The 120522-nt window shown below is 40.2% G+C and overlaps 1 protein-coding gene across 1 annotated transcript; it reads right to left on the reverse strand.

Annotated features, from left to right (window-relative positions):
• Positions 1 to 43678: 43678 nt before the first annotated feature.
• Abca9 (ATP binding cassette subfamily A member 9) lies at positions 43679 to 113815 on the reverse strand. The gene is made up of 39 exons (XM_057775063.1): positions 113618 to 113815; positions 111594 to 111703; positions 108623 to 108830; positions 106757 to 106921; positions 105446 to 105549; positions 104705 to 104931; positions 101240 to 101381; positions 100457 to 100642; positions 98075 to 98222; positions 95530 to 95698; positions 94141 to 94199; positions 93808 to 93918; positions 92523 to 92698; positions 92088 to 92207; positions 91741 to 91879; positions 91165 to 91255; positions 89104 to 89243; positions 84353 to 84472; positions 83456 to 83654; positions 81312 to 81478; positions 80488 to 80621; positions 78105 to 78242; positions 72757 to 72864; positions 70023 to 70196; positions 67187 to 67300; positions 64427 to 64546; positions 62885 to 62953; positions 61730 to 61821; positions 59878 to 59998; positions 58585 to 58702; positions 57673 to 57764; positions 53901 to 54061; positions 53056 to 53131; positions 51631 to 51725; positions 50382 to 50501; positions 50047 to 50187; positions 49096 to 49175; positions 45427 to 45482; positions 43679 to 44926 (listed from the first exon to the last, which is right to left on the reverse strand). The coding sequence occupies exons 1-39, from the start codon at positions 113652 to 113654 to the stop codon at positions 44828 to 44830; spliced, it is 4926 nt and encodes a 1641-aa protein (XP_057631046.1). The 5' UTR covers positions 113655 to 113815; the 3' UTR covers positions 43679 to 44827.
• Positions 113816 to 120522: the final 6707 nt, after the last annotated feature.

Genomic DNA, 120522 nt, shown 5'->3' on the forward strand with positions numbered 1-120522 from the left:
AAACAGAGCTAGGTGGAGAAAACTAAACTGAATGCTGGGAGAAAGAAGGAAAAGTTAGGGAGAAGCGATGTAGCCCTGCCAGGGACAGACATGCCAAAACTTTACTGGTAGGTCATGGCCTCATGGTGATGCACAGATTAATGGAGATGGATTAAATTAATATGTAAGAGTTAGCAAATAAGAAGCTAGAGCTAATGGGCCAAGCAGTGGTTTAATTAATACAGTTTTTGTGTGGTTATTTTGTGACTCCAAGAAACCGGGATGAACAAGCAGCCTCCTTATAACAAATTGGAGTGCCAACATGGTGGATTAAAGCTTAGAAATTTAGACACAAAAAAACAGAGTTAAGCATGGTTTAATGCCACGGCTCCTTTAAGAGAGGTTTTCCTGATTCAATCATAGCAGAAAAAAAAAGCCACAGTTTTGAAACTGCAACTTTCTGGGCCATGCTGTCAGTATGAACTCTGGTTCTTTTAGAAGGACAAGCATTTAAATGGGGTTTGTAAGCAGTGGTGTTACAAACTGCTTAATGGCTCAACATAGACCTGCTGCATACTTGGAACTGGGGTGGTGTGTGCAGCTCAGAGGCAATGAACAGACTTCCCCTCCATGTTGGAATAGGTGAACCAAGCAAGGAGTACCATATATTCCGTAATAATGCTGCAGCTTAAGTTTTTAAGAAGAGCTTAGAATTTTAAGAAGCTGTCCTGGTCAGTAAAGAATTACAGGTATGCAATAAAGACAAATCAGATGGAAAGGACTTCTAAATGGGTCACAGTGTTGGGTAAATGTACATAGGCTTGGGATAAAAAGAAAAAGAATATAGACAGTTATAAAAAGAAGTATACTAGTTTAAAAAATTAAAGCAAAGTCTTTAAAGATACAGAGTAAAGACAATCATAGATTAAAGGAGTAAAGATAATAAAGTCGATATTAAAAAGTAATAGAGTAAAAAAAAACAAACCATGTGAAGATGAAATATGTGCAGAGAACCTGGATTATGTATATTATTGTATTTCCTTTGAATTTTTTTAACTGTTAAAGAGCTACATAATGAGAGATATTTTATTGTATGGACTGCTAAGTTAAACCAACACAAAAATATCTTGACTTAAGTATTTGAGTCTAAGGATATGTTACTTTGGAAAAGAGGTTCTTCTTTTGTTTCCACAGAGGATGAGAACCTGTGGATTGCATCTAGACTAATACAGTTTGATGGACCAAGAGCCCCTGAAACAACCCCCCAAATTACTTTGTTTAGTAAACCGCAGGAAGCAATTTGGAGAGAACTACACCCATATTATAACTATTGTTTATATATGTTTGTTTACATTTAAGGGGGATGTGCTAAAGAGATTTGCATTGGTATGAATCTTGGTTTATTGATACAAATTAAAGGTCAATTTTGTCATACTGTGTGTGTGTGTGTGTGTGTGTGTATATATATATATATATTTCTGCTCTTGATTAAGGTATTGTGATTGTGCAGCTCATTTAAAAATGAAATGTATAATTAATAGATATAGGTTAATGGATAATCATCTATAATAGTCAATATTGTAGTCATGTTAGTTAGATTTTCTAGATGTACAGAGATGTATTTCAGATGGATAGGCATTCTTCAAACCTTTCAAAGACCTTCAGAATATGGGATTTATAAGAGCTTAAGACTTTTTATGACATAAGACACATCTGCTCCTGGCAGCACCAATTACTTCAAGAAGATAATGGACATCAGACATCAAAGAGGCTCCTTATTGTGTTTGTTTAGGCAAGAAACTGCTCTTGACTGGACTGCTTGATAGTATGCCATATGAGCTGGACATGCAGGACCCACAGACAAGTGATTACTGAACTTGCCTAAAGGTGAGATGATCCTTTGGGGTTCCTGCTTCATAAAAGAGTCTACAGACATTCTGCAGGACACAGAAGACAAACTGACAAACTACCAATATAGACAGAACTGTCTTTAAAATTTCCTGCTTCATGGAAAAGTCTGCTGGATACTATGGACCTATAGGCTGAAGATGGATGCCCCAGTGGTACAGAAGAACTTTCGGTGACTGTCCAGGCAGTGAGGTGTCTCTGTCAATTCTAGAATTTTGAAAGTTGCTTACAATGACCTTATTGTTTACTTAGGTAATATTCTATCCTTCTGGGGTCTTTGATGGAGTTCATAGAATAGTTTGAAGAATTCATAGTTATAGTTTTCCTTAATTATTATAAAAGATAAAGTAGATATAAATATTGTAACTATAATTATTGCTTGATACCTGTTTTGTTATATGTAATTTTACTATGTTAAAGTTAAATCCTTCCTTTTTATTTAATCAGAAAAGGGGAGGAGTCACAGCAAGCTAGAAGAATCCAAGGAGAATTCTTCCCTAGGGCCCTGGGGGAAACATGACTCTACTGTCTTCACTTTGGACACTCAAACTCACAAACTGTGAGTGAAGGCCTTTGTGAGCTACTCAGTTTGAAGAACTTTGTTCTAGTCACTCCAGGAAATGAAGCAGTAGATTGGGTGGGTCCCTTCTGCAAGGAAGAGCGTAACCCCTGAAATACGGGGCAGTTGTCACCTTCTTATTTCTGTATACAGTTTACCTTTTTGAGTTGAAAGCCACACTTTTTGATGAAGATTGGGGAAAGGGGAACACACATGCACACACACACACACACACACACACATGCAACAGTCACAGCTAATACATGGTTGATGGCTTCTAGTGGATCAGGCTACATACTAACCTGATGTGGGAAATGAACAAGCAGCCTCCAACTACACTAACTATTTCAATTGCTAACTTGTTATCTATCTATCTATCTGTCTGTCTATCTATCTATCTCTATCTATCTATCTATCTATCTATCTATCTATCTATCTATCTATCTATCTATCTATGGAAGAAAAAAAACCCTCCATTGATTATCTGGAGAGGCTGATTGGGGCTTGGATTCAGACTTATCAGTTTTCCTACAGAGCCCCAGCGAATGTTATCCTGGCACTGGTATTTGTGCAGAGAACACAAAGAGGCTCTAGACATGAAGTTCGGTGTGTAATATCCACTTGGCCAGAGGCAGTTATCTGGACCACTTCACAAAGTAGTTGGAGGACTATGGATCGGTGGGTGTTTCCAACCACTTAATGTTAATCACGGAAAAGGAAGTGTAGTGTCAGGGTGTAAGCTTGGTTAAAACAAGAGACAAGCTAGAGAAATCAGACAAAATCGGTGGTCCATAGATTAAAGTTGCATAATACTGTAGAGAAGAGGTGGCTAATGCTTAAATGCTAGCATAGCTAGAGGAAATGCAAACACAACAACTAGGCATTCTTTGGGAAACAGAGAATGTGTTTCTTAATGACTTTAAAATTCTTAAAATTTATTTATTTATTGTGTGACTGTGTATGTGTGTGTGCACGTGGGCACACGTGTGTGTGTGTGTGTGTGTGTGTGTGTGTTTATAGGTACTGGTCGGAGGATAACTTGCTGGAGTCATTTCTTTTCTTCTACCACAAAGTATCTAGCAGATGGAATTCAGGTCATCAGGCCTGGTGGCAAGAGTGTTTAGCCACTGAGCCATTTTCCTGGCCCAATTTTCTATTTTAAAAATTAGATAATTTCTAGAAAGAATGACCTCAGTCCTCTTCACGAACAGCATTATAGATATTGACGTTCTGGTCACCCTTGACATGGAACCTAAGTGTTCCCTGCAGAAATATTTATTTCTCTAAGGCAATATCTGAGTCACTGTTTTGGTTATGCCATCACTCACAGCCAGAATAGCTTAAACCTCACCATGTGATTCAGCAAAAAGGGCTACATCCTTGTTGGTGAAAAGAACAAATAATTTAAATCTGAGATCTGTTGCCAACACCACATCGGCATGAGATAGAAGCCCTGTGTGACTTATCAAAGAAATCATTGGGGCCCTGGAGGCTTATGCAGCTATTCTGGCTGACTGCAGAGGTTCCACTGTAGAGTGTCAAGGAGATGCCACTGCTGTGAAGACGACCATGGCACACCAGTCAGACTGGCATACTGCCACAGAGTTGGCCAATACTTTTCCCAACTCTTCTATGGATAAAAGATATCATTAATATAAAGGAATTGCAGCAGCTAGTGAGCCTCTTTGGATCCTGGAGACAGAGTGCACCCCATCTTGGCATCCTTCTGGCCCCATCAGTCAAAGTGTCACGGAAAGTGCCAGCAGTCCCTCAAACTTGGCCCCCAGGACTGTCTCAACCCTTGAGAGGCTGTGAGTCCAATGGAGCTGCAGTGTTTCCTGTCCCTCACCCATGCTAATAAGAGTCTATGGCAGTCAAAAGTTGACTTCTTAGGTTCTGTCATGCAAGCTGTGGCAGCTCTGCTGCCCAAGATACAAACCCCTTGACTGGCAGCTTCTCACCTGCTATGGGGTTCTGTAGAAATAGGCCATTCCACACTCACAACCACTCTGCGTGACTTTAAAGCCACAGGAGTGCTTTCTTTTTCAATTCTCACCAACCCAACTGATAAAATCAAGCCATTCTAGCAGGACTCTATCATCAGTTAAAAATACAATCAAAGCACATTCAAGACCCAGTTAGATCTGAACGAAAGATTAGTTGACTCCATAAGCAGGTGCTCACCATACTGGTGAGAACAGAGCATTTTACAGGAAACATACCAACCCCTTCACTTGCTTTTTTGGGGCAATAGTTTCAAGGGCTAAAACTGAAGGCATGGCCTTGTTGCTGTGACCAACTGCACTGTGAATGGCTGCTTCTTAATTAAGACTGGAGTAGAATGAGCCCAAACCAAATTTATCCAATCTGAAAGTTTGTGTGCTTGTGCCACTATCCTTGATATCCCTTGTTACATCTTTAGAGATTCCTAAGATGTGACAAACGTGACAATCTTTGAATAAGAGACTGGTACTTATTGCATGGAGCAGATAAATCTTTATCACTCATGTTGGTGCTTCTGATGGCTAATCTTGGTTGACACAGTTGGGAAGAGGAAACCTTAATAGAGAAATTGCCTACTTCAGATTAGCCTGTGAGCTTGCCTTTGGAGGCATTTTAAAAATTACTGGTTAATGTGAGAGGTCCCAGACCACTATGGGAGGTGCCATTCCCTAGGCTGGTGGGACTGGGGTATAGAAGAACAGTAACTGGATATGAGCAAGCAAACAGCGTTCTCTCTTGGTCTCTGCTTCAAGTTCCTGCCTGGGTATCCCTTCATGAGATACTGTAAGATGAAATGGACCGTTTCCTCTATGAGCTGCTTTGGATGATAGGGTTTATTACAGTAACAGAAAACTAGTAAATTAGAACAGATAATTGTAAAAAGGGGTTTAACAGTGAGATCAGGAACAGAGTTCTTCAACTCACAAAACACACATCATCAAAGCCATGATAGAAGTTCACTTGAAATACAAGAATGGACCAGATCAAGGAAATGATCCTTGAAGATGCTTCTAGAGTCTTGTGATTTCTTCAAGCCAGCCCAAGCAACACCATGCATAAAAACTCAGTACATCTGACAAGTCTACCAGCTTGATTTGGCTTTGGCAGACGTATCACACTGTGCCTTAAGCAGCCATACTACCATCCATCCACCCACCCTGGCATGAGAGTGCCAGTGTTGCCATACTCATCTAGAGCAATGGTTCTCAACCTTCCTAATGCTGCATCCCTCTAATACAGTTCCTCACATGAGCTGACCTCCCCCATATTATTTTTGTTGCTGTCATCACTGTAATTTTTTCTCTGAATTATAATGTAAATATTTTTGGAGATAAAGGTTTGCCAATAGGTTCGTGACCCATGGGTTGAGAACCGCTGATCTAGAGGAAAATCTCTGTATTTGAGTAGGTTGTTTGACTCATTTTCTGGCTAGGCTTTATTTGCAGCACTGGGGCCTCTGGTTATTTTCCTTAGGAGGAAAGCTGGGTAGACAGCGCGTGTTCCTGGTGAACGGTGACATTGTCTCCCTTTACGCAGCTGCAATAAAATGCCCGACTGAAGCACTTAAGGGAGAGGGGTCTATTTTTGTTCTCAGTTCCAGAAGGGAAGCATCATGATGGGGAATGTCTAGCCCACAGGACTATGAGGCTAGCCTGGCAGTCAGCAAGTGGAGTGATTGCATTTCATCTGGATGGGGTGGTGGGGGTGGGGTGGGGTCTCAGACATGTGACCTCTGGGGGACAGCTCACATTCAAATCACAAAAGTGGACAGTGGACAAGAGTCATAACTCACCCTCCCCTTTTTTTTTGTCAGCTTTGGTCATTCTCTGCCTTTGAAATGTTAGGATTAGGACTATCTGGCGCAGAGATATTTTGTCATGTTAGAGTTGGAGATAGCTCGTTAAGGGTGCACATTGTACACTGTCCTTAGAGGAAGAAGGTGGGACTTTAACGTTTACTATGACAAAACGTTTAGTGACTGCTCTGAATAAGCTTCAGAGTGAATATAGGCCTGCTATTGCTTGGTGTGCAAAAATCTGGAAATCATGTAGCTCGTGGGCTTCTGGTTCCTTTGGCAGTGAAGGGTGCTTGGGAACAGCAACCTGTCCCTGTTGTAGAGACTGTGCTTGTCAGACATGATGTTGACACTTGACACCTTCCAATCTACAGACATCACACTTTCTCCAGTCTCCGCTGGGACACATATGCAGCTGCCAAAGAAGCTCAGGAGGGACACTTGATGCCGCTCAGTCATCTAGAAGTGGAAAGCAGCTCTCTCACTACTAGTGTGCAGACACTGAACACAAAACTGCTAGATCTTTTACAGAATTGCAAGGTCTGGGCTTTTTTTTTTTCAGATTGGACCCCAAAGAGCATAATTTGCTTGGAAAAGTAAAGAAAAATTAGAGCTAAGTTCTTTAGGTCAATTAAAAAGTATAAAGCAGCGTTGGGCAAAGAGCAACCTTTGTCAGCCTTTGGATGATATCCTGATGGTGAGCTCAAGCTTTGAAGGATTTTGCTGTTGTTAAATTGTTTGGGGTTTTGAAAAATTGGCAAAGGAACCCTGTGTCCTGAGAGAGCTGGAAACATTTTTCAAGGTTCCAACTAGATTACAAACAAAGGCCTTTTGTTGATCTAAGTAACAGGATGGGGGAGTTGCTTTTTTTTTTAAAAAAATTCTTCATTCTTTCTTTCTTAGGTAAGACTGGCTACTGACTAATGAGGCAGGAAGAAAAATAAGACTCTAAGCCATGACTGCTTGAAGTGGTGTTTTATTTAGTTGCCATCAATTGACTCTCTAAGGCTTGGCATAAAGTGTGGTCATTTTTCTCTATCATGAGCCAAGAGTGTTCAGTATAACACTCTTGATAATCCCATTCTGTTTAGAAATTGTGGCTCATGGGAATAGCCTTTGCTGTGGAGCATATGCTATTCATGTTCTTCATGCATGTCTCAGAAGTATGATAGGTCCAATCACAGAAATAAATCTTAATAGTTACTTAGCTGATGATATAGAAAACTGGGAAATACTTGCTGTTTTGTCATATCCCGCAATTAAAGGTATTCTTGGTTGATTTGAAATTGTTTCTCGTGCAGGCAGGAGACCATCAGTTTGGAAGTTCTCACCTCACCAACTATTGGAAGACTGAATATGCTGTCCCAGGATTCTGTGAATCCAGCACACAAGCTTGAAGAGTTCTGCTCTCCTCAGCTGTCAGAATTCCTGTGAACTCTACTTAGAATGTGCTCTGTGTATGGAGGAGGGTCTTAACTGCACATCATGCCTGCCCCAGACTCATTGCTATGTCTTCTCCTCTTTGTCTCTTCCTCTCTTCACCATTTCTCAATCATTTACCAACTTTATTCTCGTAACCCTGCTCCTTCTTATGATGAATTTATAAAATATTTCGACTCTCCACTAAGAAGTGGGTTCTGTTCATTGGATGCGTGTCCGTGGGAGCAGAAGATGAGGAAGATGTAGATAGCAATGGGCCAGTGTATGAAGATGTCTCACCCAAAGCACCAGAAGGAGAAATGATGAGAGAAAGATAAAGAGATGGACAAAAGAAGCTGGCAGGAGACAGAGCGACAGGCTGCACAAATTCTTTTTTTTTTTTTTAATTTTTAAGACAGGGTCTTACTATGTTGGCTTGGCTGTCCTGTAACTCACTATGTATACCAGACTGAACTCAGAGAGATTTGCCTACCTCTGCCTCCTGAGTGCTGGGATTAAAGGTGTGTACCACCACATACAGCAGACTCCATCACTTCTTATGGCTCCCAGTGATGAGATTTATTCTCAACTCTCATTTGGAAGTAAATAATTTTGTTATTAAGTTTCTACATGTACTCATAGGCACACAGGTGGATAGCATTAACAACTTTCAAAAATCCCCTATTGAGGTCACATAATCTCAAGAAGCAAAGAATCACTGAATGGTCTCTCTCAAAAGTGGAGTTCGAACAATAAAACATGTATATATGTGAACACATGTTCATGTGGGTACAAAGACATGTGGAAAAGAGAACAAGGAAGGATAAACATTAGGGGATGAAGGCAACGAACATGAGTTATGGAAGATGATATTAAGCTAGGTGCTTTTCTAATTCCAACTCTGCCATGAACTTTCCAGTTTTGGTAGTGGGTAAGTGCATAAAAACCCTGTCTCATAAAACCAAAACCAAAACCCAAACAAAACAGAAAACATATTTGTTGCTAAAAATGTCAAATCCAAATCCAATGTGAAGTTATACAAATTCCATCCTGAATGGCTACTCCAGTTGTACATAAGTTCATTGAGATGTCTTTGGGTCATTGGGCCTTGTGTGGTAGCCCACAAGCGACTCAGTTTCCATCTGGAGTCCATTATGGCTCAACAGTCATTTAAGTTCAAGCTTGCCTGCTCTGCTAGCTCCAGTATCCTTGAGGGCTGTGAGAAAGTTCTGATTAAGCCATGGGAAAGAGTCTTTTGCCCATGAGAAAAGAAAAGAATTCTATCTAGTAGAAAGAATACTGCTGATGCCAAACCTTAGGAACATCGAGGTAGAAACTAAAACTGCTTGTGGGAAGCAAGTGCTTGATAGACAGGAAATTGCTTACTCAAGGACAGGAATGATCTTGTGTTAGATACTGACTGGCCGTCTGTGTTTTGTTCTGCTTTTTTTTCTTTTTCTTTTTGTATATAAGGATCTGAAATAAACTCAGGGCAGTGCAGAGCAAGCTGGCAGTCCCCCAGACCTATCCTGTGTTTTCCATCTCAACTTCTTTCAATCTGTCATTTCTTTAATCTTCACACCTTTACCCAGATACACCCAGCTGATTCTGTTGGAGCAGGCTCCTACAGTCCGGTTAGTTTCAGAGTGCTGATGTTTCATTGGTTTCAATGTAAACAAATAGCCTTTAAAACATGTCTAAGTTCATGGATTCCTAAATTCTTCCTTTGTATCTTTGACTTCTCTATCATAAGAAAACTGCCCCAACCCATGACATGTGACAGCCGAGATCAAATGTTGTGGATAGATTCCCTCATGCAATGGCTTTGTGTAGTTACCAAAATGCTTTATCTTAACCCAATATTGTTCCATTATTTCCTCTGTTGGCATTTTTAACTACAGTTGGAGAGAATATAGACAGTAAATCTCAAACAAATAGCAGTGAAACTGGTAGGTATGTGAGGTAATGACTATATTCATAAGTTTGAGCCGGTCATTCCACAAAAGTATGTATTCCAAAATAACGTGTTCCATTTTTACTTTGTTAACTTGGTATATGCATGTGTATAGTCCCACACATGCCAAGGCATGCATGCATGTGTGTGTGTGTGTGTGTGTGTGTGTGTGTGTGTGAGAGAGAGAGAGAGAGAGAGAGAGAGAGAGAGAGAGAGAGAGAGAGAAGGAGAGGGGATAACTCTAATTGTTAGTTCTCTCTTCTCTCCTTCTACTGTGTGGTTCCTGGGAACCAAACTCAGACTTGGTGGCAATCCTCTTCACTCTAAACCTCCTTATAGTCCAATATCTACAATCCTTATAGTCCAATATCTACAATCCTTATAGTCCAATATCTACAATACTTATTTCTCAATTTAAGATAATCTGAACAATTAGGAAGAAAAAAAACCCCACATGGTATCATCTTTTCTAACTGATCTTAAATAGTGTCCTGAATCTGATATTTAGCATATTTTATAATGAAATGGTTGTTTCCTCCAAGCACATCACAATTGCAGTGTTTACTACGGTTACTGAGACATGATAACAACAAAACGATGTCATTCCACAGAGAAAACAATGAACATCTTTGTTTTTTGCTAGGAAAGAACCCATGCTTTACAAATTGAAACATCTGTGCCACCTCTGGGAATCCCAGGGAACTGAGGAGTTGTAAACTGAACCATAGACAAGTGTGGCTGTTGCTGAGCTCATGAGGCATGGGGTGAACGTCAATGAGATGTTACCTTCAGCCGGGCGGTGGTGGCGCACGCCTTTAATCCCAGCACTTGGGAGGCAGAGGTAGGCGGATCTCTGTGAGTTCGAGACCAGCCTGGTCTACAAGAGCTAGTTCCAGGACAGGCTCCAAAACCACAGAGAAACCCTGTCTCGAAAAACCAAAAAAAAAAAAAAAAAAAAAAAAAAAGACTAAGATGTATATTTAGTTGTATTTAGTTCTTCTAACCTTCATAATGGTGTGGGAGGTCCTTCCGTCTGTGTGTTGCTTTTCTTGGTTAATGAATAAAGAAACTGCCTTGGCCTGTTGATAGGGCAGAACTTAGGCAGGTGGGGAAGATGGAACTGAATGCTGTTAGGGAGAAGGCAGAGTCAGAGAGAAGCCATGGAGCAGCCAGAGTCAGACACACCTAATCTTTGCTGGCAGGCCACTACCACACGGCAACATATAGATGAATAGAAATGGGTTAAATTAATATAAGAGTTAGCCAATATGAAATTAGAGCTAATGGGCCAAGCAGTGTTTTAATTAATATAGTTTCTGTGTGGTTATTTTGGTTCTGGGCAACCGGGATGAACAAATGTCTGCTCCTACAAATTGTGACTATGTGGACAACTATATCCATGTAAAACCTGAGAGGGCTTGAAAAGGAATTTTAGACCAAAAAAAAAAAAATACAGAGTTTAACACAGCTTCTTGCTCTTTGCTGGTGGCATGCAACAGCTCCTTTAAGAGAGGTTTTGCTGACTCAGCAGCAGCAGCAGAAAGAAAGCCATATCGTTTGAAATGCAGGCTTTCTGGGATGTACTGCCAGTGCAACCTCTGATTCTTTTGGGAGACCAAGTATTTGGATGGGACTTATACTTATGAGAAGCATGCTATGGCTTGCTTAATGGCAATGTGGACCAGCTGGGTGGCTGGAAGTGGGGCTGTGCATGTGGTTCTCAGAAGCAGCTAGCAGCTCCACCATATTAGAATGGGCATGACAAGCAGGCAGTGCCTTTTGTAGCCTAGTAATGTCACCACTAAGATTCTTAAGTGCTTAGCATTTTAAGAAGCACTTCTAGTCAGAAAATAATTACAGATATGCAATAAAGACAAATCCTGATGAGTCAGTGTTAGATAAATGTATGTAGGCTTGGAAGAGAGAAGAAAAAGAGTATAGAGAGTCATAAAATATAGTTAATGCTTTTAAGAAAAGGGTAAAGTCTTTAAAGAGACAGAGTACAGATAGTCATAGATTAAAAGGAGTAAAAAAAATAAGCTACATAAAAATGGAAAATTCACAGAGAGTCTGGATCATGTATATTATTGTGTTATCTCTGAATTTTTTGACTGTGAATGAGCTAAGTACAGAGAGACATTTCATTGTATGGACTGCTAAGTTAAACCAACATAAAGATATCTTGATTCCAAAATTTGAGCTTAAGGATATGCTGCTTTGGAAAAGAAGTTCTTTTGTTTCCACAGAAGATGAGAACCTGTGGATTGCTTCCAGACAAATATGGCTTGATGGACCAAGACCTCCTGAAAGGTTGCCTTGAATACCCCTCAAAAAATTACTTCACCCAATATATAGCAGGAAGACGTTTGGACAGAACTGTGCCCATATTCCCAAATATTGTTTATAAATGTTTCTTTACATTTAAAGGGGGATATAATATAGATAAGAATAATTTGCATTGGTATGAATCTTGGTTTATTGATACAAATTTAAAGTCAATTTTGCTTTATGTATATGTATTTCTGATTTTGATTAAGGTATTGTTTGTGTAGCTCATTTAAAATGTAATGTATAATTAAGAAATAAAGGTTAATAGCTATTCATCTATAATAGTCAAGCTTGTAGTCATGTTAGATTTTCTAGGTTTACAGAGATGTATTTTAGATAGGTAGGTATTCTTCAAAAACTTTCAGAGACCTTCAGAATATGGCATTTAAAATGTTTAAGAACTTAAGACTTTTCATGACATGAGACACATTTGCTCCTAGCAGCACCAAGCTACCCCAAGAGGAAGATGGGCATCAAAGAGGCTCTTTATGGAGTTTGTTAGATGAACTGGACATGCAGGATCCACAGAGAAACGACTGCTGAGCTTGTCTAAAGGTGAGATGATCCTTTGGGGTTCCTGTTTCATGAAAGAGTCTGCAAGACATTCTGCAGGGTACCGAAGAAAGTGACTGGAAAACTGCAAATATAGGCAGATCTGTCTTTGAAATTTCCTGCTTCATGGAAAAGTCTGTTGGATACTATGGGCCTGTAGGCTGAAGATGGATGCCCCAATGGTACGAAAGAACTTTGGGTGGCTGTCCGGGCAGTAAAACGTCTCTGTCAATTCTAGAGTTTTGAAAGTTGCTTACAATGCACTTACGTCTTGTTTACTTAGGTGATATTATATTCTTCTGGAGTCTTTGATGGAGTTGAAAAATTTATAGTTATAGTTTTCCTTAGTTATGATAAAAGTTAAAGTAGATATAAATATTGCAACTGTAATTCCCGCTAGAATTTTACTATGTTAAAGTCTTCCTTTTTGTTTAAACAAAAAAGGGAAATGGTGTAGGAGGTCCTTCTGTCTGTGTTTTGCTTTTCTTGGTTAATGAATAAAGAAACTGCCTTGGCCTTTTGATAGGGCAGAACTTAGGTAAGTGGGAAAGATGGAACTGAATGCTGGGAGGAAGAAGACAGAGTCAGAGAGATGCCATGGAGCTACCAGAGTCAGACATGCCTAATCTTTGCCAGTAAGCCACCGCCACGTGGCAATATACACATTAATAGAAATGGGTTAAATTAATATAAGAGTTAGTCATAAGAAGCTAGAGCTAATGGACTAAGCAGTGTTTTAATTAATATAATTTTTGTGTGGTTATTTTGGTTCTGAGTGGCCGGAACGAACAAGTGGCTTACTCCTCCAACATCATATTACTTTGGTTACTCTCTCAGCTCCTAAACAGAGGCTCTGATACCTCCTTTTAAAGTCTTTGCTGTTTTGAGGTTTCAATGAGCTAGAGCCTAGGAACTGTGTCAGCAACTTATTCCAGTGTATTTAATCTATCTTATTTTCTTTATAATCCCTCGAAATTTGAAATGAAGGAAAAAATATTTTCAGGTTAAGGATTAAACTTGAATATTTTATGAAATGATTTGGTCCTTCACAAAGTTAGGTCCCATGAAATCTTGTTGTGACGAACTCTTCAGACCATATCATATCATATATCATATCATACCATATCATACCATATTATGTCACATCATGGTGGGAAAAGGAGGCAGCATGTAGCTGTCATGGCTGAGCATACATGTATGTTATAGGTATTATATATATATATATATGTTTATATATATTAACATTTTAAAATTCTGGCAAGTACATATAAAATTTATCATTTTAAAAAATTTCTAAAAGCAGTTTAGTGGCTTTGGTTACTCACATTTTGGGGCAACTGTCACCACCATCCATCTCTTGGAGCACAGAATATCTTTAGGAGCATCGGACAGGTTACTGCTGGGTACATTGTTTGACATGGACAAAACAGATGACTTTCCTAGCAGAACTGAAATGCTTCACTGTTAGGCAGACTCCAAGGGTGTGGGGCAGATTCCAAACACTGAAATGTACACAACAGGCTTTCAGTGCTTACTGTTCAGGCATGTTTACAACAGTGTTTGTCGAGCTTAGTAACTTAATAGAGCTCTGATAACAAGTGATGAACTTAGCTAGGGTTAAAACCCAGATTAACCCAACATCAAAGTGAGCCTTTTCTATTTCTCCTTCTGCCTCAGAACTCATCAGACAGACTGGGATAGAAACCTACTCTCTTCGATTTCTTCACAATTCAACCAAGAAGGAAACTATAGATATTGAGTGCAAATCATTAACAAGATCAGAAGGGCATACAGTTAGAGATTCCATTAACTACTACTAGAAAGTACTTCACTGAAGGGAGGGTACTTTATGTGTTTTGGTTTGAGTTTTGCATTTTTGTGGCCCATTGACTTTACTTTTTTTTTTTTTTATACTTTTTTTTTGTTTGTTTGTTTGGTTTTTTCGAGACAGGGTTTCTCTATAGCTTTGGAGCCTGTCCTGGAACTCCCTTTATAGACCAGGCTGGCCTCAAACTCACAGAGATCCGCCTGCCTCTGCCTCCCCAGTGCTGGATTAAAGGCGTGCGCCACCAACGCCCGGCTTGTGACCCATTGACTTTAATCACTGTTCTTTACCTAAGCATGGACAGGGAGTTATTTACTGTAGCAAGGTCAAGTTACCAGTGGCTATGCCCACTGGGAATAAAAATAACCCCCCTCCTCTCCACCAGAAGCTATTACCTACAGTCTAGTCCCATGAGTGCCTCTTTAATCCATGATGGACTGTTACTTGCCCCATTTGTCAGCTCTTGCCTGGAGCACATTTTAACTTCATTTTCTTATTTTTTTAGTCTATAGAACGTGACAAACAACACCACCCCTTTGTCTGTGCCATTTCTCTCTGCACTGTGATCCACATACTCTGACTGCAAAATAAAATATTTTTGCTGGTCCCGTTTCTTTTCTATCTTTTTGAGACAAGATCTCACTACTCATTGTGCCTGGCCTTGAACTTGATCCATAGCCCTCCCTGGCTTCTAACTTCTGTTTTTTTCCTGTCTCAGACTCCCATTTGCTGGAATTACAGGCAGGGCGCCACTGTGCCATACAAAGCAAAACATTCTTAATGTTAGTTTTAAAGGAAGATAGCATGATCTATTGCTCAGCCGACCTCTTTAGTGAGAATGGTGTCAACTTGATCTTGGTAATTTCCACCTCGCCAAATTGGCTGGGGATGTGAGTTATTATTTATGTGCGGCACTCAAGAAGAAAAATATTACTGGGGGAGCTTGGTTTTCTCTGATGTTAATTTGAAAATTTTTAACAGCTTCAGGGAATCAACAACTTAATAAGAAACAGCGCTGATATCTAATCTATTGAGAGTGACCGCAACTGTAAGTTCCCACATTAATAAAGAGATGAAGAAAATATTAACTCAAGCAACATGATTCAAGGCAAACACCAGCCTCCTCCTCTCTTTCAAGTTGGTCCAGAAAATCAGGGCTCAGTCCCAAGATGATAGTTGCTTACTATTGTCATTTAGGAGTCAGGGGCTAAGTAGCTCATGACTTTCTTGCGGGAAAGAGATAATATTTAACCATAATTGACTTCTGAGTTCAACAAGAAAGTCATAAAATTACTATTGTTTCACATTTCTCTTCCTTTATGAATTACAATCCATGTCTCACGTGTAGCTGGGTTACGAGTTGAAGGAGCAATAGGTGTCTTCTATGAACAAAGTACAAGGGAGTATTAGCCTGGAGATCCAAGAGAGAGAGAGAGAGAATAAACTAAGAAGAAACTTGATCAGATTAGAATCCATCATTTCACCACAATCTAAGTAACCACACATTGTTGGAGCTAGTAGGTAATTTTGCAAACCCAGAGAGAAAAACCAATGGCAGTACACTACTTTACCTGAGCCTAAAATCATGTCTTGATACTTTTATCCTGAGCTATTTCTCCTCAAAAAATTTGGAAAGTTTTTAATAGAATTTTTAAAATTTAGATCAAGAACTATGATATCACATTTAATGATACATATATGTATCTCTGTGAATGTTTGCTTTTGTTCAGGAGTAGGTGTACACATAGTTATGTTCTTGTGTTTAGTTCTTTGGCACACCATCTCCTTATTTATTTATTTATTTATTTATTTATTTATTTATTTATTTATCTTTAAGACAATTCTCTTCATTATCCTATAACTCACCTATTTGCCTAGGCTGACTGGTCTCCGAGTCCTAAAGATTGACTCCACTTCCTTGTTGCTGGGGTTATGAACACATACCATCACGTCCAATTTTCTTACATGGGTTTTGGGGCTCAAAACTCAGGTCCTCTTGCTTGTGTGTTAGCCAAGCTATTTATCCACCCATTTAATAACATATATTAAAGTCCACACTTTCCTCTGATATCATGGCCAGCTAGGAGATAAAGATAATAGCAGCCATTGTGGAGAAAATTCTCCCGAAGTGCTTTTAACTCCCTTTTCTTTGATTCTCTAATACACTACTCACATTCAGGAACTTATAATTGGAATCACCCAATTTATTTCTCTCTCTTCTGTTCAGTTGTGTTTCTTCAAAATAGAAAATACATCCATCTTTGTGTGCTTAGAATATGCCATATAGTAACAATGCAATAAAGCTTTAGTTAGTGAATGAAATATGTGGTCTAGTCAATGGAGAGGTGTAAACAGTGACATACACATATACTATTCTAAAATGAAATAGTCAAAGTTTTGTGGAATAATAATCTCATTGAAAAATTATTTCATGTATTATAGTTAACTTTTAAAATACTGCTACAGTTTTAAAATTAGTTACAATTGAAAGCTGGGGAATTTGGCTTATGGGTAAAACACCTGCATGCCATATGCAAGTACTTGATGCACACACACACACACACACACACACACACACACACACATCCATCCCCACACACAGAATCACCCCCCACACAGAGGCATAACCGACATTTGCATATGGGGCAATAACCAAGATTGCTTTGTACAATATAGCTCTCCTCTCTTGGATCTGCTAAGACCCTCCTAAAACCTGCAGCATTGCCTGGGATCTCAGCCCCCCCCCCCCGCAGTGCACACCAAAGATGCCAAATGATTGTTACCCTGCTGCCGTTCTGTGCCTGCTTTTTATGCAGGTACCGCAATGAACTCACTCACCATATGGTGAGTTAACAATTTGTGCATGTTTTTGAATAACCACAATTATCTGGGATAATTATTATAAAATTAAATGAACATTTTAAATAGCTGAGCACCAATTTCTTCAAAGAAGCTCTTTTCTGGTTTGCATTTATTTATTTGGTTTAAATGCTTCTTAACTTTGGACTCACTAATAATGGTCAGATGAAGCTCCAGGAGGCAAAATTTGGGCATTTATGTAATTAATTTTTAAAAAATAAAGAAACCAAAGCCCTCCCAGCAGATGTGAGAAAACCTGACGTGTGCCTTTGCTGACTGGTAGAATGAGAATTTTGGAATTGTGTGCGAAATTGCTGTCATAAGAATATTCCAACAGGAAGAAAATAATCATTTTTGTTTTATTTTCCAGTTATTCAAGAACTGCTAGAAAGGTTCAGACGCTCAGCAACGGCTTGGCAGTTTGTCAGTTGCTTTTCCATTGTGTGGATCCCTGAGTTGAGAGACTTTGTGCTCTGAAATGTTAGTCTCCTTTCTCGTGTAAGGTTACTGAGCTCCTCCTCCTTTACCTAAATCAGCCAGAAAAACCAAAACAAAACCAAACAACAAATTCAAGGAGAAACCTGCAAGGACATTTCCTACATAAATCCAGACTCTACCTGTGCATTTTGCCACAACCCCTGGAGTTCCTTCTTAAGATTATGTTAATCATTTAAAACTATTTAAAATGTCTGCCTTACTCTAATTGCCCAGGCAGCGTGTGACAAGTGGAATATACGTAGTCTTGATTGAGTATGATGCTCTAAGTTAATCTCATTTTGGGCATTATTCGGCCCATATAGTAGTTCTTTGTTGATAATTCTGTGTTGTGGGAGCTCCGTCCACTCTGTCAGCCAATAGCCGCTGAGATACCAGCCCACTGGGGCGTGGTCTCTCTCCCTTTAAAGAGCGTAAGCAGAGGGAAGTGGCTATTGGCTGAAGGAGCGGAAGGAGTTCCTGCAACAATTCTGCTGTCAGCTAATTAATTAGTTCATTTTCTTTGGAGGAGAATGGTATTGGAGTAAAAGAGTAAAATTCTTCATAAAATATGAAGTTCTTTAAATTTTATTTTTATTATATACATACACAAAAATGCATCTGTGCACACACAAACATGTATGCCCTATCCCCCCGACACACCCACACCCACATACATTCAATAAAAGGGCAGGGAACGTGACTTAGTCAGTAAAATGCATGAGAATTTGTGTTCAGATTCATAGCAGCCATATGAAAGAAGCTGGGGTGAATGGCGAGCACCTGTATTCTAGTGTGTGCTAGCGGTGCTGGGTGGAGGCAAGGGAAGGACTGAGGCTTCCCGGCCAGTTGGTTTAGCCCAATAGGTGAGCTTCAAGTTCAGTGACAGACCTCAAGAAAAACAAAGTGGGGACCAACTGAGGACAATAATCATGCTGGCCTTTGGCCTTCACTTGTAAGCTCTCACACTTGCGGATTCAGCTGTACATACAAACATGTATACCCACTGAATTGGTTTTATTTATTTTCCCTTTTCTTTTCTCTCTCTATATTTATATTTTACATAAATAAGAATATATTATACATACACTCATATGTACACATATATACATATTTACTTGTGTAATTTAAGATGCTACTTTCACAAATTAAGTATCAAGCATCCCTGGTCTTCTCCTTTTTGAGTCATAATTGAGATTACTTGGGAAGAAAGACATGTTAAGATGGACTTCCGCCATGTGAAGCCCTTGACTTCTCATCTTTACATACCTCTCTTTAACCTACCTTTCCAAAAGTTCTCACCTAAAATAATTCAGAATTTTCCATACAAGTCAAGATACAGTGAGCCATCTGCAACTTCTGACCGCTACATATCTGAAGGCAACTTGTTTCTTCAAACTCTGTTTTTCTCTTACTCTGGAGCCTTAAATAGACAGCTTCACGCTCCCACCTCCTTAGCATAACCATCACTAGTAAAATAAGCTCACAGGCTTCAGCTCTGAACACGAGATTAAAAATTGTCTTTTTTTGGGTCACAGGCTCTCTGTCTGGGCTCCCCAGGATTCTACTGGACTTGACAGCACTGTGGAAGACCGAGTTCCCTTGAGAAAAAAAAAATGTGTTTAAAGAATAAAGAAGAGAGAGGTGCTGAGAAAAAGCAAGAGTTGCCTGTCCCATACATCACACTGGGGGAAAATGCTTTACCACTTCAAAGGGGGGAAAGTAGGAACTGTTTAAATATTTATAATCCAAAGACCAAGATGGGGCCACTGTTGTACTGGTTTAGAGTCTGCCTTGCATCATGGCTTCCTCATAACAAGCTTCATTGGGGAGATCTTTGGATGCAAGATTGCACGATTCTTATTTTCCTTCTCTTTATTCTCTGAAGATTCTACATAAAGACTTTACTGAGTAATTAGGGTAACAGTGAAAACACTGTGTGGCTTTATTATTCTCCTGCTCAATTAAAATCTTGAGTATACTTGGGAGAGCTTCTCCAGGGCCTTCCAGGACAGGGGCCTGAAAACTGTTCATCCCAGGCCAAAGTTCCTACAATAAGCAAAAGGAGAAATTGTTGTTTGTTTTAATTACCTTTTCTACGATGGTTTATGTAAGAGCCCAGAATTTATCAAAACTCTTAGTTCTTTAGACCTGGGGGTTTCCCCTCCTGATTTGTAACAACCACAAGATAAAGTGTGTGTGGTTTCTCATGGCCTCAACTCCAAAGTCCCAAACAAGGGTGCTATGAATATTTTATCTCATTTGTCTCTAATATTGGTCCTGCTTGTGACACTTCAGGTTTCTCTCTGGACTTCAAAAGTATCATTTGGCAAATTAACCAAGTTGCAAAGTATTTTTTTATTGGAGAAAATATTTGATGTTTGGAAAAAATCCATTTGGATATGACCAGTTTAGATTTGAGGAAAAAGGCGAGAGAAGCCCCCAGAGTGTGGCTCGAAGGGAATCTGGGTACCAACAGAAGTGTTGTTGATTCTGGAGACTGCCATCTTGAGGGAAGCCACCAAGAATGAAAAGAAGGTGGGCCACCAGCCAGGCCAATGTACAGGAAAAAGTTTGAAGTGCTGGTGTGCTTCAAAAGTAACCAGCAAATTGATCAAAACCATTACAAGTGGATATGACCAGCTCATTTCCAATCGGTCAGCTCATGAATGTGGGCTATCCTGGGGAAACACAGGGATTATTAAATTAGTAGAGTCTCTGAATAAAGAGACTCTACCAATCTAGTGGCTTTGTTTTGGTCTAGAATGTTTTATTCAGGTATGTCAAAAAAATCTTGCACAAATCTTATTTCAAATATTTAAGACATATAATAATTGATGAGTATCAAAATATGTGATGCGCTGGGCGGTGGTGGCGCTCGCCTTTAATCCCAGCACTCGGGAGGCGGATCTCTGTGAGTTCGAGGCCAGCCTGGTCTACAAGAGCTAGTTCCAGGACAGGAACCAAAAGCTACGGAGAAACCCTGTCTCGAAAATCCAAAAAAAAAAAAAAAAGAAGAAGAAGAAGATATGCGATGCATAACGATCTCTAATAAACCCCTAGATCTTGAATTTCTGGTAAACAACTTGTAATGCTTTCAGCTGCTCTGAGCACGAGACCCTCAGAAGTTCCTGATGGCAGGAGAGTGGTTTCTGGTGGGTTTGGCTGGGGCGTGGCTATCCCTATATAAGCTGCCTCTGAACACAATAAAGGGAGCATTCTTGTTTCAAGTTTGACCTGTGTCTCTGTCTGTGTGTCTTTGTGTGTTTAAATCTCCAGGCCCTTGCCCGAGGCTCACAAATGGTCCTGTAGTGCAGGAGCCGCAATACAGGAGTAGTATCATACTGTCACGTGGTAGGGACGCTGCACCGTGTGCTGTCCTCAAGGGGTGAAACGAAAAACACTGTAATAAACCTGATGTGCTCTTTGTTATTGAGAGATCATCTCTTCTGACAAACCCTTCCAGAGCTACTCCTACCCAGATGTTCTCTCCTGAGAAGTTGTCTTTTAAGGGACTGTCTCTCTTTCACTATAAGTCATCTTTCTCATTCTCTGAAGTTTTCTGTGCTCCAAACAAGGGCCTTTCCCCCACCCCGAACTATCATGCAGGCCTTCTTTTCTTGTTTGTTAGTTTTAAATTTTATTTAATTTAAATAATGTTTTCTAATTTATTTTACATACCAACCATTTCCCATGTCCCCTCCCTCCTTTCCTCCGTCCCTTTCCCATCTACCCTGTTCCCCATCCACTCCTCTCCATTTCTGTTCAGAAAGGGACAGGCCTCCCAGGGACTTGCGCAAAGCATGGTGTGTATCAACTTGAGGCAGGACCAAGCTCCTCCCCTTATGTTGAGGCGGGGCCAAAAGTAAGCTTTCTTAAATTGAAGACAATCTTTGAGTACTGCCGTTGAGCAGTGCATACATTTGAAGGCTTGTAGAAGGCAGAGTAGCTTGCCCACTACAGAAACCAAATGTTCCTTCTTGCACTCCCCTGAGAACTCAGACCTGATGTGGCTGCATAAGCCTTTGGACCTAGAGACGGCCATCGAAGACAAATGGAAAGAAGAGACAAATTGATTCAGCAGGGTTGACCAACCATACTGAGAATTCGGTGGCTGTGACTGGTGCTGTTGTCATCCACGATTGTGTCGCAGTGGTCGTGACACTGTGACCCTCAGATTGTCTATGAGGGCAGCCTTAATCTACCGCTATCTCTCTTCCCGTTTCCAAGACTGATTCTTTAGCTTTTGTAGAATTTCTATGAACTCCCCTTTATATATAGGTGTTCTATGAACACCTCTCTATATAGATGTGACTTCTGTTATTTCCATAATTATGTTTAAAGTGTCAATAGAGCAGTCCTAGGAGGCATTGTTTTGGGAGTGGAGACACCTTGAAATGCTGGTAGCACAAATGTATGTATGTGAAAATTCATGCGTCATTATATGGAGGTACTGGTTCACCTCATCAAAAAGCTGGAAGAGAGAAAAGATATCAACTCTAACTGGGTAAATCAGTTTGATCCATGTCCCTTTTCTAGGAATAGCACTGTTTTAATTAAAAGCCAGTCAGGGAGGCAGAGGGGCCATAGGCACCCGCTGATCCTTGCTGTGTCTGTCTCCCATGAGGAACCATTTAGTTTAAGCACTTCTGTGCCTTTCTCTTTAATGTGGGTACATTTTCACTCTGCATACGGCTACAGTTTGCTCCCCGTGGAATGAGAACCTTGTCTTGCCTTGTTCCATGTCTGCACGGGGCATATGCGTTGTGGTGCCTGGCCATCACTACCCTGCCTTTAAGCTCCCGATGCTAATGCAACCTGGTTTATGTGTTTCTTTCTCTTGTCCCCAAGTGCCCCTGAACCATATGGAAACCATGGCTGAGTTACAGTGGCTTTCTGGGTAGGTAGAACAGGCATAAAGGTTGAGATTGTCTCCTTACAAGTTTCCCCAGCGTTTTTTCACTTTGAAGAGAGATTATATTCCAGACACTTCAGGCATGCAAGGCCTTCTCCAACTGCTGCCTGGCCCATGTAGAAGCTGAGGAAGGGTTCAGCTCTCAGGTCCCTCAACTTCCGTATTTTCCAGCTGCGGTGGATGCAGCCCATGGATCCACAAGTTTGTGGACTGGGCTTTGAGCTCTGTTTGCTCTAAGACTGTAGTATTTGACAGGAACAATGCCAGGGAGGACGTGTTTATTTTGACGCATGGGTTTGGAGCAGAGTTCAGGCCATCGTGGTGGGGAAGGCAGGATGGCAGAGAAAGGCTCTGCCAGACTCTACTCACACATGTGGACAGAAAACAGTCTAGGACCACGGAGAACCTTTAATGGCTCACCCTTGGTAACGTGCTTCCGCTGGTAGACCACACTTCTTAAACGTGCCACACAGACTTCAAAATAGCTATGTAAACTATTTTGGGGACCAAGAGCTCAAAATATCAGCCCTGGGAGGCCATTTAAGAGTCAAACATAATCACAGTTTTGCGTGGAAAAGATTATGGTTTCTCTGTCTTTCTATGACCTCTCAATGTCTAGACTCTCTCTGTTAGATTTCCACCTCCTTTCCTCACTGGCCTGCTGAGTCCTCTACCTCCAGTGGCCGAACTGTGGGGCTTTGCTGCCAGCTCCAAACTGAGTGTTAAGGCTCTTTCCTAGGTAAGGCTCTCAGAAGGCTCTGTTTTTAGCAGAAGCCTTCTTCATGATTGACCTGGGAAACAGGACAAAAGGATTTAAGGGTCTCATGGGCAAGCATGCCTATTCTTTTTTCTAACCGAAAAATTAAGCTTGTCTTGATACAGTGCCAGCGTTATAGAGTTATTTCCTTACCCATCTACAAAGAGTGTTCTTCATTTCCTTTCTGGGTTGCGGGATCTTCCTTCCAGATGCAGTCTTCTGTCCCAGGGGTCTTCAGCAGCTGCAGCGCCTTCAAGTGCTCATTGATTGCGAAATGTGCTGGACAGATGAGCTTAATTCCTTAGAGATACCGCGTTCCACTTCTGATGCTGAGAAACTGTAGCATTCTCTTTCCAAACCATTTGTGGAAATGGAATAATAACTTACCATGTGACTAATTTTTTATTCATCATTTCTTTCCTCTCATTATGTGTTTCCCACATATAATTGCTTTGTTTTTTTCTGTTCTTTGACCCCTATCCAAATGTAGTCATGTTTTTAATATTTGGTATAAGCCAGCTTAGCTCCTTTATTGCCATACAAGAAGCCATAAATGAAAAAAATGAGAATGTTAGGGGGTTGGGAATATGGTTTAATGAGTATAAAACCTGCCTTGTGAACACAAGGATTTGGGTTTAGATTCCCAGTACCCATTTAAAAAGTCTGGTGTGGTTGTGTGCCTCTATAACCCCCAGTGCTGGGGAGCAGAGCTCATTGGCTGCCAGCCCCGGCTGAATCAATGAACTCTAGGATAAATGACAGAAGACATCTCAAAAATTAAGCCAAGAATGGTCAAGGAAGAGCTCTGGACCTCAACCTCGGCTATCAACATGCATTCAGTAATGCACATATCTACATGAAGATATATCTACTTCACAGACATGGACACATACACAAAACAAACACACAGGCACACACACTAGGATGTTATGTTGTAATTCTGTTTTTTTTTTTCTTAAAAATACTCACATGTTTTACGTAAGAGAGAGGTCTTTATATGGGGCAACACACAGCTACTAAATAATTCCCATGCTTTCTGCACTTGTCCTTGGCAACATTTCAAGAGAAACAGCTGAGAAAAAGCAACAACACAAAACAAAAAACAAACTTTTGACTGCAATTTCTCAGTCTTTTTAAAGCCTAGTTCCCTTTAAATGATAAAAGTACTCTTGTCCCGCTATTGATATTATGGAAAGCATGTAATAAAACTTTCACAAATTCAAGGCAATTTGGTCTATCAGTTTAAGAGCTTGGGGCCTGTGGTGGTTTCAACGACACTGGCCTGTATAGGCTCATATGTTCCAATGTTGGTTCCTACTTGGTGGAACTGTTCGGGAAGGATCAAGAAGTATGACCTTACTGGAGGAGGTATCCACTGGGGGTGGGGTTTGGGGTTTCAAAAGACTCATGTCATTCCAAGTGTGTTCTCTGCTTCCTTTTTGAGGGTTCAAATTTGAGTTCTCAGCTCCTGCTCCAGTGTCATGCCTGCCATGCCTTCTGCCATGCTCCCTGCCTGATGATGATGGACATCTAACCCTATGGAACCATAACCCAGACAAAGCCTTCCTTCTGTTGCCTTGTCATGGTGTCTATCACAGCAACAGAAAATGGTTAAGACAGAGCCCCAGCGGAGGGGGATGATAGCGCTCCAACACCCATTGAGATATTTTAGTATATTAACGTAATTTGTTGCCCTCAGATAAAGTTGGTAACAGAACTTAAATACCATTTGTTTGGTTGGAGCCTCCAGCTCACCCCTGCATGATCTGGAAAGTCCCGTTCCTGTCTTTCTTTCTTTCTTTCTTTCTTTCTTTCTTTCTTTCTTTCTTTCTTTCTTTCTTTCTTTCTTTCCAAACCCCACTCACTCAGAGTCTGACGAAAAGCCCAGTTCTGCATTCTTGATGGCTATTACATCCTCTCCTGAACTTGCCAACCATCCAAGTCCCTGCTTACTCAGCTTTTGACCATACTTGGGCACCAACCCAGTTTGTGATGAACATATCATCACCCCTCACCTACAACCTATAAAATCTCCCTGCTTTAGTTTGGGTGTGCAGCTCCTTTAACTTCAATCTCTGAAACCTGAGAACCAGTCAGGGGGAGCTGCTTTGCTTAATACACCTGTTATTATATTGCTTCAGTTTGGCTTGATCTGGCTTACTGCATTAGTGGAGAGACTTATTTTTGGGACGCAGAAAGCCTATTACCATTAAGATTCCAGATTCTACGTGGATGTATTATTAAGGCCGAGAGTGCATATCTCTGCCTTCTCAAGAGACTTATTAAATGATTATTAGTTATATAGTTTGACAATTAGTTCATCCAAAATTAAGGGAACAGTATAAGATGAAGCCTTCGCCTGTTTCTTGTCCTGAAGCTTCTGGAGTACACATCTGAGTTGTCGTGATGTCACAGTTAGGGCCAGCTATCAGCTTGACACAGACCTTGAGACACCGAGAAGAGGGGAAATTCAATTTAAAAAATTTCTTGCTAGGATTGGCCTTTAGCAAAGTCTGTGAGGCATTTTTTAAATTTTTAGGTAATGAAGGAGGGCCCAGACCATTGTGGGCAATACCATTCCTAGGCAGATGGGCCAGGGTTATGTAAGAAGGGGTGGGACGCAAGCCAGACAACAGCATTTCTCCATGGCCTCTGCTTTGGTTCCAGCCTCCAAGTTCCTGCACTGAGTTCTGGTATTGACCTCAGCTGATGACAGACTATAACCTGTAAGATGAAATAAACTCCCTTTGTCCCCAAATTTATTTTTGTCAGCGTTTTCTCACACCAACAGAAAACAAACCAGGACAGAAATTGGTCCTGGCGAATAGGGTCTTACTATGATAGAACTTGTGTTATTTGGGGGAGGATTATGGAGCATTGGGATGGAAAAGCCACTGGGTACTCAGAGCTCACTGGGCTATTGTGTGGAAAGTTGGATGATAAGGATGATGAGAGAAATGAGAATTATAAGACCTGGCTTGTGAAGTTTCAGGGGTAAGTTTGAGCATCCCTCCCTAAAAGACTCTATCAAGGCTGTTTGTATGACATACTTGAAATAACAGTCTTCAGAAGTGAAGCCTGCACAGATTGCTGAGATAAAGGATGCTGGCTAGAGAGGATTGAAAATTCAGCTGATCAGTAAGAGACGAGCATTATTGAGATGCAATCTTCTGAGAAGTATTTATTTCCTCAGGGTCAACACACAGAAATTGTGGTGCAGAGGGAGCTAAGGCTGTACCTTAAGCTGGCACCTGAACTTTGCAGTGCTGAATCGCCTCCTACGTGGTACCTGCTTTAAAGGCATGAAAGGGTCATGGAGAGCAGCTGAGCTCTGGCACTGAGTGGCAAGTTAGAAGAGCGGCAACTAATAAAGGTTCTGTCTCAGTTGCAACCAAGACCCTAGAATTGAGGGGTCATGGGGAGAAGCTGATGTTTGGCATCCTCAAAGGCCAAGATAAGCCTCTGTTGGAAGCTCAGCCTCGGTTGCAGAGGAGAACATAGGATATTGGAGATGCCAGGGTCATGGGATGACCACCAAGGATGGAAGCAGGTGTGGAATGGAACTGGCCTGAGTCTTACAGACAAGCTGTGTGTCTTGTAGATGGCAGAGCCAGAGAATTGGGACTTTCCAAGCCCGTTAGAGACCAGAAGACCATGAATAAGTCATCATTATTATTAGTTTTGAATGCTAGGCCTAGTGTAGGCTCCTTTTTGGTTAGTTATTTTAAGTTAAATTGACCAGTTTCTCTTTATCAACCTTTTACTTGGGGCTTATTACCTTTCTTACTTCTGTATGTCTTACGTTCACTGTTTTTCTATATCTGGTTGGCTGGCATCTGCTTGGCTTCTTGCCCTGGTTGTGTCCCTTATTCTCTCTTCCTTCTTTTCTAGTCTTCTTCTTCCCTTTATTGAGCCTAGATGTTGCCTCCTGTTTATTTTCTCTGTCCACAAGACTTGGTTATCCTTTCTCTGCCCAGCTACTGGCTGTTCAGCTCTTTATTAGACCAATCAGGTACTTTAGGCAGGTAAGGTAAAACAGCTTTTCATAATTAAATACAACATAACCAAAGTTATACACCTTTACACAGTTAAAGCAATATTCTGCAGTATATACAAATATAACTCATCTTTGTTTAGTTAAAATAATATTCCGCAATGAGGAGTAGTCCTTCCTTATGAAAGAGAATCCTGGCTATCCAATGCCAAACGGTTAGACCTTAAAACATAACATACAAACCACATACAGAACGAGCAGGTTGTATTTACGTATTTAGGAATACATATATACATGCAAAACAACAATTAATAAAAAAAAAGAGGCCATGAATTTGAAAGAGAGTAAGGAGGAGTATATTAGAGGGTGTGGAGAGAGGAATAGGAAGGAGGAAATCATGTAATTTTGATCTCAAAACTAAGAGAAGTAAACAAAAAGCGAAAAATGAAACAAAAATTGCAATTAAAAAAGATTATTGGACTTGTAAAGCTATTCTACATTCTATACTGTGATATTAACATACATGAGATCTTGGGGACAAATATGAAAGGAAGGTTATAGTTTAAAAGCTTTGTTGGGTGAGAAAGTTGACAAGAGGTGAAATGTCAAAGTTAGCTTCAGATGTCAACCTGACAAGCCCAGAGTCACACAGGAAGAGTGAATCTCAACTAGGAGTTGGTCAGATCATATTGGCCTGTATCTATGTCTATGAGGTGTTTTCTCAATTGTTAGTTAATTTAGGAGTGTCCCAGCCCACTCCGGGTGGTGCCAGGCTTAGACACAAAGGCCTGGACTGTGGAGGAAAGCAAGCTGAGCAAGACATGAGTAGCCAACCAATAAGCATCATTCTTTTGTGGTCTTTGCTGCAGTTCCTGCCTCCAGGTTCCTGTCTTGGTACCCCTCTATTAAAGTCTGTAAGCTGTAAGATGAAATAAGCCCTTCGTTCCTCAACTGGGCTTGGTCAGTGTTCTACAGCAACAGAAAATCAAAGTATGGCACAAGGTTTCCATCAGCACCGTCTTTCACATATTGGCCAGTAGAAGTAGCTTATATGGGATTTTGGGTAGAGAAGCATCAATGCTGTCTGAGTTTTAAATTTAATTTAGGTATTTGTGCTAGTTGTGTGCATTTGTGCTAATTGCATCCCCTTCACTAGTCTCAGAGGTTCTGGTACCTTACTGAGTTCCCTTGCTTCCTTTGATTTCACTGTCTCAATCTTTCACCTTCTAGAGTTCCTTCAGGTTTATTATAATTCCAAATGGTGGCCGATTCACCTCTTCCATGCATTCTAGCCCCCAGAAGTCATTGCTCTCCTCCTAGACCTTGTCTTTCTCTTTTAATTTCTTTTCCAACACTCTGCCTTGCTGAGTTTTCTTAAAAGATCTGGAGTTCAGGCTCTTGGTCTTTCTGAACCACAGAACACACTCCTTTCTAAATTTCTGTGTTTGAGATAGCAGACACACAGCAGATTATTTCAGAAATCTATGTCTACTCATGTAACAATCTCTCTGTAATCGTTGCTGCTATAAAACCCTCAACAGAGAAAGCAAAGGAAGTGGCTATTCCTAAAGGAACACACAGAGTTTATATCAAGTTTATATCAATGACAGACTGGACGTCATTGTCCAGATGGCTGCAGCCAAATGCTCAACACCTGTGACCTGTATTTTAAAAACAAACAAACAAACCTAAAGCACAATTAATAAAATCTCAGTTACTGATGTTGGGGTTCAACTTGAAAGTGAAAAAGGCAAAGCAGCCAGCCCCTGGCTCTTACCTCTACCTCTGTCCAAAATGGTAATTGTGTCTCCAGGATTCTCAGAATGAGACTGTGTCTGAAAGCTGTCCCCTCCCATTATATAATCCCCACTAGGGCTGGGATTAAAGGCATGCACTGCCTGGTTTTTATATCAACTACTGTGGCTACTGGGATTAAAGGTGTGTGTTACCACTGCCTGGTCTGTAAGGCTGACCAGGGTGGCTGTTTTACTCTCTGATCTTCAGGCAAGCTTTAGTTATTAAAGTACAAATGAAATGCCACTATGAAAGACCTTCAATAACATCTGATATTGGATGGCCAAAAACTGTGGTTATGGCCACTATGCAAAGAAGGGTAGGCCAGGTGGTGATGTGGCACACCTTTAATCCTAGCAATTGGGAGGCAGAGGTAGGTGGATCTTTGTGAGTTCAAGGCCAGCCTGGTCTACAGAGCAAGTTTCAGGACAGGATCCAAAAGCTATGGAGAAACCCTGTCTCGAAAAATCAAAAAAAAAAAAAAAAAAAAAAAAAAAAAAAAAAAAAAACGAAAACAAAGAAAGACCAACAGAAAACCCCAAGCAAAACAAACTAAACAAAACCATAAAATAAAACAAAAACAAAGAAGAGTCAGATGGCCTTTGGTTCAGGATGATACTGGTCTGAAAATGAGTGACTCTGGGAATTTTTCTGGTTTCTCCTTCCTTATTCTCTCTTTGCAGGCTCCCTGCACCGTTTGAACTATCACCTTGTAGGTTACTGCTCTTAGCCTTCTCAAAATCACAACACAATTAAACTCCTCCCTCGATTTGATCTGTCTTCCTAGTTTTTGATGTTGACACTATTTTCCATTTGAGGTTGACTTGGCCAGTTTTCTTTGTGCCCCGGAAACCCACAGACTGTAACTAGAAGGCCAGTGAGTCGTCACCACTGCAGAAATGTTTGCAGATTCTTGGTCAAGCAGGTCACTTTTAGCCATGTGCCCTATTGTGAAGCAAGAACGATTTGACTTTGACAACCTTTCAATTGCTTTCCAGTAATTCTGTGCTGCTTCCACCCACAGATGCCCAATGTTTTCTTTTTTTTTTTTTTTTTTTTTTTTGGTTTTTTGAGACAGGGTTTCTCTAAAGACAGGGTTTCTCTGTAGCTTTTGGAGCCTGTCCGGGAACTAGCTCTTGTAGACCAGGCTGGCCTCGAACTCACAGAGATCCGCCTGCCTCTGCCTTCTGAGTGCTGGGATTAAAGGTGTGTGCCACCACCATCCAGCTTCTCTTTAAATTTTTTTTTTAAAAAGACTTCTTTTAATTTTCTTTACGCATGTGCATATGAATCTGTGCATATGAAGGGCAGAAGAGAAAGTCTGATCCCCTGGAACTGGAATTAGAGGCAGTCATGAGCCACCCAAAGTGGGTGCTGGGAACTGAACTGGGGTCCTCTGGGAAAGCAAATGAACTGTCTCTGCAGCCCCATCTTAAAGTTTTGTACTGAACACTTCTGTTGATAGCAAACAACTTGACATGGGATTATATGTTACTTTGTTACCTTTTTGCTTCCCACCACATTTGTATACTTACACATCTAATTGATTTTTAACACAGTTTGGAGTGCCTGGAGTTTCTATACCTCCTGTCTTCCAAATCAAGTAATTAGCAGGGGCTTGAGGCAGCCAGAGATGATAAGAAGTACATGAGACAGTAGGACACCAGAAGGGCTCTTAAATGGCCCATGATTTTGATTAAGTTACTGATCTTTGAATATTGATTTGCTTGAACAGGGAGGGAGTCGAGTCTAGTATCTGGGTTTCTACTATAGCAACGCAGTTCATTAAAGCTTGGTGGGACTGTAGACTCTATTCCTAAACATATACTTAGAAAGGTACCAACCTGCCCTGCATTCCTAGGCATTCTAAATTTCCACCCCTTCTAGGTAATGTAAAAGACAAGTTGGGTATGCAAACTTAGTCACAGGAAAATAAAAACAAGAGATGTCTTCTTCATTAATTGGCAGAATTTATGGTGATAAACATGTTGGGAACAGAGGGATTTGTTTAAATTATTATACTTAGCAGATGATATCCCAAATATGAGTCTGAATGTCAGTATATCTAAACTCTCACCAGCCCCTGTTAGCAATGATGCTTGCTTATTTTAGAAAATAGTTCTAAATGATTCTTATGATCAGATATGTTGGGATGGTGTCTTAGTTAGGATTTCTATTGCTGTGAAGGGACACCATGATCATGGCAACTCTAAAGGAAAACACTTGGGTTGGGTTACATTTTCAGAGGTTTAGTTCACTATCCTCATGGCTGGGAGTATGGTGGCATGCAGGCAGACATGGTGCTGGCTGTATCTTGATCAGAAGGCAACAGGAAGTGAACTGTATCACTGGGCAGTATCTTGAGCACAGTAAACCTCAAAACTCACCCCCACAGTGACACACTTTCTCCAACAAGGCTGTATTCTACTCCACATTCTGATAGTGCCACTCCCTATGGGTTTGGGGACCAATTACATTCAAACTACCGCAAAACGAATAGGGATGGGGATGGAAAGAACATATAAATAAAACTATTTAAGAGGCTGTAGTAGGTTTGCTCCTTTATCCCGTCAACCAGTTTAAATGTTCTGTCTAGCTTAGGCAAAAGAGGCTTTTTTTTTAAGGTTAGGAAGGAAGGAAGGAAGGAAGGAAGGAAGGAAGGAAGGAAGGACTAATTGCAATGACTCTAAATTTACTAATTGAATCAAGGAAAGTCAAAATTTTACATTGCTAAGTTTCCTTTTATGTGAAGCTGTTTTCCAGTTACAGGCTATATTCCCTAGTGATATTATATACTTTTCTGATTCTATACAAAAGACTTACTGAATAGTTGTGTGTTTCTAGCTTGCAGTTAGCATTGCATATTACATGTATTGATTATTGCTGAATTTTCCAGAAATTCTATTGATACTATGCCGGTACTTGCCAGCACGGTTAAAATGGTACCTGAGCAGGGAGTGAAGATTAAGAAAAGATGGGCAGAAGATAGATTCGGGAGGACTGTCAGTGAGTACTGCAGCCCCACGTATGCTTCTCAGCATGCTTATCAACAGTTTTCAGGCATAGGAAGTAATACAGAAGCTGTCCTCAGGACGGTGCTGACACTCCACAGCATAGGCAGACGCTGTCTTAAGAAGACCACATCTCTGTTTTGTCCTCTATTCTCAGCCTACTTTTTATATTCTTACCAATTTTTCCTCAGTTTCATGTCCTGTCAACAGGAATAAATGTCTTCTTATATCTTTAATGGTTTCTCTTAATTTTCTCAAGGAACTCTATTTTATTTCATGGAACTTTAATGCCTTTTATTATGCTTTAATTTTACAAATACTGTCCACATATTTGAGCTCTCTGATGAATTCTAACTAATCGGGTTATTATACAGAATCATGACTCAACATGTAATCTGAAGTAAGCATAAATAGATGTATGTCTACCAGTCGCAGTTTATAAGTTCCCCCAGTGAATAGCGATTTCTGTGCAAAGGTTTGTGCATAGGAATTCCACCTGCAGTGCGTTTGGACTGACAGCATCTGGATTGGGAACCTTTGATACTTTGCCTGTGTGCGAGCCCTGTGTGTGAGCCAGTACACTGGAAAGTATCCCCTGCGATTTGCCTTGAATTAGTTGAAGAGAGCAGCATTATGCTCCTGTAGAGACTACATTAGCAGAACAGAATAGGCTTTCCTACCCATAGCAGAAACAGCAAATCATAGCTTTACACAGTTTAACACTGAGCAAAGACCATGTATATGAGAGTGTGGGCTGTTTTCTCCCACTCATTCTTTCTCTCTTTCTGGTGTGTGTGTGTGTGTGTTGTGTAAATATCAATGGGTAATTGGCAAGGGAATTTGCACATGTATTTCATTAAAGAGTATTGTTGGGTTTTTCTGTCCTGCCTGGTTCCCACAGTCATTAAGTCCCAAAGAAATCACACAGAGGTCTACATTAGTTATAAACTGATTGGCCTATTAGCTCAGGCTTCTTATTAACTCCTATAACTTATATTAACCCATTATTCTTGTCTATGTTAGCCACATGACTCAGTACCTTTTTCAGTGAAGCAGTCACATCCTGCTTCTTCTGTGGCAGGGTCACAACTGCACACTAGGAATTTCTCCTTCCCAGAATTCTCCTGTTCCCATTGACCCGCCTCTACTTCCTGTCTGGTTGTCTCACCTATACTTCCTGCCTAACTACTGGCCAATCAGTGTTTATTTAAAATGTAATTGACAGAATATAGAACATTGTCCCACACCAAAACGGGAGTGTAAAATGTCTTGCAGAAGATGCTTTAGTGCATAACAGCATCATCTTCTGCAAATCCAGCAATCAATACTATGCAAATATGGTCTGCTGACCTCTTCCCAGAACTGTGGGATGTAAATGCTCTTAACAGGCTTATCTAGTGGGAGGAAATAGGATACCTAAGATGAATCATGAGAGGGAAGAGTCCTTAGAATCTGGTGCTCATCAGTTTTCTCGGATACATGCCAGGGAGATATGATTGGGTCAGGCTTTTTGACCCAGTCAGTAACTTCATTGTAAATACTGTAAATTTGGTTCTAAGTCCTGCCTTCTGAAGCAAGTGCTAGGTATGGACACCACATGGTGATCCATAGTAACAAGGAATGGGTGGGTCCTCACCAGAAGACCTAGCTGTGTTCATAGACTGAGAGCTCACACAGAGCTGTATTTCCTAGAGTCAAAGCTCAGGATAAGTCCATGGATCAGGCTAATGGGAGACACAACGGCCAAAGCAGGCTTGGGGGTATTGCGAGAGGAGGAACCTGCATGGGGATGTTTAATGAGGCTCAGAGGCAAATCTGACAGATGGAGGAAAGAAATGAGACAATCTGTGGAAAGAAAGGACGGACAGGACACCAAAAGTGAACCTGATTTGAATGCCTAGTGAGGAGGAGTTAAGGAGTAACAGGAGCCTTAAAGTTCCAGCCTTTGAGACTTCCTTTCATGGTTCAATTAAAGATGCCAAGATAAGCTAAAAAGGGGCTAAAAATCTGAGGGTAAAGAAGTCTACACACAACAGGTTCCGTCTGTCCATGTTTCTCTATTCTTTTCTCTTTCAATCCTTATTCTTCCTCTTTTCCCCTCTTGTTCCTTGTTCTACTCACTACCAATGTTCCCAGTCATGTGACTCATGAAGGTGTTGGGAGGTGGTTTATTATCAAGCAACATAGACCTAGAGGTAAGAAATGATGTAATCTTCTAACAGTGGTGATAATCCAACAGATAGGATAGTGTACTTATTAGCCTTGCAGTACACAATATGGAGGGGTATTTTTCAACCTTCTTGATGCTGTGACCCTTTAATCACAGTTCTTCATGTTGAGGTGACCCCAATGATAAAATTATTTTTATTGCTACTTCATAACTGTATTTTTGCTACTGCTATAAATCATAATACAAATATTTTTGGAGATAGGAGTTTGCCAAAGGGGTCAGGACCCACAAATTAAAAATCTCTGATCTAGACAAATACCTCTAGACACTTTCCAAGAAAATTTGAGGACACTGTAGAAACACAAGATGATTGAGCAAGCTGAACTACTGAACAAGGCTCAACAGAGTCAGGACACCGACTTTCACGGCTGAAGATGAAGAGTAAAGAGAATAGTACAGACCTGCCTTGAGTGACGTGTATATTTTCACCTCATTCTTTTCCTAGCTTACCTCTGCTCCCCCAGCCAAAGAGTACCTTCTGATTTTTAATGGAGAAATAGAACTCTCATAGAAAGAATTGGCATCCAGATTCGAAATGAGGATCTGTAACTGCTTGAAAAAATAGAGACTCTAGAAAAAAATCTACATAAAAATGGTTATTCGCTTGACCACAGTGGTTATGAGTTGCTATAAACTGGTCTATCAGGTGGATGCTAATCAGTAGCTCAGACAACTAACAAAGTTGATTACAGTTACCATGATGGAGTGGGTTCCGCTAATTGACGATCAATTATTATACTGTATTTACAACTTTTCCTTTCATATCTTCAGATAAGTTTCTTATAAAGTAATTGTACTGGCTGGTATTGTGTCAACTTGACACAAGTTAGAGTCATCAGAGAGGAAGCTGCTTCAGTTGAGGAACTAACTCCGTGAGATCCAGTTGTAAGGCCTTTTCTCAATTAGTGATCAATGGGGGAAGAGTCCAGCCCATTGTGGGTAGTGGCATCCCTGGGCTGGTGGTCCTGGGTTCTATAAGAAAAGAGGTTGAGCAATCCAGGAGGAAAAGGCAATAAGCAGCACCCCTCCATGGCCTCCAGGTTCCTGCCCTGTTTGAGTTCCTTTCCTGGATTCCTTCAGTGATGAACAGCAATGTGGAGGTAAAGATGAATAAACCCTTTTCCTCCTTTTCTTTCTGGTCACTGTGTTTCGCCAAAGCAATAGAAACCCTAACTAAGACAGTAACCAAATGACTGCTTGATCTCTGTAGTCAACATTAATCCTATATACTATGGTCATATCACAACTCAGGCTTCCTACCCTCCAGCAAGAGCTGCTGTTTAGACAGTGCTGAAGCAAGAAACCTTTTTAATACACACTGAATGTTGATGATTATTGCTTTTGGTGATGTCACCCTGGAGAGTCCTTGGATCAGTTCAGGGAACAGCCTCACCTAATCAGATGGCCTCTCTCCAATTTTAATAATTTTTGCAACAGCTGAAGTAAATTTTATTCACCTACCTCATTTTTTTTTTGATTCTTTGTTTTCCTCTGTATAGATGATTTACAGAGGATTGAGCAACTTGGCTTTGCATCTCATTCTTTTGCAAATGTCCAACAGACCCATGAACTTTAAATAGAAGCTGACTGGTATCCGAGACTTTGGATAGGACATAGCAGATTGACTTAGATCATTGATTTGTGTGTGTGTGTGTGTGTGTGTGTGTGTGTAGGTCAGAGGTCAATCTTGTATGTTGTTCACTTCTTGAGACAGGATCTCTCACTAGCCTGGAATTTCCCGAGTAGGCTAAATTGGATGATAAGTCCCAGAGATCTGCCTGCGTCTCTTTCCTACACTAAGACTATAAGCATGCATTAGCATACTTTGCTTTTACACATAGGTTCTGGGCATCAGAGTTAATGTTCACAAGCCTGCATGTCAAGCACTATACTAACTGAGCTACCTCCCAGTTGTAGATTACTGTTTCTGTAGCAGTTATATAAAAACCAGACCAATCTTTTCAGAAATGATAGCAAACAGATAACAGAATAAGCTCTACAGCATATACAAAGAATTTAGTCAGTGTAGGCCTCTCACTAAGCCACAGTAAATCTAAACTGAAGACAAAGTAGAATACATTTTGGAAAAAACAAACACAGCTGAGAGAATTTGGCACACAGGGAATACTGACAATATTACTTTAGCCCTAGACTACCACAAAATATAAATATGGAAATAAAAACAATGCAGCTAAAATCCCATGGTATACATGAAATGAAATATGCAATTAAAAAGAAGGTAAGAACAGAGAAACAAGGAAGAGTAAGAATATGGGAAGTGAAAAACATGCACGGTAGGTCTCTTCAACCACTTCAATGATTATGCTAGCTATAAGTAATTCAAGTTCTCTAATCACAAGGTTGATTCATAGAATTAATTTTAGGAAGGAACGATATAAATAGTTGCTTTCAACGGCAACAGAAAGGATAAATAAAATGAAAAAAACCACCCTATTTTAAATGTAAAAATTCAGAGATGAGAGCTAAAACACTAGAGAAAGATTCTGAGTAGTCTTTAAGGGAATCTCAAGCTTTTCTCTAAAACTTGACAAGGCAGGTATCTGTTACTTTCACTGCTCTTGGCGCTATCTTTCACATTCCCATAATAACCCATAAAAATCAATAGATTTTCTAGCTCAAGGTTCTAAACTCCACAGTTCTCCCCAATACAACATGATTTCTTCTGTCACTATCATAGCCCAGGACCTGGTATGAATTTCTACCACTGTGGTAAACACCATGACCACAAGCAACATGGGTAGGAAAGGGTTTATTTCATCTTGTAACTCTTAGGTCAGACTCTATCACTGAGGGGAAGTCAGAGCAGGAACCTGAAGCCATGGAGGAATGCTGCTGGCTAGCTTGCTCCTCATGTCTTGCTCAACTCATTTTCTTATACTACCCAAGACTACCTTCCCAGGCATGACACTCTTCCCTGGTAGATGGGTTCTCCTATCTTAATCACTAATCAAGAAAATGTCATAGAGTTGGTGTTGACTTTCTGATGACCTATGCAGATTGTTCCTGTGGGACCTGGGGTCTGAGGACCTGAAAGAATGGAGCAGAGTATAGTCTAATGCTGAAACTTTACCAGTAAGCCACTGCCATGTGGTGATACACAGATTGATAGAGATGGGTTAAATTAATATGTAAGAGTTAGCCAATAAGAAGCTAGAGGTAACAGGCCAAACGGTGATTTAATTAATATAGTTTCTGTGTGGTTATTTTGGGAGTCTGGGCAACTGGGAACAAACAAGCAGCCTTCCTACTACAGAGAAAAGATATTAGAAAGCCTGTGGACTGATAAATGGAGGAGGGAATGTAGAACTAGTAAAAAATAAATAAAAATATTTTAGGTCAGACTGTCCAGTATTCCCAAGTTCCTGGTAACCTAAACATTCTTAAAGAGATGGGGCAGCTTAAACCCACTAAAGAAGCTGACACAGCCCCTGTAGCCAGAGGAACTGAGTCTAACTCCCAAGCTCAGAGTTTCATTGTGAATTAGTCATGCAGTAGAAATAATCTCATTAAGACATCTTCTTGCTTGCATTTCCTTCCTTCTCTGATTGCTAGATGCTTGCTAGCCCATGTGCAAATAAAAATGAAGACTTTGCTTCAGCATGAGTGAATGTCACTGACTGACTCTCTGAACCAGTCAACAAAACCTTGTTTACTACAAACTCTTGCAAACAGCAAAGGACGGGACATTGAAATGCCATTGCAATGAAGTGACGCATGACTCAATAGGATTCAGTACCTCATACCCAACCAAAAAAGGTGTGCAGGAAAAGTATCTTACATCTTAAAAAGCTGTAAGTTTGAGAATGATAAGCTGAAATACGCGAGCATTTCTCTAAATGTCATTCTAAACAAGTCTCAGGATTAGAGAAAGTGTACTGGAAATGCCTGCCAAGTATTGTGCAATTAAACCACATGCGTGATTGCTGCACCCCAACAGCAGATCCGTGTTCAGATTCATACCATAAATGCTTCCAGAAGACCTTCTTACATCCCTCACGATCACTAACACATCCCTGGTACATTCAGACATTTTTACTTAAAATGACAAAATACGACAATGTCTTTAAAACTAACCATTCCTTTTCCTGGAGACCATGTAAAAATAAACCCCAAAACACTAAAGTCACTGTTCTCAAAGATATCTTCTCCCTACAAATTGGTCATTGAGTACATGAAATCTCATACAAACAAAACAGAAGCAAAAATGAACTTACTTTTGGAATGTCTGAAGTGTCCTAGAGACTTGGTGTATCCCTGTGTTTCCCTGCTTCAAGAAAATGGTTTCTATTTCTTTCAGGTCTCAATCATGTCTGTTTTGTATTCAGTCTATTTGCCTGTTTTGGGGGTTCCCAGTCAGTGTGACTGCTTCCGGAAGAAGATTGTAGTTGTAGTTTCCTTGACCTGCTAAGCAGTGAATTCACATGACCGCCCTTGGACAAGTGCCTTTTTCATTGACTTCCAGCTAGTTCCCACAGCAGAGAATTGTTAGCCCCATCTATCTGACTAGTTATAATATCATAAAAATATGTGTTGCAGAGGGAATACAAATTTGTAACTTGTCTACACCCCTCAAAAAAAGAAATTGGCAGAAACACATAAAATAATGTGTTTCAAAAGGTAAAATGCAAAGATCTCAGAGTTCTGAGCTTACTTTCCAATGTTGAGTCAGATAATCTAATCAGGTTTTGTACAACATAGAAATCATATCTTGTTTTTTTTTCTTTCTATATCACATCATCCATCCTAACTATTTCATCAGTTCATGGTCTTAGCAGCATCAATCAATGGGCTCAACCTCTAAAATGTGCTCATAATGAGGCTTGGGAAATATGGCTCAGAACAACATTGAGCTATACACAGGAGATTAAAAATATGAATTAAGGCAACCATAAAAGGGCCTTTTCTCTTGGTGAAACAAGCCTTACTTTAATACAGAGTTATGAGTAAGAAGGGAAGCATAAGCCACTACTGAACTAATATGTAGAAAGTTCTATTTTACTTACATAGCTAGAAATAATGAATATATTTCCACAATATTTCCAAATACAAGCATACAAAATTACTTGTAACTGCAGATATTCTTTAAGATTACACAACGACTCCTGTTAGACTTTAACTTATAAAACAAGTAAATACAGTTGATTCTCTGAAGTCTTTACCTATTCAGAATTCCGAGATCATTTTGTATTGCTGACTGAAATACACTCACAAGTTATGGGCGGTGGGGGGTTGTTGTTCAGTAAGAATTCATGTCTACATTTTTGTTCTGACCATAAGCTTCTCTGCCAAGACACTCAAAGAAACAGCCTTTTCTTTTGTAATTGCTGCTGTCATCCCTGAGAAGAGACTTCACTTCCAGCAGTCTGCTACATTTGCTTCTTCAAAGGTTTTACTGAGCTAACCCTGCTTTGTTGAGTTTTTTGTTTGTTTTTTTGCCCCTCACAGAAACGATTTACGTTATTGTGCAGCACACCACTGGGAGGTCTGCTGTCTTGTAAACATGAAAAAAAGCCATGAACACTAAACAAACTGTTATTGTGACATCTGCTCTACAATATTTCATACTAATCCATTTTCATACTAATTCTCTAATTTGTTCTAAAACCATTTTGATATTGATGTCATTGTTTTCATAGATTGACCAAGTGTTCTGAGAGCAAAAACCCGAAACTCCTATATAAGAAAATCTACTGGGCTTTTCGTTTTGTTTTTTATTTTGTGTATGGGTGTTTGTTTTTCAGTGTTGTTTTCTTTTGTTGTTTTTTGTTTTGTTTTATATGAAGATGGTAAGATTGTCAAACTGTTGACTTGACAGAGAACTGGCTTAGCTCAAAGGTTTTTAACTGTTTGTCAGTTCCCTCAGTGAGAAACACATATTTCAGGTTTTTAACACAGCCTTTCCTTGGCCTGAATTACTATCATGGTCAATGCAATCCTAAGTAATTGTTATTATTAAAATTTCAATTATTTCGATATCACAGAGTATTTTGTAGATGTTTGGTTTTCTTTATTGTTCCTCTCAACTACTCCGTTGTAGGATATCTACATTCCTTGTCTCAATACTCCGTAGTTTTCAAAGACAAAGAACATCATTCCCCTATTCTGAATGTCTGCAGCTTCCTCTTTCCACTGGTCAGAAAGAGCTCTGGAGTCAGGTGATTAGATCATCTGTCCCCACAGAGATGACATCAACATCAAGGGTGCCATGCAATGAACAGACACAATGGAATAATCACATACTGGCCTTAGTCTCTAGAGATTAGAAAGAGAAATCTTTTGTGGGCTGTTTTAATATTTACTTACTTAAGCTATTGAATTTTTAATTCTATATTTCAATGGTTTCATATATTTATATAATGAATGTAAGTGATTGACAACCCTTATTTCCCTGTCATCTCTGTACCCACCCTCTCTCACTGAAAGCCTTCTTTCCGAAAACTGGGCCTCCTGCTTCCATATCTTTGTTTTATGTTTGATCAGTGAGTTTAACTAATGATTTTTGCCCAAGTGTAGTAAAGAATTATTTTTTGAAGCAAGCATGACTTCTCAGAAGCTATATCACTGAGAAAAATGGTGTCTTCTCCCGCAACAACCATTAACTGCTTAGGAAGTTGTGGGCCTTTCTGGAAACCTGCATTCTACAGTGCCAAATGCAAAAAGCAATGTATTGCAATATTCTTAGGAGTGTTTTCTAAAACAATCAATTTGTTCACAGAAACGACCATAGAGTATTGGATTCTTGGTTGGTGATGTTGCCGTTACTGTTCTATGCCTTTGAAATGAACATAGCTCTGAAATTCTGTGTGGCTCAAGTCTGTCATCTTGTTTTCTTTCATAGAACTATTGGCTGCAAGTCTTCTTGAGACATTCTCACTGTTCTACCTTCTTTCTTATCCTGGAGAAGGCACTGTTGGGATGCTAACATGATACATGCCTTTCTTGGGTGGCTCCCATGATATAGGCCACAAACATTCTCATCAGTGTGTTTCCCTACAAGGATGTTTGTAGTGCACACGAAGAGAGTCTTGAAGGCCTGGGAAAAGGTGAGCAGTGCAAAGTGAGGATAATGACACTGCTTGGGTTATTGGTTTGCGGCAAGAAGCACTTATTCTAATAACCCTGGCAGGTAAAGTGCTTACACTTGGGCACGTGCCTAAAGGACCAGAAGTCGCTTCATGGAAATATTTGCATATCTAGATTTACTCATGCGCAGTTCCCAGTAACTAAGAAACAGAAGTCACCTGGTGCTCTGACAACGGATGAATGGATAAGGAAAATGTGGAACATACAAGTGGTGGAATTTTATTCAGTCGTAAAGAGAAATAAAAGCATGACATTTGCAGGAAAAAAGGATGGAACTGGTATTATATTATTTGAAGTATCCCAGACTAGGACAAAAGCCCCTTATTTATGCTTATAAGTAGATCCTAGATTCAGACTTGTGCGTGTGTGTACACATAGAGCATAGATTATTAAATTAAAAGGAAGATCATGAGAAAGGAAAAGAGGGTCTTAGAATTCTAGTTGCGTTTGTTTTATAACAACAAACACCATAAATAAAGTTACCTGGGGAGGGAAGATTTTATTTTAGCTTGATGTGGGAGTGATTTCTTTCTAATCTGTTGCTTTCATTGGTTAATTAATAAAGAAACTGTCTAGGCCCATTTGATAGGCCAACTCTTAGGTGGGTGGAGTAAACAGAACAGAATGCTGGGAGAAAGAAGCTGAGTCAGGCAGTCGCCATGATTCTCCCACTCCAGACAGACGCAGGTTAAGATCTTTCCTGGTAAGCCAGCTCGTGGTGCTACACAGAATATTAGAAATGGGTTAGATCAATATGTAAGAGCTAGCCAATAAGAGGCTGGAGCTAATGGGCCAAGCAGTGTTTAAAAGAAACAGTTTCCGTGTAATTATTTCGGGGCATAAGCTAGCCATGCGGGCGGCCGGGTGCTGGGGACATAGCCCGCTGCTCCCATTTACAACATTAGCTTACAGGCTACAATCCTTCTTCAAGACAAGGCGGGAACTCAAGGCAGGAACCTAGAGTCAGGAACTGAAGTAGAGATCATAGAGGAACGTTGCTAACTGGCTTGCTCTGGTTTGCTCAGCTACCTTCCCTACACATCCCAGATCCATTTGCCTAAAGATGGTACCATTAAGAGTGGGCTATCAGTTGACAATCAAGAAAATGTCACAGCTAGAGAGATATCTCAGTCCTAAGAGATATGGCTGCTCTGACAGATGACTTGGGTTCAATTCCCAGCACATGGAAGCTCTAGTACATCTGTATCTAATTCAGATGTAATAGAGCTTTGGTGATCTGATGTCCTCCTCTGGTCTCCATTGGCACTGAATACTTGGGATGCATAGACAGACATGCAATTGAAAAACACGTAAAATTAAAATAAAATGTAAAGAAAATGCCTCACAGACATGCCAACAATTCCTCATCTGAGGCTCCCTTATTCCAAGAAATTTTAATCTGTGTCAAGCTAAGAGAGACTAGCTAGCAAGCACAATTTAGAAGGGGGGCATAAAGGGAGGCTTAGGAATGGAGGCTGTGTAAAAACAGAAGAGGACTAGTGGGTTAGGAAGATGACCATCAGGAATAGTGCAGGGGTAAGGGAGGGGAGCTATAGAGAGTAGTGCAGGAGTGAGGGAGGGGAGCAATGGAGAGTAGTGCAGGAGTAAGGGAGGGGAGCTACAGAGAGTAGTGCAGGGGTGAGGGAGGGGAGCAATGGAGAGTAGTGCAGGGGTGAGGGAGGGGAGCTACAGAGAGTAGTGCAGGGGTAAGGGAGGGGAGCAATGGAGAGTAGTGCAGGGTAAGGAAGGGGAGCTATAGAGAGTAGTGCAGGAGTAAGGGAGGGGAGCTACAGAGAGTAGTGCAGGGGTGAGGGAGGGGAGCAATGGAGAGTAGTGCAGGGGTGAGGGAGGGGAGCAATGGAGAGTAGTGCAGGGGTGAGGGAGGGGAGCAATGGAGAGTAGTGCAGGAGTAAGGGAGGGGAGCTACAGAGAGTAGTGCAGGGGTGAGGGAGGGGAGCAATGGAGAGTAGTGCAGGGGTGAGGGAAGGGGCTATAGAGAGTAGTGCAGGGGTAAAGGAAGGGGCTATAGAGAGTAGTGTAGCGGTAAGGGAGGGGAGCTATAGAGAGTAGTGCAGGGGTAGGGGAGGGGAGCTATACAGAGTAGTGCAGGGGTAAGGGAAGGGAGCTACAGAGAGTAGTGCAGGGGTAAGGGAAGGGTGCAATAAAGAAGGATCAACGAAAACAAAATGCATATGAAAACACCACAATAAAGCCCATTATATTTTTATTTCATTTTTGTATGCTCTGAGTGTAGGTATGCAGACACATGCATGACGCCACATGTGTGTGGCAGTCAGAAAACAACTTGAGGGATGGCTCTTCTACAATCCCCAGGATTAAACTCTGTTCACCAGGCTTGAAAGCTCATCAGCCTTCACTGCTGAGCTGTTTTTCTGGCCCCTAGTAAAGTGCTTTTAAGGTACTGACTTGTATCAATTAATTTGTTGTTTCCAAGGCCAGGTAAATTAGTAGGACCAGCATTAATGTCTCTTTTTAAGAATTAAAGACTTGGAGCCTTTGTTCAAGATTTAGGGCACAACTTCTCATGAAATGAGGGCAGTTCATGTTCACATGCACAACACACAACCCTAAAATCAAGGTCGACTTTTTTCTCATGACTGCCTGTAAATGTTTGGATAACTGGTAAAAATAAAAGTAGTAAAAACCTCAAAGAGTTTATGGCAGTTGTACTGAGGATACAGTAGATAGAACTTAGTATACACAGACTTGATAATTAAAGACTTGCAAAGCTAGTCCTTTTGCCAAAAAATATACATTTGCATCATTTAAAAAAGTCTAAATTTTAGAAATAGTTCAGATGTGATGTAAATATGCACTCAGTCATTTAATGATTGCAAGTATTTACTCCCACAAGTTTAAAGCTGTTTTTGTAGTCACAATAGACAAAACCCTTCTCTGTAACCCAAAGTCTACAAAGTGTCAATGTGGGTCACGAAAAACAAATACCATGTTGTTGGGAAGTTGACGATCTTCTCCCTAAAATCAATGTTGTTTAAACTATACCTTACCTAATCAATAAGGAAAGAAAACAGTCAATGTTTTGAAATTCGGGGGTGGAGGGGAGAAGGTCAATCAGTCTCTGCAGTTGACTTAGAAACTACTATTATAAATGCATTTAAAAACTCCATACTGTGTGAACCATGACTTGATTGAGGGGGCCCTGGCTGTGTGTTCTAACTTGTTCTTACTTTGGTCACCATTGTCAGAAATATTACTCAGAGAAATTCTGACACGAGTTTCAAAAATACTTAACACTACATCTGAGATGAGTAAGATGCATCGATGCTATTGAATGCTGCCTTTAAAAAGGACGTGAGCTTGAAGACAAACAGAACATTTTAAACTTTAAGGCTCTTCCTGTGGGAGGAGCTTCCACTTCACCGAGGAATCTAGTTCCTCATCCAAGTCATCCAGCTCCTGCTCCTTGGAGAGCTCCAGGAAGACCTGGAAAAGAGAATGAATGAAGAAAGAAATGAGAGGCGTACCATCCTACCTTCTACCCTTGCAAATGATGCGAAGATTTGTGTGTTCTTCCTAAGATTTGCATGTTCTGATTTTTTTACTTGTATGTGATGTGTATGCATTCATGCCCACATGGATGTTGGGATGTGTGTGTGCAGGGATCTCTGACTGCCTGGAGGAGATGTCACATGTCTTCTTCAGTTGCTCTCCACACTTTATTAAAGAGGCACGGACTTTCAATTGAAACCCAGAGCTCTCCAATCTGCTAGTCCTTCCAGCCAGCTTGCCCTAATTAAGGATTCTACCTTCGCCTCCCTGGTGTTAGGATTACGGGAGTCAGCTGTGCTCACGTGGCTTTTGTGTGGATTCTAGGTATTCAAAGTATGGTCCTCACACTAATTCAGAAAGTGCTTTATCCAATGATCCATTTCCTCAGCTATTAACATTTTCAGGATGATATACAAGCACTGAAAATTACCCACCTGCTCCAGAGTGGACTGTGAGAGACTGTATTCTTCCAAGTCAAAGTTCTCCTTCACTATGTAAGGATGAATGCCCATTAGAAGCTCATTTATTTTTCTCAAGGAATTTCACCAATTCATGTACAGAAAGAACAAACAAATAATGAAAATATAAGATAATAACTATTTTGAGTTAACTACTGGAAATTAAAGACATCATTTAGTCACATAAAAAGATAGAAATACCGTCCTGTTTCCTTAGAGTTTTGGCAAAGGCAGTAGAAGATGAAAAAGAAGAATAAGAAATCCTAGAACACCAATCTGAAATAAAGTTAAAACATGATTCTCTTTCTGCTGGAAAATTCCCATGTGCCTCTTATATCTGTCCTTCTTCCTGCCCCAGAGGCTAGTGGTAAGTGGCATGTCCCAACGGGGTTTCAACAGGAGGGAAAAAAGAAAGAGGGGCCGTGGCATTTCCTCTTTCACTCCCTCCCTGGCACTGGGTCTCAAGGTGATAAATTCTCCACCACTCTGCCCCAGGCTGCGTCTTTCTGTCTCTTTAGATCTAATGACAATGATAACCATTGTGCTTATTTATACTCTCTAGATGATGTACTGTGTTCCTAATCAGAAGTGATAACTACAGTGCCCATGGCCAGCCATTCTTGTTGCTGTGTTACTTCTCTTTTCTCTTTCCACTCTACCACAGGCAGCCTCCTAATATCAGCTTATAAGACAAGAAGAGAACAGAAGAAGAGAGATTAAATAAAACCATGCACCCGAGGCAAGTGTGGCCTGAGAGAGATAAGATCCTAGAGTTGTGCTAGGATTTTCATTATCCACATTTGTTCTGTTGGTATGAAAAAATAAATCTATATGGATGACCATGGAGCATGCATTGTTCGTGAAAAGTTCTGAGTCTAGTTCCTTCAATAAATGTATTGAAACTGAGAACATAATGGTGTCTAATGACACTTGAGGAAATGTTAATTACATGCCTACATTTGACACTTTGTATTATCTTCCCAGAATAAGATAGCAAATTGGCATTAAAGATTGTTTTACAATATCCCCAAATGTGAATCTCAATGCTAGCAAATTAAATAAAAAGAAAGGAATACAAATTAGAAAAGGAATTGATGAAAGCATAAATATCAGAAGGCATTGAGAAAAAAGCTTCACAGTATTTCAGGGAGCCAGCCTTCCTGGAACATCAATTCTGTTGGTACTTTTCTATTTCAAAATACATCCTGTTTATAAGCTCTCCATGGAATCCTTCTTATCTTCATGATGCAAACCTAGCAACCAGGCCAAAATGAGCTATACTGGAAAATAGACCATAGCATAAGAGTGTACAGTAAGCTGAGAAAAGAACTATTTATCAAGAAGACACGAGCTGGAAAGTGTGATTCCTCAACAGAAGGCAGTTGGCAAGATTGATTGCACAACACAAGAAGAGGAATAAACCAGTGTGAATCTGGAATGTCCTTCACAAGCTATCCAAATAGTCCACAGTTTGTGAAACTAACTTGAAAGCTGTGTAGCCTTTAAGAGATAAGACCTGACTAGTGTACGTCACTACGGATGAGCCTTGGAAGACTGATTGCACATTCTCTTTGCTCTGGCCTGTTTACTCTGCTTCCGGTCTGTCACAATGATGCGAGGAGCCCCAGTAACGTGCTCCCAATGGACAGAGATGTCCCATCATGCTTTTCTTGCTATTATGAACTGAAATTGTCTGAAATCATGTGCCAAATTAAGCTTTTCTACCATAAGTTGTTTCTGGTAGATATTTGGTCACAACAACATTGAGGTGATACAGAAATTGGTGCCAGAAGTGGGGTCATTTCTGTGACTAAACATGACCATTTGGTTCTCAGACCTTTGGAACTAGCTTATGGGGGGAATGTGGAAAGGGCTGGGAAAGGGGCTAGAAGAACCCTAAATTTCTATAAGCAGAGCTTCTGGTGGAAGACCCAGATGCCAGTAGAAACGCAGCTGGTAAACATTGTACTCATAAGGTCTCAGATGCAAACAAGTCCTCCACTGGGAGTTAGCCTTGAAGTCATTTGTATGACTTCTGGGAAAGATGTCTGCTCCACTTTGTGTCCTGAGAATGTGAGCAAGGCTACATTCACTCAATAGTTGGGTGGAGAAAATGTTGAGACAAAACAGCATTCAGAACACAGTGTAACTATTGTTTGTTACTTTTAGCCAATTTTACAATGAGAGAGAGAGAGAGGGAGAAGTGGAATAAACATTTTGAAAAAGTGTGTATTGTGGGTGCCTTTAAAGTTACTGTAGACAAAGTAGATGCACAAGAGTGGTTACAGCTGTTAAAGTCATTAGTGCAATTAAAAAAATAATGGAAAAATAGAAACATTTTCTTGAGGGCCAGACTTTTCCCATAAAAGACCACAATGTCTTGAAATGCAAGCTCAGTTGAAAAGTAAGTGACTGAGCAGGGAGAGTAAGCGCTCTGCTGGTGAAGGACCAGGGTAGAACTTCCTGGTTTCAGCTATCCAGGTGTTCAAAGACTGCTGCAGCCTTGGTGAAAGAGCATCTGGGTATTTATCAAGCTGACAGCAGAACTTGAAATAATGCACATGGTGCGATTTTTGCACGCATTCATAATGCAATAGTTATGGGGTAACTGGATCTTGCACCAAGGTTCCCAAGAAAAGCTTGGGAGACCAGGCACTGTGTAGTGGAGTCAGATTCCTGGGCAAGCCATTATGAAGCTTTAAAGTGTAAAGTCGAGGTTGCAGTAAAGACCTTGAATGTTGGAGATGTCAGAGATGAAGGATGTCTACTAAGGAAATGTTCAGGTATTGAGTAGAACAGGCCCCAAAAGGAGGTCGTATGTGCTAAAAGTGGCAGGCACATAGGAGGGGGATACAAAATTCTGTAGGTGGTCGTCTCTTGGCAAACATGTATTAGATTCTGACATGGAGCTACAAGCGTTAATGTAACTTACCCTGTATGTTTTGGGCTTGCTTTTATGTAATCTATGCTTGCTATCCTTTGGTTACTCCTTTAAATAGGAATATTTTCTGTGAGCCATTATTTGATGGATGGATGTAGTGTTCTTTTTTATTATTTTACCATGGATCACATATTGGAGTTTGTCTTGAGTCTGATAAAAGACTTTTGAATAGTATAGGGACTTTTAAGAATTATGCAGACTTTTGATGTTAGATTGGATGCATTTTGCATTATGAGATGGACATGCTAAATTATTTCTCATTGAGAATCACTGGATTAAATAGATGTCCTACAATTTATTAATCATATATCATGAACATTCTATAATTTTTAAAGCTTTTTTTTTGTTATGTGGGATGTCCTTCTGTATATGGGTTGCTTTTACTGGTTGATGGGAGAGCTGTTTTGGCCAGTGGCTTAGCAGAGTAAAGCCAGGCAGGAAATCCAAATAGAGATATAAAGAGAAAGTAGGTGGAGTCAAAGAGACACACTGGAATCTTACCGGTAGACCACTTATGTGGTGATACACAGATTAATAGAAATGGGTAAATTTAAGATGTGAGAGTTGGTTAGTAAGAAGCCTGAGCTAACAGGTCAAACAGTGCCGTAATTAATACAGTTTCTGTATGATTATTTGGTTCCGGCCTGCCGAAACGAACAAACAGTTTCCATTTACGAGTGTTCATGGTTTAAACATTCACTTACATCTCTCCAATTTGAAGAAAGCCTGTGATAAAGGCCGTACATCCTCAACAGGCAACTTATAGACCATCAGAGAGGAGTATCTGTGGAGAGAAGGAGGATGAACACTGGGATTCACGGTTGGACTCTCTGATGCGTGTATGTCTGAATACGATAAACAATCCTGTCAACTATTTGTGTAAATGAATGTCTTTTTCTTTTTGATTTTTCAAGACACAGTTTTCCTTTGTAGCCCTGATTGTCCTGGAACTCACTTTGTACACCAGGCTGGCTTCAAACTCACAGAGAACCGCCTGCCTCTGCCTCCCAAGTGTTGGGATTAAAGGCGTGTGCCACCACTGCCCAGCATAAATCTATTTTATGACTTGGAGATGACTGCAGTTCCAGAGCTCTTTGTTCAGCAAGACGTCAGTCTGCGAGGAAGAAAAGACTGGGACACAAGAGAAGAAATCAGCAGCAAGACGCCTTAAGAAGGGAGGAAAGAGAATTGTTCTCCCATTTTAGGAAGAAAAGAGTTTCTAATCAGAAACTGCTAGTTATTTGGTTTCACCTCATCTACTTGTGCCTCAAGAACCACCACTAATACAAATGCTGAGAAACGCCATTCATGGATCCTGATGGATGTTTACCACCACCACTGAGCTCTCTCAGTGCACTTCCTTTAATATGGTGGTTTGACCCTCTGCCAAAGGCAGCTGAGATAAGATACAGTAGTACGTAGCTTATTCCAAAGTCCTGCAAATGCTAATTCCCTCACAAGAGCCAGCCTCCAATGAGCAATTTATTGTCTTGGTTATTTCCTGTGCAGCCCTGGGAACAGAGGGTTTCTCTTGGTAACGAAGGTACTCACACTTACTGAAGTTAAAAACAGTGAGAAGATAGACTTTCACCTCTCATCTTTCTATAAAGCAAATACCACCCAAAACAAAGATTAAAATAACGCAGGTGTATTACCTTTCCTGCCGAGCAGCCTGGGGGAAAAGCGTCATGATCTCCGTGTTGAGGGACTCCACTTGTGTGAGGGTCTTCACCTTCATCTCCAGCAGGTAGTCTTTGCCAAATTTGCTTTTCAGATGTTGGATAGAACCAATACATCTGGAGATAGATAGGAGGAGGCTAAAGTATAGCAAGGCAAGAGAACTATCTCTGGCCATCGCAATTCACTATCTGGGTGTCTGGGGCAGGGCCAGGCAGAGATCGGCACAGATTCTCCAGCTTGCCATAGTGGGCAGTGTTCTTTGATCACAGAAGGCAATCTGGAGCCAAAGGCAGGCCTGACCGATACTCACCTCAGCCTCCCAGACACCATGATGGCCACACGGTCACACACAGCCTCCGCCTCTGCCATGTAATGGGTGGTCAGGAGGGCGCCCCTCTCTGTGTTGGTAAAGGTGGTCCGGATCGCCTGCCTAGAGTCAGGTCAGGGGAAGCAGCTGATATAAAGAGAATTCTCAAGGTATCGTGGAACTTTTTAAAGATGTTTCTATTAGCACACATGCGAAACAAGAAGGGCATCCATTGGGAGCTCACCAAGGCCAGCTGGACTGGGACTGAATAAGCATGGGATAAAACTGGACTCTCTGAATATGGTGGACAATGAGGGCTGATGAGAAGCCAAGGACAATGGCACTAGGTTTCTATCCTACTGCATGAACTGGCTTTGTGGGAGCCTAGCCTGTTTGGATGCTCACCTTCCTGGACCTGGATGGAGGGGGGAGGACCTTGGACTTCCCACAGGGCAGGGAATCTGGACTGCTCTTCAGAGCAGAGGGAGGGGGAATGGAGTGGGGGGAGGGGGAGAGGAGTCGGGAGAGGGGGAGAGGAGTGGGGAGAGGGGGAGAGGAGTGGGGGAAGGGAAGAGGAGTGTGGAGAGGGGGAGGGAAATGGGAGGCAGGGAGGAGGCGGAAATCTTTTCAACAAAAAAATAAATAAAATAAAAAAAAGAAGTGAATCCAAGAGGAACCAAAACCAAGATATTTTTGTAGGACAGACAGACAAATAACCTCACTTTTGGCTGGGGTTATATAATTTAGAAACGGTTTGGGGCTGAAAATGGAGGTTGATACTGCTGAACAGCAGGAGAATTAATGAGAGAAGGCAGAGGAGGAAGTGAGGACATCCTAGACTACGTGATGATCATGATGTATTCTACAAGGACACAACACGACCGATTTTAGCAATTTCACAAAGTAATAAACATACTGAGGACTCGGGGTTTTTATTTTCATCTCCATGACCATGTCATGCTGCTATTACAGAGAATTTGAACTTTAATACTCAATTGAGTGGACTGTGTCCTATGCATACTGAGATCTAAGAGAAAGAAAAATATTCTTACAGTGTGTGTTAGATGGAGGGACTAAGTCTCTTGCTTTTGTATTACAAGCGTTAGCCAGAATATGAAACCGTGTACCTTTTCTATTAATGTTGCTTTTCCTGCTAAAGGATGAATATCTTTATGCTTTTAAGTAAATTGTGCTGAAAATCAGTTTTGGAAAGCTACATAAATCCTCATAAGTGTTGCTCCTGGGATCTTACCACATCTGCTGCTGCCCCTCCGGGTCCATCCCAGTCGATGGCTCATCCAGAAGCACCACAGATGGGTTCCCCAGGATGCTCAGCACGAAACAGAGCTGAAACAAGAGGGACAGCACTGAGAGCCTTTATCATTTATTACAGGAGATAGCAACTGATACTCAAGGTGTCAACCCCCCGGAAAATAATTTCTGGTGGAGAAAAACTCATTTTGCAAAGTCTACGAGATGTACAGATTCCAGAATATCCTGTTGCTTCTGCCTTAGCTGCATTGTCTGTTTAATATTAATATTGCTAGCCTATACAGAGTCTTGATGAATAAAATAAATACAAAGAGATGCTGCCCAAGTCAGGTGTTACAAGTTTCCATTCAGAGCTGTCTTCGAGCACAGCTTGAGAAAACAGCTGTAGGGGTTGGAGAGATGGCGCAGGGGTTAAGAGCATTAGCTACTCTTTCAGAGGACCTGAGTTCAGTTCCCAGCACCCACATGGCAGTTCACAACTGTCTATAACTCCTATTCCAGGGACCCTGACACCCTCACACAGACATACATGCAGACAAAAACACCAACATACATAAAATATAAATAAAAGAAAAGAAAACAGCTGCAATTTCCCCAGCTGCCAAGATAGCCCTATACCATCAACCGATACAAAATTTCAAAATAGCCTCAGATCAGATCAGGGCTCCGGCTAATGGAGTTTAAGGTAAACTATTTGCAGAAAAATACAAGCTTATTTACAAGGATATGTAGCCAGCTGTGTGATTTGTTGAGCCAAGGTAAACAGTGCAAAGTAACCTAACCGTGGCCCAGGGACCATAATTAACTCTTCGCAGGGATTCCTATCCTCAGTGTTATGGTCTTTGTTCAGACACCACGGGAGAAGTTTCCCTGACTGGCCAGGGCTAGCTACAAAACAGAAACTAACTTCATGGCCCCAAGAAAGAGTTGCAAGTCTCTTTCTTTTATAGTCAAGGGTTACATGCAGGACAGAAAAATCTATCTTAAGTTTTAAAATGCTTTTAATGACAATGTGCCTCAAAGAGTTCTGAGTGGGTTCCTCTGCGGTGCCTTCACCCCTTCCCCCTGCAACTCCCGCTGCTACACTTTCTCTGAGGACACATTTGTAAACAGTAAAAGTCTGGCCTTTATGACCACTAACCGCAAAATGTCGCAAACTAGCAGAAACTGGCAGAATCCATCATGAGAAAATAAGGAGTGTTGCCATCAACAAAAAGTGTACACTTGACCCCTTCTTCACTCTGAAACCCCTCAGATTAAAAAAAAAAATCCTAAATTCGCGACTGTGTGGAGTTTTCCTTTGAGCCCTGCCTGCAGCTCAGAAGCTGGCTCTTTGGGGCTGCAGTAGGACAGCCTGTCTGTCATCAGCCTGCAGAGTGGGATACTGAGCCCTCCCTGTACCTACCTTTCTCTTCACTCCCTCTGATAGGGTCTTTACTGGAGCCTTCAACTGGTCCTGCAGTTTGAGGGCATTCACCAGTCTAAGAAAACAAGGAGTCACTCTTCATTAGGCGTGAGCAGAAAGAAACGTAGCACACAAACATAAACAATACTACAGTAGTAAAAAATTTAAAAGTCACTGGAGTGGTCATAACTTTGGTACCCCTCGGGTTACTACTACTGCTTAGCTATAGTTTGCTCACCAAGGGTTTGTGCACTTATTTTTAGTGGGTAATGTTAGGAAACAGTGTGAACCCTTAAAAGCTATAGAGAAGAGGGAAAGCCTAGAACAACAGGGCTCTGGTTTCAGGACTATAGAGTCTTTATCTCTCTCTGGTTTCCTGTCTAACTGCACCCTCTCCCATTCATAAATAATCCTGTACTGATCTCATTGCCATATGGCCCTCACCAGAGTCTAGATTGAAGGCTGACATCTCAAAATTTCACCTCCAAAACTGAGTTAAATGGATAAATCTCTTTTCTTCAAATGTAGCCAGACCCATGGGTTTCATTACAATAACGTGGAGCTGGTTAATACTGATATATTATAGCCCATTTTGCTCAACATATTCTTATCTCCAGTATCCTTTTCCATATGAAAAAAAATCAGTAAAATTTTCTCTCTAGGCTTAAAGTAAGAGAAAATAACAACAGTGAACTGGGTTCCCAGTTCACACCCCAGTTGGGGATGACTAAGTCTCCCACAAACACGTGGTCACTAGCTAGAAGCCCCCTCTTTAATTTAGTGTGAACACCATTAATAAGATGCCACCCTCCTGAGTAGGGAGTGAGTATGGCTTCTCCACGTACTGTGTAATAGCGACTGAGGCATCCTTTTTCTTCAGCCCTTTCACGGCGGCGTACACCTCCAGATGCTCCTTCACTGTCAGGACGGGCCACAGCACGTTTTCCTGAGGACAGTACCCCAAGAAGCCAAGGGTGGTACCTTCACTGCACCCTTTCAAAAATACCTACACAGAAGAAAACCTTTATCAGGTTCTATTAAACTGTGTGTGTGTGCGTGTGCGTGCGTGTGTGTGCGCGCACACACGCATAAAAGTGATACTAAATGATGTTTTCCTCATGCATCTGGCTACTAAGAGCTTAACAGTAAAAAATACAACTTCTTGAACAAGACCATGTTATGACAACACCAACTGACATTACAAGCCAGACAGGAGAAATTCCTCATGGTCCTAAACTCCAGATGATGATCTCAAGCTTGTCAATGGTTGCTGAGAAATTCCTCATGGTCCTAAACTCCAGATGATGATCTCAAGCTTGTCAATGGTTGCTGAGACAGGAAGAATCAGTTTCCTCCAGGGATGAGCACCTGCATACTTTGTCTAAACCTAAGTGGTCAGGTCTGGACACATGTTCATTTGAGCAATGCTATTCTATATACACATATACCTATATATTTCCATATATACATCTATCCATCTATCTATCTATTTACATATATATGTGTACATACATGTAGCAAAGATAATTAAAGAAGAGACCATGAGTTTGAGAGGTAGGGCTGGAACATGGGAGAAGTTGGAGAGGTGGAGGTAGGGATAGGAATGATGTACACACAGAGCTCGTGTGAAGTTCACGCAAAAATCATTGAATGTTTAGAGTTTGATGTGGGATTCCCCTCTGCATGCTGTGAATACCATTGGTTAATAAAGAAACTGTCTTGAGCTCCTGATAGGGCAGAACTTAGCTTGGTGGGGAAAACTAAACTGAATGCTGGGAGCAAGGTGGCAGAGTCAGGAAGAGGCCATTGAGCCGCTGGAGACAGACATGCTGAAACTTTGTTGGTAGGCGACGACCTCGTGGTGATGCACAGATTAATGGAGATGGGTTGAATTAAGATGTAAGAGTTAGCAAATAAGAAGCTAGAGCTAACAGGCCAAGCAGTGACTTAATTAATACAGTTTCTGTGTGATTATTTTGGAGCTGAGCAGTCAGGAACAAACAAATGGCCTCCTCCAACAAAAGCTGAGTAATCATTTAGTTCTGGGGAAGTGATGAATCTCTCAATAATTTAAAGGCAAATATTCCACACTATTATATCTTAGTATCATAGTTTAGACTTTATAACTAAATCCACCACCATAGTTCAAGTTAAGATTGTTTATTTGGTGACTTATTACTTGGGTCCTTTCACTGATCCAAGTGTTCACAACAATGGATACGTGGTAAGTGTTCTGTTCCCCAGTAGGGCAGAGGTTTTCAGTGAAGACCCTTCCTCTTCTCAGGGTACATATCACACTATCTAGAGACACAGAGGGTTACTGGTCATAACTGTGTTCATTTCTGTACTGAAAAGGGTATTACTGGCATCTACTGGGTAAAAACCATAGTTGCTTATAAATACTCTATACACAACATTTATTCCATCCACTATGCCATTAGTTCTAAAGTCGAGCAACCCTGAAGCAACTAATAGAGAAAAAAATCCCTTAGCAATGTATCTACTACTTAAGAACCAAAACAATGGTGATATTTATTATTCTGATGAGACCAGCACTGTGCTGTGCATGATAGCTAGTGTGTACTCAGTGACCCTATGTATTGGAACCTAAGCATTTAATAGATCTTAAGTTACGTTATCCTCAAAAGTTCCTAGAGTTAGCTGTATCCCTATTAGATATGCGAACCCAGTGCATCCCAGTGTTAAGAAGCTTACACAAGGGTCACAGAAGGTAAACTTGGGGAGTGAAAGTAGGATCAGCTTTTAGAACCTAAGGCCTTGACCTTGACTCTCTGTTACTATCTCTCTCTGGTACAAAAGAGGAAAAAAAAACACAAGTTAACTTGGCTTTGAAGACCTTTAATTCTAGAGAGAAACCAGAAAATAAATAAGTTGAAACATAAGTGGAGTGATGATGGCCTCCACTTAATGCTTTCGTGACAATACATGCATCTAATATACAAATTCATAAAGTGAATAATTTAGGCACTCAAATGCTCTTTGAGCAAGTGAGACTTAGAACCATAGGAAGGGGATAGCCAAGCTTCTGGAGATTGCTCTATCCACTGGAAACTCAAACCTGCATACCCTACAGTGAGAAGAGCCAGGGCCAATCCAAGAGGCAGAGAGAGAGAAAGGCAGTTGGCATAGCCCACACTGTGTTAAGCCATCTGCAGCCATGATAGAAATTAGACCACTATGGTAAGAGTTTGTATTGGCACAGCCCACAATGTGCTAAGCCGTCTGTAGCCATGGTAGAGTATGGACCACTACAGTAAGAGTTTGTAATCAGGAGAGTGGCATGCTTTTGTTTGCATTTTTAAAGGACTGCTCCAGTACCAGCATCAGGCAAGAAAGCAAAAGGCCAATTCATGAAGTAGCTTTAGCAGTCAGTACTATGTACAACAATCCTTCATTAACCTTCCCTCTGCTCTTAACCTCAGATCACATGGCAACAGCATGTTCCTTTGAAGTCGTGACTCTGGTTTCTGTCCATCATTTATCTCATTTGGCCTAGAAAAGTGCCATTTATATACAATATAGGATTTTATCCGAGAGTGTGGATGATTGGGTTGCTTGTCTCTAAAGGCTGTCATCTTAGGAAGCGAGGTTTCCGGCACAGCTCCAGGGTGGCATTTTGAGAACATCAGTACGACTCCAGTAGCGTCTGACACACCCAGCATTTCTGCCACTGGAGACATCATCCACCTTCTGGCAGATTTATCTCAGTTATGACCAGAAAGTGTTGCTGACTGTCTTCTTTGCTCAGACACCCATGGCCTCTGGCTACACACGTGGCAAGTAGCCTTTAATTACAGCAAGGAAGCAGAGAATAGTTATTAAATATGGGGCTTCTTGATTGTAACCACATTACCAAGGCTTGTTTGGCTTTTTAACAGAGGTCTTTAGTATGATGCTGGGTGAAAAAACTCAGTTTACCAAGTTCTTGGGATAAATAAGAAAGCAATGGTGTCTTCATGAAAGTACTCATGATTGTGTGCATGTATGTTTATAATGTGTATAAAGTATTTTCATTGGTATTCTCTACTCTAGGGCACTGTACTGATAAGATTAGCCCTTCTTAAAAATTACTTTTTGCATCAAGTAGAAAGAATTTAATCAATCATCTTCAATGCATATCACTGTAATTGACTGAGGACAAACTATGTATTTTTAGGTTGCCATGAATAATAACTGCAAAATGCTTGTTCTAGTTATCATTATGTGATGGAGGAGTTAATTTCATTGGTTAAATAAAGAAACTGCCTAGGCCCATTTGATAGGCCAACCCTTATGTGGGTGGAGTAAACAGAACAGAATACTGGGAGAAAGAAGCCGAGTCAGTGAGTCGCCATGATTCTCTCACTCCAGACAGACGCAGGTTAAGATCTTTCCTGGTAAGCCAGCTCGTGGTGCTACACAGAATATTAGAAATGGGTTAGATCAATATGTAAGAGCTAGCAATACGAGGCTGGAACTAATGGGCCAGGCAGTGTTCAAAAGAATACAGTTTCCGTGTAATTATTTCGGGTAAAGCTAGCCGGGTGGCGGTGGGAAGCAGCTCCGCCGCTCCCATCTTCAACGATTATGGAACATATTTCTTTGTGTATTACTGACCTGACCTGCAGTTGGTTTTGTGTCTCCAGTTATCATACTAATCGTTGTACTTTTACCAGCTCCATTGTGTCCTAAGAGCCCTAGAACTTCACCTGAAAGAAAGGGGAATACTCAAGAACAGGCAAATAATTTCACAAAATAAAACTAAATACAATTTGTGAACTCTTTCTGTAGAGAGGTACTACACTCTTTCTCCCCCCCCCCCCACGATGTCATTACTAGTTTCATCTTACAGGGGAGATAGCTGAGTCTTAAAGAATGCAGATAACTTGCTTAAGATAGGTTACTAGGAGACCAAGCTGGAAATTCAAAGAGCACTGGTTGCAGCTATGTCCACAGCAAACACTATTTTCTTTCTCCTATGCAGTTACGACGGCCTTGGAACTCATGTATACTTGAGTGGCCTTGAACTTGTTACAATATTCTTGCTTTAGACTCCCAAGTTCTGGCATTAAAAGCATGAACTGTTATGCCTAGTTATCATAAACTATTTGTTAAGAATGAAATATGCACTACTGTGACTCAGTCAGTCCTATCTATTATGAAAGATTTCAATTTATCCCTATGCCAGGACTTAGAACGTATCTCATTGGTAGAATATTTGTCTAGCATTCATGAGGCCCTGGCTTTATCCTCAGTACTTAAAAAAAACATTTGAGATACTTAATAATTAAATTAAATCTATACTATCTCTTTGACCTCTTGCAGTGGGTTTTAAAGAGAAAGACTGCAACGCTCTCTTCTTTTGCAAAGGAAACCCAATATTATTAAACAGCTACAATAACTCCTGGTGAGCCAGCTGCCTTTCAGTGTTCACCAACAGAGGATTCCAGTCTCACACTCGTTGCCCCTTACAAAATCCCAGGCTTCAGTGCCCACAGCAGCTCTAGGGACAGAACTGTGGTTCCCAACCTTTTTTAACACAGAAGGAGACATTCCTTGTGGCAATCTTTTTCTTTGTTTTGGAGAAGCATTTTTTCTTTTTGCCTGCATACTCCTTCCGTAGACAGCTAGCAGTGATGACTGGCTTCTGTAAAGAGAGGTGAACATTAGTGTAGCAGTCTTTCTCATTTGCCATCAAGAGACTTCTTTACACCTCTTCACCAGGACTTTCCTTGCATAGAATCCTGATAGAAGCTGTTGTTTTCAAGTGAACTCTGCCAAGTTCCTCTGGGCATTTGATTTGCAGTGCTGTGTGTGATTTGTGTGTGGTATTCTACAGAGAATTGGAATGAGGCCCCTCACATAACCAGTGATTTAACACACACATACACACAGAGAGAGAAACAGGCACACACACATAAATACACACAAACACACAGACACAGGAACAGGAAGAGGCACTCACACAGACATAAAAACACACACAGAGACAGGCACATAATACATAAGTAAAGAGAGAGAGAGAGAGAGAGAGAGAGAGAGAGAGAGAGAGAAACAGGCACACACACATAAATACACACAAACAGACACAGGCACAGAAACAGGCATACACACAGACATAAAACACACACATAAAGAGGCACATACATACACAAACATGTACACACAGAGAGAAACAGGCACACAGACACACAGAGAAACAGGCACGCACACACACATAAATACACATAAGCACACACAGACACAGATGCAGGCACAGGGGAACTCTCTTCTGAACTGTTTGCAACTAGCTTAACTTAGCTCATAAAACTCATAAAAGTTGGGGCTGGAGAGACGCTCAACGGTTAAAAGCACTTGCTGTACTTGTAGAGGACTTGAGTTTGGTTTCTGGTACCCATACAAGGCGGCTCAGAACTGCCTGTAACTCCAGTTCTAGGGGAATCTGATGCCCTGATTTGGCTACTAGAATTTGTGGACATCTATGTAAAAGGATGTTCATGCATATACTCAGGCAATACATGTACATATAAAATACAAACAGTTCTTTCAAAGAAAGTCATTAAGATCTTCAATTTTCTAATGTTTGACTGTATGTATCACACTGTGACTCTGAAAAATAAATTAATAAATTGGTGTGTGTGTGTGTGTTCTCTGCTTTCATGGATCATGGGCACTACGTAACTTCTGACATCACCTAATGAACTGTAAGAGTGGAAGAGCCCTCCTCCTTCACCAGACTTTTAAGAGAATTAAGATTGGAATGTTTCTCGCCAAGCTGGCAGAATTGTTTGCGGAAGAAAAGAAGGTTTCTATGAGCACCACCTCGTTCATCTGTAGCGCAGCCACAGCATCTGCTGTTCTCGTTCTTTCCATCTGAACATCTTCATCCTCTTCTCCGGGCTCTTCTGGGTTTGGGAAAGCATGACAGCTTCTTGGGGAAATTCTAAAACCCAAACATCAGGTTAAACTTATCAGTTGTTGAAATCAATGGACTAGACTCCAGTTTTCTACTCGAATGTGTACCTTTCAAATACCTTCATTCTGTCTACCAAGGAGTCAAACGATTCTGCTCCTATCCATTCTTGCTAGTTACATAAATATAGTTCTCATAATCATTGATGACTTTTTTTCCCCTTCAACTTGCAAAGCAGCACACTCCCACAGTCAGGAATGTGAAGGCATCTTTCCTTGAGGAAAGAAATCTCTAGAATGAAGTTGGGGTATATTTTATGACTTTCAAGTTTAATAACAATGAAGGACCAGAGAGCCCTTGAAATTAGGAACATATCCTAGTCAGTCCAGGATGTCTCATCAGCATCCCAATGTCCATTCAGATACCTGGTGTGCTGTCCCTTAAGAATGTGTCAGTCAGACCTTCCTGCTGCTGTCAAACAAGACCTTCAATCAATTATAACAGAGTTGGCTGATTTTTCTCTCCCTCAGTCACCTTAATTTCTATGCTTGGTTGGTTTCCCTAAAACATGTTGTCATCTGGCCACTCTTTTCTAAAATTTTTAATCAAATGTGGATTTGAGTTTGATTTTTATTGTATAGGATAAGCTAGGTGTGTGGTGGTGGTTTGAATGAGAATGTTCTTTATATGCCTAGATACTTGAATGCTTAGTCCTCAGATAGTGAAACTGTTTTGGAAGGACTAGGGGACGTGGTCTTGCTGGAGTAGGTGTGTCACTAGGGTAGGCTTTGAGGTCTCAAAAACCCAAACCAGGTGCAGTCTCCCTCTCTATGTCTCTGCCTGCTGCCTGTGCATCAGGATATAAATGTCTCAATTAGTGCCCCAGCGCCACGCCCAGATGCTTCCCACCATGTTAATCATGTACTAACCCTCTAAAACTGTATGTGAGCCTCCAAGCAGACGCTTTCTCTTCTAAGAGTTGCCTAAGTTATGGAGTCTCTTCAAAGAAACAGAATAGTAACTAAGTGTGCAAAATGCACTCACATTATCAGTTGCTCATTCAGCAGTTTTCAATACTTTCCCCATACTTCCCTATTTCAGTGTCTTCCAATATCCAGCTTCACTTTTATTTCCTGCTATCCTCCAACACAAGCCTTTAAATGTGCCCCAATTCTCTCCTTAAGTCTGTGGGGGCAAAGGGCCTGCATCCTGCCTCTTAACCATTGTCTTATTGCTCAGTGTATTTCCTTCTTGGACGTCAACATGTATCCAATTGCTTATTTGTATTTGTCCATTCTTTTAAAGATACCACCTCTTGTATATGACTTCAGTGTACCAGCGAAATTTCTATTTCTTCTCATATGTCAGAGTCTTGTGTATGCTAATGTCAGGTTTCCCGCTAGACTGTAAGATCACAAATTATAATACTTTTGTCTATAACTCAGGTCCTTAAGAAAACAATCATGGGTTGTGCCCCCCTCCTTGATTTTTTTTATTTATTTATTATGTATACAATATTCTGTCTGTGTGTATGTCTGCAGGCCGGAAGAGGGCACCAGACCCCATTACAGATGGCTGTGAGCCACCATGTGGTTGCTGGGAATTGAACTCAGGACCTTTGGAAGAGCAGTCAGTGCTCTTAACCTCTGAGCCAACTCTCTAGCCCCTTCCCCTCCTTGATTTTTAGACATGTTAAAATGTCTAAATGTCTAAAGAATGAAGATTAAATGAAACATAAAATTCTATTTGAATGCTTTCAACCTGAACACAGGGTCCATTCTCAGCGATTTCTTCCTGGAGTACCTTTCCAGACAGCGCAGAACAAAAAAGAAAAGGAGAAAATGGAAGTAAGGCTAGGGACAGAGAAAGAGAGACAAAATTAGCTTCATCATAATAAAAATAATTGCTTTCATATTGGAGTTGATTCAATGAGACTGATCATCTATAAAATGGCGTCTGGTAACATTCTCACAAACCTGAATACAATCTATTTGATATTGTCGGAAGCTGCCAAAGTTAGCGCTTCTGTTACTCAAAGAAGGAATAACACGAACATAATAATAGCAGGCCAGGGAGAAAGTGCAGTTGATAAAGATGCTTGTCGCCAAGCCTGATGACCAAAGTTCAGTACCCAGGACCCACATGGTGGAAGGGGAAAATGACTCCCACAAGGTATTCTCTGACTTCCACATGCATGCCATAGCATGCACCCTCCCCCAAGTAAATAGATAAATAAATAAATATAAAATGCCAAAATAGTAGTAATGAGTTAATACAAGTCCTGCTAATGCTGTTTAGAGTTGTCATCAAATGATCACTGTCATGTTAGTGTGTATGTGTGTGTGTGTGTGTTACTTCTTATGCCCCAATTTTCCATATAATTTTTAATTTGTTCAAACTCAAAGAAACATTAAAAATGTACAAATGTCCTGTTGCTGTCCTGTGTTGTGGAGGTCCTGAAGGTTTGGTCTGTAAGTCAAGCTCCTGCATGTGCTTCAGCAGGTTGCAAATGGGGTGGATGTTGGGACATGCCAAGTCATAATCTGGTTCTAGGCCTGGGCAGCTGCTGAGTCCTAGTGAGGACCCAGCATCAACAGAGTCATAGAAACCAGAGGGCTCCAACCAGACCAATGACTCTTTGCAATGAATACTCGCAAGTAAAGATACATGGATAAAGGGGTTTGCTACGTGACTCAATGTGTCACAGTGAAACTTCCATGATGAGATTTCTAATCTCCCCTTTTTTCTCACTTAAATTTTGTTTTATATTGGGGGAGGCAGGTGCAAAGGGACTGGGAAATGGATGAGATCAAGATGCACACCGTAAAAGACAGAGGATAAATAAAGAGAAAGTAATAAAAAATGTACAAATGTGTCTCCTAGTGCAAAGCCATTACAAAGGAAATGCCGTCTTACTATGAACAATGCCAGAAACACGACTTGAGATTCTGAGGCTCCTAAGTAATCCATAGAGTCATAAGAAATCTGCAAAATGAGAAGACATGTTGACATGAATGTTCCCGTTCATAATTCATCCTTTCTGCAATGAACCCATGTAACCTGGGTACTGGGTGGAGTCTGTTTCTGACCATGGTCGTTTGTCCTTGTTCCTCAGTGTTTCCATATACTTGAGCTTGTCCCCAGGTCAGGAGGCAGGGTATTGTTCTGGGCAACACTGGGTGAGAGCAGGATTGTGGGCGGTGCAGGCAGGGCCCTGAAGACACTGGCAAGTCTTTCTGAAGCTAACCCTCTCTGTGAGCTTTATTTGTAAGATCACAAACAGAATATCACAAACTCATGTATTTTCTTCTGGTATCAAAATGCTAATCCTGCCTCAAACATGTCACACACAGGTAATGATTGTCGGCAGCAACCTCTCCACTTGTACGTGCATGCTGATGGTTTTCACCCGGCTTTTCAGAGTTTACTCCCTGGATAATGTTCCTCTCCCTTACTATGAGAAATTTCCAATTTCACATCAGCGCAGTATGAGACTTCTTAGGAAAAATGAATTAAAAACATTGACCATCTTCCTGATTCACCTGTTCATCACCTCTGCTATCTTGACAGAAAATGCACAGGCATACTTGCTGATAGATGCTACCAGCGCTTGCTCGCCTAACAGTCTCTACCAGGCTCATTTAGTAAAGCTGATGCTTCCATCAAAATGGACACTGCTGATGTCACCAGTGACCTTCACGTCCTTAGACGGAATGGTCTTTTCCAAGTTGTCATTCTTCTGGACTGTTCAGTAACAATTGGTGGCTTAATCGGTCTTTCCATATAGAAACATTCCTATTTCACTCCTGGAAACTGACACTTAGCTACTGAGGCAGAGAGTGGGCGCGGGGATGTGACTTTCTCTAGTCAGCCATTTCTCTGGCTCCTGTTCACACTGATTTACTCACTCTTCCTCTCTCCAAACCTCTAAAGTTTGGAGTTCAAGGTCAAGTCTTGGCTCTCTTTTTAGTTGAACTTCTATCTGCTCTGTAAGCTATCTTACTCAGTAAGATATCTGCTCTGTAAGCTATCTGCTCTGTAAGCTATATTACTCAGTTATACTGTTGTTACCAACACCCATAAACTGATAAATCTCATGTATCTCAGACTCCAGATCAACATATGCAACCTGGCTGTTGTGTGTTCCTTTTCACGCAATACATCCTACTATGAACGGAAGAGGGGCTTTCCTTTTGACTCATAGTAGGCTCCCAGGAATGAAGACTGTGAAATGCTACTAGTCTGGAGTTGCCTTTGGGCTTCATGAACCAGGGCAGGAATTTCTACTAACAGAGAGCATGGCTGTGCCCTTTGCACGTTCTACAGAAATCATTTCCTGAGAATCATGGCTTCAAACATTGCACGCTAGGAACTGACTTGCCCTGTGTTTCTCATCTTCAAGGCTTCCTTTGCTGGATTTACACCTGATGATGGTAGAAGAAGAAGAAAATGACTTACCTCAGAAAAAATGAATAGAGAGCCAACCAGTGTGAAGGGTGGGATTAAAAGGGTACCGAATAGGAGCCCTAGAAACCCATACACATTTATCTCATTAGCAACTAAGGAGAAGCTGGTGACCTGAAATGAAAGCACAGTACGGAGTCACTAAAGTGATATGAGCTACAGCTTATTTTCAAAGAGAGCAGGAATTCATCTCATCAGTGTTCCTATTATAGATTTCTACCTCATGCAACAGAGCATTGTCATCATACTTTTCCCTTTATGTCACAAGCTAAGTCATACTTTTATTGGAAGACATTTGTTGTTAGGAGCTGCTTGTTGGTTCCTGGCTGCTCAGCCCCAAAATAATCACACAGAAACTATATTATTTAAACCACTGCTTGGCCCATTAGCTCTAGCTTCTTATTGGCTAACTTTTACATCTTAATTTAACCCATCTCAATTAATCTGTGCATTACCACAAGTTCATGACCTACCAGCAGAGTTTTAGCACATCTGTTTCCAGTGGTGGCTCCATGGCTTCTCTCTGACTCTGCCTCCTTTCTCCCAGCATTCAGTTTAGTTTTCCCTGCCTACCTAAGTTCTGCCCCATCAATAGGCCGAGGCAGTTTCTTTATTCACCAATGGTATTCACAGCATACAGAGGGAAATCCCACATCAGGCATTGCTTTTCAAACAGTGTTTATAAATCCAGATTTTGATGATGGCATTCTTTGGTCATTCACTTCTATGCACTTTTTTTTTAACTTCAACATAAATCTTAGATATCTTTCTAAGTCTAAGGATGCTGGCTATTAATTTTTATAGCTGGGTATTTCCTTGATTGAATATGTAAGAGTTTATAACTTTGTCTTCAAAATTTTGTTATTGGATTTTTTTTGTCATATTAATTGTGGTATACCTTAATATTTTTCATATTGATGCTTTCAGTGTTGGAGATTAAAATCTTTTTATTAAGTTTCCCATTCCTATTATTATTTTATGTGTACAGGATTTTATTTTTGCCTACATGTACATCTGCATGCCATGTGACTGCCTAGTACTTGGGGAGGTCAAAAGAGGATGTTGGATTCCCTGGGATTTAAGTTATAGACAGCTGTGAGCCACCATGTAAGTCCTCTAGAAGAGAGGGAAGCACTTTTAACCATTCAGCCATCTGTTCACCTCCCCAAAATTAAAATCTTCTTGGGCAATTAAAAAATCAACAGTTGTCAAAAATATTTTCAAAAAATTCGTGACATTCTGTTTCTCTAAAAGCCATGACTGGAGTGTGCATGATGTTATGCCTCAATCATTCAAGGTGTTCTAGTCAACTATTGCAGCTATCACTGTCCAACTGCCAACACCAAATGAGTAATTGATAGTCTTAACATTTAATATGGGATTTGCCATTGGCTTCTCACATCTGTGCTCTTGAATTTATGTTTGTTTTTTTATTGGGCACGTTTCAGAAACCATGTGATGTTTCCTCAACATATGTGATTTCCACATTTATTTTGATAGTTGCTAATACTCTATCAACATTGCATTCTAGAATCAGTCATTGTTGGTTATTATTCTTTTTAAAATATTTAGATATTTTTACTCTTTGAAAGTTACCATACATTTATACACTATATGTACTGATCATATGCACCCAACACTACCTCTTCTTCCTTCTAGTACCATACTCAATATCCTCTTATTGTTTGTTATTATTATTCTTTTAAGTTTCTTCTAAGCCAGACAAGCTTAGCTTAATTACTCCCAGAACTCAGGATGCAGAGGCAGTCAGATCTCTGTGAGTCCAAGGCCAGCCTGGTCTACAAGAGCTAATTCCAGGACAAGAACCAAAAGCTATGGAGAAACCCTGTCTCGAAAATCAAAAAAAAAAAAAAAAAAAAAAAAAGAGAAAGAAAGAAAGAAAGAAAAGAAATCAATCCCTTTAGTTTATGTTGTGGTATACCTTAATATTTTTCATATTGATGCTTTCAGTGTTGGAGATTAAAATCTTTTTATTAAGTTTCCCATTGTAAATTAAAACAACTAATTTACAAAATATACCAAAGGTAAGTATATAAAAATTCCTAAGAATTCTACTGCTAGGTTTGTATCCCCGAATACATATATGCACATATACAAATGTGTTAAAGTATACACAATACTGACTTCCTGTCAGTATTATTAATAATAACCCCAAACAGGAATCCATTTGATAAACATCAGCAATGGAAAACTCAATAGATGGATATATCTATCAATGGTATAGTATAGCAATGGAAAGAAATGAATGGCTGTGAGGTAGAAATCGGTACCTCCTGGATCCCTCAAGCTCTGTAGACATACACCTATACATACAGTACAATTTCCATAGATTTATCATTATCTTAGAGCAATTAAGATTTTGTAAAAAGAATTATTAATTTGGCATTCTGCTTAGTGCAATGATGGAAATATATGGTCCTTGGGGCTGGGGAGGCTTTAGTGTTTAAGAACTCTTGCTGCCCTTCAAGAGGACCCAGCTTCATTTCTTGGGCATACATGGCCTCCCACAACCATCTCTAACTCCAGTTCCAAGGGATCTGATGTCCTCTTCTGAACTCCACCAGCACAGACACACATGTGGTACACATACACACATGCAGGCAAAACGCTCATACGCATAATAGAAAATAATAAAGTCCAAAACAGATTTTAAGTAAAACAAAATACATGCTCCTAGGTTTATTCAAGAAAGCTAAAAATAAAACAAGAAGGAAGCATCATATGCATACTTACAATCAAGAAGAAAAATGACCAAACGCCACTATTTTTTCTACCATTACGAAAAATGAATGAAATTATGTATGTCAGGAAAATAAGAGATGATGCATATCCAATACTGCACAGGGTCTGAAAACAGAAACATTCAGGTTACATCAGTGACTACCACTTCAGAGAGTATTCATAATTACTCCTCAACTCTTCAAAATAACAGCATAGGCAATTTGAAGTTCTTTGGTTTAACAATTACAATACTGGTGGGGGAGGCTAGGCAGGAAGAAAGGGAATGAAAAGGCCCCCTGCTGCCATCTCCTTTCCAGGTATCATTTGAGACATGAGTACATGTCTGCTTCCTCTCAAATGAATGGCCTAACTGATGATTGCTAACACCTGCTACATAAGGAATTTTGAAAATGTAAAAGTAGACAAATTTTAAATGCTCAAATGGAACATTTCTAAACTGCTTGTAATGAATTTTCGAGTACTAGTCGTCTGTAGCTGATAAACCAGTGTGGAGAACCTTCTATTGGTAGTAGAAGGAGATCAGTACAACCCATCAAAGTGCAGAGTGTAAGAGATTGGAGAATGCTTAGTCCTAGACAGGACATAAACACCACTAAACACCACATAACATCACATAAACAGTCCTAAACACTGCTCACTTCTCCCCACCAGCTCAGAGGTCACTGCAGAAAAGGGGGTGGCGTACATGTAAGAGCTTGAGGTGGTAAATGACCAAAAGAAACATCTGGACACAGCAGGACAGCTGACCCTGTGAGGTCATGCACCAGACCTTGCAGGCTCAAGCCAGACAAAATTCCAATATGGAGAAGGAGGTTAGGCCTACGATTCTACTCCAAGCCAGTAGCTATGGAGAGGTGGTGTTTTCTAAGAATGTAGCTACTGGTAAACTGTGTAATCTCCAGTTGAAGACCATACTTATTAAACTACTTAGGCAGCATAAGTTGATCTGGAAAGATTTTTTTAAGGATGTAAGACATGAAACCAGAGTAGTAACCATGATGGCTTCATGTCAAATCAGGAGCCATATTGCTGCTCATTACCCATACCCTATAAGAATAGGTTTCTAGGGAAAAGTAGTGTATTGGGGGAGAGGAGACAAAAAGAAGAGGCAGGGAAAACTGTGACTGGTATGTAAAAAAATAAATCAATTAAAATAAATAAATAAGTGTGAGGGGGAATAGATTTCTGTTTTCTAAACCTGATGTACCTTGCAAACGTGTCTTTGAACCTGTGCTGAACTGGTGACCACATGATGCATGACTGCCCCTTGTTTTGCAAAATATGGTTTCAGGATCCCTTGATTTACACAGGTGGCCACCAACCTCAAGTTGGTAGAGCTTGAGACTCTTAATCTCAGGCATGGGTTCAAGCCCCACGTTGGGCGCCAATTTGTTGTAAGAGCCTATTTGTTTGTCTTCAGCTGCTCAGCCCGGAAATAACCACACAAAAACTGTATTAATTCACCATGAGGTTGTGGCCTATCAGCAAAATTTCAGCATGTCTGTCCCTGGTGGAAGCTGCATGCCTTCTCTCTGACTCTACCTCCTTTCTCCCAGCATTCAGTTAAGTTTTTTCTCACCTAGCTCTGTTCTTCCCAATCAGACCAAGCCAATTTCTTTATTAACCAATGGTATTCACAGCATATAGAGGGGAACTCCAGATCAGATGACTCTATCTACATGATGAATATTTTTACTTTTGCTCTTGTTTTTTCACTGTCTTTTTCCTAACAGTCCCTGTGAACACCTTGCAGCTGTTTTCTATTAACCTTATGACTTCTCCCTATAAAAAGGGACCCCAAAAAGCTAGCCCAGGGCTGCTCTCTAAAATTCTGACTTAGGGTGAGACAGGCGGCTGGCCAGTCCTGGGTGCACCTTTAAAGTAAAGTTTGGTTTATTTGGTTAATTGTGGAAGTGTTTTTTTCCCTCATATATCTGAGATCAAAGGTTGGGTGGGTGAACTGGGGAGGAGTTGAGAGACAGGGTGCACATACAATCAAAGTATGCATGAAACTCTCAAAGAACTAACTTAAGATAAAAATAATAAACTGTTTCTGTCCTTTCGGGAGACAATAGCAAGCCCAGGGATGCTTGGAACCAACTGCTAGGTTCATGACAGGGGCTTTAAAATGACCCAACATTAAAGGGCAAAGTGACCGTATAAGATGGTGTCTGTTAGTCCTTCTTTGTCCAAGGTTAATACAATCAAAAGGTAAGCCAATTACTGCCTCTTCTTATCCTTTTCAGATCCTGAGGCCTCAGACTCCAGAGCAACTGTCAGTTCACTACAGGGCTAAGTCAAATAATATTGATAATAATGTGCAATAGTTCCCACTCTGTTGATCCAAAAGTGTGGAGAGCTGCTTTTGGGCTGATTTTGTGCCACAACCCCTATCATCCTGGAGAAGGACAGTTTTTGTGTTCTATCAGTGAAAATGCCTAACTCGTTCTTTATCTTTTCACAGTGTTCTCACCTTTCCTCCAAGGTATAGCTTCTTGCTTGTACTCTACCAAAGTCTAACTCTCTCTCTCTCTCTCTCTCTCTCTCTCTCTCTCTCTCTCTCTCTCTCTCTCATTGTTCCAGTTTCCTTCTCTTCTTAGCAGTTGATAATATTTCAGGCTTGTATGTCCTGGGATTTTCTCTTTTGAGCCTTAACAAATCATTTTCAAGTTCCTTTCTAAGTAAGTTTTTAAATTCTTTTATCAATGGTACCCAGACAGAACCTGCAAAGGGAACTCTGTGGTCCTAGTGACAATGTTTGTGGAAAAAGATGGTCTAATAAAACTTTATTCCAAAATGTAAGGGTTTCTAAATTTTTACGACTTACCTGAATTAACAGGCTTTCAATTATAAACATAATCTCCTCCTGGCTGAAAGCATGTTCCATTATTTGCATGAGAAAGAGAATCGAAAAGTACAGGGGAATGTCCACCAGAGCCTGTCCACACCAGTAGGCAGAAGGGTATAGGCCTGAGATCCACAGCTGGGAAAGAACTTTTCTCTGATAAAAAACAAAAAACAAAACAAAATAAAAAACCCCAGAAAAATCATTATAAAATTCTAAAAAGCTGAGGCAAGAGTAACTGTAAATATATAGTTAGGGCAACTATTTTTACTATATACCTTTATAGTTATTACTTTTATTTTGCAATGACATTGCCATTTGCCACAGCCACACCCTAGAGGACGTGATAATATTTCAAAATGAGACAGATAAACGATTGACTCAATTTTCCATAAGGATATTCATCTAAGACTTGAACATTTTTTAATACTATCAAGAATATTGATGTTAATAATAGATCTTTATCCAACACTTTCCATGTTTAATATTCTTTGGATAAAAAAATGATAAACTGTTGGGTATGACTCTTTGATCGGAAGCTATTAGATTCTGTGCTTGGCTACTTTGAGCAGGGACAGTAACTCTAGTTCCAGGGAACTGACACAATTTAGTGACCTCCGTGGGCACTACATGCACGTGATATATAGCACACATGCAGACAAACACTCCTACACTAAAAGTAATTCTTAAGGGATAGGAGAAAGAAAACTGACCCATTGTTCATGGAAATAAGAAGTGATAGACTAGGTAGAATTTAGAGGAAAAAATAATCCTATTTTAATAGTGTTCATTCCTAGGGAGAAAAAAAAAACCAGTTAACCAATGTGAAAAGCCCTGTGATTCTAAGTGCCATTTAAATATTTTTTAAATGAGTTCACATGGCAATGATGGGTAATCTATTCTGACTTGCTCACCGGGGGTGGCTTGGTCTGAAATCATTTTGGGGCTGAGATATGAATAACAAGAAGTCTTCTGTAAAAAGAACAGGGTAAAGGAGAAGGCAACAGGTCTCAGAGAATGATCAAGTGATATTTGATATTGGTAAGTGTGAAAGCCGTGTTAAAAAGTAGGGTGAGCAAAGGGGAATATGCAGAAAGAAAAAGGAGAACGGGACAGAAGATGAATAGTGCAGGGCTCTGACGGGCAATGCAAAAAATTAAGACAATCCTAGCTGCATGGAGAAGTTAACCAGATACTGCTGTTTGAACTTCTGAATGCTCATTCTGGTTGGGTGGAAGGATTCATTGCGAGTAAGGATGCCAACAGGTAGCTACTGCAGTGATCCAGGCAGGAAGAGTGATGATGCAGAGTAGGATGTAAACAGTAACAGTAAGACCAATAGGAACACAACATAAAGGAATTACAGGTCAGGTAGAATGCAAAAGGAAAAAGGAAAGAAACAAAGATAAATCCAGAATTTTACACCAGAGCAAATGTAGATAATAATAATACTGAGGTAAAAAGGGGTTAAAGGTGAGAGATCAACTCAGGAAAGTTTTTTTTCTTTTGGTTCATATTTGAAATATCTATTTCTCATCTCTGTGAAAATATCAGGTGTTTCCTAATATATGTGAACATTGATAATTCTGAACTAAACTCTACGGTAGAGGGCCAAAAGGCCTTGCACACACAGATAAGCCCTGGAGAAGCCAGGAAAGTTAAACACACAGCTCACCTCTTCAAAGGAATGAGTTGTGTAGCTGCTCTTCCTGGAAGGCTAGGAATGATGCAGTTTTACCACCTGGTGATCCTTTGCTATTTGATAAGACAGACTCTGCCTTATCTCCCAGAATTTATTTTTACTTATCCAAGACTTTTCCCCCTAAGCCTTGACCATTGCTTTTAGACCATAAAACCCACTCTTAAGAAAGGGACAAGAACAGCCACCAGAGAAGCAAGATGTGTGGTAACAAGGCACAAGCCTTGTGACAAAATATAGAATAATAGAAATGGACTAATTTAAGTTGTAAGAGCTAGTTAATAATAAGCCTGAGCTAATAGGCCAAACAGTATATAATTAACATAAGTTTCCGTGTGATTACTTGGGACTGGGTGGCCAGGAAATGGAAGCTCAGTCACTAGTTACAAATGGCACCTAACGTAGGGAGAAATGAAAGCACAGCCTCCAGTGACACCCACTGCAATTCAGCTGTAACCACCATGCAATTCACCAGTGACAAACTAAGGCAAGCGTGTGATTAAACAGCTTATAAAATTTATTCAGCCTGAAAATTGAAGCATTAAGATCAGAATAAACTCAAATCACCTCCAGTCCATAGAGACATCTCCTGAGCACTCGTGTGGTTCAAGGTGATGAAGCAAGCACCTGGTGCTGATACTGATGACATAAAGAGGGGAAAGTGGTTTCCATGGGCACTGGTCAACAATAGTCAAAATGCACTGATTGGATCTTGTTTATTTAACTGAATAATTTCATAACAAGTGAGGGTGTGACTAGATCTGTTGGTAGGTGTCTATTAATGAGACTAACTGATAAATACTTAAAAGTTGTCCTTACTACTAGTTCATGGTAATTTTCTGTTTAAGAAAAATATATTTTATTCATATTTTGACAACCTATTATTGAAATGATTGACTGTACATTGTAACAAACACAAACATTAGATTCACTACCTGCATGTAAATCTATGTTCATAAAATTCAAAGGAAATTTTCCAGGGCACAAAAGATATCTGAAGACTTTCAGGCTCCTTACTTTGTAGTCACTGATGCTGCTCATGGCGATGTAAGGAGTGAGACTGGCAGCCAACGGTATCCAGAAGAATGCGTTGCTCACGTGTCCATGCTCATAAAACATATGCTCCTAAAGTGATACAGACATGGTGAGCAGATGGAAATCAGGCCTCTGACTCACTTACATGGTCTTCACCATATCATCTGGATAAAGGAACTGAGATAGCCCCTCAAAGTCCTTCCCAAGGTCCTGTTTGTTGCATGAAGCTCAAAGATCTGACTCAGAGATTACAGCATTCCCCATATCAATTACATGTATATTTGTATATTTAATTATATCTCTTTCTACACACACGCACGCATACAAAACTTAGTGAAGAATATATATTCTTGGACCACTGATGGAGAAGAAGTTTTATCCTACTCTTAGAAACTTGTGCCAAAGAAGTTCAGTTCAACATTTTTACAGAGTCATTCTTCTGCTTCCAGATAATGTTAAAGTATCAAATTTAAATGTTTTCATGGGCCTCTCAGATAGAAAGTAATAAGTACATGAATGTTAGAAAATAATTCCTCTGAAAGCCTCCTCCCTGAGGACAAGCTTTCAGGGTACCAGAAAGTTCCATGTGAACTTCCAAAGAAGAGGGGCCGGGAGGGGAGGTTGGTAGTACTAGACAGCTATGGTGCCTATGAACTAAAAGAATGGCCAGCATGGCACCATATTCCTAAGGGTGCAATAGTGCCACTCTTAGCTTGTTGATAGCAAACAGCTGTCTAATTGGACTTAAGGGCCTGATCAACAAGAGGGAAATTGTTCCTGGTACAGGAAACCTAGCCAACTACCCAGGGTTAGTTAAGTCAGGGATCTTGAAGGAGAACCTACAACCACCACTTTACTAAGTTAGCATAATTTCTGACAACATTCTAAATTTGTCAATGTATAAATTCAAGGTCACCTAAGCTATTAGCTAGCAATTTTTTGTAGTGAAGACTACTTATTTATGTCATTAACTTTTTGAGACAGAGTCTCATGGTATAGTCTGACTGACATCAAATCAGTGAGCTCCTGCATTTGCCTTCCGAGTGCTGAGATTAAATTCTTGTGGCATCATGCCCAACAAGACACTTAAAAAAAAACTTGAAACAAACAAACAAACAAGAAACAAACCCATGATCATCTTAGAGGGAAAAAGAAAGCAGGTGGTTAGGGCTTAGCGACTCTCCCTTTTCTAATCCAACATGTCAGACTTTTGTAAAGGAAATGAGGTCACCATCATCTCTCACCTATGTCTTATACCACAAGTTAACATGGCAACATTATTCCTTTTTTTTCTTTTATTGTGACCTCAAAATTAAGTGACCCCAAAAATTCTATTAGGGAATGCCTACAGCTGATAAATGCCTTTGGTAATATGGCTGGATACAGGAGGAACTAAAAAAAAAAAAATAGTAGCCCTCCTATACACCAATGATAAATGAGCTGAAAAAGAAATCAGAGAAACATCACCCTTTACAAAAGCCACAAATAACCTAAAAACAAGTGAAAGACCTATATAACAATAACTTTAAGTCTCTGAAAAAAGAAATTGAAGAAGATACCAGAAAATGGAAAGATCTTCCATGTTCTTGAATAGGTAGATTAACATAGTAATAAAATGGCAATCTAACAAAAATAATATACAGAGTCAATGCAATCCCCATCAAAATTCTTCACAGACCTCAGAAGAATAATACTCAACTTCAAATGGAAAACAAAAGAAACCCAGGATAGTCAAAACAATCCTGTACAATAAAGGAACCTCCAGAGGCATCACCATCCCTGACTTCAAGTTATACTGTAGAGCTGCAGTAATAAAAACAGCTTGGTACTGGCATAAAACAGACACATGGATTAATGGAATCAAATTGAAGACCCTGACATTAATCACACCTATGAACACCTGATTTTTTTAACCAAGATTGTACAATGGAAAAAAGAATGTATCTTCAACAAATGGTGCTGGCATAACTGGATGTAGACATGTAGAAGAATACCAATAGATCATCTATCACCATACACAAAAAATTTCAAGTCCAAGTGGATCAAAGACCTCAACATAAATCCAGTTACACTGAACCTGACAGAAGAGAAAGTAGGAAGTAGCCTTAAACACAAGGACACAAGAGACTACTTCCTGAACATAACACTAGTAGCACAGACACTGAGAGCAACAATAAATAAATGGGACCTCCTGAAACTGAGAAGCTTCTGTAAGGCAAAGGACATGGTCAACAAGACAAAATGGCCACCTACAGCATGAAAAAAGATTATCACCAACCCCAAATCAGACAGAGGACTGATCTCCAAAATACATAAAGAACTCAAGAAACTGGGCATCTAACCAAACAATCCAATTTAACAATAGGGTACAGGTCTAAACAGAAAATTTTCAACAGAAGAAATTCAAATGGCTGAAAACATTAAAGGAATTTCTCAACATCTTTAGCTATCGGGGAAATGCAAATTAAAACAATTCTGAGATATCATCTTACATCTGTCAGAATGACTAAGATCAAAAACACTGATGCTTATTCTTGAAAGGATGTGGAGTAAGGGGAACACTCCTCTACTGCTGCTGAGAGTGCAAACTTGTCCAGTCACTTTGGAAATCAATCAGTATGGCAGTTTCTCAGAAAATTGGGAATTAATCTACCTCAAGACCAAGTGATACCACTCTTGGGTATATACCAAAGAATGCACATTCATACCACAAGCACATTTGCTCAGCTATGTTCATAGCAGCATTACTCATAATAGCCAGAACCTGGAAACAACCTAGATGCCCCTCACCTGAAGAACTGATAAAGAAAATGTGGTACATTTACACAATGGAGTACTACTCAGTAATGAAAAACAGTGATAGCTTGAAATTTGCAGGCAAATGGATGGAACCAGAAAAAAACACCCTGAGTCAAGTACTCTAGACCCAGAAAGATAAACACAGTATATACTCACTCGTAAGTGGATATTAGATGTAAAGGAAAGGATAACCAGTGTATAATACACGACCCCAGAGAAGCTAGGTAACAAGGAGGACCCTAGGAGAGATGTGCATGGATGTCCCTGGGAAACAGAAATAGATAAGATCTCCTGAGTAAATTGGGATTGTTGGGGAGTGGGAAAGGGTGAAGTGGGGAGGAGGAGAACATGAGGGAATAGGATGGTTGAGTTGGGGGAGGAACAGGGAGGGAGAAGAAAGAAAGAGATATCTTGGTAGAGTGAGCCATTATGGGATCTGGTGCTAGAGAATCTCCCAGGAATCCACAAGGATGACCTCAGCTAAGACTCCTAGCAATAGTGGAGAGGGTGTCTGAACTGGTCTGGTCTTCCTCTGTAATCAGACTGATGACCACCATAATTGTCATCATAGAACCTTCATCCAGTAACTGATGGAAGCAGATGCTGAGATCCACAGCTAAGCACTGTGTCAAGCTCCAGGAGCTCAGTTGAAGAGAGAAAGGAGGGATTATATGAGCAAAGGGGTCAAGATCATGATGGGGAAACTCACAGAGACAGCTGACCCGAGCTAGTGGGAGCTCACTGACTCTGGACTGACAGCTGGGAACCTGCATAGGACCAAACTAGGATCTCTGAATGTGGGTGATAGTTGTGTGACTGGGGCAGTCTGTGGAGCCACTGGCAGTGGGACCAGGATTTTTCCTCAGTGCATGAACTGACTTTTTGGAGCCCATTCCTTATGGAGAGATACCTTGCTCAGTAGAGATATGGAGGGTGTGCTTGATCCTGCCTCAACTTGATATGGCAGACTTTGTAGACTCCCCATGGGAGGCCTTGCCCTTTCTGAGGAGTGAATAGGGGGTTGGGTAGTGGGAAGATGGGGGGAGTGGGAAGAGGAGAAAAAGGGGGAACTGCGCTTGGTATGTAAATTGAAAAAAATCTTTTAAATAAAAAATCAAAAAGAAATAGATTCTTTGCTCATACAATACATCCTGATTACAGTTTCCCCTCCCTCTACTTCTCCCCGTTCCTCCTACCGCCCCTCCCCTCTAGATCCACTCCCTCTCTGTCTCTCCTTAGGAAAGAGCAGACTTATAAGAGATAACATCCAAGCATGGAAAAATAAAATATAATAAGATGAAGCAAAAACTATCATACTAAAGTTGAACAAGGCAAATTAACAGGGAGAAAGGAAGTCCAAGGACAGGCATATTCTTAACAAAAGGTGATTTTAACAACAATAGAATACGATCATAGTGTCATTTTCTGAGGCAAAAGAAATTCAACACAGCAAGGTTGGATAAGCCAACTATGACCCTTTTCCCAATCTAGATACTGTTAGAGGATATAAGTACTCACGGACAACATATTTTAAATAAGAAAATTAAATAATGTGGTATTTGATGTCACTGAGGAGCTACTTTGATGTATGATAAAGATATTATAGTTGTTCATAATTTTTTTTAAAAAAAATTAGTATGTGTGTGTGTGCGTGCGTGCATGCGCACGCAGGGAACAACTTTCAAGAATCATTTCTCTCCTTCTGCCATGTGGGTCCCAGGGGCTTGAACTCAGAACATCAGAACTCAGCAGCAAGCCATCTGATCAACCACATTCTTCCCTTTAACAGATATATACAATAAAATATTTATAGATAAAATGATTTTAAGTTTAATTCAAATACTGTTAAGGCTATGAATTTACAATAATGAAGTTGGCTTCTAAATGTGGGAGGTTATTAAATTCTTTATTAAAGTGTTTGAAATTTTATATAATACATAACCTCTAAAATAATCAAGAGCTATTCCCACGCTCCCACTTATAACCATCCTAATCTAGTCAAAAGTGAAAGTTCTATACTGAAAGCTTCTTTTAACGCATCTCTAATCAAAATAGTATTAACAGCAATAGTGATCATAACTGTAATTTATTGAGCAAATTACTGTCATATTCATGCCTCATTGCTGGTCCTTATACTACCTTGACCAAGTCAGCTAGTTGCACACTTACCTCAGCTACTTCAGTAGACACTTCATTGGTAACATTTTATCTGTACATTTTGATAATTAGTGTATTAAAGACTACAAAATCAATTGTTTTTTTTAAGAAAGATACATAGTCAAACATTGAAAACTTCTGCTATCAATTAAATCCCACTCTCAAGGGCTGCAGAGGGCTCCACTTCTTGCTGTCTCACTGCCCTGAAACCATACTTTCTGTACTGGTTCATAGTCACAGCTGAGTCATGCAGGAATATATGTTGTTATTGATGTATAAAATATAAGACCATTGGGTTCATAAAAATTGATACATTGTCACTTCTTGCATTACAAGGATTTTATTGAAAACATCCAAGGTCTTCATATACTTACTTCAACAAATGTACTTCTGTCCGTCTGGATGCGTTCTGAAGAATTAAAGATTCCAAGCAGCCCGTTGCTAATAACATCCATGAGGACTGGAAAGCAGTTTAGTCTTTTGGTATTACATGCTATTGAAAATCTGAGATCCTAAAATATAATGAATATTCCTTAATTCTCAGAAAGCAGCTGTAAAGCTTAATGACATACTATGTTAGAAAATCATTGATATCACTGATAATGTAGCAAGCCAAGGGCAGGAAAACAACATTCCCACTGCCTATACTATTAAGTTCCCAATATACTTAAGGGATTTATTACTTTGATATGGATTTCTACACCACTACCCCCTAACATCAACCATACAACTATTTGTGCCCAGAATCTCACAAAATTAAATAAAGTGATTTTTTTTTTTTTTTTTTTTTGGTTTTTCAAGACAGGGTTTCTCTGTGGCTTTGGAGCCTGTCCTGGAACTAGCTCTGTAGACCAGGCTGGTCTCGAACTCACAGAGATCCGCCTGCCTCTGCCTCCCGAGTGCTGGGATTAAAGGCGTGCGCCACCATCGCCCGGCTTAATAAAGTGATTTTTAATAGCAATAGTGGCATGAACGTTCCGGGACTGCCAAGCACTCTGGTTGGATTTAAGGTCCACTCCATGAGGTGGAGTGCTGACCTCGTACTGTTATCAGGAATAAGAACCTGTGGCTAGATAGGCAACAGGTCCTAGAAAGGAACCTACTATTATTATTCTGCCAAATCAGAGGTTCTCAACCTGTAGTACATGACCCCTTTGGATGTTGCATTACAGATATTCTGCATAGTAGATATTTACATAACAATTCATAACAGTAGCAAAATTACAGCTATGAAATGGCAACAAAATAATTTTGCAGTTGAGGGACACCACAGCATGAGATCCGCAGGGTTCAGAAGGTTGAGAACCACTGTGTTAAATGAACAAACGCAGTATTAAACAGACTCCTAATGACTTACTGCTATCCCCATAAATGAGTGCAGCTCCTACTCCCTCGTTGGGGATGCTGCTACCAGTAGGTGGAAATTAATGGAGACCCTCAAGTGGTCAGTGTGCAGAAAATAAAAGATTGAGGAGTTCTTGGCCCTAAATGAGACATGTTTATTAGATATGCTCCCCCAAAGGCTGAGGAATCTTCAAGGAAGAGGGAAAAGAAAGACTTTAAGAGCTGAGATGAAAGATTACTGGTGTGAGAGTTTCTTCTGTCTATGTGTCGCTTTTATTGGTTAATGAATAAAGAAACTGGCTTGGCCTATAGCATGGGAGGAGGAAGGTGGAGTCAGAAAGAAGCCATGGAGCCGCTGGAGACAGTCGCTGGGAATTTCACCCAGTAAACCACAGCCATGTGGCAATATACAGATTAATAGAAATGGGTTAAATTAATATAAGAGTTAGCCAATAAGAAGCTAGAACTAATAGGCCAGGTAGTGATTTTATTAATACAATTTCTGTTTGATTATTTCAGGTCAAAACTAGCTGGGAGGCTGGGAACCAACAAGTGGCCTCCCTCCAACAGATTACTATGAGGAAAGGGTGTTTTCTGAACGCAACAGGTTGATTACACACATGAGCTCACAGTTGTGACAGCATGCACAAGGTCTGTGAAAACTCAAGCCAGAAGGAATCCCAGCATGGTGGGGGAGAGGTAAGCACAAAGTTCCACTCCTAGTTGAAGAGCTATTGGCATTTGATAGCTTCCGGGACAGGAAAAATCAGTTTTCTTTAAGGATGTGTTGTCTAGTAAATAAATTACATTTTAAGGCAGGCCTATACCCAAGAGTAGCTGGGCAGTTCACATTGAACCTGATGGATGGTTGAAAGATGATAGATAGATAGATAGATAGATAGATAGATAGATAGATAGATAGATAGATAGATAGATGATGATAGATGGATGGATGGATGGATGGATGGACGGACGGACGGACGGACGGACGGGTGGGTGGGAGGGTGGGTGGGTGGATGGATGGATAGATAGATGGATGAAATTCTCAAAGAATTATTAAATTGTTTTAAAACCTCCTTCAAGATCTAGGCAAGTAATATAAATGAATGAGCAGTATGGAGATGCAGCAGACTGCAGATCCAAGGCTAAATCTAAACTGAGTGGTTGTTCTCAGCTCCATCAAGAATACAATTTAAAATACTTAATGAAGCAGAAATTAATCGATACAATTTTTAAATTATTGTTAAAGCCCTTCGTAGTTATATTGGAGATAGCAAGCAAATAAGTGTCGCTCAGCTTCTCCTATGAAAATCGGGAAACATTCTGTTTATATCAAGTCAGTTCATTTGAGCTGTTCAAATTGCACCTCACAGTCCACCTTTGGTGAGACACAGCCATCAGAGTCTAACATACCTTTTCGTCACCCGACACAGTGATAGCACCGTTGTATAGTACCTCTTCTGTGCCATTTCTGGTTCCCAGGGCATCTATGTCTACTGCTATGCTCTGCTGTCTAAGTGAATGGACAAAGTTGTCGATGTTGGAACCTACCAGGAAGGCAAAATCAAAGAAAGCAAAGAAAATCAAAGTCAGGAAGCAAAGAAAGCAACAAAAAATGAAACATGACTCAAAGCATGTCATTATTGCTTGTGTGTGTCCTTAGGAGGCCGAATTAGAGCTGAGTGCAAAAACCCACTATTTAAATCAGGTATATAATAAAGACCCTCTACACACGGCCTAAAATGAATTAATATTTCTAGTATTATGTAATGTCTATGAGTGTAATTCAGTAGTAGACCACTCCCTAGAATGAACGAGACTCTGGGTTCAATGCCCAGCACCACAAATTAGCAGTGAAAAACAGAACAATTAACCAACCAGTAGCGTGACCTTTGATGCTATGAGTTTTGATTTTCTTATGAATTTGGAGCATTTTGTTTTCAGCGCCCAGCAACATAGGGAATTATAAAATGATACAGGAAGATCTCAAAGACCAGTAAGTGATTTGGTTTCCTAAGGCCTCTTTGATTGCTTTGGCAAAACCTTTAGAAGTCAAGTAAACTTCAAAAAAAAAGTATTCTAAAACAAACTAAATTGTGGTTTTTATTTTCTAATTAATTTTCTGTTGGGTCTTATAAATGTTTTTAATACACAGAAATAATTCTTTTCCTTATGTTTTATGTTTTCTAGGCAATCTCCCACCAAACAAAAAACTGTGTTTGGACATTATGACTTACCTGTTTTATTGATGACCAGTAAGTGGGTCAGAGGATCCTGCGGGGGCTGTCCTGGGGCAAGGAAATACATACTTGGAGACAGGCCCCATGAGTAATTCTCATGCTGTAGCTCATAGATTAGGTATTCCAAAACTTGGGGAAGAAAGCTAATGCCAAAAAGCAGTAGCCTACGTGGAAGAAAGTAAATATTAAATAGCAAGAATTAATAATCTGTAGCAACTTTTAGGGAGCTCTAGGTTTTAGTAGACAATGGATAGGGATAAAACATGGGCATGGGGACATTCAAATCTTGCTGCTTCCTCCTCCTTCTTTCTAAAATGAAATGGCACAGCTTTGACCTTTCTCCGAGTACCTACTCCTGCTTTTGACATTTTCTTTGGGCCTTCCAACTCTGTTTGATTTGTTTTAGGCAGGTCCTGGCATAGTTCAGGAGGGCCTTGAATTTGCTATGTAACTGGGAATGTTCTAGAATTTCTGATCCTCCTACTTCCACTTCTTGAGTACTGGGAATACAGGCATACTAAAATCTCGTGTGAGACCTGATACTCTGAAATTATTGGAAGAAAAAAAGCAGTGGGGACATATGTCTGGCACTGCCAACTTGTCTAACCACTCAGGTCTGGGGAGATAGAAAGCCCACATGGAAAGCATATTCCTGGTGGTTAACTAAACTGGCATAGCAGGAAAAGCCATTTACACCTGGAGACAAAGGCAGCTCTCAGCCTAATCAGAGAAGACCCTTCTTATAATGAGCAATGGTGAAAGGAGAGACTCATGGCTGCCTAAGATACAGAAAATAAGCAGAGGATGGGAACGTAGCCCCAAACAAGTCACTGAGAGCACCCCCTCTAATACTCAGGAGGCATTGCAGAGGGAGTGGAAGTATGCAAGAGCCAGGAGATAGGGTGAACCTGTATGAAACTTGGGGTACTGGGGTATGACCTTAAATGGAACTGTGGAAATACAGGAGCACCCTGGCCTTGGATAGGAACCTACTTGGCTGGGAAGCACTACAGATTTCCTCTTTATAAGTTCCTCATCTTGGGCGTTCCATTACAGCAATAAAAAGATAATACAATGGCTATGTCTGATTTATTTTAATGTATATGCAAACATTAAACAACAGGACTACGTGGTAGGAGTGCTTGCAAATATTTGAGTACAGAAGGCTCCTGAGAGTAGAGGCAGGTTTATGCCAGGAGGCAGCACTTACCAATTAGGTGGAAGTTACAGGGGTTTGGCCTTTACAAGAAGAGGTACTAGATGACATTGAGAAGTTAAAAGAGAGGCACAGAGTCTCAGTGCCCAACCTGTTGGCAGGAACGCCAACAGTAATGGACTTTTCCGGCTGCTGATTTCTCCTACGAATTTCAGTTTCCAATCCACATAGTAGTGCAAGTAAATTCCTTAAAATCAACATCTATTTTTCTATCTATCTATCTATCTGTCTGTCTGTCTGTCTGTCTGTCTATCTATTGCAAGTAAATTATCTATTTATCTATCGCAAGTAAATTCCTTAAAATCAACCTCTGTCTGTCTGTCTATCTATCTATCTATCTATCTATCTATCTATCTATCTATCTATCTATCTATCTATCTATCTACCTATCTATCCATCTATTCATCTATCTAGTACAAGTAAATTCCTTAAAATCAACCTCTATCTATCTGTCTGTCTGTCTGTCTGTCTGTCTGTCTGTCTGTCTGTCTATCTAGTGCAAATAAATTCCTTAAAAACAACCTTTATCTATCTATCCATCTATCTAGTTCAAGTAAATTCCTTAAAATCAACCTCTATGTATGTATTTATGTACGTACGTACGTACGTACCTACCTACCTACCTACCTACCTACCTATCTGTACATTTATTCATCTGTATATCATCTCCCTCTCTCCCTCTGCATATCTCCCTACCTCATACTATGGAAAATGTTAAGAGATTTTGGTGTCTGGGGAAAGCAGAGAATGAGGTCTTTGGTAAGGACAGAATCAGTGTGCAAATACAATCACCCTAAACTTTACTTATTTTTATTACATATTCACAAGGGCAGGTTTTTGTGAAACATTTAGAAGACCATATGCAATTGCTGGAGTTTATTTTATCTACTTTTTGCACTGTGCTCTCAACCCATGGGAGACTCACACGGTCATCAGGCTTTTCCTTTCTTTCTTGAGCTTGAGGAAGCGAACCTTGGCAACAGCACAGAGCTGCTGCCTCCACAGCGCCATGCCACTCTTCCTGTCTCCCGATGAATCTAGGGAGGACACCATGTGCTCCAGCTCAGCAAGGCTTCCCATGGCTTCTGCCCCTTCACTTTCTAAGTGTCCACTGCTTCCAATATCTGAAAAGGAAGATCAAACATTTGGAAGATGCCAGTTTATTTATGCATTGCTTAGCCTTTCCCACAACCATTTGCCCACCAAGAAGTTTCAGCATTAATGTTGGGTGCAAATACGCAATTGAATTCATGACTATATTAAAGCAAATACTGAGCAAATGGGAGAATATCAAAACAATTTGAGGCAATAAAAAATTGCAATTTTTTAAAAAGGCACATGCAGCTTTCTAAAACATATTCTAGGAAATCTATGAAAATTAATCCATGCAAAAGTGTTCTTGTTACACCTTGTTGCACTCTTGTGTTACTTTGTTACACTCTGGTTACCACCTTTATATTTCTGGCTAAAATAACAAAGTTAATACATATAGAAGCCTCTCCTCCCTTCAAGAACACAAAGATGGTACACATGACAATTTTGATACAGCCACATTATAAAAACCTAGATAAAACTTTGCTTCTTTTTATTAGAAACCTGGAGAAAAAAATGAAATTTCTAGAAAATTATAAAACATGTACAAGTTAAGTACGGGTGAAAGACAGTAGAACATCTCTTGCCTATCATGATATTGAAAAATAAAAATGTATGGCTGAGTGTAGAAGTACTTGCTTTTCTCTCCAGCAGTTTGTAGGTAGAATCAAGTAGATCTTTGTGAGTTCAAAGCCAGCTTGATCTCCAAGCAGCCAAAAATGAATCTTACCTGATTCATCGGTCATTGACTTCCCTTCTAACTTCAGGAACACCTCATTCAGAGTTGTCATGGAAACACCATAATTCTCAATGCCTTGGTTAGAACACCTATCAAGATCCCTGTAAAGGTCTAAAAAGTAGGCACAAAGTAGATTACAGTATAAATTATAATGAAACAGTTAATAATACCCTTCAAAGCAAGAAAATGTTAATAATAATTTATGCAGACTTTTATCATAAACATATTAATGTTCACTTAAATTATAAAACATAACTATAGAATATATTAGTTTTCATGGTTCCTTCAGCATCAAAATATAACATAAACCTTTATGTTTCCATACTTAGAAAACTGCTCAGGTTTTCAAAAATTGTTGTATTTAAAACTTTTTCATTCCAGAGGCTGAAGAGATGATTCAGTGGCTAAGAGTACATGCTGCTCTTGCAGGGGTCCCAGATTCTGTTCCCAGCACCCACATGACAGCTCACAGACACCTGCAACCCCAGGTCTGGGGGATCTGATGCCCTCTTCTGACTTTCCAGGGACATCACGTGTGCACATGGTGCACAGGTGTACATGTAGGTAACTCACTCGTACACATAAAAATATTAAGTAGTTTAAATTTCAAAATTTTAGGTGTGTGTGTGTTACCATGAATTCTAGAGGAGGTCTCCTATAGCTGGAGTTATAGATAGTTGTGACCTGCTTGTAATAGGTGCTAGGAAGTGAACTTAGGGCCCCTGGAAGATAACAAGCACTCCTAACTACTAAGCCATCTCTCCAACCCCTTTCATCCTATTTTAAATTCTCTTATGGGAGTGGGAGGGGGGGTCTAAGCTATGATTAAAGATGAGTATCTGGGGGAACAAAACGTTTTTATTTTAGGTTAAGATTAATTAAAAACTATAATAACTTTCTCAGTTAGGGTTTCTATTCCTGTAAAGAGACACCAAGATCACAGCAACTCTTATGAAGGAAAAAAAAATTAATTAGGGTGGCTTACATTTTCAGTTGTCTAGTCCATTGTCTTTGTGGGGTGACATGGTGACACACAGGCAGGCATGGTGCTGAAGAAGTAGCTGAGAGTCTGTTGCAGGCAACAGAAAGTGGTCTCCAACACTGGGCATTGCCAGAGCATATATGAGGCCTCAAAGCCCGCCTCCACAGTGACACACTTCCTCCTACAAGGCCACACCCACTCCAACAAAGCCACACCTGCTAGCAGTGCCACTTCTGCTGGGGGCCATTTCCTTTCCAATGGCCACAGTAACAAATGCGGAAACACTGGTACTTACAGAGATAAGCAATTTCCATGGACTCCCGTGAAAAATTCAAATTAAAGACAGGACAAAGTAGACAGAGTACATGTCTGCCTTTGTGCTCTCCCTGGAAGACATTCTGCTCCTGTATTCTCTCTCTCTCTCTCTCTCTCTCTCTCTCTCTCTCTCTCACCCCCTCTTTATCTCTCTCCTCACTTCCTTCCTTCCTCCTTTCCCTTCTAAGCCTGCTATGAGAATTACTCAGAAATGCTGACAAAGGATAGATCCATGTGAGGGATTAGGAGGCCATTTTAAGAATTTGTAAATGACGTTGGAAATTGAAGCTATCTTAATTATATGCTAAAAATAGATAAGTGCTCCTTCTTTCTTAAGTCCACCATTCAAACATTTTCTAAATCAGTGGTTCTCAACCTGTGGGTCTCAACCCCCTGGGGATTGAATATCAGATATCCTGTATATTAGATATTTACATCACAGTTCACAACAGTAGCCAAATGACAGTTATGAAGTAGCAATGGAAATAATGTTATGGTTTGGGGTCACCACAACATGAGGAACTGTATTAAAAGGTCATAGCATTAGGAAGGTTGAGAACCGCTGGTCTAAATGATTCGGCACTCTGCAACGCATTTTAAAAGACAGTCGAGTAAGCCATTGTTGTTCAACCTTCTTAAAGATTTCTGTCTTCAGGAGGATATGATGTGGTATTCCCCTCTGTATGCTGCAAATATGTTTTATATTTCCATTGGTTAATAATGAATCTGCTTTGGTCTATGGCAGGTCAGATTAGAGAAAGGCAGGAAATACAAGCAGAGCTAAAGGAGGAAATAAGGTAGAATCAGAAGGATGCCATGTAGCTGTCCAGAAGCAAAATGTGAGGTAACAAACCACGAGTCTTGTGGTAAAATATAAAAGAATGGAAATGGGTTAGTTTAAGATGTAAGAGCTAGTCAATAAAAAGTCTGAGCTAATAGGCCAAAGAGTATGTTATTAATATTAAGCCTCAGAGGGTTTATTTTATAAGCAGCTGCGGGAACTAGTGAGTGGGGTCTGATGGGTGGAGAGAAACCTGTGCAGGGGGACCAGAGAGATGGATAATGCTTACAGTTACATCTGGAACCCAAATGTTTGGGACTATCCCATGTGGTTTGCCATCCACTTCAGGTCCAGGTGCTTGTACACCCTCTCGGGGTCAGGAGGAACATAGCTGAGCACACGCTCATGGCTCAGTTTGAGGTGGCTGGGATCAGGTCTGCTAGGTGTGCACAGGCAGGAGAACATGGCAGATTCCCACTGCCATACACACAGACATTTCCAGGCTGCATAACATGTTGATAGCAGATTTAGATTTTACTCAGACAAAAAAAGTTTTTTAAAGGTTTATGTGCTGCATGGGACTTCCCAGAGTTGAGTGTGAGCACAGCTCACACCCAGCAGTCCAAGAGCAGGTGGTAAATCTACCTCCACCATACTGAAATGCTGAGAGACCAGCCTGGTCTACAAGAGCTAGTTCCAGGACAGGCTCCAAAACCACAGAGAAACCCTGTCTCGAAAAACCAAAAAAAAAAAAAAAAAAAAAGAAAGAAAGAAAGAAACTGCTCTTGCCTGGACTTCTTGATGGTATGCTGTATAAACTGGACATGCAAGACCCACAGAAAAATGACTATAGAACTTGCCTAAAGAAGGTGAGACAATCCTTCAGGGTTCCTGCCTCATGAAAGAGTCTGCCAGACATTCTGCAGGACACAGAAAAAATTGACTGACAAACTGCCAATATAGGTGGAACTGCCTTTGAACTTTCTTGCTTCATGGAAAAGTCTGCTGGATACTATGGGCCTGTAGGCTGAATATGGATGCCCCAACATTACAGAACTTTGGGTGACTGTCTAGGCAGCGAGATGTTGTTAGAGGAGGCCACTAGTTAGTTCCTGGCTACTTAGCCCCAAAATAATGACAAAAAATTTATTATTTAAATCACTGCTTGGCCCATTAGCTCTAGCTTCTTATTGGCTAACTCTTACATTATTAATTTAACCCATTTCTATTCATCTGTATATTGCCATGTGACTATGGCTTATCGGCTAGAGTTCTGGCTGGCTCTGGTGGGGCTACATGTCTTCTCCCTGACTCTGCCTCCTTTCTCCCAGCATTCTGTTTAGTTTTCCCCACCTAGCTCTGTTCCCCTGTAGCTCTGCTATAGGCCCAAAGCAGTTCCTTTAGAGCATATAGAGGGGAATCCCATATCAAGATGCCTCTGTCAATTCTAGAGTTTTGGAAGTTGCTTACAATGCACTTCCTGTTAACTTAGGTAATAATATATCCTTCTAGGATCTTTGATGAAGTTGAAGATTAGATATTTATAACTTTCCTTAGATATGATAAAAGATAAATTATATATGAAACTTTAGACTCACAAAAAATATTGTAACTGTCATTCTTACTTGATACATGTTATGTGTAATTTTACTATGTTAAAGTTAAAAGTTCCCTTTTTATTTAGACAGAAAATGGCAGATGATGTAGGATTCCCTCTGTATGCTATGAATATGTTTTATTATCATTGGTTAATAAAAAAGATATTTTGGCCTATGGCAGAGCAGAATATAGTAAAGTTGAAATCTAAGCAGAGATAGAGGAAAAAGAAGGCAGAGTCAGAGGAATGCCGTGTAGTCATCCAAGAAGCAAGATGTGAGGTAACAAACCACAGGCCTTGTGGTAAAATATAAAATCATAGAAATTGGTTCATTTAAGATGTAAGAGTTAGTCAAGAAAAAGCCTGAGCTAATAGGCCAAGTAGTATGTAATTAATATTAAGCCCCAGAGTGGTTCTTTTATAAGCAGCTGCGGGAACTAGCTATAGGACCTGATAGGTGGAGAGAAACCTGTGCAGGGGGAACCAGGGAGATGGAGAATATTCGTAGCTACAATGATATGTATCTCATGCACATTGTATGTGCATCTAATACTAAATTAGATGTCCCTGTCCCTGCTTCCAAGATAAGTTCGTTTCTTCCCTTTTTAGTATACAAAATTTCATTTATTCTTGAAGAATTTCATATGTGAACACAGCATATTTTGATCATATCTTCTCCTTAGCTTCCCCCTTTATCCCTTCCTAACTACATGTGGTACTCTTATTGTGTTTGTTGTTATGACTAAATGATACTTAAAAGAAATGATTCTTAAAATGAAGAGTGCTGCCATTTCTGATCTTCTGATGTGAGGATGGGTCATGATTTAAAATGGCAGCATTCACTCTTTTTCATTGATGGTCACAAGTCCTGTTAACTCAGAGCTAAGGAAACACCACAGTCACCATAACTTTGTTTTGACATAGTCCCTTTATGTGTTATAGATATTTAACAACAAATTTAAAAACATTTAATCATCAGAACAGACCCATAAAGGTATGGCTGCCATTTTCTTTATGCAAGTGAGAAATCTGAAGGGCAGAGAGTGATGTAGCTTGTTCAGGATTACCTGGAAATTTGTTTGTCCTTTCCAGGGGCAAGATAAAGACGAGCCTTTCTTCACTTTGTGTGGTCACTCTGGCGTCAGGGATGTGCTTTTTTACCAGTGACGTTACACTCTCTGGATCACATATTTCATTCAGATGCAAACTAATATTCAAAAAAAGTAAGACAAAGTCATTTTATCTAACACTGCCTCTAAAATCAAGTTCTTATGTTGCATGTTTGTCTTATGAATATTCATAAGACAAAATTGTGTAATTTACAGAGAGGAACTAGATGCAATGATACTAATATAATCCAAACTTAGTCTGTACAACATAGGAGAGGAACTAGTAAAAGGGAAGGTGAGATTCATTTAAGGGCTTTCATTTGAAGGAAAGAAATAGTGAAATCCTGAGAGGGGCAAAGTAACAGGTCTCCAACTACTAAGAAACCCAGTTATGAATTCTTCTTTTTCAGCTATTCATGAGCTCTGCAAACACTTAAAGCCAGTAAAAGAAAGATGGAGATAATCTGTAGTCATTAAGAATATGGTATTGACATTATATTATGCAGATCCCAGAGGCCAGGTGAGCTGGCCACCATCTCTGAATATGAGAATTCTTATCTATGAGATAAAATAATACCCAGCTCTTAAATCAACCTTAAGAGGAAGAATGAAACAGTATTTATGAGACAGTGCTGGGTCTTTCATGAAGTGAACTCTTTTTTTTTTTTTTTAAGATTTATTTAGTTATTATGTGTACAGCATTCCTCCCATGTGTGCCGCCATGCCAGAAGGGGGCGCCAGGTCTCATTACAGATGGCTGTGAGTCACCATGTGGTTGCTGGAAATTGAACTCAGGACCTCTGGAAGAGCAGTCAGTGCTCTTAACCACTGAGCCATCTCTCCAGCCCTGAAGTGAACTCTTAATACATGCTAGATAGTTTTATCATTTTGTGTAAAATTTTGTGTAAAATTTATTCAAGTAATAGGTGAAGTCTTTGATAAGAGTCCATGTCGTGTTTTATGAAACATGGGGTTTTAGAAACACCACTGTTAGTCATGTCCACTGAAATGTACTGAGGTAACTTAGCAGTACAAACATCACACATCACTGATTACATGAATCTAAATGTAATGTCAAAACTGGTCTGTGCTTTGAAAGTACTGTGCATAGCATTATCAAGTATACCGGGCAGAAGAAGTTCAGCCCCTTCCCTAACATGGCTTACAGCGGGATTGTCATGCAAAGCAAGAGGTTTTCAGGAAACTTGAGGGAGATGGGAAACTGTTAAGTCAGTTAAGTGCTTTGTGTTCTGTCAAGTGTTCATCCATTACCCGTAGCCAAAAAATAGGTAGTACTGTATATTTACAGATGAAGTCACTGAAGACCAAACAAATTGATTAAACAACGAAACAGCCTCTAAGATAAAGGAACTGGAGAGAGAGCTCAGGGGTTAAGAGAACTCTCTGCTCTTATGCAAGAGGTAGGCTTGGTTCTGAGCACCTCCATATAGTTACTCACAACTACCTATAACGCTAGCTCCAGGTATCTGATGCTGTAATGTGGTCTATGTGAACAACCATATACATATGTGCATGCTCACACATGGCACACACATATACACGGGTAATGTTTATACATGGTTGAGTGTGATGAAGGAGGAGGTAACAGCTATCCTCCCTAAGACAGAAACATGACAAATACAAAGACCTTCATAGAGACTTGCCCAGGCACCAATGAGTACGGGAGGGAAATTATTTATTCTGCTTGTAACAATGGATAATGCTAGTATTGTAGAAAGCCCTTAAATATTGGGAGGAGTGGTAGGGGGTGGGCTGGGGGACAGGCAGGGGACAGGAGGAGGGGTGGGGTGGGGAGACCTGTGGGTGGAATGTAAAATGAACTCAAAAATTAAATTAAAATAGAAGAAATTAAAAAAGAAACAGTGAGGTCTATTGAATCCCCAGGATGATGTTATTTTTATTGTTTTTAAAAGTCCATTTATAATAATTATGTGATTATCCAAAATGAAAGAGATACCAATGGTGCATATCACCAGTGGGTTCAACATGCGTCTGTACCTTAGATGATAGCCAATGCCCCATTTCTTCTTTAGGAACAGAGAAGACCCTGCACACCTCAGTCTCCCACTGGATATAAACACCTTCCTGTCTATTTGGAAAGAACCAAAAGATAAATTTTAACAAAGAATGATTTTTCAGTATTCATAAACGTGAAAAATCAAAATCCACGGACCAATGGCGATTTAGAAGCACGTCACATTAAAATAGTGGCATACTCATCCTGTGACTCTCTGGCTACTCTGGTAACTGAAATGTTTGCTTCTCCTCTGTGTAGTTCGGAAAGTTATTAAGCATCTACATCTTTCAAGCCTGCTGACATCTATCCATGTGGAATAAAGCATGTTTGAGATAGCACTGCACGTTTTACAACCTTCCCTTCTCTGTGATGGGTTAAGACGGCATTCATGGGACAAAGGCCTTCACCTAGAACACAGAGATTCAAATGGGTGGAAGCAATTCTCCTGTGTTGGCTGTGGCTGTCACTATTGCGATGTGTCTACGGTGCCTGTCTGCAACCCATCTTTAAGTCCTTCTTTCTCACTAATGAAACATGAAAAACAAAACCATAGTTACCAGCCAGGATATCAGCCTCATCCATGAACTGGGTACTAAAGACAATTACTCTGTCTACTTTCCTCTCTTTCAGGAGGTTCCATATGCGATGCCTAGAAAGTGGGTCTAACCCAGCGGTTGGCTCATCCAGTAGCAAAACCTGTACAGTAGAAAACACCACAGAGTCATTTGTCCCTCTGGGGCAAGATTATTCTTTAAAAAAACAAAAACAAAAACAAAACCACCCATTGAGGTGTCAAAGTATTGGCATTTGTGCTTAAAAGTTTTCTTAAATTTATCAGATTTATTGAATATAATAGCTTCTGCATCTTCAATCTGATTTCATGAGTGGTTTTTGATCACCTTACCTGAGGGTCTCCTAAAATGGCAATCCCAAAAGTCAGTTTCCTTTTCTGTCCACCACTTAAACTCTGAGCAAGAATGTCTTGAATATTTTCCATTTCTAAGTCCCGCAAAACTCGCTGTACCTAACAAAATAAAGAATATTTAGTCTAAAGTCTAAGATGTTTGCTCTTACTTTTTTGTTGAGACCAAGTCTCCCCTCTGTAACCCAGGCTGGCTTAAACTTCGGCAATACTCCTGCCTCCGCCTCCCAAATGCTGGGATGACAGGCATGAATCACCCTGGCTCCCTTATGTTTAAAACAGTTTTCTGTCTTCAGAAAGATCCCGTGTGCCTAACTTTATATGGCAAATGTGTACAGACAACACAAGCACCTTTAATATTTTCTAGGTGATGAGTTTCACGTTCATTGTTGCATAACAGTGGACATGTTCATTTACCTCCTGCTCTACTTCATGTGGCAGAATTCCCTTTATTTTAGCAAAAAGTCTGAGATTTTCTCTCACGGTGAGAAAACCAAATTGTATATTGGACTGTGGACAAACTCCAGTGAGCTTGACGACAGCATCAAAGTCATCCATTTCTGAAAGTGTCTGATTATAGATGGTGACGGAACCTATGCAGAGAAAATAAGGAGTTACCATCAGGTCAAGGTATAAATTATGTATATTACAAGATTCGTTCAAGCATATTTTGTCTGTTTGCAACACAGAGAGGGTAAAGTGTTTATTATGCCATGTGGGAACTGGGGTTTAGATCTTCAAAATCATATAAAACTTGAGTGTGTGTGAGTGTGGCAGCATGGACCATAGACCTAGTGTGGGGAAAGACAGGCGAGGAAAGGAAGAGCCTTTGAACTCATTGAAGCCCTGAGCCTGGCCAAAACACGGAACATAAGGTTAAGTGCAAAATCTTACTTCAAAGAATAAGGTGAAGGCAATAGGAAGAGACTTCAAACTTCTAACATGGATGGGAGGGGGGTTCCCAAATGCCCCACTTCAAGCTGAAGAGCTAATGGCTTCTGAGGGAGGCAGAGTTACTTTGTGTGCGAAGGTCAGTTTTCTGTGCCCCAGAGGAGGACCACACACACATGTGAATATGGGCAGTACTGCTCTGCTTGGATTTATAATTATTTTAAAGACATGAAGCATGAAGTTGGGGTAGGACTAGGAGGTGCTGAAGAGCGGGAGTGCAGAATGGATATGACCCAGATACACTGTACAAGTATATGAAACTTTAAAAAGAATTTTTAAACTAAAAAAATCATTTAAAACAAAGAGGTGAAGAAGTGGTTGAGAAAGGCGTTGTATCATCAGCTTCCACATGTGCTCATCCAAGCATGCTCACCCCCACATACCCATATACTACACAGAGAGAGAGAGAGAGATTCAATGCTCAGAATAGCGTCTAATCTAGCAGAAATACCAATTAATAATTGAATAGTTATCATCACTTGTATAGAACACAAACAGTTTCACAAATCTGTATAATTATGTAACAATAAAGAAACTTCTAAAATTTTTCTTAGCTTCTCAAATGACATTTGAAAACAGAAAACAATATCTGCTAATGGGGAAATATGTAATTCAACACGTGCATCCACTGTGCAACATTTAAGAGAAATTCCGAATGTTTTTGTCTTGGTAACATGGTGCAGCAAGTTAACTAGTGAAAAGCAATTTATCCGTTTGCCCTCGGGTTTGTCTTTGACAAGTGACCTCTTACCTGTAGTTGGGGGTGACAGTCCACAGAGTGTATTTATCAGTGTGGTTTTCCCAGCTCCACTGTGGCCAAGAAGAGCCGTGATCTGGCCTTCATATATGTCAAATCCCAGACCTGATGTGGCGTCAAAGAGATTACATTCAGTACATTGTAGCCATGTTATAGGCTTCACGGTTCACAATGTCTCACCGCATAGATAAGTGTGGGTACTAATCTTCAAAGTAAAATCAATCTTAAAATTGGTCTAAATGTCTGTAATAGTTCTTCTTCATCCCTACTGAAGTTTCATAAGTCTCTAAATCAAACAGCTATGTTAAATATAATCTTATTTATTACCTTTTAAAGCTTCTACTTTTCCATGCTTTCCTGTATATTCCTTTCTAAGATTTTTGATCCTGCAAAAAAAAAATTAAAAATAACTGTTTGGGGGAAATTGTAGAGATTGGGGAAGGCTTGATAAAGCCTGGAGGTTCTTGATTTTACACAGGCACAGTCAGAAGCATCCTGGGAATTCCATGAGAGGCAGTATCTCTGACAGTTGTACCTCAACAGAATGTAGAGGAGGAGGGAGTAGCTAGCATGTGAATACACACAGCTCTGCATACAGATCAGGCAGATGACTGGAGAGGAAAGCTGGAGATGAGATCAGTAGTAGGAGCTCCAATGATGTGGGACTCACGTCAGAGCAAAATGTCTTGAGCTCTGGAGTAAAACCCTATGAGTGAACTTCTGTCTGTGTCATTTACCCAGAGCTCTGGTACAAAGACAGAACTCAGAGTCCAAGTCTTTGACAATAAAGCAAGGATGACAATATTAATTATCACATAAGGTTGATTCCTACAGAAAGCAAGAACTGCAGAACTCAAGATGTTTGAAATGTCGAAAGAGGAGGAAAGGAGAAGAAAATGATGAGAAGCTGTGATGAGTCTGTGGAATTGAAGTGTGGTGATGCTCTTGGGACCAAAGGAAGAAGTTTAGGAATGTGAAGGCAGCCTGAAATACATTGTGAGTTCCAGGCCAGACTGGTTTACAAAGTAAGATCCTGTCTTAAAGAAAGGGGGGGGGGGGAGCATACAGAAACTTTCTGAGTTGAAGGTCTATTATGCTCCAGATCCTGTGCAGACCACAGGCATTAGTTTCTTAAATTATCAAAGCAAAGCATCAGGTGGACTTCAGACAAAATTCAAGAAGATAAGGATGACTGGGATGTGTAGCTGTTGGGAAGTCAGCACTGACCACAGTTCATTTGTGGTTTCTGGGGGAGGGGACGTAGGGCATTAGTGCCCTATGGTCTGATCATCTCTTCCCATCTTTCTGGAATGTCTCTACCTCCCTTTATGCTTCCCTTATATTTTGTTTTCATCCTATCCACCAAGAAGGCCCTGAAAAGAGAAAAGTAGATTATAGAGAAAGAAGATGACAGTACCCTGTTTATCGCCAAGAGGACATCAGAACAAAATATGAAGAGTAGACAAGGAAGACAATGAGAATGGGGATGAAGTATTTATTTGTCGACCAAAAGATATTAGTAAGTGTAAATGACAGAGACGGGGTGAAATACAGTGCTATCTACAATGAAAACATCCTTTTGTAGGAGCAGTAGACTCGGAGGATGTGGGTCCAGAGGGGCTCAGAAAGAGATCTTTGTACATCAGTGTCTTGCCCTGGTAGGTCCCTCTTTGGGGACCTGTTCTCCATGGCGCTTCCCTGTGATTTGTTTGTTACCTGATGGCTTCTTTCCCCTGGAATTCTGGAGGCATTGGTTCAAACGAGTCATTTAGTGGAGGATCAGAGTCTATTTCATTCTCAAGGACCACGTGATTAGCTCTGCTGTGTTGAAACCAGTAAGATGACTTCAGGAAAAATAACGGAGAACGTCGATGTCCATACTTACCTATATGGACAGGGAAGTGTCGGGTCAGTCACCACTCCGAGGATTGCATTCCATTCAGCACAGAATGGCAAACCAACCTCTATGGCTCTACCCTGAGTCCACATTAGAATATGAAAAAAATGCAGCATTGTAAACTAAAAGAAAAAGTCTTTAGGCCAGAGTGACTTGTTTCAGGAGGAAATTAAGTATTCTATTAAGATGAAAATGAATGGATAAATGCGGTAAATATCAACATGAAATATTACTAAGCTCTAAGAGAAAATAAATTTGCAAGTAAACAGATGGGACTGTAAAAAATGAAACTGAGTGAAAGACAAACGCCCTATGTGCTTTCTCGTATGCAGAGCCTTGCTTCAAATAGTTTCTTTTGTGAGTTTAACTTGGAGCAAAATGGAAAACAGAAAACTAGAGAGGGGTAGGGTTTGGGGAAATATTAAAGGAGGGACATGGTAGACTGAGGTAAAATGAGAGAAGTGGAGTGGAATACCAGGGTAGAAGGTCATTGGGAGTACGGGAGGCATGTGGGAGAGAAATGGGGCCAACCCAAAAGAAGAGGATGAGAAAAGTCATATTAGACTTCTGTTATCTCACAACCCAACTTCAAACAATGTCAGTATAAGGATGGTAGAACACGTGCAAAATGAAAGAAGAGGGGGATTCTGAGGGCTAAGGGATTGAAGGTTGATAGGGATGGGAGAATGGGAAGAGGAGGGAGTAATGAGTGAGTTTACCAAAACGAAGAATTTATGAAAGGGCCTTATAGAAACCCACTAGCTAGGAAGCCAGTTTCAGGAGTTCAAGTGAAGTTACCATGCATGCATGGACAATGTCATTTTAGAAGACATGGGTAATTATTGAATAAAAATTGGAATGCATGGCATAAGGCACCTTCCTATGAGTTATTGGTCAGAGAATCCCCAGAGATTTCCAAAAAAAAAAAAAAAAACAAAGGCATTGATATTGTCTTTAGACACCCACCTTAACTATAGTAAGATCCTATTGCCTAAGATATCACACAATTTAGCAAAAGGACATGGAGAAATTAATGCCCAGTTACTCAGGAAGCATCTTCCATACTGGCCAGTTTCTATAGTGCCAAAAGATGCAGGGTTCAGACTGGACCATGTGTGTTACAACACTATCCAGCAAGATGTATCTCCTGCAATAATGGTCCAGCGATAGCAGGTAAATAACTACGATTGGATTTAAGGTTTGCTCCGTAGGAGTAAATTGCATGTCTGGTACTATAATCCTGGTCAAAAATCCCATGACTTGGAGATCATGGGCCCTAGGGAAGATCTTGGTATTGTTATTTTGCTAAATGACCATGTTGTTCAATTGTCTTCTCCATATCCGGCTGCAAATTCCATTTTTTTTTTTAAAAAAAAAATAAGAATTCTCACCCCTGTGCTTGTCTAATGTCTGCTCTGAACAGTTCGAGTCCCTGTTACTGTTTTAAAATGCATGCATGTTAAATAAATGTCCAACTGGAGGACAAAATAAAACTCAAAAAGCTTTGTGTTAAAAAAAAAGTCTTCTAAATACTTACGTCTATACCCATTTTCTTAGTTAGGGTTTGAACTGCTGTGATACCATGACAAAAGTAACTTGGGGATGGATGAAAGAGTTTACTTCACTTTAGAACGTATTCATCCACCACTGAGGGAAGTCGGGGCAAGAACGGAAGGAAGGCAGAAACCTGGAGCTGGCAACCAAAACAAAAGCCATGCAAGAGTGATGCTTACTGGCTTGATTCCCATGGCTTCCTCAGTCTATTTTATTATATAACCCAAGAGCATCAGCCCAAGGGTAATATAGCCCACAGCTGACATAAAACTGGCCATAGACCTGAGCTATTCTCAGTCTTCATCAGAAAAGGTTCTTTTACCGGTTAATGAATGACCGGTCACAGCGCTAAGAGCCAGGGGATATGGACGTGTATATTAATACCACCATCATCAAGGCTCAGGGAACATTGTAGAAGAAGAGGTGTAAAGAGTGTAAGTGTAGAAGGATGGGGGGGTCTATGAAATACTGTCTTCTAGACATGATGTGACTATTGCAATCATGAGCTAAGAGCAGCTGTGATTATCTGCATCAGACCTATACAATATCAAGTCAGTAAAAATGTCAGCACAGGGGGGCTAGAGGAGTGCCAGGCCCCATCCCCAGCTGAAGAGATAATGTTAATGCATAGATGCTGGGAAAAGGAGAATCATCTTTTATAGGGATAGGGTCACTGACTCGTTTCCCATACTCCAGCGGATATTAAAAAGTCTCAGTATTAGGAGAGTTGAGAACCACTGTCATAGACAGTTACTTTAAATAAATGCAAGTAATAGAAATGTATAAAATTACAATAATTTTACTACTTACTGAGTAAAATTTTGTCAAAATACAATGCCAGTAGCAAATAGAGAAAAGCATCCAAAATCAACATAAAGAGGTTGGCTATGATTAGGTACGAGTTGTTTGAAAAGTCCAAATTAACATTAGAATTCATGTCGTAGTCCAAATGAATAAGCTGAAAAAGAGAGACATCAAATTTTTCAAGGATTAATAAAATTTTAAAGATATTTATGATCTTAATTCTGCTAGATATCAAGGGAAAGATAAATGAGACACAACTTATGTCTCTATATAGCTCAGGCCTATTGCCACTCATAGCAGCCACCATCTAACTACAGACTACAGATGATGGTGAAATCTTCCCAGAGGAGATAAAAGGACTAGGAAAGTGGTATTTGAGACGTATCTAACACAAAAATTCACCAGGATTAAAAGGAATAAAGGGGGAAGGTGTTCTTGAGTGAGGCACTCCATAGTGAAAAATGGAGAAATGAAAATTTGTTAGTAGTTGGGCAGAAAAGAGAATAATTTCAAAACCATGCAATGATTTCAAATGAATTAACTTTTGGGGAGGAGATTTAATTTCATGTGGAAATGTCCAATGAGTTTTAATTTTCAAATACTTAAGATACTGTTAAGGCTCATGTTTCTCAAGCTTAAATAAGACAAATATTAGGTTAGAAGTCTAAGCTGAGCCACATCAACCATCAAATGTGGCTACATTTAGAGCCATAAATTAACGATCATCTCAGTACCAGTCGTGAGAAACCCCCTTTCAAGTTGCTGTTTATGGGAGTCCAATAGACTCTCCGAATAACACAAGCTATTGCTGCTGTCTGCCAGAGGTTGGAGGTAAGTCCTTATTGCTAAAGGCACCATACACTTCATACACAAGGCTCAGGGGATTTGACCCAGTTCTAACTGGAAAGCCTCCTCCTGAGGACTAGTTCTCATTGTACTGGATGTCAGTATGCAAGCTGCCAAGGGAGGGAAGCAGCGAAGAGTCATACCCAACTGTGATGCCTACTAACCACACCAATGGCCAGTCTGGTAACTAAAGAGGCAATCGTGGTACCCAGACCTTGATGTTAGCCAACAGCTCTGTGATGGGACTGAAGCTTTACTCAACAAGAGGGAATTCGTGCCTGGTACAGGACACCTAGCTAGCTACCCAGGGCTGGTGAGGTCATTGACCTTAGGGGAAAACCTATGCTGTCATTTTACTGAATCAACACAGATCCTAACTGCATTTTAAATATCAATCCAATACAGCTCTCGCTTCTCATCTAAGGAGCTTTTCTGTGCAACAGATGGAGACCATTATAGAAAGCTACAATTAGCCGGGCGGTGGTGGCGCACGCCTTTAATCCCAGCACTCGGGAGGCAGAGGCAGGTGGATCTCTGTGAGTTCGAGGCCAGCCTGGTCTACAAGAGCTAGTTCCAGGACAGGAACCAAAAGAGCTACGGAGAAACCCTGTCTCGGGGGGGGGGGGGGCTACAATTAGTCAAAATGTAAAGAGCCCCACTAGTTGTGGGGCTCACTGTTGAAATTGATACACTTACAACACAACTTGAACCTAAGGCTCAGGGGACAGAAGAGAGAGAAAGAAGATTTTAAGAACCAGAGGAATGGGAAAATTGCTATAAATGACAGAGAACTGCGTTCATTATACCTCAACAATATGCCTAAACACGGCCTGAAAAAGGTCAGCACCAATAGCTATCCTAACGTGAAAGACGGAATTCTCACAGGGCGACTAAGGATGATGACAGATGAAGAATGAGTTCTTCCAAAGGATGAGCCCTTTACTTGGTTATCCAATATCAAGTAGTCAACCCTAAAATCACATACATACAAGTAACACTAAAAGTATTCAGTTTGTATTTGTAGGTTTATACATTTGTGTCTCTGTGCATGTGGTGTGTGTGTGTGTGTGTGTGTGTGTGTGTGTGTGTGTGTAAAACAATGATAAAGGAGACCACAGATTTTAAAGGGAGCGATGCAGGTGGAGAGGAGGGGCATGGAAAGGGGTGGATGGAGGAAAGGGAAAGGGGAAAATGATGTGATTATAACTTAAAAATTACAAAAAAATTAAAAAATATGAGAGAGAAAGCCAAGAATGTCTTTTATCCCTTAAACTTCTATCTCTATAAAGATGGGGAGAGTACTTCAGTGTTTGGTTGGTACTGCATAAATCATAGAAGGAATGTGTTTACAGTGCTGTGTACATATATAATATGTGGAACAGCAAGGACGGTTCAGCTGGTGCCTGAGTTTGATACCCATGTGGTGGATGGAGAGAGCTGACATCTGCCACGCTGTCCTCTGACCTCCAACGTCACAGCATGCCTGTGCATGTGCACACACACACACATAAACAGATAAAAACAAATATTCTTCATTCTTACCTGGGCCATTCCGGCAGTAAAGGCAAAGGGGCTAAGCAAACACAAGGTCCATTCCAGAAAGGCAGGAAGGTGTTTGTACAGCGCTGTGAATCCCAGACTTCCCCAAAAGATGGTGAGGAGGAAGACGACCAAACCAGTGAGAAAAGGTTTCTTTAACAACACACTCATGAGGAAAGCTAACGTTATCTGAGAAGAGAAACAAAAATGAACCGGTGTGGTGGTCTGAGGGCCATCGCTAGCACACTAAAAGCAATTTCCTATTTGGATAAGGGTTGTCCAAAGGTGCCCGTGTTAAAGCCTCCAGCCAGAGGCACAATTGAGAGGTAATAGAATCTTTAAGAAGTGGTGTGTGTGAAAAGTTCTCCTGTCATTGGATGCTTATCCTGAAAGAGGTTACGAAAGCCCCACCTCTTTTTCTTTTTGACATACTGGCTGTGGCGTGAGCAACTTTGATCTACCATGAACTGCTGACATGGTGTGCTAGCCAGAGACAGGCCAAAGTAACATGGTTAACCAATCCTGGACTAAGAGCTCCAAAATTATAGGGAAAAATAACCCAACCCAAACACTTCTTGTTAGCTGAATGTCTCCGGCATTTGTTATAGGGACTGAGAGCTGACCAGTGCAGTATTTGAAAAGTATATCTCATCAATTTTCAATTGGATTCTATGTGGATAGTGCCTTGTGCAAATACTGCACAGAACAGAAAGGATAGAAAAAAGCAATGGTGCATGATCGAAGGGAGGGAAGGACAAAGTGGGAACAGAGAATTCACCAACTTACCAAAGACAGGCCATAAAGGAGAAAAAGAAGGAACACCACCATGAAACCAGTTAAGACGACAATCTGGGCAGATTTCACAATAAGAGACATCAAAGTAGCCATAACAAGGATAAAGCCAGCATACATCAAACCCCAGGAAAGCCTGGCCAAGAAACACAGGATTAGTGCAAATGGTGTGACTCGGTCACTCTCTTCATTCACTTAGCTTAAACGTGTGTGACTTATCAAGAGTATCTTCCGAAAGGGTAATTCCTAACAATTCATAAAACATCCTCATCTTAAAGCTCATATTCTATAAAGTAGATAATAAACAAGTAAATGCATACAGCAAATAGCTGCTCTCGTAAGCATTGTCAGTTTGGTAGAACCTAGAATCATCTGGCAAGGGAGAAGCCTCAGTTGCAGAACTGCCTAGACCAGCTTGGTCTGTGGGCATGTCTGGGAGGCATGGGCTCATTGAAAGATGCAGAAGGGCCCGGTCCTCTGTGGGTGGCGACATTCCTCAGGCAGGTGGTCCTGCATGAGAAAGTCAGCTAAGCAGAAGCCAGAGAGCAAGCCCACAAGGTAGCACTCTTCCATGGTTCCTGCCCCTGAGTTCTTACTGTGCCTTCCCTCAATGATGGTCTCGGACCAGGGAAGTATAATCCAAGTAAATCCTTTCTTCCCTCGGGTAGCTTTTGGCTTATCACAGCAACAGAATGGAACTAAAGCAGCAAACAGAAGGACATGAACTGGACAGGAAGAAAGTCATCGTTCTCAAGTCTGAGGATCAAAGGCTTCTAGGGAGGGTTTAAGGGAGAATCTGTGCTGCTTTTTCAGTTCTGTTTGCCTTCTTTCATAAGGAAGTCAGGGACACAACGTGGGCATTAGAGACATACTGCCCACATTTTAGGCTTTGCAAGCCAAGTAGCCTTTGTTGCCATCAGTGCTGCCTTCACAGACCAAGAGCAATTACACGCAGTCTCTGCCCAATATATGGCTATATCCCAAATGAGAATGTATTTATAGACATTTGAGTTTCCAATCGATTGTTATGTCCCCTAAAAAGTGATTACTGCTCTTTTTAATTTTCATCCCAGACAAGCCACTCCTACATCACAACTTGCATAAAAGTACTTGGTCAGCTGCTGATATAGATGATCAGTGCAAGAATACACATCTCTATGGAGAATACAGCCAGGTAGGTAGATATGAAGAGGCGTATTTACTTTTGATGCCAAGGACAGAGGAGGCCCAACATAGGGTCCAGTAATGTCACAGACTTGGCATCAAATTTTCTCTGTTACATTACAACTTCATATGTTAAGAAGCAATTGTTTAATTCCCTTACATTTCAATTTCCTCTCTAGGGAAAGACTGAGCATTAAATTAGTCAGGTATTTTGTGGATATAACATGGTGATAGGCCCACAATGGACACCTAGTTTCCTTTCATTTATAGTAGACAATCCCATCAAGTTCAGGAAGTGTTATTTCTCCTGACCAATTTTAACAATGCCCTTTTCTCAGTATGCTACAATTACCTGAAACTGTTCATCTACCTGTCTTCTATAGACTTCTTAATTTCTCTCCATTTAATTTGATACTGACTGTTGGCTTGCTATGTATTGCTGTTATTATATTTAGATATTTTCCTTGTATCCCTGGTCTCTCAAAGACCTTTATCATGAAGGGGTGTTGGATTTTGTCAAATGCTTTTTCAGCATCTCATGAAATGATCATATAGTTTTTTTCTTTCAACTTATTTATATGATGGATTACATTCTTAATTTTATTCAAATAAAATATTTCTTTCCTTCAAGGAGGAAGAAAAGCCCTAATATTTTTTAATCTCTCCTCACTAGATTTTTTAGATATATTATCTTCTACTGGCTCTTCATAGATTTCAATACCTTTTAAAATCTGGTAAAAAAATTCTCTTCAATATCGTGGGCATAATTTTAGTACACAAAGGGACAAAAACCTTGCATTGTATCAAACCTGCCATCCCTTTATGAAAGATATATTTTATTTTGCATTATGTATATGTGCATCTCTGTGGGTGGGTGTGGGGGAGAGAGTGTGCACATGGGTGTTTGCCTATGGAGACCAGAAACACCAGCTGCAAGCTCCCCTGAACCTGTAGTTACAGGCAGATGCAAGCTCCTCTGGACCTGATCTGTAGTTACAGACAGTTGTAAGGTCCCCTGACTTGTAGGTAAAGACAGTTGTAAGGTACCCTGACTTGTAGTTACAGGCAGTTGTGGGGTCCCCTGACTTGTAGTTACAGGCAGTTGTGGGGTCCCCAGACTTGTAGTTACAGGCAGTTGTGGGGTCCCCTGACCTGCAGTTACAGGCAGTTGTATGCTATCAGTGTGGGATGCCGGGAAGCAAACTGAGAAGCAAACCCTCAAGAGTGCCTGTGCTCTTCACCCTTGATCTATCTCTCGAGCCGCTATCTTCTTTCTTTCCACACTAGTATAGTGAACAATATCTTAGAAAAAAATAACAAATTTGGCTCAAGTTGGCCAGTAAAATGTGTAGTCTTCCTACTCAGCAGGGTTTCTCTTTGGACACTGTGTATAATCTCCATACCATCTTTAACACTGAAAGTACTGGTCGGTTCGTAAAAGGCAAATTTGACATTCAAATCACTGCTTTCTGACTCTGTGTTCTTTCCTACCTCTCTGCCTATCTCTAATGGATCACTTGGCTAATCTTATTTGGAAATCTTGTCACTAACTATTGGGCCCCCAGTTTCCCAAGTTACATCTTCTGTTCTCTCATGATGCACTGTTTTCTACACTTCCACAGCTAACATCTAACATTGAGCATTTAATGTCTCTCAACTTCTGCGGAAAGTACTCTAAGTACATTGTATTTAATCCTGCAGCCAGCAAGAAGTAGAACTATGACTGGCGCTTCACAGAAAAGAAAACTGAGGTTTACAAAGTTTAAGTCACACACCCAAGGTGAAAGCTACTAAGGGCTGAGATGAAGACAGCCTGTGGCTTCCCATGGGGCTGGTCACTGCCCTAACTGCTTGCTTTCTTGTCTCTGCTAAGGAAAGCTCAGGACATACTAGCTTTCTCTTCCATGGCCCATGTAAAGTGGGGTCAAATCATCATCACTTTTAACATAGTATCTGAAGTACATATTTCATTTAACATAGTATCCAAAATACATATTTCATTTTCCCTAAAAGACTCATAACTTCTCATATATGTCAGTTCACATAGACACAGAAGCTAATAACTGAGAATCCCTGTGTCATCATTGTCATGAAGATAGGAGCCCCTTAGGCTTTCTTTAAGTCAAAGAAATACAGAAAATTCCAGTTACCGGGCATGTAAGTCCATGTATTTCAAGCATCCATATGCCCTAGCTTAGTAAAGTATCAAGACAAAAGACTAAGTATGACATAAACAAACCTAGGGAGTCCCCCTAGTTAACATGCTGTTTGGTGTATTACAGACAAGCGATTTACCAGAAAGCAGACTCCCGAAGTCCCATCATTGCCATCAGTGTTGTAATGTATTGCCTTTCTTGGGTAATGTTGATGGATAAATAGTATATAAATGAAGAAAAGGATATAACACAGAAGAAAATTAAAAAATCAGTTGCAACTCCTCCTTGGGAAATAAAAGGTAGTATCTTCATGTGTGACCCGATAACTGACATCAGCTCTTCCATCACTGAGTGATTTGTTGTAATCTAAAGAGAGACACCAATGAAGAAATTATTATCAGTAATCTCATTGCAGCCTTGAGCTCTTTTCTTCAGTCTGTAAGAAGGCATTAGCTTGTAGTTGTTGGTTTCTAAGATTCTACTTTAAGTCTTTCAGTGAAAAAAATTACTATTGTTTTTAAAACCAGCTGGAATAACACTTCAAGCTAGATCTTGTCTGGGGCTTCTAATCAGAGCATCTCCTCTTTTATCGTTTATGCAGCCCATGATTTACTACCCCACAATAGACCCTAAAGCCCTCCTAATAACCGCATATCTATACTTCTACCTCTGTATTACCGGGATCTCTGCTTAAAAGTATCCATACTGTGTATATTTTCAAGTCCCCAGTAACTTGACACTACAGTCTGGATAAAGAAGCTGTCTGTAATACTATGCTTAGTGGCTAAAAGCAAATAAATTACAAAGTTAGACAATCTATATCACCACCCATCAAAATTCAGTATACAATGCACCTAGTTTCCATTAGCTTAGTACTCACCTCTATGATGCCAGCATTAATGGCAGCTTGGAAGGCTACAAACCCTTTCTCCCAGAAGATTGAATTTCTACAAGTTATTTTGTCATCCATTGTTTCGCAAGGAGCTTCAAGAAAAGAAGACACAACCACCGTTATGCGACCAGACAGTACTAGTTATGGGGCAAATAAAAATCTGTAATTCTCCAAAATGTCTTTAAAATCTATAATAGGATAGTGTGTGGAAGGGCATATTGGTTCGGTCGTAGAGCATGACCAAAAAGGACATACCAAGACTGCTTTGTCGACATTCTTTAAGGTAAGTTCTTGATTATTTTTACTGCTATTTTATAGTTATTTCAACTTTAAAATGTTTGGTCCTTCTGTTGTTTTTGCCAGTAAAACAAAGAGTAGACTCACTAACACAGAAAACACTGAGCTATTTTTAAATAAGTGGGGATAACTTAAGCCAATTTGTTGAAGTTCTTAATAAATCAAAGAACAGAAATAATAACATGTGTAACTTTTGGATTTTCTTGAAACATCATCTCATTCTGTAGTTCAGGCTGGTCGTGGGCTCACAGGAAGGCTTTAAGTTCATAGTGGAATAAAGAACTTAAAAGTATAATTTTCAAATAAGCATGGAAGCTCCTAAAAATAATAAAAGTGGAGCTGTGATATATAAAATATCTATCAAGCTGGAGTTTATGCCAGGACTCTGGGTCTACATGCCATAGAGATGCTTGAACGCCTATGTTTAATGTAGCACTATTCATCCTAGTCAGGTATAGAGTCTGTCTAGGCATCTATCAACAGATGGGTGAGTATACCTACTTACAATGAAGTTCTATTCAGCCATAAAGAAAAAGAATTGATGTAGTTTGTAGGAAAATGAATGAAATAGGAGGTCATCATATTAAACAAAATGAGTTAAACTTAGGACAAATTATGACATTCCCTCTCATTTACAGAACCTAGACTTTCTATAAATACATAAACCCATACATACATATACATGAATGACATGATTGTAGAAGCAAGACTGAATGGGAATAACAGTAAGGAGAGAGGAGAAAAAGGAGAGGGTGGGGTAAATATGGTCAAAGTACATAACAGGCTTGATTGAATATAAATCCATCACTATATGCAAGGAATATATATCAATAAAATTATATTTTTAAAAACAGAGGTTTCGTTTAATAATGATCAATCCATTGGACATTAGAAATTATCATGGGGGTTATGGTGTTCATCTAACTTCTGTATGTGTCCCTCGGGTCTAATGACATAATAGCAATATCTACATTAATATATTTTTTCTAATGGCAAAGTTACCTGAATGGTCTCTGTGTTCTTTTACTTGCGGGATCCTCTGACCCCATGAAAATTTCAAGTGATATGAGAATGTATCCTTGAAGATGACTCTCACTGCGTCTGTTGAGTAATTTAAATCTAGTTCGCTCATACATGTTTCATCAGGACATGCCACAATTCTTCTCCCTGCCATGTGAAGAAATGGAATAGTTCAGTAAAATTCCTATGTAGTTCAATGGCAGCATACCAGATTCAAGAGACGTGAGACCATTTTATGTTTGAGTTAATTCTTCCCTAGTCACATCGTTTAGCAGATTAAAGACTCATGTGATCAGAAAAAGTTAGAGATATACAGTAAAGACAGATTCAGAAGGGAAAAAAACTCTAGTTTACAATGTTTTTAAAAAATATATGTAGGCTTTAGATAGAAAAGAAAAAGGATAAAGTCCTAAAAAAAATAGAGTAGTTGGGTATGGTGGTGCATGACTTTAATCCCAGTACTTGGGTAGCAGAGGCAGGTGGATCTCTATGAGTTCAAGGCCAGCCTAATCTATAGAGTGAGTTACAGGACAACCAAAGATACAGAGAGAAACCCCCACATAAAGATGGAAAATACACAGAAACTCTGGATACTGTATGTTATTGCGTTGTCTTTGAATTCTTTGACTGCTAAGGAAGGAGCAACAGCTGCTAAAAGACATTTGATTATAAATGCTGCTGGATTAATCCAACCTGTATTTTGAAAATGCCTTGACTTAAAAATTTAAGTCAAAAGATGTATTACTTTGGAGAAGAGGTTTTGCTTTTGTTTCTGCAGGAAATGGGAGGCTGTGGATTCATTCTGGATTAAGAAAAATAAGGTTTGATCCAGGAAGACCCCCCCTTGAAAAATCTCTAATAGTAGCAAATGGCCCATATTATCCAACTTTTCAGAGCACCTCTGTTGTAGTTTCCTCTGAGTTCTACATCAAGAACAGCCTCAAGTCTGCTGCCTGATGATCCAGCCTCACAGAATACTCCAGTCATGACTTGACTATAATCCCAAACTTTCTTTGAATCCCCATAAGATTATCAGTACTCCCAATCAGCAGGAAGTAGCCTTGAAAACTATGCCCACATTCCTAAAAAAAAAAAAGGTTCATGGATGTTTGTTTTTGTTTAGCATGTTGATTACAAGATTTTATGGATAATGATCAGGAAAAACAGCTAAACAAAGGAGAATAGATTTGGCGTCTTGTTTTGAAAAGGGGGGATCTGCTGTGGGATGCTTCTGTGTACTGTAAAATTTGTCACTCATACTGGTTTAATAAAATGCTGACTGGCCAGTAGCCAGGCAATAAGTATAGGTGAGGCAACCAGACTAAGGGAATTCTGGCAAGAGGAAAGGCAGAGAGATGCAGTCACCAACCAGATGCAGAGGAAGCAAGATGAGAATGCCTCACTGATAAATGCTATCAAACACTGTGGCTAAACATAGACAATAATTATGGGTTAATTTAAGATGTAAAAACTAGTCAATAAACCTGAGCTAACAGGCCAAATAGTTTATAATTAATAAAAGCCTCATGTGTTTCTTTGAGACTGAATGACTGCAGAACTGGGTGGAACAGAACCTTCTGTGTACATCATACATTTAAATAACCCAAGACTCATCTCATTTTGATATACTTTATAAAGAATATTAATTCTCTTTGAAGTACAGTTGCTCAAGGGTATTACCGGAGTAAGATATCCTCCTTGATATCAGAAAGTAATACCCATCCATGTTGTTAATCAACTTTAGAAATGCTAACATTTAACACATTTTTTTTCAAGAAAATCCTAAAATAAATTTGAGTATAATAATAAAAGTAAAGAAATGATTGCATGAACCGCCACAGAACATACCTTTCATGAAGGGAGCTGATGCCACTTTGTTCATTATCTCATAGATAGTTTTAGACTCAGGAGCAAATGCAATCATATAATTAGAATCATTAAAATCATCAACACGTCCTAGATCCATTTCAGGAATTTGAGGAGCGTCATGAACTTGATGTAAATCGGAGGACAGTTGATATGTAAGAAATATTAGAAGAAATGAGAAAAACCATTCCTACATAGTAACAAGAGAAAAGAAAGAACTATCAGGCTTTCTCCCACGAACAACCAAAACAACGTCATCCTGTTATACAGCTGCTGTTCATTTGTTCTCTTCCATTTTAAAGTTGTTGATTTTACTTTTGTTCTCCGAAGGTCCATTTAATTTATGTCCAGTGGGCGGAAGAGGGCATCAGGAGGTAACAGATAACTGTGAGTCACTGTGTGGGTGCTGGGAATCAAACCCAGATCCTCTGCCCGAGCAGCCAGTGCTCTGCACCGCTGAGCCAGCTCTCCAGCTCCTACTTTGCTCTTTCATCTGCACATTTTGTGACAGGAGCATTGTTCACCAAGACAGGGTTGTGACAGCAATTCCAATTATAACTGAAAGTGTTTTCTCATTCAACAATGCAAGGCCAAGCTCTTGTCACCTCTAATAAGTCTCGTCAGAGGCCACATGACCACGAGAATGGACCACTCGTTGGTATTTGAAGGGAGGGCGGCATGGAATAGGTAAGTACTTCCCTCAACAGAAGCACGGCCTTATCTTGTTCTTCAGCTCTCTACACAAGGAAGAGGCAGTAAAATAATGCTCACCAGAAGAATTTTAATGTTCTTTATCATGGTCACTGCGTTCTAGAACTGTAAACACAACAGACCATGTGTGAAGCCCAGTGCAAAGAATTCATTTTGCCGTCCTAGTTTGACTCAAAGAGGGAACTCTAATTAAATTCGGTGGCTCACACACAGTCACACAGCGAAACATGAAAGAAGAATGGGCACCTGGGAGACGAAGGATTCTAGTGAAAGAGGTGATGATCAAAAGCAACTAAAAATCATTATATAAATACATGAAAATGTCAATTATAAAAAAGGATTTATTTATTTGTTCTTCTCTCATGGTATACCACATCCATCATACACAGTTTTAGCTATGTGTATGCATGTACATGTATGTATGCATAGAATTTAAAAGAGCGAACGTTTGGAAGTGCAACAATCACTTAAAGTAGGTCCTCAGCTTTTATATTAATATTCATATGACCTTTGCTTTATCCTTACAGCTCTTGAATATTTTATTCATTGACAATCCAAACATTCATCAAATGTTTCTTGGATGAATACACACACTATTCATAGACTATGACATTAATTTGCTAATACCTTTAATGAGTGACTTTAATTTGTGTATATCATTAATTCTACAGAAAATATATATCATCGTTAAAACAAAAAGAGTACTAGTGCAATAAAAATAAAGGCCCAGCCGGGCGGTGGTGGTGCACGCCTTTAATCTGCACTCGGGAGGCAGAGGCAGGTGGATCTCTATGAGTTCAAGGCCAGCCTGGTCTACAAGAGCTAGTTCCAGGACAGGCTTCAAAGCTACAGAGAAACCCTGTCTCGAAAAACCAAAAGTAAAAAAAAAATAAAAAAGAAAAACCCAAATATCATTTTGTTTCTGTTGCTTTCACTGCACCTTGTAGCTACAGTGTGCTTGCTGAGAAGGACATGATAGCTACATAGATATCTTTCTAGTTTTTTTTTTTTTTTTTTTTTTTTCGAGACAGGGTTTCTCTGTGGTTTTGGAGCCTGTCCTGGAACTAGCTCTTGTAGACCAGGCTGGTCTCGAACTCACAGAGATCCACCTGCCTCTGCCTCCCGAGTGCTGGGATTAAAGGCGTGCGCCACCACCGCCTGGTTATCTTTCTAGTTTTGTAATTTCTTTGTGGCAAGTATCTTTTTTCCTCAGCAAAATATGATCATCTTTTAAAAATCCATTAAATTTTTATGATATTTTAAATTATGCAGGTGTTTTATTTTTAAATGATAAAAGTTGTACTCGTATATGTGTACAACGTATTTCAATACATGCTCGCATGGTAGAGTGGTTAAACAAAGCTCATTACTTATCACTAGCATGACACTTTTTGACAAAATCACATGGGTTGAATCTTTTCAAATTGAAGAAAAATCAGCAGTATATTATTACACACACTATGTGTCACTTTGCTAATCACACCATCTACAGCACTGTGCCCTATCTTTGTTACTATTTAGAAATGACCGCAACCTTTCATTTTGTATATGTCATCACACTTTATATATTCATGGCAATACACAATTAATACTTCTAAAGTATTGCTGTGTTTCATGCTCCCGCAGTTCTGTATATATTTAACCTAAAGTCCTTTCCTTAAAATAACCTTTTCATGAGACGTTTATCTACATTAATGTCTAAACATTAAGCTTGCTTCCGTCTGTGTTTGAGAATACACCCTGGTATAAACCGCAGTAAGTGAATTATTCTTGTCCTGTAGATGTCACAGATAGCTCTGAGAATTGTTTTGGGTGTGGAGTTGTAGGGAATGGGGGAGAGTGCCAATGAGAATTCTTTGTGAAAGGTTTTTCTCATTTCCCTTAAACCTCAGGTTACACGCTTCTTTGCTGATGCCCTGAACCTCAGTGTCTATGCCCTCATGAGACCGAAATTAAAACAGATGTTAATTATTATTTCTGTTGTATAAAGGTATAGCTTCATTTTATAGGGCATTTCTGAATATGAGTTGTTTTAAAATATCTCAAGTAAGGTATTTAATGTTACATACTCAAATTTTTTATGTGAAAAAAATAGTAGAAAAGCCCAGGACTTGAAAAATTCTAGCCTGTAAATTATATCTGGGTTATATAAAAAAATCATTGACTAATTACCATGTGGCTATCACTGAGAAAATACTGTTTTCTTTTCCAAATATGAGAGCACATAGATTCTAGGCCATACCATCGCTGTCTCTCTTCTCATCCTGCACTTCTTCAGCCAGTTCTTGCAGAGAAGAGCCCACGCTTGCTGACCCACTCTCAAGTGTCTCTTCCTCATTCCGGCTTGTTTTTCTAAAGGATGTAAAGGAGGCAAATGTGGAAGTCTGAAACAGAAAGCACTGCGCAATCAAACGAAAAGGACACATCTGAGCAGCTGCTTCCAATTATAAGCCTACAGAAGAAGGGCGCCAAATATAGACAGAGGAAAGGAAGGAAAACGAGGAGGTGGCAAAATCGACTGAAAAAAAAATAAGAGTCTTTTCTTCAATGGAATGGCTTTTCAGAGACTAATAATAATGTCACGTGCTGCCCCCAGGAAACTTGGCAGCTAAGCTGTCCAAGCTTTATATAGGCTGGTGGAGATCCCTGTTACCCTGTCAGTTAGTTAGTTATTGCTAATTACCAGTAGTTACTACTAATTACTAGCTACTATTCAGCAGAACCCCACTACCAGTCAGTTCCTGGGTCTATATGCCGAGGTGTGGGTTCACCAGGGACCTGTACTCAGATTCTTCCAGATACAGATCACCGTGACAGGGTGTTACAGAACACGCCTTTACACACACTATTCAAACAGAACTCCGTGGGACTCAGAAGCATTGGGTTGATACCCACGGCTCAGCATAAGAAATCCTAAACAATACGGTGTCAACTAAGTCTTTTTTAAAAAAAGAGAAGGTTGATTTATATAAGAATATAATCTATACGAATTCACACCATGAGCAATACATATCTCTAAATAGATCCTGAAGCTAAAAGATCATTACCAAATACAATTTTAAAAGATTATCTTAGGCAGTGGGAAATAGGGATGGAGGTCAAGTATGAAATGAAACATTTGAGTCAAAGGAAATAAATAAACAAAAAGAAAAGACAGGCGTTTTGTATGTCATGAACTCAAGACAATGATTAACTCAGCCCTTTACTGACCTTTCGCAACTGAAGTCTGAAAAACTCTTACAAAAACCACTGAAAAAAACCACAGGTCAATAGTAAGTAGCTAAGTTCAAGGGACACAAAAGGACATTTTAAATAATTTCATATTGCTTCAAATGTTTGGATTTTCCACTTACATAAATAATCTCCAAGTAATAATATCATCAATAGGCTATGACAATTGGAAACTCCAATTAATATTAAATCACATTTTCAATTAGAAATCAACGCTGTAACAAGTCTTGGTATTCAAAGCATAAAGATATATTGTTCAAGTGCCAATTCTTCTTAGATAGTTAATGTATCTAACTATCTAAGAAAATATTCATAAATAAAAACAGTTATATAATCTAACCATCATGCATTAAGTTATTTGTTCCTGGCTGTTGAGAATTAATTATTCCATTGTACATGCCCATGCAAAATGCTATTTGCTCTAGAAGAAAATATTAAATTAGCTTAAATTGTTTTGAATAGTAAATTGAGTAGTTTAAAAATAATACATTGGTTGTTAAAAATTAGTAATTTCCCAGTTGGACAGTATTCCTGCTACTCAGGGACGACAAGCATTGCACAAGTTAAATTATTTCACATATTTAGTATGATAAACAGGGCCAATAGAGGATTTCCTAAGTTGTCTTGATTAAAACTCTCAAGTCAGTTAAAAACAACTCAAAGCTCACAGAATCTTGCATCCTGATGTTTACATTCCTCTGGCCGTAAAACTGGAAAGCACCGCACACAGAAGGGGAATAAGCAGTTCAAGTAGCTTTGAAAACAGCACGAGGTAAACAAGTTACATTCCTTTCCACTTACCCGCTCGCCTGGTCCAGTGTGTGTGCTTTTTAGAAAAATGCTTTAGGCATGCAGCAAAATGGTAAATTCTTCGTTTTCCAACTGCTATTTAGCCATACAGTATGAAATACTCAAAGGTTTGAAAAATCAAGATGACTTACTCGTAACTTCCACTGAAATGTTTGGCATGACTTTGATGCCTTTTTTTGTCCCGTTACATAAATGCTAATGACCACAGTTTAGAGGCTAACTTACTGAGGGAAGCTAACGCAGGAATCTTCCAAAAGTTCATCCACAGATCTTTGTCCTGGAGGAGAATTCACATCTCTTTCTTCGGATCACGGCTACATCTTGCTTTGAATTTTGTTTATCGGGAATGGTTCTGGTTCTGTTTTACTCTGGTTTCTGAAGAGAATTCTTGACTGAGTTCAGCCTGACTGCCAAAGCTCTGCTCATGTAGTGACTCCTGAACTGCTCTTTCTTCCTCTGCCTCTCGCCAGCTCCTCAGCAGGGAATTTGTGGTTGCAGATGGTTGGCTGGACATATCGGAACGTTAGCAACCATCAAACCAGGAAGAAGCTGGGCTTTTTAAAAAGCACTTTTCTTTCTTTCAGATTAGACCCCGATAGGAGACTTGGCTCTGAGCAGCAGTGTTCTTTAAACAAAAATCAGAAAAAGGCCAGCTCAAAGCAGAGCAGAAAAGAATTTCCTAAATTACAGGAATAAATGTACACACTGGATGTGATCATTTCTCAAAGCCCTTCATTGACTTTTTTAAAAAGCTGGTTCTGCACACGACAGCAGCATAGCAATGTTTCCAGGGTTACAGGGTAAATCTGCACTTTCGCCTACATTTCTGTAGCACTGTGTGCATCCTATTCCCATCATCATTTATGGCAGAAAAGCAGAGTAGAGAGATGTGTTCTCAGGCTGTGGAGCAAGTTCACTTAGTAAAGTGTTTGCCTTGCAAGCATAAGGAACTGAGTTTGATTTCCAGAGCCCATGTAAGAAATATCAGGGGTGTTAGCTTGGGATCAATGTACAGTACTGGGGGGGGGGGGGGAGACAAGAGTATCCATGGGGCTTGCTGGCTAGCCTGTCTGGAGGTGGATGATGTTTCTAAGGATGATAGCCAAGGTTGTCTTCTGGCCTTTATCTGAATTATCTGAGTGTGTACACATATGCAATGTACCCCCGCCCCCTGCGCGCCACCACTTATGGGGGCAGGGGCGAGGAGAGAGCAAGTTTCTCTATAGACAACCTCTGGTTTTCAGTATGTCCTGTTCCCCGCGTTGTCAAATGTTTGCAGCAGGCAATGGCTACATTATCATGAACTTCTTGTGTGCGCGGAAGACAAAGCATCACACAGATATGAAATATTCCTTCAGTATTTATTTAGGCTTATTTGCTTGTTTGCTATTATATTAGATCCAGAAATTGCTCAGCAAAGTCTGCACAACCAGATTGAACTCATAATCGGTGAGAACAACAAGCCTTGTGATTGTTTCTGTATGTCTGGTGCCTTCTGCAGAACACTCATTAGCACATTTACTAATACTGCTAACATTTTGTACACAGAGAATATAATTTAGAAAATGTCTTATTTCTTTTTTTTCATTCTTAGTTTTTTCTTTTTTCTTTTTCGAGACAGGGTTTCTCTGTAGCTTTGGAGCCTGTCCTGGAACTAGCTCTTGTAGACCAGGCTGGCCTCGAACTCACAGAGATCTGCCTGCCTCTGCCTCCCGAGTGCTGGGATTAAAGGCGTGCGCGGCCACCACCACCCGGCTCTATTTTATTTTACATTTTTAATTCATTTTACATGCCAAACACAGTTCTCCCTCCTTATCTTCCTCCTGCTCCCCTCTAGCTCCCCCCACCCCACCCCTCATCCCTTCCTTAGGAAGAATAGGGTCTCCCATGGGTGGGGCCAAGATCATGACAGGGAAATCCACAGGGAAAGCGGACCCAAGATAGTGGGAGCTCACAGATTCCAGATTGACAGCTGGGGAGCTGAATGGAACCTAAGGAAGCCCTCTGCATGTGGGTGAAAGTTGTGTGCCTTAGTCCGTTTGTGGGATCCCTGGCAATGGGACCAGAATCTTTCCCTAGTTCATTTTTTAATCATGTTTATTGAGCTATATATTTTTCTCCACTATCCTTCCCCTTCTCTCCCATTCTACCCTCTCCCATGGTCCCCATGCTCCCAATTTACTCAGGAGATCTTGTCTTTTAGAAAATGTATTATTTCTTAGAAATGAATATATTCCCTCTTTCCTCAGACCCAGTTGAACAACATACATGCAGGCTTTGTCTGATATCATCCTTAAATATATATTGTTTTTTAAAAACATAATATGTGATCTCCGTCTCTCTTCGGAAGAGATGGCTGCAGCAGCCCCCCCCCCGTGTCTCTCTCTCTCTCTCTCTCTCTCTCTCTCTCTCTCTCTCTCTCTCTCTCTCTCCCTTCCTCCCTTCCTCCTTCCCTCCCTCCCTCCTTCACTTTCCTTCCATAACTCACTAAATAAACTATACACAAACCCTCAAAAAAATAAAAAAAAACAAAACATAATATGTAAGGGACTGGAGAGATAACTCAGTGATAACTATAACTTTCTGCCCTTGCAGAGGACCAGTTTGGTTCCCAGCACTCACAGGGCAGTTCCAGAGAGATCTGATGCCCTCTTCTGGTCTCCGTGGACATTGCATGCATGTGAAGGAAAGATGTATTTAGGCCAATGGTTCTCAACCTTACTACCAACATTATGAGCCCCTCCCCCAAATACAATTCCCCATGTTGTGGTGCCCTCAACCATAAATTATTTCCGTTGATACTTCATAACTGTAATTTTCTGCTGTTATGAATCATAATGTAAACAGCCGGTATGCACATGGCCTTAGGTGATTCTGGCGAAAGGGCCATTTCACCCCCGGGGCCTGTGACCCACAGGTTGAGAAGCAGTGGTTTAGGCAAAGCACCCACACACATAAAATGAAAACAAATAAATATTTATAGACATATATTAATCAAATTAAACTTGATTCTGTTTCATGGATTTTTCCCATGAAATATTCTTTTTTTTTTTTTTTTTTTTTTTTTTTTTTGGTTTTTCGAGACAGGGTTTCTCTGTGGTTTTGGAGCCTGTCCTGGAACTAGCTCTTGTAGACCAGGCTGGTCTCGAACTCACAGAGATCCGCCTGCCTCTGCCTCCCGAGTGCTGGGATTAAAGGCGTACGCCACCACCGCCCGGCCATGAAATATTCTTTTAAGGATCTATTTCATCCCTCGACTTCAACTATTATTTCTCAGGTATATTTTGATCAAGAACCATTATTTTATATGGAAGATTTCCTTTTTAAGCAACTTAATAAAATTTCCCCTTTTATTTAATTTGATTTTTTAATTCCACTTTTATAAAAGAGATACAAGTCTTTAAAAATGTGAATGGGTTTCCTCCACTCATGTGGTTTTAAGCATGTCTTAATGTATCCCTGGTGCTTTCCAGTTCTTCATTTCCACTGAGATTGTGTTTCTCTGTTCCTTTCTGTGGATCCCTTTACATTGTCTAGGAAGTGCTTGGTATTAATTTTGATCTACTGATTATCTTTAAGTGTTAACAAACATATCTGAACTTCAGCTACTCTAGTGATATAAAATTTATATCTAGTGATATAAAAATTCAACTTCTGTTTGCATTCACTTTTTCTTCACCCTTTCAGTTCTCTAAAGGTTAAACATATTTGAACCTTCACCTTCACCTGTACACTATTTATTTTACAGTGCTGAGCAAAGAATTTGCCCTAAAAGTCTGAGTCTCCACATTTATGAGATCCAAAGCAGACACGATAATATCCAAATAGAAATCATTTTAAAATTTAATCTTTGGGATCTAGGGCTATAGTAATGGTTAAGAACATTAGCTGCTCTTCCCCAGGACCTGAATTTGATTCCCATGACCCACATAGTGACTCACAACCATCTGTAACTCCAGTGCCAGGGGAACCAATGTCCTCTTCTGGCCACAGGAAATGGGCACATACATGGTGCACAGACATGCACATACAATTTAAAAACAATTTAAGAAATATCTTTGGAATTTAAAGAATAATATGGGAAAAACGGGAAAGACACATCAAATGTTGCTCTTAAATTCTATTTTTGGGTTTTGGTTATAGTTAGTGTCTTCTCTACATAAATAATAATGTGAATTTTCTTGTGTCCTATAGTATTGATGATAAGAATGTTCATATAAGTGCTGGAGAGATGACTCACAATTTAAGAACGCTTGTTGGTTTTGCAGAGGATTTGAGCTCAGTTCCCTGTCCTCTTGCAGGGTATTTCATTTTTCTTACTTGGAAATTATATATATATGTATATATATCTTTCACCACATTCGTATGAAATATCACAACAAGTTCAGGTGTAGATTTTGTTTTGTCTTGTATGGAACTTGGTAGTCATTTACAAAGATCTTGAAGTTTGGTTTGATTTTGAAGTGCTGGGAAATTTTCAAATATTGCTTCACTGCTAATCTTTTCCTGGAAATTTATTAGATAATGGAGACACATTACACGCCTCTATCTTTTGCCTGTTTGCCCCTTAGAAATCAGAATACAACCCTCTTCCACACCAAATAAACAATCTTGAGACATGCTTTTTGTTGCGTTCCACTCAGGAATGCCTTGATGATGGCCTTCCTGCTGTCCGGTTCTGACTTATCTACAACTCCAGCCACAGTGGGTTGTGATCGTACCACGTTCTATTTATTTACCTCTTTTTTTGGTAGACTTCACTCCTACTCTCTACAGACTCTCTCCTAGTGACGAAGAATGAGACCTTTGGAGTCCAGCATTGATTGCTTCTCTACTCTACAATGCCTCTTTACAAATCCTCTGAGGGCTGGATAACATGGCCAAGTACTCTTATGAACTATGATGGATACTGCGTACAATTCATTTCTTTATAGACTGGGAACACTCATCTCTTCCCACAGAGTGTAAAGATACAGATGATGTTAGAGAATCAATAAAGGGAGCTGAAGAGATAGATGGGTTAAGGGCACTGGCCACTCTTGCAGAGGACCTGGATTCTGTTCCCAGAACATTCATGGCTGTTTACAATGTCTTATCTTTTTTTTTTTTTTTTTTTAGAGAGAGACAAGATCTCCTGAGAACTGGGAAAGTGGGGGTGGGGTAGAGAAGGAAAAGTGGAAGGAGAGGAAGAGGGGAGAAAGGGAGGAAGAAGAACTAGAGGGAATGGGATGGATGAGATGGGGGAAGGAAAGAGACAGAGAACAGTGAAAAAGATATCTTGATTGAGGGAGCCATTGTGGGGCTAGCAAGAAACCTGGCACTAGAGAAATTCCCAGGAATCTACTATAACGACCCCAGCTAAGACCCTAAGCAATAGAGGAAAGGGTACCCAAACTGACCTTGCCCTGTAGTCAGATTGATGACTGCCTTAATTGTCACCATAGAACCTACTATCTAGCAACTGATGGAAGCAAATACAGAGATCCACAGTGGAGCACTGGGCTGAACTCCCAAAGTCCTGTCAGAGAGAGGCAATAGTAAAAATACGAGCAATGAGGTCAAGACCATGATGTGAATACCCACTGAAACAGTTTACCTGACCTAACGGAAGCTCATCAACTCCAGCCTGACTGGGAGGGAACCAGCATAGGACCAAACTATGTCCTCTGATTGTGGTTGACAGTCGTATGACTGGGGCAGACCGAGGGGCCACCAGCAGTGAGATCAGGATTTATCCCTACTGCTTGTTCTGGCTTTTTGGAACCCATTCTCTCTGGAGGGATACCTTGCTCAGCCTAGATATAGGTGGGGAGGGCCTTGGTCCTGCCTCAAAGCAATGTGCTAGACTTTATTGACGCCCTATGGGAAGCCTTGCCCTCTCTGAGAAGTGGGTGGTGGTGGGATGGGGGGATTGGAGGGGAGGAAGGTGGAGAGAGCAGGAGGAGGGGAGGGAGTGGGAAATGAATTGGACATGTAAAATGAGAAAAGATGGTTTTTTTAAAATAAATTTTAAAAAATAAATAAGAGAATTTGTATTGTATTTACCACATAGCCTTCACATGAAAGTTGCTTATAATAAGTGATTTGAGTTTATGTGTATAGTGAAGAATATGAAATGGAGAAACAAAAGAAAAATATCTATTGTTTTCTAGCAGTATGGTTTTGAAAGATTTGTAATGGCACCTAAAAACAAGTAGTTTGGTATCAAGAGGTTCTTTGTGTATTTTCTGCTGCTGCTAAGTGTAGGGTCTTCCTAACTAACCCAGCCTTAAACTCACACCGATCTTCCTGTCTCCCCCTCCCCAGTGCTGCAATAGGTGAGAGGACCATGCCTAGCTTGGTTTTACCTTTGTTTAAGGATGAAACTTAAAGGGACAGTGAAGAGGGAGATGCAAAATATGGGAGAAATCAAGTAACAAACAAAGGGCTGTTTCTTTTTTGTTTTAATGTGGTCCAGAGAAGGATTGCAGAAGAAACACGATAATAGTTCTACCTTGAAGAAGGCACATATACAGAGCCCGAGAAGGGATTCTCGCTAGTACGGGCAAAGCTTCTAGCTGAGCACCAGCTTGCTTCAGCCATGCTTGATGCTATAACTATGTGGTCTCTTCAGCAAAGGGGGTCTTCCCATCACGTTGTGGAAGGTAACCCATAGTACTGGCAGTAGTCAATAATGTGATCATTGAGGGGGTATCTTTAGCCAATAGTTCAAAACGATGTAACTCATTCCTGGTTCTAGGGATTTTATTTGATAGTTTATGACATCTGGTTGGACATTGTCTCCCCATTATGTGGTAACTCCATTTAAGTTCCATTTGTATGAGTTTATATTTTAGGAAAGTATCTAATAGAAGGGTCTAGACATGGTCAAGAGTAGAAAAGCGATCAATGTCACACTCAGCTAAAACCCTGTGTGTTACAAGAGCATCTTGCTTTTGAGCTGTCCTGACCTAGTAATAGTGGCACAAATGATATGGGAACAATCAATCACTTTCTAAAACTGTATTTAAGGGCTGCTCCATGAGATGAAACCCATACCTGACACTCTTCATGAGCCCAAGAGCCCTAGGCTAATGAGACTGCTAAAGAACCATAGCAACCTTTTAGGCCCCTGGGGGAACGTGTGGATC

Source organism: Chionomys nivalis, chromosome 7 (assembly GCF_950005125.1).
Source record: "Chionomys nivalis chromosome 7, mChiNiv1.1, whole genome shotgun sequence".
Taxonomy (NCBI): domain Eukaryota; kingdom Metazoa; phylum Chordata; class Mammalia; order Rodentia; family Cricetidae; genus Chionomys; species Chionomys nivalis.

Bases quoted from the DNA above. Each gene is read 5' to 3' on its own strand.
- Abca9 (XM_057775063.1), bottom strand. From the start codon at position 113,654: ATGAACTTTTGGAAGATTCCTGCGTTAGCTTCCCTCA. The intron at 91,880-92,087 runs GTAAGGTGATCA...TCTACTGTACAG, and splicing joins CCATTTTAGGAGACCCTCAG to GTTTTGCTACTGGATGAGCC. The intron at 62,954-64,426 runs GTAAGTCATTTT...CTCATTTTGCAG, and splicing joins CTCTATTCATTTTTTCTGAG to ATTTCTTATGACTCTATGGA.